Here is a 144179-nt window from a genome sequence, read left to right as displayed (position 1 = left end):
AAAGATGGCTTCCTAGATTCCATAAAATACAATATTTATTGAGCATCTAGTATATTCCATGCTCTTATTCTAACCCCCAGGATATGTAAACAACAAATGTAAAGTTTCCATTTTATGGCACTTGTACTGTGGTGAGGTAGGAGAGATATATAATAAACAAATGAACCAATATATAATACATTGCAGCTAGGTGCTGTGGTAGAGACTTAAGAAAAAACTGGATTTAAACCTATATTTCAATCTACTGTGTTAGAAAATAAAATGTATTCAAAATCAAATTTTTAAAAATTCAGATTTTACATAAAGAGAAATTACAATTTTGGAGGGATTGAATAGAATGTAATAATTCTAATATATAAAAACCCTGGATCTGTCACATCCGAAATGACCAGAGGCTCGACCTAATGTCCAGGCTGTGCACAGAGCAGGCTTTGGTGGGTGGGGACTTGTGGCAGTGGGGACTGGGGCGGGGTTGGAGGAGGCAGAACCCAGGTCCCTGTGTTCTGAGGGCCTGGGAGGACCCCACTGACAGAGGTAGTCCCTCTGCCACACTTCCCTCAGTCCCACCAGCCCTGAGGTGCCCTCCTTGACCTGTTTCCTAGCAAGGCCTCTGTAAAGATCCAACCCTCTGAGCACGACTGGCTCTGGAGATGGCGGGCAGCCTGACTCCCTGTGTGCTTAGGGCCTAGGAGGACCTCACCGATAGAGGTAGCACTGGCCTGGAGACGAGGCGGCTGCGGTGGCAGCAGCCCCCTCTCAGCCAGCCACCCTTGCTCTAGCCCTCGCTGCTGGCTGATCCTGGGTGCAGCCTCCTGGCCCAGATAGTGCAAGATCACAGGGACAACCACTGTGGTGGACCAGATTGACATGGAGGGCAGTTGGGGGTGAGATCAGGCCAGCAGAGAAGGGCAATTAGGGGTGAGATCAGGTTTGCAGAGGCAGTTAGGGGTGATTAGGCAGGAAGGCAGGCAGGTGAGTAGTTAAGAGCCAGTGGTACCAGAATGTGATAGGGATGTTCTATTGGAGAGGGTGCAGGCTGGGCCGAGTAACCGCCACCCCCCCCCCATGCACAAATTTCATGCACTGGGCTACTAGTATAATAATATGAACTGGATATACCAATTGAACTTGCTGATTAATGGAAAGACAATAAACTTGGCAACTCCCTTAAAAACCATAGGACAGTCTTATCTTATCCAACAATGTTGTCAATGATTTGGACAAACAAAAAATTACATTATTTTCCAATTTGCAAATGATAAATCTCAGAAGGATAACAAGTACATTAGCTGATGGAGTTAAGATATAAAATAAATGACAGAAGAAAACAATTGACTAAACTTAATTTAAAAAAAAACAAAAAACAGTTAAGTTCTGCTTTCAGATTAAAAATTTTCTTTGCAAAATAACAGAATAGGAGATGTATGCTATAACAGTAGTAACCTGTTTCCCCTTAAATAAGACAGTGTCTTATATTAATATTTGCTCCCAAAGATGCACTAGGTCTTATTTTCAGGGGATGTCTTATTTTTCCATGAAGAAGAATACGGTGCGCATTTATTGTTAAATGAAAATAAAAGAAATTTATTACCTGTTTACGGTACAGTAGTACAATAGTTGTCAACACAAACCAGACAAACTGTGAATCCTACAGTATCAAGAATTTACTCATTTATTCAATGACAATCATGTCATCATCTTCTGGAACATCATCATAACAATCCAATTCCTGAATTTCCTGGTGAATTTCTTGTGACTCCATTTCTTTCTGAATCAGTGGACCAAATCTCTCGTGTTTAGCAATAGCACTGTCTTTAAATGAGTACTTCTTGTCAAGGTAGCCTGCTTGCAATGCATTTGCAATGCAACTGTCAGTGATTTTCTCCCATGAATTCTTCACCCAAGTCACAACTTCTTGCAGTTTAGGTTTCACAAAGTTTCCATGCTGATTTCTTTCCATTCTATTTTCAATGTAGAAGACCGGCCCATAAACACTGCAGTTTCATCCATAGCAATCACGTTGGAAAGATTGTATTTAGAGAAGTCAGCATCATCAATAAAAGACTTGAATGCAAGTGCTCGCTTAATAACTTGAGTATCTTCCAACCTAAACAATGGTGTACTGGTAGATCTTCTTAAAGACAGTTTACTTCGCTGAAGGAAATTATCCAGCCAGTGTTGTGATGCTTTGAAGTCTTCGGGGTCTATGTCAAACTGTGGTGCCATTGCAAGGGCAAATTCTTGAATCTGAGCCCTATTCACAACCAAAGCCTCTGCTCTTCTGTCAACAACCCATTCACAGATCAGGTCTTCCAGCTCAGAAAATAATGGTTGCTGACCTGATCCACACTTGTGCTTTTTAGCATTTTCCTTGTCCACTTGGTCTTTGACACAACTACTCAACTCTGCCATGGTAGCAGAAAGCAGCACATTCAATAACTACACAAATGAGTGGGGCTGAGTTCCCACAAAACTTCATTTACAGAAGGAAGCAGGACTCAGGTTGATTGGCTTGTGCTGAAGTTTACCAAACCCCAAACTCTAGACTTGTAGAACTATAGACTTCTCTCAATCCAAGATCTGAACCTGAAGACCTATTTACCCACAACTATATAAAAGCAACCAACAACAACAAAAAAAGGCAGCAATGTTTATAGTGTACTAGAGGCCCAGTGCACAAAATTCGTGCTCTGGAGGGGGGTCCCTCAACCCAACCTCTCAGTCTGGGAGCCCTCAAGGGATGTCCTACTGATGGCTTAGGCCCGCTCCCTCAGAGGGAGCAGGCTTAAGCCACAGTCTTGCCTTCCTCTGCCAGAGGCTGATCAGGGGAAGGCAATGCCCCCATCATGCCTCTGCTGCTGCACTGCCAGCTGCGAGGCTGCCTGAACCTTGGCCTTCACAGCCACTGTGGCTTGCCTTAGCCTCACCTGGCCTTCATTGCCTGAGGCGTGCCCTCACAGTGGCAGTGGCCATCGGCAGCTTGCCTGAGCCCTGGGCAGGCCCTGGAAAGGTGCAGCCACCATGGTGTTCCCAACGCTGTAAGTCCCCGCCCACCCACGCCTGTTCCACACGTAGCCTGCAGATTGGTTGTTACTGTGATGGCATTTTAACCAATTTGCATATTACCCTATTATTAGATAAAAGACGGTGAGCAGAGGTAAACCCACATAAATTTTTGCTCAAAGACCTAGAGTTTACACTCATCTCAACACAACATGTCCTTCCAGATAAAGAGAATTCTGCGCTAAGAACAGGCTTTTTTAAAAGCACAGGTAGGAGAGCAAGGAGGTGATTAGAGAGGCCTGTAGACTCAGCCCTGGCTTGTTCCACTGTGATCAATTACACAGCTGGTTATAAACATCTGTTTGCACCTGTTCAAGCCTTTAAGTGTGCTGATCTCACATTAATTAAACAACTCCTTAAAAGCAGCTTAAAAACAAATTAGATTCTGCCACCCTGTACCTAGTCCAGCCTTCCCTCTGTGGCTTTCATCTACCAGGGATCATCTGCAGAGGGTAAAGAGCAGTGTTTCTTTGTAATTAGGGCGGGGCTCATTATTCCGCATCAATTAATGCTGCCACCGCTTAGTGAAAACAGTTGCCAATTAACGACTAATTAATAAGGGTTTATTAGCTAAGCTCCCCCATAAGGTAGAACAGACAGCAGCTACCATCCACATGGGACCATTCATTGATTTATTAGAACGAGGATATCAACAGTCTAGAAATGAAAGGCAGGAATTAATAATGACCTTCATCTTTCTGAATAGGTTCTGAGCCAGCAGTCTATAGCTAACCAGGAAGTACATCTTCCAAATGTAATATTTTCAAATGAGGTGAGCCGTCAAGGCTCTCTGGCCTAGAGTCAGCTCAAGGGGAGAAACTGGAGCCCTGAGAGTTCATGGCAGGAGCTTGTCTTAGGAAGGCAGAAAAGTTGAGCCTGCACTTATAATATTCACAATATACAATAGGACATAGGGTATTCCACTTAGTAGCTTTAAATGGTATTTTTACCAGGGGCATGGAATAGTGGGCAAAAATAAGAGATTGGGATTTGGGATCTGATCTGTTTCCATGAACAGATCAAGGAAAATGTTCATGTGTCTGTTATAGCAGTGATTGGCATGCATCACAACAACCTGTTACATATGAATACATCACTAATACATACGAGCACAGCTTTTCCACTAATAGTAAATAAAGAAATGTAACAACTTGCACAAGAGGTACTTTTGTGTCTTAATAACCTCATAGATTGCTGTGACTAATTTTTAAGTTTTGAAACCGTGTGATAGTGGAAAGCAGAGGAATTGTAGGCCTGTCATTCATTCTCTTCCTTTACCAGGGGCACCTCCAGAAAATAAAATGAAAAATATATAGTCATCGAGCACATGCTATGTGCCAGCATTGTGCTAAACAGCAGACTGTCTCTTGGGTAGAGGATATACAGTAAAGTTAGTATAAAATAAAATAAAAAACAGACTTACATGCATGTAGTTGCAAAGAGCAACTGGACATCAAGTACAGTACTCTAAATATTGCAACTTAAGTCTCTGATCCTCCAGACTTCCAGTACCCAGGCTTCAATGTGGACATTTTACTCCATTATATGTCATTTGTACTTATTTTTTTTTTGTACCTCTTAATTCTCTCTCTCTTCTGTATTTTCTTTCTTCATCAGTAATCCCTTAATACAGCGATGTTCAACTTTTTTCATCTCATGGCACACATAAACTAATTACTAAAATTCTATGGCAAAACAAAAAATATATTAATTTTTTTGCTGGTCTAAAAAAATAGTTATAGTTTTGGTTCATTCATACCAGATGGATATTGTTGTGTAGGGTGTTGACATTTTTTACTTGACAGGAGAGCAGTGCTTCAGAATAAATAGTCAGATATTATCTGTTTTAGAAATTTAAGAAGAACATTGGTGCACCTCTTGTGACACACAGATTAATATCGCTGCCTTAGTAACATGCATATTATGTTATTATAATTTGCCTATTAATTTGGTTATTTTTTAAATGTACAATGACCAATTGATAAGGGTATAAGAATATAAGTACTCTAATACATTTCCAGAAGAGACGTATATTGGAGAACAATTTGAAAACATACTGAATCAGCATATCTACCCCTAGGAATTCAGCCTTCAAAAGCACTCTCATACTACGCAAAGTTTATAAGTGAAATGATGTAAAGAGCACAAATTTCCTTCAGTACAAATGTGGTTAAATAAAACACAACTTATTCACACAGTGGAAAACTATGCAACTCTTGGGCACAATAATGTACAATTAGATGTGCTCATATAAAAATATGTCTAAGACATATACAGGGTGGGCAAAAGTAGGTTTATAGTTGTGAGTATGCAAAAAACAGAGTTAATAAAGCTATTGTAATATTAACACTCATATATGATTCAACCCTGTCTCTGCTTGATTTGGCTCAAGTAGTGAGTGGCAAACATCCCAGGATGTAACCAGTATATGTTTTTTCTTATATATCAATTGTAAATCAACTTTTGCACCATTCTGTATATGGCTAAGTGAAAAGATAAATTGCAAGAGTGTTATTCCAGCCCTGGTTGGGTGGCTCAGTTGGTTGGGGCATCATTCCAAACAACAAAAGTTTATAGGTTGTATTCCTGATCAGGGCACATACCTAGGTTGTGAGTTTGATCCCTGTTGGGGCATGGATGAGAGACAACTGATTGATGCTTGTCTCCCTCTCTATCTCTCCCTCTCCTTTCACCTCTTTAAAATCAATAAAAATGTCCTTGGTGAGAACTTTGAAAAGCGTTATTCTTCCGTAGCTGGCTTGGCTCAGTGGATAGAGCATCAGCCCGTGGACTGAAGGGTCCCAGGCTCCATTCCAGTAAAGGTCACATGCTTGGGTTTCGGGCTCCATCCCCAGTAGGGCGCAAGCAGGAGGCAGCCGATCAGTGATTCTTTCTCAGGTTTCTATCTCTCTCTTCCTCTCTGAAATCAATAAAAATATATATATTTTAAAGTGTAATTCTGCTGTAATACAAATAAGGATATTAATTAGCAACAACATGAAACATTAAAACATGTTTAAAAAAAAGATATAGAAAAATATCTCAAATGATTAAGCATGATTATCTTTAGAGAATGGTAGTATGAAGGACTTCCATTTTTTTATGTATTTATTAAATATGTTAATATTTGTAAATTCCTAAAACAGAGATTAAACATACTAAGTGCTATATAAGGTTTGTTGAATAAAACAAAAAATATAACAATATGAAAAATATATAATAATGTATTATGCTTGTACTAAAAATGCAAAATGTGTTGTGCCAAAATGGGTTTGGCTCGGTGGATAGAGTGTCAGCCTGCAGGCTGAAGGGTCCCAGGTACAATTTTGGTCAAGGGCATGCACCTTGGTTGTGGGCACATCCCCAGTAGGGGTGTGCAAGAAGCAGCTGATCGATGACTCTCTCTCATCAATGTTTCTAACTCTCTATCTCTCTCCCTTCCTCTCTGTAAAAAATCAATAAAATATATTTTTAATTAAAAAAATAAAAATGTCTTGTTAGATCTTATATTCCTTTGAGTGGTAGACTGACTCTTTTGAATGATTATTTTGAATCTTGTTAGAAATCCTAATTATTGTTTTCAGCTTACCTTTCCATGGGAAACACCAGCAAAGTATTAAGAAGGCTTTGCACACCTATTCTTTACCCAAGAAATGATAGAACTACAAGGAATGTTGTGAAAGGCAGTTAACTTATTGTCCTGGGATGTTTGCCACTCACTACTTGAGCCAAATCAAGCAGAGACAGGGTTGAATCATATATGAGTGTTTATTCCAGTACTGCCACCAGTGTGGGGAGAATAGTCAGTCTCCTTGGAAATTCTGCTCTGACCCCCTTCGCCAGTTGGCTGATTATATATGGAAAATGGAGGAAGATAGGACAACTACGTGCAACTGTGAGCTGCAAGTATAACATAGAAAGGTGAAGGAAGGGTCTGCAGTTTCACCTTCAGGAGCTCAAAGTCTGATAACAAGGTGGCTAATCTTCTATGATCTTACAAACAACTCAGCCTATTCCTGCGGCCAGAGAATGGGCCAGTGTTCCTGAGAAAACTCTCAGAGGAGGTTAGGGTCCAGGCACAGCAACCATATCAAAGTATGTCCTGTCCTTGTTCTGTTTTCAAAATGTATTTCTCTTCTAGTAATGGGCCCATCAAGGCATCTTATCTTTTTACAGCTTTGTTTCATCTTCCAGTTCCCCAGAGTCTGTAAAATAACTTCTTACCTACAGTTAGTAAGGTGAACAATTATTAAACAACTGTGGCTCCATTCTTATTATGTGCCCTTCCCCACTATCAGTATCAGTGCAATCATCAACAAAATCAGATATGTGTGTGTATATATATATATATATATATATATATATATGATTTGCCAAAACAATATTTACACACCTTAACAGCTGATAGTTCAATTTTGAAAATGAAATGTATTTTAATAAACATTGCCTTTATAATTATTCAAAGTGTGTGTATACATTTTGGGGGGACACTATATATATATATATATATATATATATATATATATATATATATGTATACCTATATGTATATAACTTATTAAATTGTATACTTTAGATAGGTATAGTTTATTGCTTGTCAACTATACCTCAAAGAAGCTGTAATAGTAAATATATATATATATATATATATATATATATATATATATATATATATTATATATATCCCTAAAATGCAAATAGACTGAACAGCAGGAAAACCAAACAACCAGTCACTATGACGTGTGCTGACCACCAGGGGGCACATGCAGAACATGGCAGTCATGGATAGCAGGTGGCAGAGTGTAGAACATGGCTGGCCTTGTCCGGGGCGAGATGCTGGAGTAGATGAGCAGGGGTACCAGACCAAGGCAGGACACAGGTTACTGTCAACTGGGCAAGTCTCTGATGGTTACTAAAAATTCTTTGCTCCCACACACTGCAGTCCCACCTGGTGTTTGCACCTGCTGCCGGCACTGGGCGCCGGTCCCAATTGCTCAGTGCCATCAGCAGATGTGAGTGGTGGCTGCTGGCCCAATTGTCCCTGCAGGCTTCTCCACCTCCCCCTGCTCCTGAGGGGCAATTGGGGCTGGCAGCTACCACTTGCACCCACTGATGGCCCAGTACTGCTCACATCCACTGACAGCACTGACCCCAATTGCTCCACGCAGTCAACAGGTACAAGTGGGGCCAGTGCTGTCAGCACATAGGAGCAGCAGCAGCCAGAGTGGGGCTACCAGCAGACAGAGGACCAGGGACTGCAGCAGAAGGGGCCAGGCAAGGGAGCAGAGGATGGACTGAGACCTGCCCCTGTACCCACTGCAGCCTCTTGGCCCACAGTTCCTTTCAATGTGCACGAGTTCATGCACTGGGCCCCTGGTTAAATAAATAAAATCTATGGGGGGAAAGTGAGTAAAATAATGTTCCTGCCTTTAAGTGAGACTACAGGTAATGATTTCTCAATGTGCACACCTAAAATTAGAAGTCCTTTTGTCCTGAGAGGGGAATGACCTGATTAATAAATGGAGACCTAAACTGGGCCAGAACAATTCACCTTCTTACACAAACTTGGTATGTTATTTAGGTATTTATTGTCACTCTTTCTCAGGTACCTATAGATGTTAGAATTCTGGATGCTTTTATTTTCTTTTTTATATTTTTATTATGTTTCAAGTTTTCCAGAATGACCATATACTCTTCTTATAATAAAGATATCATTTTTAAAATAAATGTAAAATTAAAAGACTAAAAAGATCTTACAAATACTATCCTATCTAATAAAAGAGTAATATGCAAATTGACTATCACTCCAAGAGACAAGATGGCTGTCCCCATATGGACACAAGATGGCCACCACAAGATGGCCTGCAAAGGAAGGCAGTTGTGGGCAGTTAGGGGTGATCAGGCTGGCAGAGGAGGGCAGCTGGGGGAGACTAGGCCAGCAAGGGAGGGTAGTGGGGGGGACCCAGGCCTTCAGGGGAGGGCAGTTGTGGGAGATCAAGCAAGCAGGGAGGGCAGTTAGGGGTGACCAGGACAGCAGATCAGGGCATTTGGGGGAGACCAGGTCATCAGGGGAGGGCAGTTTGGGGGGACCAGGACTGCAGGGGAGGGCAGTTGGGAGTGGGGGAGGGGGAGGAAATAGGCCTGCAGGGAAGAGCAGTTGGGGGGGACAAGGCCTGCAGGGGAGGGCAGTTGTGGGCAATCAGGCCAGCAGGGCAGTTAGGGGTGACCAGGCTCGCAGAGGAAGGTAGTTGGGGAAGACCAGGCCAGCAGGAACAGGCAGTTGGGGGGGAACAGACCTGCAGGGAGGGAAGTTGGGGGGAACAAGCCTGCAGGAGAGGGCAGTTAGGGGTGACTGAGCCAGTAGGGGAGGGCAGTTGAGGGAGACCAGGCCTGCAGGGGAGGACAGTTAGGGGGGCCAGGCCTTCAGGGGAGAGCAGTTAGGGGTAACCAAGCCAGCAGGGGAGGGTATTTAGGGGCAATCAGGCTAGCCAGGGGGCAGTTAGGCATCAATCAGGCTGGCAGGCAGAAGTGGTTAGGGGCAATCAGGCAGAGGCAGGCGAACAGTTGGGAGCCAGCAGTCCTGGATTGTGAGAGGGATGTCCAACCACCTCAAGGGGTCCCAGATTGGAGAGGGTGCAGGCTAGGCTGAGGGACACCCCTCCCCATGCACAAATTTTGTGCACTGAGCCTCTATTAAAACTTATAAGTTTCAAATGCTTAATAGTTGAATATCAAGAAAAAGTTTGTTTCTAAATATTGACATGGGACTATAGAAAGATTTTAGAAGAAACCATGCTAATCTAGAGGAAAGAGAATAATTAATAATTAATTTTCTTTAATAATGCTCTCAATTCCACTTTGATATTATCTCAATTCTGCTTTGATATTATTTACCACATATCCTTGCCTTCTCCTAATATGGCATGATTTCCAGGGAATAGAGGTAATTCTGCTGCACCAGAGAAAGTCAAAGCAGCCTCTTTACCAAAGAAACCCATGGTGCAGTAGGGATTAATCAAGCAACTGCAGTCTTGGTTATGTGTGCACCATTTTGATGGGCACTGAGGGATGGCAAGGAGAGTCTGACCTTCAAAGCAGCGGCAGGCAGGCTCTAAAAGCAAGCTGCAGTGCCCTGCTGCTCCCCAGCTCTGGAATGCATGAAAAATCCTCATTAACCTCTTGAAATAATACCACTCTTTGGAGACACTGCTGCTTTACTTTATACTTTCACTACCCAGGTACTGCCTGCAGACACAGCACAAACTTAATCACTCTGAATCAATTCACCTTTGAAGAAAGTTCTGGTTCCATGCGATCCCACAAACCCCTTAAGAAAAAGAGAGACACTTTAAAGAAAAGAAATGAGGGCAGCCTGCTCCCAACACACAGAGTTACACATCCTGAACTGTTAAAGGAAGGTAGGATCCAGTCACAGTCCATGGATCCAGGGTTTCTTTCTCTCATTTATATCTGCCTATTCATGTGAGTGTAGTGGCAGCAATACCACTGGCCTCAAGGTAACTAAATAGCCAACACAAATTTTGAAGACTTAAATTTTTTTTTTCTTTTTCAAAGAAACACCCATGTTGAAAGTTAGTCTCACCTCTCAACAAATCACTCCACCAACCTTAGTTTGCCTCACCACTTCTAAAAATAGAAAAAGAAATTGTCCATCTCAAAGTGCTAGAAATTAGGGCATCAATATGCCCTCCTCCCTCACTCTCACTCCTCACTAATTTAACCTAGCTAACAAAGTTCACTAACCAAAATGGCAAGCCGCATTAATGGCTAATATTTAATCTCCTTTCAAAACATAAAAAAAAAGCAGAGCACTAAGGCCAATGTACTTCCTTCTTGCATCTTCTCCTTGACATGAAGACAGCCAGACCTGCAGTCAAGGTCACCTTGGTAAATGATGGCAGGTACAGGTACTGAAGCTGGGTCTGATGGTGAATCTGCTAAAGAGTAGGTTCTCTTCAGTCTGCTTTGCTCATAGAGAAAGACAGAGCTAATCTTCTTTGCCCTTACAAATTTGTAAGGAAAGCTAAAGAGAGACATAATAACTCTACGTGGCTCAATAGATCGGCTTGCACCAATTAGCTATGTATCTTCCTTTCAGGAGGGCGAGCAAGTGATGGTCAGAGAGACAAGAACTACCAAGAACTGAGGTGGTCCTATAAATGACTGGAGGCCTGGTAGAATTGAAAATCCTGACACATAAATCGTAAAGACCTTGACTTGCAGAAAAGCTCTAAGAAAACATTTTCAGTAAATGTTAATAGACAACATGAAGTTCAGAAGACGCTAGGGGAGGAGACTTTTCAACTCTCCTCAGTTTCTGATAGGAGGTGGGCTCAGGCTGGTGACGATGGTATTCTGCCTGTCCACGGAGAGATCCTGCCAGGGTGCCAGGAGGCCTGTGACTATGAAATTTTAAGTACTTGCTCTGGGTACTAGTGAATCTAACATTGGTTAGCTACTTTAGCTGAGTCTACCATCCAGTTCTAAGTGCACTGATTAATTACCCCATTGGGCCATATTTGCTTTACAGCCCAGAGACATTACAATAATAGATGGACAGAAACATGGCAGGTATGACATGACCAGGCCATGTGATTGCCCAGGCATCTATGAAGTATAAGAAAAACTGAGCATAGTAGACCTAGCCCCAGTTTATTATCCCCATTTTACAGATGAAGGAATCAAGGGGGGGGGGGGATGGAGAGGAGGGGGAGTAAAAAAATCATGCAAAATCTTAGTGTGTTGTAGTGCCAAAAACTGAACCCAATTAATACAGTTCCAAAGTTCCTATCAACCTTTGCACTATGCTGTTTTGTAAAACTGCCTATATGTGTCCCTAAGGAAAAATTACCCAATGCAGATCAAAACAAAGAATGAGCTTTTCTCTAATTAAAAAATAAATAAATAAATAAATAGCCTCCATTCATATTGTTACCTACATATATAGACTTAGAATTAAAAAGAGGCTAAACCATCACCTTGTCCAATTAAAGCCATACTGACCCAAGTAAAGCAGTGAAGCTGACCAGAGAAAATCCCAAACTTCTCAGTACCTAGGCTCATTTTGCTGAATCAACATATTAAAAGACACCCCTGGAAAACTAATGAATATTTTGTTAAGGCTCTCCCGTGAGACCTTCCCTAGAGTTCCTGCCTTCAGAAGAGAGATGAAGCATATGCCCTGTGCATGACTATCCTTCATTTAAGGTATCACATCCTTCTGGACAAACCATGGTGGCGGGGCCAAGGCAGAGGTGGTTAGGGGTGAACAGGCCAGCAGGGGGAGAAAGTTGGGGGCAAACAGGATGGCGGGGGGCAGTTGAAGGTGATTAGGCCAGTGGGGCTCCCTCTGAGGCACACCCATGCCTTCCCTTGGACATGAATTTTTAGTTTCCTTCTCCTAAACTGTAAGGGTTCCTATGAGACCAGCAACCAGGGGAGCAGCAGGCAGCAGCAGCTGATCTCTGAACTTGTCTCCAAGGCCCCTTTTTCTCTGACTTCCCAGTGAGCTAACAGCAGCCCCACCCTGGCTCACTTCTTTCCTATAACATTGCTAGAGAGCCAAAGCACAGCACAGCCTAAGTTCACTTCTGTTGCTTCTTTTACCCTAAGTCCTTCCTTATTTTTACTGCCCTGGTTCCAATAAGCATATTCTCAAAATCACCTGGACTCCTCTTGTGAAATTCTTCCTGCAGGAGGTCAAGAACTACAGGCTGGCCTGAGGCAGACCTGCTCCAGCAATCCCTGTCGGGTGACACTTGGATACTGCTGGTCCTGGACGATACCTTAAGGATCCACTGCATTACTTAACAGAGCTTCTTCATTCCACACTGAAGTGAAGAAATCAATAACCACTCAAACTCATTTTTCAACTTTATAAAGATTATCTTCCAAATAACCTCAGTGTGGATTTGATGACTCACAAATGCCTGCCTGTTTGACACATATAGAGACAGAATGCCAGCTGGATACTTGGTGCAAAAAGCTTGGTTCTGTGGGGTTTTATGTAATGTCACCCTGAGAAACCCAAGCTGGGCCTTCACTGATACAGAAATCAAAATAGCAATTCTCTAGGGAGTGAGGAGAGAGGTGCAATTTTGATTTTAAAGTAAATCCTTGAATTGAAATTCCTTTCCCAAGCACTGTATCATGTTGCTATGTGAAATAAACAAACAAAAAAGAATCTTTGCAAATGCTTTTCAAATGTCATTAAACATGTAAAGTGCACTATTCTCATACATAATTGTCCACCATTGTGAAAACCAATGGACACGGATTCCCTTCCTTTGGAAACTGGAGTAGTTGTGCAAACTCTGTAGTTTTTCAATTTCTCTTCTTACAGGTCATTTGCTAACTTCAAGGTACCAACTCTATTCCTCCATCTTTATCTTCTACATCTTACCCACTAAGTCCAGAAAAATCACTCCTCTTCTTCCTCCTTCTGTTTGTTTTAATTCTTAGAGGGAAAAAATGTCCGAATTTGCTAAGTAAAAGCTAGTCTTCAAACAGAAGGAAACTTAACATTTTGAAAAAATATAAATTTTATTGATTTTTTATAAAGAGGAATGGAGAGGGATAGAGAGCTAGAAACATCGATGAGAGAGAAACATCTACCAGCTGTCTCCTGCATACCCCCTACCGGGGATGTGCCTGCAACCAATGTACATGCCATTGACTGAAATCGAACCTGGACCTTTCAGTCCGCAGGCCAACACTCTATCCACTGAGCCAAACCGGTTTTGGTGGAAGCTTCACATTTTGATTAACTTAGATATACTATTATGAATTAGTGCCACCAACATCTCAAATTCTAGGAGACCTTCAAGCTTCCTCTTCTTCAGATTACTCTAACATTGCATCTGCTCAAACACCTCAGTGACAGCTAAAAATATATTTCTGTTGAATTTTTTATCACCTTTATAATTTTGAATATTTTGGCAGCATTCTTTTTAGTTATTTAAATGATACATTTTGTTATTTAATTAGATCATGGGTTTAATAGATTTCAGAGGATTTACCTGAAATCTATTCATGATTTATATTTTTCTAAATAAAGGACATGAATTTCTGTCTTAACAAAGATCTACATGCCAACCGGATAGAGCCTCGGCCTATGGACTGAGAGGTCCCAGGTTCGATTCCAGCCAAAGGATTGTACCTTGGTTGCAAGCACATCCCCAGTAGGGGGTGTGCAGGAGGCAGCTGATCGATGTTTCTTTCTCACCAGTGTTTCTAACTCTCTATCCATCTCTCTTCCTCTCTATAAAAAATCAATAAAATTTTTTTTTTAAAAAGAACTAATTGAATTTCTTAAACCTATAACACATATTTAACAATAGAGGCCCTTCTTCTTGGTCAACTCATAGATTATCAAGTAGAAACATGTGATTATTTACTTTACAAAATTATTCTTTGCTTTTTGAAAGTATCAACCATAGTTTCCCTTAAGCACTTACTTGTAAAAACATATTTTGACTCACATACATTTTCATGCACACAGCTGTCACTAAAAGCAAATGTAGAAATGAAATATCATCACTCTTATTTTAGGCCTATAGACTCAGCCTCATTAGACTGACTCCTATTTTCTAACAGAAAGTCTCAAAACATTTGCCTTCCCATGTGGATGTTAGATTTAGCATTAACAGACACTGCTACAATCCAAGTAGCCAGCTAAACAATTATTAGCCAGGCAAACGCTAAGTTTACAGATGTTTAGTGATCTCTTCCACATAAGGTTACCAAGAGCAAGAATTAAAATGTCTAAAGAACAAGCTGTTTGTTTCCAACCATCTCCTCTGTAGCTTATCCTTAGAAGTGAGAGTTGTGTCTCAGGACACTTTATCTCATTGGAAAATTATTTTAAAATTAGGATGCATGCCTGCCCCATTTCGCATCAAGGGTTCTGACTCTGATCCTAATTCTAGATATTAAGAATGGGGCTTATTAATGGATTTTTAACATTCTCTCTGTTTTATGCCGTAGATAATCTTATCTTTGCATATGTACTAATTATTCTTTTAAAACAAAATTCAGCCTTGTTTCTAGAAAATAACCAATGCTACTTGTCTCTTAAAGGTGTATGCTCCACTATGCTCAGGACATCTGCCTCCATGGAAACAAGAGAAGAATTTCAGAGCTCACTAGCTGAGAAGGCTGCTGGCCAGCAGAGTGTACAGCTTCCTCGTCCAGATGCCACTGTGCTGAAAGTGCACCATTGGTGCTGGATTGATGCATATTTATCTGTGCCTTCTGGGCAGCAGGTGTTTGCTAAGCTAGTGGCCTGAAGATGGCCAATTGCGTACCATCCCCAAGGTACTTTGGGTCTATTAGCAGGATCCTTTTTTTGGAGTTAATTATTGTTCTTTCTGTGTAGCCCTGCTTAAAAATGCAAGTGTCTTTGGGAGAAGACAAGTTTTAAAGAGCACAATTCTCACAAATCTCTAGAAATAAATACAGTGACCCACAGACCCCAGTTTGAGAAAAGCTCAACTCTGATCCCGTTAAAGGCAATTTGCTAACCAAGAGCCACTCACCCACCATCACTTCCATGAGACACTAGATGGCACCAGCCAACTGCCGCATCAGAGTAACTGCACTGGCATCCCCAGCTTACCTCTCCTTCCTCACCAAGGAGTCAGCACTTCATATACAGAGCCTCCTCTTTGCCTCATAGCTATCATTTTCCTCAAAGAAGAACAAAAGCGATAAAAATGAACTGATATTCTAACAAAAGAAGCACCTACCACTACCATTGTTAACTGTCTGATTGAATGCCGAGGACCAGCAAGGTGGCTGGGTGGCAACTCCTTGATTTTCCAAGCAATTCCAAGTTCTCATTTCCTCCTGTACTAGAGTCAGAATTTCACCTGGCTTCCCTGAGAACCAAATGTCATAATGGACCAGAAAGCCTTTTGTAAATGGTGGTGGGTTTTTCATTAATTAGCACACGTTTTCCCCTGAAATCAGAGCTTGTCCTCAGGCAACACAGACTGAGGAGGGGAAGCTGTTTCTCTGGGAAGGCAGGAGGAGCTCTGCGCCGGAATGCAGTGTTTCCACTGAGCTGGGCCAACACACTCAATGGCGTACAGTGAAGGAACAGAAGTGCTATTCAGTTCTGGGCACCAGGGATTTGCTCTCCCTGCTCTCTGGTTAAATTATCACCCTGCCTTAATTCCAGTCACAGGCAGAAGCCCACCCCCTCTCCCTATACACACACACACACACATACACACACACACACACACACACACACACACACACACTCATTCCTGGTCCTCTCAGCAAACTCAAAGTGAAATGAAGGCTAAGGAAAACGGCGAAATAAAAAGAATCTCTCAAGTCCCCCTCTTGTCCCATGTCCTGATTTTAACTTTTCCTCGCTGTTAATCCTGTGCCATCACTTTTATCCAGACTGCCCTTGTCTGGTAGGAGAATGAACAGAAAAAGGAATAGAGAGCTTAACATGTTTCCTGTTCCAGAAACATCTGTATGTTAAATGAAAATGGTAACAAAAGGACAGTGGTTCATCCAAAGAATCAGATCTCTAATGGTTCTATGTGAGGCACTGTGGGGGAAGAGGCATTAAGTTACCAGAAAAGTCAACTCTCATAGCTTTTAATAGAAGGACCAGGGACATTTTTCTCCTTCTGCCTACCTTCCCTCCCAGCCCCCAGCCCTCATTTCTTCCCTCTTTTTTTATGCAAATGGCCACACTTGAAATGTATCTATCTACAGTTCTGCTTCCTTTGCTCTATGCACCTCAGCAACTACACTTTTAAATTTAGAGGATCTTTCTAACTGACTCTAAATGCAATTTAAGGTTGTCTTTCCATTCCTATACACACATATACAACAGAAATCAAACTAACCACCACATAAGCACCAGAACTTTGCAGTAATGCTTTAACTCTTTGTACTATTTTATAATAGACAAGAGTTTCTATCTAACAGGTAAAAGGAAGAAAATGAGATGCAGTAAATTGATGAGGTCCGAGGGCTAATGCAGCAGGATTCTTCCCTAAATGTAGAACCCTGACTCCAGGCAGCCCAAGGAGTGTTCTGGAAGCTGTGAAAGAGGAGCCTGGGGAATATCGATAGAATGATGTTCCATGGAAACACCCTAATGCTCCACACCTACACCGCCAGGCCCACAGACTTTCCACGGGACCAAAAGCAAATCATATTGGCAGCCAGCACTGGTACCATCACTATTATTGGGGATGGGGAAGGAGAGCAGAGATAGAAGCATTATCTCGGCACCTGGCCACTGTTACAATTGAGTCCCTTAAATACTTAAGACAAATTCTATCATGAGCTACACAGAACCCAGAGCACCATTCCCATGTCCAAATTCAACCTTGTAGCTTGGATACCTTGAAAAACTGTGAGCTAAGGAGAAAAGAAGAGCTTTACAAAGCAATCAGGGTAATAAAACCACTTTCATGATTCCAGATTTCTTGACCCTCTGTGGAAAGTGCTGTCTAGGCTATTGTAAAATAGGGGAACCGCCACAAACTTTTTGCATTTTTACTGAAACCTTCCACTGTGACTTCACCGTACACCCACCAACACCCTTTTTTCCCATTACAGTTCCCACGGAAGCTTCCTCTTTGGCTAACAGCTGAGCTGGGGGCCCCTCCTAACACACATAGTAAAGCCTTTGTGTGAGCTGGCGTCCTTCCATGCCTGGAGAGCCCTAGGCCTGGGAAGAGATTCCCTGCCCTAAAATCAGGAGTGAAGTGTCCAGGTACGGTCCAGTCCTGAGTGTTTCAGCACAGGGAAGGACAGGAATTAAGAAGAATCAAGAGAGCTACTACTGAGAAGGGCCTCCCATCTTCTGAAGGTGCACAGTAGCCCCTTTAATAACTCTTCACTATCACCTGAGTGTGGGGGAAATGGCCATGGCTCCCCAGGCACACCACTCCCCATGCTACCCTCAGTGATGAATCTTATACCACAGAAGGCATCCCGAGGGCAGAAACAGAGGCCAGTCAATCAACTTAAAAACATCTCAGGAAGCCTTGTCAGTGCAAAGGTGAGGCTGCGGTTGCTGCCTCCCTGGGACTGATCAACAACTAAGGCTGATCAGTTTCTCTGCAGGGCCTAGCACGGCCCTCTACATCCTTGCTTCCAAAGGCCCAATGGGTACAGAATATACATAAGCATATTTGTGTATATGTGTGTATGTATATTTATACAACTAACCCTTGAACAAGAGGGGTTTAGACTGCCCAGGTCCAGGCATATGGCAGTTTTTTCTCAATAAATACAGTCTGATCTTCCTGTCCACACATGTGGTATCCTCACATGTGGCATTCAACCAAGATGGGATCAAAAACAGTCTTTTTGCATTCCCAACTGCAGATTCCCAACTGTGGGTTAGAAATACTGTTCTCCATCCCAGATTGGTTGAATCCACGGATGCGAAGAACCAACTGTAGTTAAGTCAAAAGTTATATGTGGATTTTCAACATTGTAGGATCAGCACCTCTAAATCCCAAAACTGTTCAAGGGTTCACTGTATATGTTCTGTGTGTATACATACATATATACACATACATATAAAAATACACAGTCCTTCATGCATGTGACTAAATGGGACTACAAAGGAAAAAATAATATTCTACACTTCTATAAAACTTTCTATCTTTATCAGAAACTCCCATTATTACTGTATTGTTTCATTCCTAACTTATGAGGTAGATTGGACAGATACTCTTATTAGTCCTAGTTGACAGATGAGAAAATTAAATTTCCAATACATTGTGCTGGTTTGAATCAAAATTAGACTCCATGTTTAATGACATATCAGTATCACACTACCTAACAGATATTTCTTAATAATCTATAATAATTAAAGTATAATATGCTAATTAGACAGACATCCTTCCAGACAACCTTCTGGATAAAGCCAGGGTGGTGGGGGCCAAGGCAGAGGCTGCCACCAACGCAATGGGGGCCAAGCCCCTTGCACAAATTTAGTGCATTGGACCTCTAGTTGTAAAATAATTGTACAAAGTGTTCAGTTTGGGTTATAAACTTTCAATGTTTTACAAATTAAGAATAATTTTTTCTAACCATGCTCTCCCTCCTCCAGCTTGTCTTTTATCTCTTTAGCTAAAATTAAAGTAGAAATGGGAAAAAAATTATTTGGAAGCTGCTTATCTTAAAATAGCTATTTGTTGTCTATTATTCTCAATCCTAGCTGCATATTAGGAATCAACTGAGTATCTTTTTTAAAATAGCAATGCCTGGGTTTCACCCCTGATCAATTGAAACAAACTGTCTTGGGTTGACTGGGCCAAGTAGTTTTGTAAACTCCATATAGGACTTTAATATGCAACCATGGACTCAGATGGCATGGAAGTATACAATGTCATCCAATGTACCACCTGATGCTAGATCACTTTGTACATTTTTTTGCATGCATATACGCCATTTCTTTAATACAAATGGCCCTTTTCACTAATTCTATATAATAAAAGCTTAATATGCTAGGTGTCCAGTTGTCTAGTCAGCTTTCAACCAATCAAAGCGTAATATGCTAATAATAAGCTAAGGCTACTCGATCGCTCACTATGACATGCACTGACCACCAAGGGGAAGAGAATCGACTGGTCAACCAGTTGCTATGATGTGCACTGACCACAAGGAGGCAGACAATCTGACCAGTAGGTTAGCTTGCTGCTGAAGTCCAGCAGATCTGGACTGAGCTATATGGGCTGGACATGCCCTAAAACCCTCCTGCTGTCCCTCTCTGGCTGGCCAACCTCCTGTTCCAATTGTGCACCAGTGGGGTCCCTCAGCCTGGCCTGAACACTCTTGCAATTCAGAACCTCTCAGGAGATAGCCAGTTTTGGCCTGATCCTGCAGTCCAGGCAGAGGGACCCCACTGGTGCAAAAATTCATGCACCAAGCCTCTATTATTCAAATAACATGATTTGAGCCACCATCCAATGTATGGTGAGAATCCAACTACCTCCCAATACTTTTGAGGAGTCCAGAAGGCATGCTCTCACTCCAAATTCCTGCTGTTGCTGGTTTCTCAGCCCTCCTTACCATCTTGCTTCTTACAGATGCTCATCCATTTCTTCATCCCAACTCCTCTCCTTTGGCCACCCAAAACAATTATATCACCATTACTTCAGGCAACAAATTTTGCTAAAGCTTAGGTTTAATTTAATATATAAGAGGACTACAGCTCACAAAGGAAAACTTACCGTTGGGTATTATGCACCACTGTTCTTGAAGTTTCTCAGTCTTCCACAGGAGATTCCTACTGGCTGTTTTTTGTGTTGGCTTGTTTTTTATCTTAGTTGTCAATAATTTCCTATGTTGCTGTTTCCAACTACACTTTTTCTACCATCTATCCTTCTCTCAGTGTGCCAGGGGTCCTTCCCACCTACAACCCAAGAAAGCTCACATTCCCTCAATTTTAATACACAAAGCAATTTAACACTTTAGACTCCAGATCATTCCAGGAGGCATAACCATTTTTTTTTTCTTTTACCAAAATGGCCCATTCAGGATTTTTCTAAATAAAATATTATTCTTAGGATCTAGTGTAGGCTTTGAAGATACTGGTTTTCTTTGACTTAGCACAGACTGCCAATTAGACAAGCTTGCAAAATAGAGAATAAAAGAATTCTTTGGGCAACATGCTTTCCAAACATCCCCTTCATCCCCAAATTACAAAACCTTTCTAATTAGTTTTTGGTAGAAGAAGGAAAGCAGACTTCTACTTATGACTTTGTGTGTTCATTAATAAAACCAGCAATTTTCAATTGTATGTATTAGCATTTTTTGTACTATTTGGCAGAGTATACAACCAAATAAGAATGATTTTAGGAATAGGGTCACTTGCCATGTGGGATGACCTAAAATTTGAGAGCTATAAGAGAATTCAATAAATCATCAGATTCACCTCTTCGTGACACTGATAAGAAATGCAGACCCAAGAAGTTGGTATTACTTATTTGGGGAATTGCTTCTTAGTGGCACAGCTGAGGCTCCTTGGTCTCCTGACTTCCTATTGCAGGACCTTTGTAAATACACAGCCTGTCATTAATCTTTATTTTCCTTATTAGATGAAGAAATCTTATGATGTGAAATTGACTATATTTCAATAACAAGACCATGATGGAGAAGAAATAGGTTTCCTGACAAAATGCCATTTCCTCTCTGGCTACACTGCCCACTTCTCTCTTTCTCTCTAATACTGTGCCCATCCTCCCAACCCCACCCAATACATATCACAATGCCTGTAGACCGAGCATCTCTTCCTACAATTGCCTGTGAAAACTGCATAGACCAAGGCAATGTTCCAATCTACCCCAGAATTAATTCATATCAAAATTCAGAGCCCTGAACAAAACATGACTTAAGAGATTTTACCCCAGCATATTTTCTAAACTTTATCACCTTTAGATCTGCTACTTGATATGTTACTTACTCTGCTAAAGAGGTGAAATCCATGCCTACTTTGCCTATTAAACCATGAGCTTATTAAAGTCCCAGCATTTTGCTAAAACCAGGTAATCCTCAAAGGTAGTCTATCTGAAACCACACACAAAATGAAAAGACTTTCCAAACTGAGGCACAGGCGACAGGTCAGTGAATGGAGTGGAGTCAGGAGGTCTACATATAAGACACACCCAGTCAGTGGGTATTGCTTTTCTTTCCTAAAATCAAGAAGTTGGGACTGCAATCCCTGAAGTTACTCCATCCACAAATTTCTATGACTCCATATAATCATGTGGATACATTCTGTGATATCTTGAGGGATGTGACTTGGGTCATCCAGAAATAGACATGCTTTAATGGGCAACCCAGACAACGCATTTTAAGAAACTGAATGTTGCTAAGAAAGATTCATGTTGAAAAAAAAAAAAAAAAAAAACTACCTGGAGCGTGCTTTACTTGGAAGAAAAGCCTCTGAAGCCCAGTGGCCATGGCTCATTTTTGAGGTTGTGGGATCTTTACAGCCCAAATGTTGCCTTGCCCAGCACAACAGGGGCCTCTGCTGATACTGGCTCAGAGGGCACTCACCCCATCCAACAACCCACAATCTGTTTTCCTTGGAACTTTCTCTATAAACACTTAACTACAAACCAGCCCTGCTTATCTTAAATTGAGTGTAGCAGGCACGGCTCTTGTTAGTACAGAGTCGGGAAAACAAGGAGATAAACAACACCCAGCTATTTTATTGACGTCTTTCTGAGCCAAGAAGAAGAAGCAGAGAAGAAGGCTCTAACAGAAGCTATCATTGAGAATACTCGTGAAAGAACCAAAGGAGGGAAAAGATGACAATAAATGTTGGCTATCATTAAGTCAGGAATAGACAGTCAGTTGGGAAGCAACTGAGCAGCTGCCTGTCTACTACCCATATGTTACATTAATTATGAAAGCCAATAGGTAAGTTTTATGTTTTGCCTAACAAAGTGCATGTTTCTCAAGCGCATGCATTCAAGAGGTCTTAACACTCAGCACATAATTGGGTGCATGGCACTATGGCCTCTTTCCAACTTAACAGCCAGAGCTGCCTTTTCAAATATGGCAGAAATGTTCAAATCAATATGGCCTTGAAAGAAGCGAACACACCAAATGACAGTATTTAGAATGTATCCTCTCCGTTGCAAAGCTCAGAAGTGGCAGAGGAAATGAAAGCTCTCTTATGCTTTCCTCTTTTTCCCGCCTCACCACAGAACTTCAGCATACCAAGTATTATGGACTAAATGTGTGTGTCCCCCCCCCCCAAAAAGTTTATATGTTGAAGCCCTAACCATCAATGTGTGTTATTTGGAGGTGGGGTATTTGAGAGATAATTACGTTCAGGTGAAGTGATGAGGGTAGGCTCCTATGATGGAAGTAGTATCTTTATAAGAAGATGAAGAGAGATAAGAGCTCTCTCAAAGAAGAGGGCATGTGACATGACAGTAGCCTACAAGCCAAGAGAAGAAACCTCAGAAGGAAACCTACCTTGCTAGCACCTTGATCTTCAACTTTCCACCCTCCAAAACTGTGGGAAACATAAATTTCTCTTGTTTGAGCCACCTAGCTCACAGTAATTTGTTATGGCAGCCCAAGCTGACTAATACACCCAGACTCAGAATTCACAGTCCTTCAATTAAGTTCCTTACCAAGGCTTAGATGAGTGATGTAGTGCATGGGAAGTCTTAGAGCCTGAGTTTAATCAATATCACAAAGAAAATCAATAAATAATCCCAAGGGATTCAGGTTACTGGGTAGAGTTTTCAGATAAACACACCTCTGCTACCTCCTTGTTCCACTCAAACTTCCAACATAAAGGCTCCTTCATAGACCACAGAGCAGGTCTGACTCCTCTGACTAATCTGACTATTTTGGCTTTTCTCTCATGATCTGCAGCACACCGTGTAACAATGAGTTATGGGCCATCAAGTACTTTTCGCATTTTTGTTCTTTTTTAAATTTTATTTTGCTTCTCCTTGAAGATCAATTTTAAGCACCTAGAGTACAAAGACCTCATCTCATTTATTTTCAGCCTCCACATAGCCTGGCACAATATTTATTATATAATAGGGAATCAATATGTATTTGATTTATTGGTCAAATAAAAAGCAACAATTTTTGTGATCAGATGAGCAACCATTTGTTACAGATTCCACCTGTGTCACGGAAAGGCCATCCATGTTTTATGAACAGGATAAAGAGCTGTGCTCTTACTCAGCATCACACCTAATAACTGTAATTGCTTGTATGTGTCCAGCACTTTATAGTACACCTTCAGAAAGATGATTCTGCCCTGCTGAGGTTTCGCAGTGGTTAGAGCATCATCCCTTGCACTGACGCGTCAGTCTTTATTCCTAGTCAGGATGCATACCCGGATTGTGGTTTAGATCCCCAGTTGTGGCACTTGTAGAAGGCAACTGATTGATGTTTCTCTCTCTCTTCTCTCTCTTTCTTTTAAAAAAATATATTTTATTAATTTTTTACAGAGAGGAAGAGAGAGGGATAGAGAGTTAGAAACATCGATGAGAGAGACGCATCGATCAGCTGCCTCTTGCACACCCCCCACTGGGGATGTGCCCGCAACCAAGGTACATGCCCTTGACCAGAATTGAAACCGGGACCCCTCAGTCCACTGAGCCAAACCCATTTCGGCTCTCTCTTTTTTCTTCTCTTCTGTCTCTTCTCCCTTCCTTTCTCTCTGTCTGAAACAATGAAAAATGGCCTCGGGTGAGGATTTATTTGAAACCGATGCCTGCAGGTTTCTTCTCATAGATCTAGCCAGCATCCTCCTCAGGTGGGAACCACCCACCTCATCAAAGACCACCTACCTCTCTCCAGTCCTCTCAGACATTACGTGTTTGAGACCACAAAGCTAGCAAAATTTCAAAGGTTAATGTAAAAAAGTGCTGTTTTAAAAGTTATATTTCCTTTGACAGGTGGAGTCAAAAGGAAGAATCTCTATACATGACCCAGACAAAGAAATAATTTTTAAAAGCAGGCATGATCAGGTTTCTCCCATTTAAAACTCCCATTGGTGAGGGCTGGCTCCTGGAGTGAAAGGCTCCTGGAGATAGGTGAATAGTTTCACCTGTTCCATGAACAATAGAGCCAGACAGCCTTGTGGGAAAAATAAGTCATAAAAGGGTAACATCGCGTCCTCAGTGAGGAGGGTAATATGCAAAAAAGAAAAGAGGTTGGCAAATTTCTGTCCAAAGGGCCAACAAATCTTTTTGTCCTTGTTTTCTTGTTTTTAAATTTGATTTAATTTAATTTTTTTTTTCATAACCATTTATCCTCTCTTCCACCACCCTTCCTGCAATCACCACACAGTTGTCCGTGCCCATGAGTTCTCTCTCTTTTATTCTTTTTGCTCAATCCCTGCACACACCTCATCTCAATCCCTCCACCAGAAGTGTCTGCCTGTTCTATCTATGCATCTGTCTCTGTTTGGTTTGGTAGTTCAGTTTGTTCATTAAATTCCACAAATGAGTGAAATCATATGGTATTTGTTTTTCTCTTCTTTTTGTTTTCATTACACACAATGAGTGCTTTCACTGTGCAGGCCACCCACATGGGAGGATCAAGACCAGTATTTTTTATTTAATTGAATGAATAGTCCAGATTACTTCAGCAGAACAGCAGAGGACTTCACACTTAGTAAATGCGAGAATTTCTTCATAAAACTTTGAAGTTTTATGTATAAAACTGTTCTGGGTCTTCCTATCATACGTATTTCTTGCTACAGCGTTGGACGGAAAGTTGGATCGTTTGGCCCTGCCAAGGGTGCTGGTGGAGAAGCGGTATTTGCACTTTCTCCTTTCCTGGTATTCGCACAATGAAAGGGCAGCGTTGTTTTCCGATAGAGCAGCCGCCAGGAAGGGTGGCACAGCCCTGGGTCCCAGTTGTGAATCACCGCTGCATCACTGTGGAGTAGATGGGCCGGGGGCAAGTTACTTAACCTGTCCGAGTCTTGGTTTTTTCATCACCCCTTAGGATGACTGCCTACTACACCCAGGACTCCTAAGAACTAAATAAGCTATTGCTTACAAAGTACCTAGCAGTGCCCCGTGGATGGAGATAGTCAATAATTGTGCATCCTGAACATTCCCCACCTCTTCCAACCCCCAACAGCCCTTCTGCCGGGTTTGTGGGGTCACTGCTGCATTTTCCCACTTTCCTCAGGCGGGGCTTTGTGGGCCCTGAAAATGTTCCCTCACAGTCCACAGAGACAGCTCCCAGGGGCTGAATCAAAATGAGGCCAGTGTACCTACTCAAGTTTTCATAAACACACATCTCAAAGAATATCTGAAATACAAGGACTGCTATTTCTCTTGGCTGGAACAGAGTAGAGGCATAAGAAAAATGTTTTGCTAAGTGGATGGTTTTAGGACATTTAGGGTCTCAGAAATACCGGCTTCGAAGTTTAAGCAATAAAAGCAGCCTCTGTATCTCCTTCACCTGACTCCACATTCCTGTGATCAGGGGTTTCCAGGGCATTCAGGAAGGAGTCTCAGTAAACATTAACTCAGAAAAAAAACAGACCAGGAAAAAAACCTCACCTTTTCTGGCTTATCTGTTAAATTCTGAAATGTCAGAACCCTGTGTTTCACCTGTAAACTTTTCTAACTATGAAACAGCAGCTGTCCCAAATTCCAATACCCTGAGGGAAGCAAGTTAATCATAGTGTCACCTACCCTGGCAGAGTTTGTACAAGGACATTTCCTCTCATACCATTCTAGTTCCTCATCGGAAACAATAACCCCTCTCTATTCTCGCTGTCTTTCTCTTTCTCTTTCTCTTTCTCTCCATGTCAGTTCTTTCCTGAAACTTTCCCTATGTTTCTGGCCAGAACACTTCTGCTGGTTTTGACATCACCTGCTGTTTTGTTTTTACCTTTCCTGACACATGGAACAATTACTTGAAAAGATGCCCACCTTCCCCCACAGACGGTGAGCAGCTGACAGCGTGGACATGGCGGCCCTTCCCTGACCTTCACCTGCTGCACGCCGCCCACCCATCATGAGCATTCAACACAGGTGGTTGAACCGGCTTGATCAGAGTGCTCCTTAATATGTTGGAAGTCCCAGGGACTTCCTTCTTTGCCATAGTATCAAGAGAGAGTATTTGAATAGAACAGGAAAGAAACAGAAGGGCCAGAGAAGAAAGGCAGCTGGAGAGAAGCCTGGACAGCTTTGTCCTGGACCGTCAGGGCTGTTCATCCGTCTACGTGCCGCGCTGCCTGCTCGCCTGGAGCTGCACAGCCCATTCAGTTGTGGCTCGGGGACCGGTTTTACCTGAAAAGCAGCTCACTAACGCGGAGCTTGTATAGGCTTCCTGGATCTCTAATGAGAATGACACTGCATTTCAATTTAAAACCCTTTTTACCGTCATCTCAACCCATTTTTCTAACTAAAGAATGCATCCTTATTGAATTGTGTGTTCATTTGTCTCCCACGGTAACTCCTGCCTTTCTGGTCTTTGTGGGCAGGCTGAGCTGAGACCCTGAAGAAGGAGAGGGCGCTCTGCACTGCTGTGACGCCCACACTGCTGTCTTGATAGGACCACCCTCCCTCTGGTCCCTCGAGAGCTGCACCAGTGGCTGTGGCAGTCACCAGTGCAACACACGATGCTGCCCAGGAAGCATTGCTGGGAGCCCTTTGGCAATGGTGGGAACCATGTTCCTGACTGTGTTCCCACGGCCGTCACAATGATGAGGCTCCTGTCCATTCTCCTTTTTCTCCTAGCAGGTTTGGAGAATGCTCTCCGTGGGGCCTGGCTGGTCACAGATGGACACAGCACTCTGGGATGCCCCCTTCCTCTCTTTCGCCATGAAGATGCCTTGGGCATTTGCAGACAGTGAATCCTTCTGCCAGGCTCTTTACAAAAGCAAAAGAGAAGCATGTGTCCCTTCAGGGCTGAGGGCTGATGGTGGCTTTAACCATGAGAACATGTTCCATTAGCAAGAGCAGCCAGAGGAGATGAGACATAAAGACCAGTCTCCCTGGCAGCAATCTCACCGTGGTTATTTGAACAGGCTGTGTAGCCACGGGCTGTGTGGCTGCTCCCGAGTTCCATCCAGTGCTCTGTGCTTCTCAGCAGCAATGGGAACCAGGGCTATTCACTGGTTACAGACCCTTGCAGAGACCTCACCCTGATCGGAGCAACTAGAAACTGTGTGGGCAGTTTCTCCTCATTCAATTTATATGGAAAATACACAGCAACTATTCAGATTCTCCTCATTCAATCTATATGGAAAATACACAGCACACTTCACACTCCCATATGCATGCCCTCAAAAACAGAGTCACGGAGATAACTTATTCATCCATCCTAGAGTGTGGCCCTCTATTTCAACTGCTGAAATAGCCTTTTGGGCAACTCACTTTCCCCATGTTCCCATAACCCATCAGCCACAGTGGCTTGACTCCACCTAAATGGCTCTCTCACTCTCTCAGCTTCCTTCATCCTGCCATTACCGTACCATGTCCATTGGGGATCAGTTTTATCAATCCAGGCACTTGTGTTAGCCTCTTGCTTTTCTTCCTGCTTCTCCCTGAACTCCTTTCCACAAAGCTATCTGGGTAATTTTTGTCACATTCAGGTCTGATCTTAAGACTCTCTTGCTCAAAATTCTTCTGCAATGCCCTATCCATCTCAGAGTTAAAAACTGACTCCTCAAAGCGGCTTTGGATTTGGTCCTTTCCTCCCTGTCTATCCACCCTTATATCCTACCTTTCCCTAGACTCCAGGGATCCTAAATGCCTGTGGACTCACCAAACCACCAGACTCCTGCATGCCTTCAAAGGTGTTCCTTTCCCTAGAATGCATCTGAGTCCTGGTTTTCAAGACCCCCGACCATTCAACTGACTTGCCTAATTGCTCCTGCTTCCCATGCTCTAACCAGCATACATGTTAGTCCATCCTTATCTCTGTTCTGTTTCTTTACTCGGCCAAGTTCAGCAGAAGTTTGAGGAGAAGTTTATTTTCCCCACCACACAATCCCCAAGCAAGAGAACCTTGAGGGGTGCCCCACAGGGTAGAATCTGGTAGTGAAGATGACCAAGTGACAGTGAGAACAAAGAGGCAGAGAGGAACTGGGTCGTTAGTAACTTTGAGTGACTGAGTCAAGCCTGTCTGAAAGCCACTCTGCATCTAGACTTTTCAATTTCATCAGCCAAGAAGTACCCTGTATCTTTTAAACCTATTTGAATTGGATTTTTCCAACTCTTAGTACAGAGAAACTTATCTGATGCAGCTGAAATTATTAGTATTCTCTCTGAAAGAAGCAGTTTTATCATTTAGAGTAAATTATAAAGTAACTTTAGAAACCAGAGGGTTCAGTGAATTCAATATTGAATAGAATTGAAGAAATTTAAATTCTAAATGAAAATTTGCCTGCATATTTTTCTATCTATACATTGAGTCTATTCCTACCAACTCTTTTTATTTTATTGTTGTTAAGCCTTACCTGAGGATATTTTTTCCCATTAATTTTTAGAGAGAGTGGAAGGGAGGGAGAGAGATTGAGAGAGAGAAATATCCATATGAGAGAGACACATCGATAGGTTGCCTCCTGCACAGCCACTAACCAGGCTGGGGATCATGTCTGCAACTGAGGTATATAACCTTGTCCAGAATTGAATCTAGAACTCTTCAGTCTGAGGGCTGATGCTCTATCCACTGAGCAAAACCAGCCAGAACCAACTTCTTTCTCAATTTAATTTATAACATCATTGATAGTAATAACTTCTGAAAGGATGTCTAAATCTGTTCTGACTGTTATAACAAAACTAGAAGCACGATGCAAGAAATTCGTGCAAGGGGCTCAGCCCTCCCAGCTGCAGCGGCCTGCCTTGGCCCTCGCAGCCCCAGCTTTGTCTGGAAGGTCATCCAGAAGGTCATTCGGCTGTCCGGTCTAATTAGCATATTACACTTTTATTGTTAATAGATACCACAGACTGGTGGCTTATAAGTGAAGAAATTCATTTCTCACTAGAGATCTGAGATCAGAGTTCCAGCATGGTTGGGTTCTGGTGAAAGTTCTCTTCCAGGTTGCTGAGCTCCAACTTCTCGCTGAGTCCTCAGATGGTGGAAGGGGGAAGTTAGCTCTCTAGGGTCACTTTCATAAGGGTACTAATTCCAGTCATAAGGACAGAGCTCTCAAAGGCCATGCTTCCTAATACCATCACATTGGGCACTCGTTTTCCAACATATGAATTCTAACACGTGTATTCACACCATAACAAAAGAGTTCTGCTGTTCCTTCATGATGAGTTCAGCTTTAAAAAAGTATTGAGCACTTACTATGTGCTTGGCAGTGACTATCATATACATAGACCTGAGACATTTTCTAAGCTAGAGTTTGCAAAGTATAGCTCACTGACCAAAATCTGGCCCCCTCTCTATGTTTATAAATAAAGTTTTATTGGAACACAGCTGCACACAGTTTTTTTGCATACTGCCTGGAACTGCTTTCACAGAAGAGCAGAGTAGCTGCCACAGAGACCATATGGCCTGCAAAGCCCAAAATATTTACTATCTGGCATTTTACAGAAAAAGTTTGCCAACCTCTGCTCCAGGCTACTCACCACATCTAAAAATTCTGGTTGCAATAAACCTCCTTCCCTGAAGAGCTGCAGTGAAGTATACTTCACCAACTTTTGTGCAATACAGTCCCAGATATCAAATTACACTCCCTGAAAATAAACGTGGGGAAGAAAAAATACTTTTAAACATACACTGAATTGAATACATTGTGAGTTCCCAGAATTAACCGGTACCAAATATGACATACAGGCCTGGCGAACCACCCTTAGGGTCCTCCTCCGGAGATGGTCAGAATCCACTGCAGCTGTTGTCAATGAAAACCCAAGTGCAGACAATATGACTCCTTAACAAAGAAGAAAGGTTTTTTCCTAATACCATCACATTGGGCACTCGTTTTTGCCCAATGTGACAAATGTCTCAGGTCTTTCTATGTATATGATAGTCACTGCCAAGCACATAGTAAGTGCTCAATACTTTTTTAAAGCTGAACTCATCATGAAGGAACAGCAGAACTCTTTTGTTATGGTGTGAATACACGTGTTATTTTTTTATCTCCTCTGTTCTTTCTTCAGGTGCAGCTTACTTCTCAAACAATAATCTGCTTTCAAGAAACTCTAGCAAAAAACTAGAAGCGAAAAATAAACATAGGCCTATTTCTAAATATGAATGTAAAGCTGAAATTAGGTCCCTGGTCTTATTTTTTTCTACATTGGTTTGTGGTGACTCACAGGTACGCTTCTAACCTACCAGCCCCATTTCCACTGTGCACTAGAGGCTTTCCCCCGGCTGTCAGTTATTAGAGGAATCAGGACCATAGTCACTATTGTACAGTGGAGTAGAATAGCACAGACTGTTAAACCCAACATCTACATGTGTGAGTTTGTTTTGCCACTTATGTACACAATAGAAAATGTATTCATAATCTCTGAACAGGATGCAGAATGCCAACTCTTATTTTCTAATTGGACAGCTGAGTGAGGTACCATGTGAAAACATCTAATATCATCGCAGGCACAGAGCTGTTTTTCTTTTTTCTTTTTTTAGGTGCATTTTTATGTTTATTTTTTAAATTTCTTTATTATTAAGTTATTACATATGTGTCCTTATCCCCCATTACCCCCCAACCTCCCCCACTCATGCCCTCACCCTCCTATTGTCTGTGTCCATTGGTTAGGCTTATATGCATGCACACAAGTCCTTTGGTTGATCTCTCTCCCTTACTACTCCCCCTCCTTACCTCCCCTCCCTTCCCTCTGAGGTTTGACGGTCTGATTAATGTTTCTCTGTCTCTGGGTCTGTTTTTGTTCATCAGTTTATGTTGTTCATTGTATGTGGCATTCTTTCCTCCGCCCTTCATCCTCTATACCTGAGAAGATGACAAGCACACCCTAGTCTGAACAAGAGAATCATCACCTCCTACAATTTTAAGTCTTTCCTGTGTTAAAAGAAAAACAAAAGTTAAAAGTTGAGAGATACAAAGAGATTTAATTGTGTCCAGGGACATCCTCCTCTCCCCATTACCTCAACTCCCAACCCCAAGATTAAAGATGAGAATAGGTTTCTATTTGTAAATGAACAGAATGCTGCAGGCATCAATCAGTAGTAACCACTAATGGAAACTTGGCCACTAGTACCCTCTCTGGGGCTGTCTGACACATTTGGATCTAATTGGCAGTCTGCTTCAGAGCAGCCAAAAAATATAGTGTCATACACATTCTAGATCAAAGTGAAGGCAAACTTGCTGGCAGCCCTGGGCTTTGATTCCAAAATGTAAACAGGCAGGTCTGTGGGTTTTGTTTGGAAACAGGTAAGTACTCACTAGCTTATTTGGAGGAAACCTCTATAAGACCCTGATTTACCTAGTTTGGACCCTAAATATGAAGGAATAAGAAAAGCTTTCAGGCTAGCTAGCATCTTGGGTGGTCAGAAGGAGAGACCAATTTATTTTAATCCTTCCTCCAAACATGATGAAAATGAATTCATATTCTCTTCTGGGTTTTGATGTAATGAGTGTCTTAGGCTTTTCAGTAAGAGATGTGCCCGAGCCCTAGGCTCAGAAATGTCAACTATACCTAAAACCACTCTTACATCCATTACTTGCAAGAGAAAACAAGCTTTTTTCTTTTAATAAAAACCAACAAAAAGATGCTCTTTTCTAAGTCCAACACTAACCACCAGAATTTAAATGATCCATGTTCCATTGAACACTGTTCATCTTTTTAGTGTCACAAACCCCTGAAAATGATAGAAACGTCTTTCCAAAAAAATACATGCACAAAACAATTTTGCAGACAATTTCAATGTTGACAAACTTCCTGAGGACCTCCTCCCAGGGAACCCGTTGGGCTCTATACTTCCTAGGTTAAAGAGTCTTGAATTAAATCTATTAAATGGAAGTACAAATCATTTACTAAATGATGGTTTACTTCTATGGATTCATCATTATTTATATCTTACGTATACCAGTCATAGCGAATTGCCCATCCTACAGGGACCTCCAGCTCACCAGACAAAGATTACCATAGTCATCTCATATCTTCCAAATCTCTGAACCCCTTGGAATTTCTGCTATAAAGAACTAGAAGGTCCATGGTACAAATTCCTAATTAATCTTAATATGAAATGATAAGGATATAATGGAAAGTATTCAGATATGGGACTTATTCATTCACTCAACAAATATTTAATGCACACTTATTATGTGAAAAACACCATTTCAAGGCAGCAGAGTTACCAAATGAACAAAAGAGTTATGACAACTGCCTTCACAGAGCTTACATCTAGGTTCAGAACCCAACATGTATTTACTATAGCAAATTATCTGAACTTTGTAAGACTCCCTTCTTTCATAAAACCTTACTATATTTACACCATGTAAGTGGTGGCAAATACTGTTTTAAATAGTAATGCCAAAGCACCTCGTACATAGTGAGCATTCAAATACTATCCATTGTAATTTTATCATCACACTATGGGAAAAATAAAAGTATGTGGCAAGTATTAATCCTTCAGATTATGTATCACTGCTGAAAGATCTTTCAATATTCCTCCTGCTACTGGATTCACACCTATTACTAGAGAATTCCATAAGCATTGGAGAGAATGCCTAAGAGAAAGTTTGGGCTCAGTTCTATGGTTCTGAACCCTCTCCTGCCATCCTCGGTTGGGTTACTGTTTCTTGAATGTGCTTTCATTATTAATATTGGTCTTTCTTTAATTGCTCCTTAGTTACAATTCTTTCAGCACCAATGCCACGCTGTTCCTTCTCTAAAGCTGCCATGTTTCCTCTTCTAAGACATCAATAGGTTAGCCCCTATATTTGTTAGAGAAAATCTCTTTAATCAAGTTGCCAGCTGCAGATTCTCCATCACTCATGTTAATAGAAGTAAGGACATTACAAAAATTAGAGCAGAAATAAATGAAATAGAGACTAAAAAGTCATGAGAAAATATTAGTGAAATTGAACTATTTAAAAAAAAAGATAAGAAAAATAGACAAATTTTTAGCTACACTTACCAAGAAACAAAGAGAGCGAGTATTAATAAATAGAATTAGAAATGAAAGCCAAAACATTGCAACTGATATCACACAAATATAAGGGATTGTGAGAAACAACCATAAATAATTACACACCAAAAAATTGGACAACCTAGAAAAAAAATGGACACATTTCTAGAAACGTACAACTACTAAGACTGAATAATGAAGAAGTACAAAAATCTGAATCAGTAATCAAAACCTCCTAATAAGAGGAAGTCCAGGATCAGTTGGCTTCACTGGTGAATGCTACCAAACTTTTAAAGAAGAATTAATACAATCCTACTCAAACTCTTCCAAAAAATAAAAAATAAAAGAGGAGGAAAACTTACCAACTCATATTATATGACTAGAATTACAGAGGTACCAAAACCAGAAAAGAGGACACTGTAAGAAAATAAAATTACAGCCAATATGACTGATGGACATAAATGTAAAAGTCTTTAAAAACATATTAGCAAACTGAATACAACAATACATTAAAAGGATCACACACCATAATCATGAGATTTATTCCAAGGATACAAAGATAGTTCAACATCCATAAATCTATCAAAATGATACACCACATTAACAAAATGAAGGACAAAAATCATATGATTATCTCAGAAACATCATTTGACAAAATCCAACATAAATTCATAACACAATAAAGTGGATAAGGAGAAAAATGCCTCAACATAATTAAGACTATATATGACATATCCATGTTTAGCATTATATTCAATGATTAAAGCTAAAAGATTTTTCTTTAAGATCAGGAATAAGACAACACAATATTGGAAGTCCTAGCCAGAGCAATTGGGCAAAAAAATGAAATAAAAGGTATCCAAGTTAGAAAGAAAAAAGTAAAACTGTCTCTATTTGCAAGTGACTTATTATTTATTTTTTTAAACTCGGCCAACTCCATCAAAAGCTGTTACAAATAGTCAACATATTCCATAAAGTTGCAAGATACAAAATCAACATGCAGAAATCAGTTGTACACTAATGATTAACTATCTCAAAAAGAAATAAACAACTCCAATCATAATATCATCAAAAGAATAAAATACCTAGGAACCAATTTAACCAAGGAGGTGAAAGATCTGTATACTAAAATCCATAAGACTTTAATAAAAGAAATTGAAGAAGACAAATAAATGTCTATGATTATAAGAATTAATATTATTAAAATGTCTACTACCTAAAGCAACCTACAGAATCATGCAATCCCTTTTAAAATGCCAATAGCATTTTAAAGAGATATAAAGAAAAAATGTAAAATTTGTATGGAACCACAAGTCTCCAAACAGCCAAAGCAATCTTGAGAAAGAAAAACAAAGCTAGAGGCATTACACTTCCTGATCAAACTATATACAGCTTTAATAATGAAAACAGTACACTGGCAGAAAAACAGACACATAGATCAATGGAACAGAATAGAGAGCCCAGAAATAAAACTATGCATAATATACACTTTTAAACTGTACAATTTACCCAGACAGTGTGGTCAGTGGTTAAGTGTCGATCTATGAACCAGGAGGTCACAGTTCAAGTCCTGGTCAGGGCACATGCCCGGGGTTGTGGGCTCAATCCCCAGTATAATTTCCTCTCATCGTTGATATTTCTATGTTCTCTTCCTCTCCCTTCCTCTCTAAAATCAATAAAAATATATTTTTTAAAAATGAAATTAAATTATATAACTTTATTTGTCTATTATTTTATTTGTCTTTATTATACCTTAATAAAGCTGAATAAATAAATAAATAAAGTTTGTACCCTTCAAAGAAAATACTTGTTGATGGACTGCCTTCAATTATTTTTCCATAAAATGATTTCTCAGTACATTATCAAAAATAGAGATTGTATGGGCTACGTGTGACACCAATGCAAAAATAAACCCACCTAGAAATTTGTCAGATTTTTAAGGAAAAAGAAAATACACCTATCTAACCACATTCATTGAGTGAAAGTAAAAATCAATATGGTGATTATTTTGTAGAAAAACTAACAATGACAACATTATATATTAAAATTATTTTGATTCTATCAGTTATACTAAAAGGAAAAGTCATAGTTTTAAATGCTTTTATAACTAAACAAGAAAGAATAAAAATCAGTGAAGCATTCAACTCAAGAACTAAAAAAGGAAAAATTTTAAAATACTAAGAAAAGCAGAAGAAAAAGTTAATATTTTTTTTAATTAATGAATTAGAAAGAAAGCAAAATGAGATTATTAAATCCAAGAGCTCACTCTTTGAAAAGACTAAAAAAAAAAAAACTGACAAATATCTGGCTATTAAGAAAAACTGAGGGAAAACCAGGTAAAAGCATCATTCTGAGAATCAGAGATTGTTTTTAATTTTAATAGACTTCTTTACACTCAATTCTTCACCCTCTCAATACAACAAAAGTATTAACAAAATCAATAGAGAAATATTTGCATATGCCAATATTTATGGAAGAACTTAGGAAAAATCTCCAAGCGTTTCTTCAAGTTTCACTTTTCCTCCCCAAGTATCAAGTGATCAGCATGCAAGTGCTATAATGGGTGCTGAGCGCTCCTTCCACTATTTGTTACAAGGAGGGTCTTATTGGTTTCTGATCATTACATGCAGCTATTCCTTTTTGTCTCCTAAAGTAATGGGTATTGATTAACAGGAGGCCAAACTGCCCAGAATTCTATATTTCTCCTCTCTCGTCCCTGCTCTCTGTGTTCAGCTGTATTAAGTAGGTCTCCAACAAGTATTGTGTCAGACTTACAAAGAGCAAATCAGTTATTAAATAGAATCACTGAGTTAAGTGGTATCACTACAAGCTTTCATTCTTCATATACAAAATGGAAGTATATAACATAGGATTACATCAGTTTATCTTATTAAAAGACAGAGTGGCAGCTAAGGAAGGGGAAAGACACACCTCGTTTTGCTATCAAAGGGAATTCCTTTCCAAGCAAATGAAAACAACATGGTCAATTAACTTCCTCAAAGTACTTTCAGAATTCAGCTCCTTTTCCGGTCTTTGTTAAGTTGGTTGTGTACTTCAGTGCTCCTGACTCTCTCATCCCAAAAAAGAAGGTGATTGGGTCAAATGCCACTTCTTAAACACTAATGAATTCCTGTGCCCTCTATTTTCGTAAGAATTAACTAAAGTTATAAAACCAAGTAGAAATACATCTCCCATACAATTTTTCTGCATTCAATCTGCTTCTTTCATCATGCCCTATGAGTAATTGTGTTTATTCTCTGCTTTGTTCCAAAAATGTTCTAAGGGTAAGTCCTATGAGTAAGCCTCATAGTAACAAAATCCTTTCTAAGCTAGCTTTGGGTAGACACTGATCTCAATATGTTTAAGTAAGAAAATGATTGTATAATGGAATACTTTTAGAAAGCACTTATTCTATAACCACCAAAATGTTATCAAATTATATACATGTATGTATGTGTGTATGTATGTATTCTTTCTCATTTGATTTTGCACTCCTCACCATCCCCTGACCCACCTCTCACCCCACCTTTCTCTGCAGACAGTACTCTGAACCAGGCCTTCATTAAATAATTCACTAGTCCCCTAACTGGTCATACTACTTCAAGCTTTCTCCCTTATTGTTCAACCAACACACTGCAGTCAGACTAACCTCCTAACATGTGTCTTTGCACATATCACCCCTCAGACTCAGAAGCTTAAATGGTTCCCACCCAGCTCCTGAGCCTGGCAGTCAAGGGTCTCTTTCCTCAATCTTTCTTGGTTCTCCTGTGCCCTGAAGGACTTGGTTTCAGCTCAATTTGGCTATTCCTCAATCTCCAAGCTACCTTGCTCTCATCATGCCCCGTCTCAGTAATGCCTTTGTCTTCTTTGTAATCCCAATCCTAATTATCTTTCAAAGCCCTGATTCAGTTACCATCTCTGTAAACCCCTGACCAAAAAGTTCTAGCCATGTCTACCTTCCTCCACATCCCACATCCTGGCATGCATCAAGCAAGAATCTTATATGGCTAGTCATCTTGCTATAGCCCAGTGTGTTCTTTTTTCTAAACCCAACTAAGCCACTCACTTTAGGCAATTCATTGTCACACATTTGTTTATACAAAGAGGGCACTGAATATGTACTTCGTAATGAGACTGAAAACCTATTATAATAGACTTGCCTTCCTCAGTGTGTGCAACTATAGGCCCATGCTTTTTAAACAGGCTTAGGTGCACCCCAGGGATCCACTATAGGTACTAGAGGAAATAAAATGAATATTAAGAAGCTAAATTTATTTATGTAATTTACAATGTTATCTTTAAAATGAAATGCCCTATAGACTGTGAATGAGTAATATGAAAGGAATACAATCACTTCTGTTTTTTTTTTCCATCATTTCCATATTATGATGCAATCAACATAGTTTTTTTTGTTTACTTATTTATTTACTTATTTATCTTCTGAAAGTTTTTATATTCAGCTTTATTGAGGTATAATTGACAAATAAAATTATACAATTTTATTTTTTTAATTGATAGATTTGAATCTATAGATTGCTTTGAGTAGTATGGACCTTTTAATGATGTTGATTCTGTCAATCCATGAACATGGTATATTCTTCCACTTGTGTATATATTCCCTGTCTCTTTTTTCAACATCCTGTAGTTTTCTGAGTACAAGTCTTTAGATGAGTGGATTAAAAACTGTGGTACATCTATACAGTGGAATACTATGCAGCTCTAAAAAGAAAGAACTCTTAACATTTGCAACAGCTGTTGAATGAACCTGGAGAGCTTTATACTAAATAAAATAAGTTAGTCAGAAAAAGATAACTATTACATAATCTCATTCATATGTGGAATATAATAAACAATATAAACTGATGAACAAAAAATAGATCCAGAGACATAGAAGCACAGAATAGACTGTCAAACCTCAGAGGGAAGGCAAGGGAGGGTAGGGGTGGGAAGTGATCAAAGAATTCATATGCATATATGCATAACCCATGGAAATAGATAATAGGGTGGTGAAGGTCTGAGATTGGACGCTGGAAGAGGTGTAGGAGAGGTCAATGGGGGCAAGGGGGACATATGTAATACTTTCAACAGTAAATATTTTTTAAAATGTTTAATGGATAATAGAAATTAAGACTGAAGTTTTTTTTCAAGTCTTTGTTTTACTTCCTTGGTTATGATATATTTGTGACATTAGATAAAGAATACTAGAAGTGAATTTTAGTATGGCCACTCAAAATTTTTTTAATATACTTTATTGACTTTTTACAGAGAGAAAGGAGAGAGGAAAAGAGAGTTAGAAACATTGATGAGAGAGAGACTGATCAGCTGCCTCCTGCACACGCCCTTCTGGGGATGCGCCCACAACCAAGGTACATGCCTTTGACCGGAATCGAACCCGGGACCTTTCAGTCCACAGACCGACACTCTATCCACTGAGCCAAACCGGTTTCAGCAGCCACTCAAAATTAAATGCTTCTTCTCTCAAATGTTAACAGCCCTAAATGGAAACATTTTGTCACAAGTGGAAGCAATTGTCTGTCAGTACAATTTATTGTAGGTTTCAAGTAATACATGGAAAAGTAAACACATTTTAGTTCGAAAGTCAAAAAAATTTTAATATTTAACCTTTACTTTTATTTTGCTGTTTTGAAATCCAATAATTTTGTGTTCTACTTTTAAAAATAAAATTTATTAAGTCTGATACTTTCTTTCTACCTAAGTAGATGTGCCTATCCATACACTCAACTATTCACACACTCAGTTATACATGCAATCCTCAACAACAGGCAGCAACTGGTTAATCAAATCCATTGCTTTATTGGTCAACTTGAGTGTGTCTATGAATACATATATATATATAGATGGTATAAGGAATATATATATATATATATATATATATATATTCCTTATACCATCTATTAACACATATGTGTATTACCTTAATTATTACTTTAACTTTGTTTCAACTCACAGAACATGTAATGTGTACCAGAAAAATTAATCAAGAACAAGTAATTGAATGTTAAAAAGACTCCTTAGACTGATACATTCAGAATAGTTCATTGTGTGCTTCAAATAGGATGCTGAGGTTCTGATGTTTTTAATATAAGTACTAGAGGACATGTCCCTGGAAATTCTCCAAGCAACTTTTGTTGTAAATTTTTTTCAACCATCAAGAACTATAAATAAAACATGAAGTTCAACTATTGTTCTTGGAATTGATTTAAGTAAACCGGTAATATATTTCACATGTTTCTGGAATTATCCATAATTTAGCAAATGGAAGCTCCTTCTGGCAATTACAAATGTCTCACCTAATAATAATTTCCCTTGTGCTAACTATTCTTATGGACTGGGTCACATTGTGGGTGCTGGCAATCTTTGCCATTTTACACAAAAAGTTAGATTTGCATTGGACCCAGAAAAGAATCACTTCCAATTTTCTCAATGAGAAAACTGAGACGGAGATAAATTGTCCAAAGTCACGAGGGACTCAGAGAGTTCTCACACTACCTCTGGTCTTCCATTTCTAGTCAGAGGAATGGCCATTCTAGTCCCAAACCTAAAGCATCCGTGGTGAGGGTCTATATTCCTGCACTGGGGCAGGAATGGGGAGAAGGTGATGACCTTGACTTTTGGTGCAGGTCCCTCATAACAGGCAGCAACTGGTTCACTCAAACCCATTGCTTTATAGGTCTGACATAAGTGGAAACACCACCCTGTACTTTATTTTTATTTAGTTATTTTTAAATGTATTTTTGTATTGATTTCAGAGAGGAAGAAAGAAATAGAAAGATCAATGATAAGAGAAAACGATTGATTGGCTGCCCCCTGCATGCCCCACACTGTGGATGGAGCCCACAACTGGGCATGTGCCCTGACTGGGAATTGAACTGTGACTTCCTGGTTCATAGATCCACGCTCAACTACTGAGCCATGCTGGCTGGGCCACCTTGTACTTTAAAAAAGCTATTGAAAGGAGTTGTCCTTCCTGAAATCACCATGAGATTCAATCTGATTCTCAATCTTCTGAAAGTTTGTTTTTTAAAAAAGGAGATCAGCACTTTATAAAGTATATAATCATCCAATCACTTGTACATGTGAAATTAGTGTTGTATGTCAACTACTGTATAATTGAAAAATAAATTTTAAAAAATACTAGAACATTTTTAAATTTTAAAAAATGAAATCAGGCTTTCTTCTAAGTCCATTTGGGAAAATCTGTCTCCTATGAAGACCAAGCAGATCTTCCATGAACGCCAGCCAGAAGCAGGGTTGCTGCTAACACCTTGGCCATGCCAGGTTCAACTGCAACTTTATATCAAAGGTTCCCTTGTAGGAAGTTCAATATTGCTCTTCCTTCTTCCCTGAGTTTGTGATTTCTTCTACATGATACTAACATGTCTGCAAACTGTTAGTTTCATGGGGCAAGGAAACAGAACAGCAAAAAGTTAAATTTCCTGTTGAAATGACAAACATAAAGATGTTCTTATTAGCCACTTTGAATTTAAAATAATAGAGGTCAGAGAAATGTGGCAGAAGAGGAAGTCAAAGATATCTTAAGTATGAGAAGGACTTGACATAGCTTACAGATGAAGGGGGCCACAGAGAGAGTGGAAGAAGGAATTAAATTCTGCCCACAACCAGTGAGCTTGGATGAGAACCTGAGCCCAAATGAGAATATACCTGGCCAACCCCTGGATCTTTAGCCCAGCAAGACCCTGAGCAGAGAGCCCAGCCAAATTATGCCAAACTTCTGATCTGTAGAAGCTGAAGCTAATATAAATGTTTTGTTTTAAGCCACTTCAAAAATTTTTAAAACAATGCTCAGAGGTCCTGGCTGGCTGATGCATCACATAGGTTCAAATTTTAGCTTTGCCGCCAACCCACTGCATGACCTGATGCCATGTCACCTCCCCTGAATGTTATCTCCCATCGTAAAATGAGAAAAGGGCACATTAACGTCTACTCTCTAGAGTAATATGAAGAGCAGAATGAAATGTGAAAGTAAATGGCATCTTGTAAATGCAAGTTTTATGTAAACCTCTGCCTCCCTCCAAATACTGTGTTGATATGAATTTTGTACTATTCTCTCCATTTATCCTCCATTTTAATTGAGCATAAAATTAGCTAAATGTGTATTTGTGAAATACTTCTTCGTGAAAAAAGCAACAAATTTAGAAAGGTGACTTACTTATTGAGGTCATTCCTGCCTCAACACACTTTTACTAGTTTGAAATCTATTAGCCTCCTCATCTCCTTTGGGATTGGTGTCAGGCTGAAAACTCAGCACCCACACTCACAGCCATTGCATGCACAGCACAATACCTTACAGCAGTGGTCGGCAAACTGTGGCTCGAGAGCCACATGCGGCTCTTTGGCCCCTTGAGTGTGGCTCTTCCACAAAATACCACATGCGGGCACGCACATACAGTACGATTGAAACTTTGTGGCCTATGCGAGGAGTCAGTTTTCAGCTCTCAAAAGAAATTTGATATTTGGTTCTGTTGACTAATGAGTTTGCCGACCACTGCCCTACAGTACTGCAATGGCTCCCTCTCCTCCCACCTCCTAACAAACAACACTTACAAGTACTTTGACATTTGTGATCTCATCCACTACGCCTAAGCCAGAGCTAAGATGGATGAAATGATTCTGTATGGATAAATGGTTGGCCCTGGATCACACAACAGTCAAGAGCAAAGACAGGCCTGGAACTGAAATCATCTTATTGCAAGCTGGGTGTCTGTCACCCCTACCCCACCCCACCTGGATTAACAGAAGGCAGAGAGAACAGGAGACGCTGCCTACTTATTCTGTACCCAGGACACCAGATTTGCCAACTGTCTCCCAACACTCTGTTCACGTGCCCTTGTGGTGCCAAAGTCCCAGGGCCCGGCTAGAATTCAGGACACATGAAGCAGGGTGGTGTGTGGATTTCTGGACTTGTTTGCTTCGAGTTAAACAAACTGACTTAAGATACAAAAAATAAGTCCAGCTTGATCAATCATCAGAAGTCTCACAACTCACCTCAAGAAAACCTTTATGTTCATTTTATATGAATGTGTTCAATAGCATGAAAGTTAACTACCCATCCACTCCTCCAAAAAGGACATATATCCTTGAATCATGCCAGGTCACTAAGGAACTACAAAATAAAATGGCTATTAGAATTAATTTCCTTCTCATAAAGCCTAAATTCTAGTTTTAATACACAAAACAGGAAAACTGATAAACTTGTAATGATAAACTGAAAAACATAAAAGCAGAAAATGGAACTCAAAGTACAACCTCTTTTTGTGCATCAGAATTTCATTATTTACAGCTTCATTTCTTGCTATTGAAGCTGTCGGTTGATGTGATGATAGGTCAGAAATAGACGTTAGAGTACAAGCTGGTAACATTAATAGGAGACTTTGGATCTGCATTAACAATTGCTGCATTGTGAACATTAAAAGGAACCTGTGAGAATGTACTTTGTATTTGTGTGGAAGAGGCAAGTATTTTGGCATTTGAAGTAGAATTCTAATTTCAATATTGGCAAGTCAGATACACACCACGTAGTCAGTTAATGAATCACCTTCCTCTCCTGCCCTTCTCCAGCTGAACCCCAGGGAGTGACTGGGCTTGATCTCAGGGGGTGGTCATCTGCCCTAGACATTTTGTTGGATACATCAAAACATAAAGTGACTATTCGAAATAATAAATTATTCTCTTACATATATCTCCACTGATGCAAATAATTGAGAGGGAAGTACATTCTCTTGGGATTCATAGATAAGCGAGTGAAGGCCAGCTCAGAATTACTGATGAATGAAAGAGCATGACAGTCCTGTCAAGGAGTCTGGCATTCTTTTTCTGGCTGCCACTCATCATAGTGTGACCCTTGGCAAGACATGAACACAAAACCATTGCTTTCTCTGTGAAATGGGCCTGCTCCATTTATCTCAGAGGATTGTTCATTGCTATTAAATTATTTAAAGACAATTTTTTTTCATAATGTAAATTTGTAAACTAGCTTTAGGGTCTAAAAAACAACTCTTAAATCTATTATCTAATAAATAGAAATAACAGAATGACAGAAAATCCTAATTATAATTTTTCAAATTCATAATTTGCATTGCAATGAGTCTGCTGGTTAGATGTTGATTAAAATCACTGCTGTATAAAGTGATTCAGTCAATAATTCTTTGGGAATGCAAAATTCAAGTTTAGAAAACAATAAGCACACTTTAAAAATGAAATAATGTTGACATTTTAGGAGATGACTAAGCAAATTAAGAAACAATAACCCAAAATGTTTTCAAGTGATATTACTGATTTCCTCAAAACTAAAGGATTAGAAAATAGAATTTAAATTTATAAGTCGATTATAAACCTTTGTACTCAGGTATATTACAAGCATAGAATATTCAACAAAAAAGGCATTGAGGCCAGTATACAAATGTGAGCTGTCAGTTTTATAAGAACACAAGTTCTACTTGTTCACCAACTCCTGGCACTCAACTTTTGGTGATCCTGCCTTGAATACTAATCAAAGGGAAATAACCTTAAATTAACACTCTAATGTAAATCCTTTTTTTAAAAAAATCATAACAAGGAAACACATTCCTCTAATAAACTTGTGGGAGATTAGAACTGACTGTAGAGAGCATGTAGTCCCACCCTTGTTTTACAGAACTAATGACTTTGATGCCTGGCAGCACTTTTTACTAGAATGATCAAAGACCTCAATTATTGCTTATTTCTCTGGATAATGATTAATGCTTGTGCACTGGCAGTGTGGAATATCACACATACTAGAACAACAAGTCTGCAGCAAGTGAAGGTGTTACATTTGCTCCCATTTCTCCTAAGAAACAGGCTGCAAGAGTCACTTCCGTAAATGGTATTGCAGAGCCTAGGATTTAATAGTGATGTGGCTGGCATTTTAGATGATAAAATTAAACATGTCTAAAAACATGCAGCACAGCAAGAGTTAACACACTTGATTTCCTGCTCCACATTTATTGGGGCTAGAGAGACTAAAACAGCTATTTTCCTCTCAAGTTATTGGGAAAAATAATATGACAGCAATTTCTTAAATACATAACAAAACTTTCTGGGTTATGAATCAACATGAGATGCAATAGCCTATAGATATCAATTGTGATACTGTTTTAAAATATCATTTATCTAAGGCGTTCTGAGCTACACATATATACATGATTCTATACACATAAAGGCATCCATTCATGAACAGAAAGTCTTTTAGAAGCACTGTGTAGGAAAGGTTAAAATAATACAAACATGTTTAGATTCTGAATAATTTATGAGTCAATTTTGGGTTCCAAGAAGCAGTGATTTACATTTAAATAAGCACTTAGATTTTTCAGACTTGGATAGGTAAAATTTTTGTGATACAGGCTACAAGAAAATTCATTATGATGCAGATTACAAGAAAATTCAAAATTATTCCTTTTTCAAAGACCTCCTTCAAAAGAGAGACTTGGAGTCCAGAACAAACATAAACCAGTAGGATGCCTAAGATTCTAAAATGTCCTTCCATATGAATTTCCTCCTCATCTCCCTACCTAGAAGGGGCAATGGCTAGATGTTACGCCATCACAACCAATAGTTATTTCTGGATGGGTAAGTTCTTGCATCCAATTTTGGTGAAGGATTTTTACATTTCTATTTCAAATGGACTCTACAACTCCAAACACAAAAATATTTTGCTACAACATCCAAGCATGATCATGCAAACCCAGATTTCTTTCTAATACAGAATGAGAACCACTAGGGAAGGATAAAGCTGACAAAGGGAGGAGACAAAGTTGAACCCTTTTACTGGCAATTATCCAAAATGACAACATCAATCTAGGTTATCAAAGTTGTCAGCTCTTTTATAAACAAACTAGAGGCCCGGTGCACAAAATTTTTGCATAGAGAGGAGAGTAAGGGGGTGTCCGTCAGTCCAGCCTGAATTCTCTCCAATCTGGGATTCCTCAAAGGATGTCTGACTGCCCTCCTCTGCTGGCCTGATCACCCACAACTGCCCTCCCCTGCTGACCTGATCACCCACAACTGCCTTTCCCTGCAGTCCATCTTGTGTCCACATGGGGGCCGTCATCTTTGATCACATGGTGATCACGTGGTGGCCATCTTGTGTGTTGGAGTGATGGTCTATTTGCATATTATTCTTTTTTTAGATAGGATTCTCTTGATTGGCTTACATTTAAACCCTGATGCACCAGACATACTTATATTTCACCTACCAATCTGTTCCTATTGATCCTGACAATGTCACACAGGCCAATTCTCTTAGCTATTCAGGGAAGAAGTCACTGTTTCCCAGGGACTTTTCAACATTTAAAAACTTAAGTCCAGTTATTTCAAGTCTATTTGACAAACAACACTATTCCTTATTCCTCCCTCCCCACCTACACACACAAAAGAGCGAAGTCTGCTATAATAGTATCTCTGTGAGAAGACCATGCCTTCCATTTTTTCCAAGGAAATAACATAGATATTTTCCTCCACTTTCACTCCATATTCAGGAGCTCCACCTTTAATAAGTCTTTTGGGTTACTTGAAATCTGCCCATTTTAAGATTCTTTGTGGAACCAAGCCTGAAGAGTACCCTGCCACTACTGACATTCTTGACACAAAAATTCAATTTCAGTTGAGTCCCTGTGATTCCCCTGAGCAGTTACAAATACCTTTTAGTATAATGAGGCAGTGTAAAGCAAAGCAAATTATTCAAATATATATACATTTATACTAATATGAAATACATTGATAGAAGAGACCATTGATTTTTTTTTTTCTGAAGTGTTTTGAGTTTTAAAGGAAAATAAAGACACTCAATATTGAGAAATTTCTAATGATTAAAAATGTTTTTGGTTGGCTGCCATTCAAAAGTTTTCCCAGCATTCTCACTGATGTTTTATACAAATTGTAAATAAAAATATACATGACCAAAAGTACCATATGTATATATACATACATATATACATAGTATGTATGAATTCAAGTTCCTTAAATATACACATCTCCACTTGGGATACATTCTATTACATAGGCAATAATAGGTCCAAGATAGCAGCAATTTAATAATGTAGTTACCCAGTTACTCAGAACATATCATAGGTCCTGATAGTTCCTGACATGGCTTCAAAGAGAGCTCTCCACTGTCATTAATACAGTTCAAATGGGGCACCAGGCTACATTGCTGATGGCAATTATGTCATCCTGTCACTGGAGAAAAAGTTATTGTCCTTTCAAAACCCGTTTATTCAAAATCTGACTATGGTATAATGGGAAAAACAAGTCATTTTATTTTTTACATATTTGGGTTGTTTTATTAGTGCCTTGTACATACAGAAAAGTATTCAGATTGCCTTAATAGATACTAAACCTAGGTGAGAAGACAGCTGTTCTGAGCTATGTTTGAAAATACAGAAATAACCTGCCAGTGTGGCTCAATTGGTTTGAACATCATCCCGTACACCAAAAGGTCTTAGGTTTGATCCCCAATCAGGGTACATATCTAGGTTGTGGGTTTGATCCCTGGTCAGGGTGAGTACTGGAGGTAACTGATGGATGTTTTTCTCTCTTTCTCTCTCAAAACAATGAGGGTAAATATCATGATTATCAACCAGTATTTTTACAAACTGAGATTGCATGATGTCATTTTAAGTATTGTTTTTAAGAGTTGTTTATGAGTCTATACTTGAGTAAGTTAAGAATTTGCAACCAAAAATTTACATATATAATATGCAAAAAACCTTTAGGTTGCTTTATATTAAACAATATTAGTCACAGAAGAAAATACAGAATGGCTTTTACATAAAGATTTGTGTGTTGTATTATTGTGTGTAATAATGCACACCATCATTTTACGTACCTATCCAGGCATGCCCAGAGGTCAGAAATTCTAGGTGGGAAGCAAGTTATATGGGTTCTAAATACATATGGACTTTAATACTCATATTTGGTGTGTACTTTTAGGTCTAATTCTAAATTTGGGGGTGTATGAACACATAGCTCAAGAAAGGGCCCTACTATGCAGGTTTTGAACCTCGGCCACTCCTCCCAAATACTTCATGTAAAACAAGCTTGTAGACAGCAGCCACTGGCTCTATGAGAAGAGTTTATCACCTCAAAAAAGTTATACTTGCCAAGAGAGAGAGACTAAATTAGACCATATTGTTTTATAGGCTGAAACCCTTTTACTGGGAAGGGACAACTTCCTCTGCACAGCTGTTTCTCCTGCTTGAAGCTGAGATCACACAGGGAGAAACCTATTGTGTTTCTGCCAAGTGGCTGTGGGAATGCTGGGAAAGCACGCCCAGTAGCTGGCAGAGGCAGAGCCACCTTATCACCTCCCGAGATAAGCAGCCTACTTTATCAGTCGTACTAGAATTTCCCCTGAAATAATCTCATCCACGGGTTTTCCCCCATGTATCCCTTGGTAGTCAAGTCAACACAGAACAGACGCTAGCTTCTCAATTATCATGTATGTTGCCAACCATGACAACACCTTTATTATATTGAATTGTTCACTCAGGCTCCTTGAATTTGGCTGAAAGTTGAACAGTCCCATGGGATCCTTCAGGTGATAAAATGATGCTGTGTTAGTTCCTTCCCAAGAATCCGAAGCTTCTGACATGCTCCACAGATGCAACCTGGACTGCAGAACCCGATTCTCTTTACACAGGAACACACACACCAGTGCTTGGCCTTTTTTGACGCCACAGGTGGGCAGGAGGCAAGTTCAAAGTCTGGACACAGAGGCACTTCCAAAATTTGGCAAGAAAAAGGAGGCGAGTTCACCATGTGGGGCTTTATCACTGTGCTATGTGGCACACGGACACAAACAGAGATCCTTAGGTTGTGGATGGGTCATGCTTTTTCTTCTTGCCCCGGCAGCACTTGCAGACACAACAGATTATACAGGGGGAAGCCAGGAGTAGCAAGGGTGAAGTCACCAAGGCAATGAGGCCTAACCCCACAAGAATGCCAACCACCTGGAAATTTAGAAAGAAAGAAAAATATTTTAGCAGATGAATCTTCCTATATGTATACTCTACCATCAGTTATGGGTTCAGAATTCCCATTGGAACTCTAATCCCCAACATAATGATGTCTGGAAATGGGGTTCATTGGGAGGAAATTAGGACATGAGGGTGGAGTCCTCATGAAGGGATTAGTGCCCTCAGAAGAAGGGACACCAGACAGCTGGCTTCCTCTCTCTTCACCCTCTGCCATGTGAGAACATAATGAGAAAATGGCCATCTCTAAACCAACAAGAGAGTCCTCACCAGAACCCAACCCGAACCCTGCTGGCACCCTGACCTTAAACTTCCATTCTCCAGACCCATGAGAAATAAATTTCCATCGTTTAAGCCACCCAGTCTATAGTAATTTGTTATAGCAGCCTGAACTAAGACGCCAACTCAGACACATAAAACAGTCACAATTACAAAACATTTTAGGCAGTCCCCAGCAGTGGTCTGAACTGAATAATTCAGGAAGATACCAGACACTAAATCAAAGGTGAGAAGAACAAACCAAATGCTAAGTCAGGCTCTGGCACGAGCTTAGTATAATCATGAAATGTTGGTGTTGGCTCTCTCTCTACCTGAGTTTCCTCAACAGCCTCCTCGGGATGTTAATAATGATTACTAGCCTGTTAACCCTGGCTCCTTCAAAAGAAGCAGATCCTTTATTAAATATGAAACACTATTAAAAATAAACCAGGGCTCCTTTTGAACCTGTCACATAATCACACAATGGCATGTACAGAGGGATCTAAGCCCCTGCAAGGGCTTGTCAGGTTTAGAGCACTGCCTTTCATAGCAGATGTCCCATGAAGGGCTGTGGGAAAGTCATCCCACCATCTTTTTCAGGAGGAGAGAGCATCTTCCCTCATTCCACAAGTCACTGTTATTTACTTGGCTGCTCTGGTGCCCTGCACCTCCACTTATCTTTAAGAGTATTGTGCTTATGAATTAATTCCAGACCTAACCCTGCCCCAGAATTCCCCAGACACTCCTGGGCTAGAGTGGGTAAGCAGCAGTAAAGTGGAAAGGATGAACAGGCAGGTTTTCTAAGCCACTGTGAGTCTGGTGTATCGCATGCTTCTTTTAAGGTCAGGGTACCTGTGTTCGGTTCCAGATCACTGAGGCTCTTGAATGGCCAAGCTTATTCCTACATGGCCCTTTGTCATAATGTCTGAGGAAAATGTCGTTCTGAAAAACAAAGAGAAAGGTTTCAGTAAGCATGCAATTTTGAATTGAGAGATGGATACTAACCACATCAGATCCCCTTAGTGGAAGCAAAGGCTCTTTCTGGTACTATTAATAATGGCTTCTAGGAATTCCAAGCCCATGATTTTTAGACTCTATTTTAGTAGTTTTATATATCACCAAGTGAAACTCTTGACTGAGTCTAATAGAGATTAATGGCCTGACCAATTATCATCAAAAGGTAGCTCTATAAGAGGTGTGATAGGAAATGAGAGGACCATGAGTGAGGCAGCTCACAGATGGTTGTAGTAAACAAGGTGATAAAATGCCAGTGGTTGAGATGGAGAAGAGGAAAATACAATCATGAGATATTAAGATGGGTAACTAACTAGTGGGGAAATAGAGATCGCAGATGGGGGGAAAGTCACTAGGCTTTGTTGAGAGAAACACCATAGAGGTGGATTTTGTTGGGAGGTGATGAGTACAGTTTGGACATGTTGAACTTGAGAGATACTTAAGACATCCACGCAGCAATGATCAAAGGCAGTTGGTTACATAGATGTGAATTTGGGGGTGAAGACGGGAATCAGTGTACATGGGATAGGAAAAACCACAGAAGTAAATGAGATTACCCAGAGAGAGTGCAGACTGAGAAGCAAGCAGGCTGTTGAACACAACCATATAAGAATGGACCAAGAAAGAGCCTGGAAAAGAAACTGAGAAGAGGCCAGAAATGTAGAAGGGTAACCTGAAAAGGTAGAATCACTGAAACGGAGGTGGTCAAGATGTCAAAGGCAGCAGAGAATCTAGGTAAGATGAGGACTGAGGTGTTCCTTGGATTTTACCCAAAAGCAGCCACTCGAAGCCTCGGAAGAACACAGTCTGGGTGTGATGAAGTGGCAATCTGAGCTCGGCAATGATTGGAGGTAAGTAAGTGTCAACAGCTTGAGGTGAGTGTGCTTTATTGGCTGCTGAAGGGACAAGAAAAAAAGAATGGCTGTAAAGATGAAAACTTGAGAAGAGTGTTGCATACCCAGTTTTAAATGGGACACAGTTGAGTGCTTGGATAATTTAGACACTAGGGAGTGGAGAGTGGATGCTGAAGTTGGAGGAGAGAGAAGATAACTGAAGGGGACAAGTCGCCAAGGTACCCAAAGCAGATTAAGAATACCTCATCCTTCCACTGTGGACTGGGACTATCTCAACTAAATTTTTTTAGATCTAATTCATACATATTTGAGTAAAAGACTTTTTTTTCACATTCTCTTGATGTTAAAATTTAACCAGTAACAACATATTAGAAGAGTGAGTATGTTCAAAGATCAATAGACTATAACTTTTAAATACTATCTCAAAGCCAACATAATTAAGAGCTTTGAGAATTTATCTTTTTTAAGCAATTAGATATATTTAATTAAGTAATCCACTATACATCTTCCTCTCACTGTGTCTTCTTTTCTTTGTTTTTCTTTTACTTTTGTTTTTTGTTTTGTTTTGTTTTGCCTCTTTTCTCTTCATTAGCTGCCAGAATGTGCTTTTATAAAGGCTCAGTAGTGACAAAAGAGACAGAAAACTCATCTGGGATTTAACTACTGTGACTGACACATTCTTCTGATTAATAACACTTGTCTGATGCTTTTTGTTAGGTAGCTTCCTTGAAGCTTCACAGATCCCTTGAGCGGGAACCACTATTATTCCTCTGTTTTTATTTTTTGTTAATCCTCACCCAAGGATACTTTTTTCATTGATTTTTTTTCCATTTCTTTTTTTTTTATTGTCTATTTTTTATTTTTTACTGACATGATTTACATAGGTCTCCTTTCCCCCCAACTGACCCCCTCCCCCTCCAGCCATTCCCACCCCAGGCAAGCCTCCACCACCCCAGTGTCTGTGTCCATTGGTTATGCTAATATTCATGCATACAAGTTCTTTGGTTGCTCTCTTACCCCCTCTCCCTACCATTTGTCTCTGGATCTATTCTTGTTCATCAAATTATGTTGATCATTATATGCCACATATGAGTGAAATCATGTGATATTTATCTTCCATTGATTTTTAGAGAGTGAAAGGGAGGAAGGGAAGAAGAGAGAAATATGGATGTGAGAGAGACACATCAATTGGTTGCTTCCCACATGTGCCCCAATCAGAGCCAGGGATTGAACCTGCAACCCAGATATGTGCTGTTGACAGGGAAATGAAATGGTGATTCCCCTGGCGGGCAGGCCGATATTCCAACCACTGAATCACACTGGCCAGCGTTATTATTCCTCTTTTAAGATGCAGTCATTGTGCCTAGTCACCCGGTGGGAAGGGGCAGAGGCAGGAGTCAAGTAAAGTGCTCCTCTACCTAACCAAGGTGCCCCAGACCTTCTAAAATGTCAGTGGGCTGAGCTGACGAGCTAATTGATGGTTGCAAATGCCCTACGCAACCTTTCCTGAGGCCACAGGAGAGCTTCCTGCAGCTGAGGTTTGTGTGGGATGTTGTCTAGGTGGACAGCACTCAAAGTGCGGTCCTCACTCCATCAGCTACACTGTCTTAGAAACAGGGCCCACCGCAGACTTCTGAAGTGGGGCATGGTATCTTCGCTTTAACATATCTTCCATGTGTTTCCAATGTTCACTGTCATTTTAGAACCATTACTTTATAAAATTTAGGTTAGAATGGCATTTCTCAACCTGTGTCCCATAGGAAAGTAATGTCCTGAGATCCAGTGGTGGTTCTGGGTGTTCCCTGGCAAGGTCAAGTTAAATTTGGGGGAAAGCTGCATCAAGAAGGGGTAGAGTGTATGTTAGTGTGTCTGTGGAGCCTGTTTATTTAACCTAGCAAGTCTCAAATACATTAAATTATAAATATTTGGGGGGGGCAAGTTCTCTTGCGAAAGTTTCCGGGAGATATTGGTCTAGGCTGGAGTAACCTTAGGGACAGCTAAGGATACCCTTTCCTCCCTGTGAGCAAATAGAAAGTGGCAGTGTTATTACACAGCTTTTATAGTTCACATCTGCCATGAAGCTTTGATGAACTTTTAAGGTGACACTGGCAAGTACAACCAAGTAGATGCCAAACTTGCTGAAACACACATTATATGAAATAAGTACTTTTAATTCTAGAATTAGAATAAAAATTACTGTGTCTTCTTAAATGAGATTTTTTTCGGAACAGCATTACAGTTACCTTACAGAGCACCTGATAAAGTGTTAAGGGCACATAAGAATGACACGGATTTTCAGTCACCGTGTGAGATTTTTGACCTTTTTCATTTTCCAGTTCGGGACTTTTTCCCTCCTATATCTGAAATGATTGTAAAATAGATTTTTGTGGGAGTTTTAAAAACTCTATCAACATATTTTTTTGGGCATTATAAAGTCCCACCCACAGAAGTATATATGAAAGCACACAAAACGCTACAGGTTTCAATGATTTTAGTACTACTATTAAGTTATTCAATTTTTGCTTGTCTCGTGATTAACCATTTTTTAAAGTTTGTACATAGGTAATAATACTTTGTTACCTATGTACAAACTTTAAAAAATGGTTAATAAAGGGAAAACTGTAGGACAATCAAAGGTGAAGAATTAGGATTCTGTCTTTTGTATGTTTCTCATCTGTATTCACTTCCTGCACTGGCTTTTGTACTTAGCGCTTTTTTCTTTACAAATGCTCTCTCACCACTCTAAAGTCTGCTGGCTGAACATCTTGAACATGCTTATTATATCTTGCTCATTATGGGAAAAGGAAAATTCTGTAAGTTTGTGCTCTGCTAACGATAGCTATTAATTACTCTATGAGTTATCTATTTTTGTAGCCACTGTGGTCTATCATATCTTACTAATTGTAAAAAGGAGGGAGATACCAGAAGAGGAAATTAATTTGCACAATTTCAGCCAATCTGTGAATGTAAAAACTACACTGTTGCTCTGCTATAACCCAATCTACTATAATGTGGAGAAATTATCTATCTTGAAATTCATCCTAGCAGGTGGAGTTGAGCTAAACTCCTTCTGGTTTTCCTTTGAACTCTTTAACTATAACAAGGCCCCATGGCATCGGCCCAAGGAGTGGTGAGATGCCAATTTTTTTCCATTAATTCTAATATAAGAGTTTTTCCATTAATTCTAATATAAGATTTTTTTACTTTCATGTGTATTTGTTTACATGTGGGTATCATTGAAAAGCTTGGTTTAATACACATTTAAACTGCCCCCTAAAAGAAAGAACATGGAGCTTTAGGCAATGACAGGAATACTTTATCCTCTGAAACAGCAGGGATGAGGATCAAGGCAGGAACACTCTTAATGCCTGAGAAAAACTCAAAATCACTGCTTGGTGTCTGTATAGGGACTGGATTTTGGACAATCACCCTTCTCCTAAACCCATACTCTACAACTTTCTTATAAACAAGGATCAACACCACATCTGACATGGAACACTCGTCTACAAAAAAACATCATTACCAAAAAAGCAATGCTGCAGGCTAAAAGCGAGAAAATGAGGTTGCAGAGAACAATGACCAGAAAACCATGCTGCGTATCCAGCCACCTGGCATCTGGGCCGTTTAGTCTCTGAGTCCTGGAACAGTCAAGTGATCGAACAGTGTGTTCTTGCAACTCCATGCCATAAACACATTTCGGCCAGAGGATGGAGAGATCTGGCGCACACATTTACTCCCTTATATTCTGGCTTCCTGAAGAGAACCTCATGGGCCCAGCCTGCTTGTGGATCTGAACCCAATTAATATTCTGGTGAAACATGGAGGAAAATAAAATTAAAAAAAAGACTTCTTTCATTTGTAAAGCATCAAATCCTCTTCTAGAACAGGACTCCTCTGGATTTATGGGAGGTCTCCACTATCAAACTTAATGGTAATTCAAGGAGTATAACAGAATTTTTTTAAAAAAGAATGAAAATATTTCTCTCAACCTGAACTGCTAAACTTCTAGAGACTAAAAGGTCAATTTTCTCCTCCCCAGTTTATACCTCTTCTTGAAAAACTGACATAAAACTAATTAAGATTCCTATTCATAGATGTCATCCTAAACAACTTACCAAATTTTCAGTTAAAAACCAGGCACATGGGGGCCAGCATGCATTCCTTATCAATTGCACACACACTGCAACTGCATATGATACTAAAGCACTAAAAGACTTGCTTGTTGAATTGAAGCAAACTGAACAATTAATATGGCCAACTGATAAAAGAATGGCCACCCACCCATGACTGAGGGCTTACACTGATATGGACATATGTTAGAGTTAGGTCCAACTTGCCCAAATTGGGAATACCTGTAAACAACTTAGGCTGCCTTTAACTTTAAAACACTGTAATTGAAAACAGCAGAATGAATTCTCAACAATTCTTTACACCATCTTTTAACTCTGAGGTTAGTTACCATTAGCCTTAGCACAGGACTGAATGAAACTCCACCTGAATTTGAGAAGACATGCTTCATGAATGGTTAGGAAAAAGAACAATGAGACCAAACCTCTTTGTCTAGAAGGGAATCATGACAAAAACAGTAGCAATACCTCTGTCATGCCAATTGAATGAGACAGTTACTTGAGAGACACCATTGATTTGAATGGCTTTTTTCTTTAAATTCAAAAAGAGGAAAACAACCTAATGGCAGTAGGCAGCACAAGTGCCCCCTAAAGAAGCCTATGGCATTTCCCCAGAACTTGTGAAAATGTTACCGTACATGGCAAAAGGGATCTTTCAAGTGTGTTTAAATTAACACCTTGACATGGGGGAGATTATCCTGTGTTGTCCAGAGGGACACAATCTAATCTCACTGGTCCTTAATGGTAGAGAACTCTCCCAGCAGTGGTCAGAGGGAATGACTCCGAAAGCTATGCCTATAAAATAAGGGTTGAGGGATGTGATGTTACAGCCTATGAAGATAGAGAAAGAGGCCACGAGCCAAGGAATGCAGGCAGCCTCGAGGAGCTGGACAAGGCCAAGAAATGGATTCTCCCCTACAGATTACAGAAGGAATGCACCCCAAGGACACCTTGATCTTAATCCAGTAAAACCCACATTCGACTTCTAATGTTCAGAGCTAAAGGTAAGAAATTTGTGTCATTTTCAGCCAAAATATTGTGCTCATTTTTTTAAAATAGCAACATAAAACTAATACACTAACAGTCCTTTACATGATAGAATGAAACAATGCCGCCAAAGCAGGAAATGTCCCTAAAACAAAAGCTTGCCTTTTAAAGCAAAGATGACATACCTAAGGTAATCAAAAAGAGGTGTTGTGGATATCTAAACTAGCAGGCTCAGGAAGTCTCATTAAGAAAAATAAATTTGGGGGCAGGACAAAAACAGGCTCCATGTTTTGAAAGGAAAGGCTGTGGGACACTGCTGTTGCACAGGTACAGGATGGAGAAAGATGCTGGGAGAGAGTCTTCCACGTGGAACTTACATCCAGGTTCTGCAGACAGTACCAGCAAAACGTGTGCTTGCAGTTCTTGCACATCATCTGAGCACAGCCTTCGTTGCGTTCGATATAAACCCGGCAAAACGGGCACTGCTTAATGGGGGCATCTGCATCTGTCCCAAAGAGGGCCCTAGAAACACAGCGGATGAGAAATCATTGGGTGGGAATGGAGAATGCTGCCTGATTTTTTAAAGTCAGTACCACAAGGGTGTACACTAACCAGACCTATGGTAAGAATAAGCTAAATATGATGGATAAATAATGCCCTTCTAACTCAATTTTATGGCCAGCAATTGGATCTCCTAAGGCTCCTGATGTTTAGGTCGTGAACTCTTTGCAATATGTGCTTAATTCACACCCTCAAGGGAAAAGGGTGGGGGTAAAAATAGGTGTGACAGAAATTATTAGTTGTTTAGATAACTCAAAATAAAACAAAACAAAAATACCTTAATTCACTTACTAGTACTTTGGCTTTGAGTGGATTATATCATCGTATTTTCCACAACTAATTTAATTCATTGTTTTTGCTCAATTAGTATTTCATTCTCTGAGCACACACTGAATAAAAAGTGCAAGAAATCTGCTGCACAGCAGAAAAACTAGCTCAGGATCTGATAGGGCATAGATAATCCATCTAATAAGCTGTTTAAATAAACAAATGAAAGAGACTATGGGGAGTCGATAATCAATACTTTAAAGTAGTCATTGAAAAGACCTGCTCCAAACAGATGGATAGGCCAACACAGGGTCACGGCTCAGAGGGACACAGAGAAGAGGGGGGCAAAAGGGGAAGAGGGTGTGGCAGGGAAGGCTAGATGAGCCACAGCACTGGGCAGCACTTCAGCTACTGTTCATCAAAACCCACACCCAGCCCAGAGACACCCACTTCACAGTGTTATAAAAACTATGACAGAATTTGGTACTCACGATAACCTCATAGAGCAGTGGGACAGTTACTATTTTAATTATCTCCCCCATTTTGTTTTTCAAATAGAGAAACATCCCATAGGGTGTGAGTGGCTTGCATGAGGTCACACGGATGCCAAATGACAATGTCAGAACTCAGTCCTTCTTCCTCTGGGATCTTTACATCGTCCTGTGACACCTGGGACCTTACTGTGGTGGCAGCGACAATGGAGGAGGCACTGGCTAAAAGGGCACATACCTGCCCTGTGTACTGGATCTGTTTTCCCTGAGATTCAAGCACAGTATCACAGCCAGGTAGCACTGCTGTTCCTGAAGAATGGCTCTACACATTCTCAGGGCTCTGAGGGCTAAGCCAACCGGACTGCAACACTGGCATTTCTGTTCTTGCTAGTGCAGAACAGCCATAGCCTCAAGCAAAGCAAGGGATCAAACACAAAGGCCTCTCACTCCAGGCCCTGCGGCTGCCATGAAACCCTCCCCACTGAAAGGTACAGATTTAATTGCTTCTCATCATAGCAGAATCTCAACCTTGGCACCACCTTTTCAAAGCATCAAGTACTGAGAGATAAGCTCTTTTCCTCTAGCACCTATGAATTTAGCACTGGGCCATACTGAAGGCTGTTTCTGCCGCTGTATTCTCCCTGATATGATTGGCACACCTCAGGAGCTGGCAATTTAGTTAGGGGAGAAAATAATTTCTGCACACTTTGCAATCAGGAAGCATGAGGTATGTCCATAGCTGGCGGGTCTGATATCAAGCAAATGGCTGTGGACAAGCTAAGACTTCCAACCGAGAACCAGTGGACCATATGACTCTCTAATTACAGGGAAATCAAAACTCATACAAACTCTCATTTCAGCAGTATCTGAAAGACGCTCTGGGGTAAATAATTAAAATCCCTCTAGAAATGCTTTTGTGGGTTAGTCTTTGTTAACAACCTACCAGTCCTAAGACACTTCTCAGCAAGTGTTGCAGGCAAATAGTGATTATCTAATTTCCATCATAAGATAACTCCTTCTCCAAGCAACATATTTTGTGTTTCTGAGAAAACTAGTGAATAATCCCAAATACCACATTTTTTTTTTTTTCTTACCCGTGCTCTGTTGGCAAGACGATAGGCTGACTGTCTCTACAAGAGACCTCGGCGTGCCAAGCATCCTTACAACATGAGCAGAACTTCAGGTGGCAGGAAGGGCACTCCACCAGCACAGGCTGTCCTGGGTCACCTGACACAACGGGGCACACAGTCTGACAGTCTGCGACGGGGCACCACGTTCGGTAGGGGTCCAGGTGAACTTCTGAAGCATAAAGAAAGGGAATGTGATGGTCTATCTGCCTTGCATTCAAACTCAAGGTTTCTCCCCTTCACTTATTCTCTTTTACAAGCTCACATTTATGGAAGTTTAGTACAACCAAGGGCAGTGATTTCTTCACAATGGACCCAAACCTAAAGGTCAGTCAGCCTTGCCACAATTCCCAGAGTAGGTGCTAGTGGAATAGGTCACCATTGCCCTTATCTATATCTATATATCTATATATCTATATATCTATATATCTATATATCTATATATCTATATATCTATATACCTATATATCTCTATATAAGCCGAAGTGACCATTACAACAGAATGAATAGAACGACCGGTCGCTATGATGTGCACTGACCACCGGGGGGCAGACGCTCAATGCAGGAGTTGTCCCCAGCCTGTAGGCCTCGATCACAGGCCTGGTTCCCCCCAGCTGCCCTCCCCTGCTGGGCATCTTGTGGTGGCCATCTCATGTCCACATGGGGGCAGCTATCTTGATCTTGTGTGTTGGAGTGATGGTCAATCTGCATATTACTCTTTTATTAGATAGGATAGAGACCTGGTGCATGGGTGGGGGCCGGCTGGTTTGCCCTGAAGGGTATCTCAGATCAGGGGGTTCCCTTGGGGCGTGGGGAAGCCTGAGTGAGGGGCCTGAGGTGGTTTGCAGGCCAGCCAGGCCTCCTGGCGACCCAAGCGGAGGCCTTGGTATCTGGAATTTATTTACCTTCTATAATTGAAACTTTGTAGCCTGGAGTGGAGTCAAGCCTTCTGCTTGCTCTGTGACTGCAGCCATTTCTGTTGGAATTTGTTTACCTTCTTTTTGTAGCCTTGAGTGGAGGCTTAAGCCAGCAAGGGGAGGCAGAAAGCTTGGCTTCCTCCATTGCTGCGGAAACACCTCCCTCCTGCTCTCTGTGGCTGTAGCCATTTTGGTTGGGTAATTTGCATGCTCACTTTGATTGGCTGGTGGGTGTGGCTTGTGGGTGTGGCTTGTGAGTATAGTGGAGTGATGGTTAATTTGCATATTACTCTATTATTAGTTAGGATGACCTTCAGGGAACATATCACATGAAAAATGATGTTATTTGGCCGAAACCAGTTTGGCTCAGTGGATAGAGTGTCGGCCTGTGGACTGAGGGGTTCCAAGTTCGATTCCGGTCAAGGGCATGTATGTAGGTTGCGGGTACATCCCCAGTAGGGAGTGTGCAAGAGGCAGCTGATTGATGATTCTCTCTCATCAATGTTTCTAATTCTCTATCCCTCTCTCTTCCTCTCTGTAAAAAAAAAAATCAATAAAATATATTTTTTTTAAAAAGAAAAATGATGTCATTTGAAGGGTAGAATAGCCCCCCTTTTTTTTCTGAACCAGTGTTCAAGGTGGGACAAAAGTAGATTTATAGTTGTGAGTATGAGGATCACAGAGTTTATTCTTGTGTTATTTGCTATTATATGATTTTCCATGTGAACAATTATAAATCTACTTTTGCCCCACCCTGTATTTTACAAATTTTGAACTTATGAGATTCTAGTTTTACGTCTCTTAAGGACTGTGATTCTTGAAAATTTCCACCCATGAGGCAAAGAAACCCAAAGGGAGATGCAAAAAGAAAATAAAACCATTAAGTATGAGCTTGGTTTTAAAGGTAATAATTTTACAAATTCAGTATCAGAGGGAAAAAGTCCAGTTAACACTGTCACCATTAATGTCTTGCCTAGAAAAGGCAATAATTGGATCTATGCTTATTACAGGTTTTCATAAAAAAGAGCATCCTTAAACATATTTTCTTATTTAATTCTGGGGGACAGGGATTGGTGCTTGATGGACCAAATATAATCAGAAATGGGAAACCTATGATTCATAGATCCTCAGACTCCAAGAAAGATGGCCTGTCTAAGATCCCTAAAATTTTGGGACAGGCTGGTTAGAAAATCAAGGGGATAATGACACACAAACGTTCCAAGGTCTTACCTTGTATTTCCATACCATTTATTATTTTCATCCAAACTCTTATAACTGTTTCATAAATACTAAGCCCAAAGCAATGTAGGGTGGTATATAACTTAGAACTAAGGACTCCCAGATCAAATATCCACTCACCATCCATTTTAAATCATAGGTCTTTTCGAGTCTGATGACAGAACCATGAATAAGCAGCCAACCTACACATGGTTTTGATCTGAAAGCTTTCCAATTTTTACCCAAATAATACCAAAAAAAGATAGAGAGATTTACATATGTAATAAAGCATTCCAACTTGACAAGGAGCTAAGTGAGCAGAGGGAGAGTCACATGTGATTACTTGGGAATAGTAGTCAAGGCCTAATCACAGATTATGATAATAAGGACTAACAAGATGAGGAGCCATTGATGGAAGGGCCTGATAAGATTCCCATTTGTAGAAGATTACTCTGGCTATTGTAGGAAGAACAGGTGCTAATGGTACCAAGTGGCAACAGAGAGATCTATTATGAGACTAGAGTAGTCATATAACCTAAGGTGATACACGGGATTCTATAAAACACTATTACTATTAGGATAAATTCAATTCTACCTCCTGGCTTTTGGCCTAGGAAACAGTAATTATGCGGAGAAACAAAATGCACCCTATCCAAAATATTGAAGGTCTAGTTTCTTCCCCCTTCAAATTTCTTTTCCAGAGCTGGCAAAAAAACAAAAACAAAAAACTAATGAATATTCAATTAATTTCTTCTGCACTGGCAGTGATGAACACTTTATGTTGCTTTGAGAAGGAGAAATGTTCAGAAATCTAGAAATAGAGAAACCAGGAGTCTGTGTAAATCAGCCCCTAACTAATAGTGCCACAAACACTTTAATATGAACACAATTTCAAAGTGATTAGTTGTAATATATTTACCGTCAGAGATGGACAAATTCACAGACTTGCATTGGAGTGCACTTATGAAAATGAATGAATTACTGAAGTAAGGCTCCATGACTATTTGATCTTAAGACTCTGCTTGTTCATGCAATTTTTGCAAGGCAGGAAATGCTATTTAAACTGCTTTCTACTTCTGTATTCTGACAATTATTGGGAAGTAGAAACATTCTAAGAAAATAAGACTGCCGTGAGACCTAAACACCATATCTGACATCAATAACCATTTTCACTTTTCAAAAATTGAACGCAGGGCCCTTTGGTTTACCCACCCGAACTATACCACATATGTAGTTTTTTTCTTACTCTGTAGTATATTCTCTCAGCTCACATGAGTGCTTTCTCTGCCATCCTCTACATTTGTGAGGCTGTGCCCATACAGACATCACATGAGTTCTTATTATTGTGGGGAACATCATGCCCCCAAGCTAATTTGATTACCAGCTGAAATAAATAAAACTGTTTTAATTTTTATGACCCACTGCATTTTTAATTATGCCAAAGTTAATTTGCTTTCTGATATCTCATAGAAAAAGGTTTTCTGAAGATAGTTAAAATGCAATTGAATTAAACTGATCAGCATTAACATCTGCTCTAGGAAATACACTCAAGCAGAGGTGGCCATCAGCACAGGAGTTGCTCTCAAGCTAGTTGAAGACAACCACAGAATTTCAAACCTGGAAACAACTTTTTAAGTTACCTAGTACCCACAGAAGTTAGGAGTTTGTGTAATGGGCTTAATGAGTATATGACGGGGGCAGGCCTTTTTTAGCTCCTAGAATACCATTAACTATAATCATGCTACTAAATAGATTTTCATTTCCACTATCACCATGGGAACATTTTTTCTTCCAAGCAGCAACTTTGAATGCTGCCTCTCAAGTCTTGATCTCCTTGGAGGTGGTCAGAGAAAGGGGATTCATGCGTATAGTAAGTGTATACTGTAGGGAGAAGATGAATATATATAAGGTGGTGTAAAGGAATTAGCACTGATTATCAAATTTCTATACAACTCTCTAGAATAGGGGTGTCGAACTCAATCAGAGAAGGGGCCAAAATCTAAAATCCAGCCTAAATTACGGGCCGAATAGTTTACTGAACAGTCATAAACTGTCATTGTGATGGAAACACAGCGGAGTGCAGTAATGACAGCGCGGTGCGGGCCACATTGCAAGGCCTGGTGGGACGGATTTGGCCCGTGGGCCTTGTGTTTGACACATGTGCTCTAGAACCTAGGGTGATGTGAATGGAAACATGCTGGAAAAACTTGGGAATAAGTTGAAAAGAAAACAGAAGTAAAGTTGTTAATTACATTATACACTCAGTCCAAGGTATGATTCTAGAAGATGCTTTCTTATTTTAGTTCAGAAAACTGGGGGAAAGGGAAGTTTTAGTGGTGGTAGTAATTAATAACAACAATAACAATAAGCTGTGATAATTTACTGAATGCACACTGTGACCCACACACAATATTTACTTATTCTCTACAACAGTCCTATAGTAATCATTCCATTTTATTCCCATTTTATAGATGAAGAGATAGAAGTGTGCACAGGAAGTGGCACTTAACAATGTGCCTCTCCTTCGAGACTTTAGAAATTTCATCCTACATGCAGATAAATGTCTTCCCTGAAGATAATTTAAATTTTCCAAAGAAAACAGAAACATCGAGAGGGTGTTATTTTAGATTTACAACTGATCAACAGGGATGAACTGCATGGTAAAGTAGAGGAAGCATGAAGCTGAGAAAGTGTTATCACCAGGAAGCACAAAATAGGTTAGGGAGGAAACCCTAGACTTAATCCTTCACTTACCACAAACCACCAGAAAGGCAGACTCAAAAAGAAAACACACACACATACACACACCCTCCCACACACACACAATAAGAACAGGCTTATGATCAGAAACTATAAAAATGAAGATGACTAATGAGAGATGGGAGGTGTTAAAAAACACACACACACAACAAAAAAAAAACACACACACACTGAACTAATGATAAGGTCATTAAGTGTCACAGTCTTTTTTTTTTTTTTTTTTTTTTTTAAGCCCTAGAACATCAAATAACCACACAGGGACCTCTGGTAAGACAAAACCTTACTGCTCAGGCACAAAAGATGGGGTGAGAGCATTTCACCAAGGACAAATAAAAGAATGAGATTAAACCTGAAGAGCCATATCATAAATGTTGTGACTTAAAATGAAAGGAGGCTTGTGAAAAAATGCTGAGAACAAGAGGGCTTTCAAGGAAAGATGAACACAGCCTCTAGAATTGCACTTAGTACTTAGTGCAGAATAGATGCTCACTACATAAAAATGTAGGGATTGACTATATGAGTGAATATGATAGGATGAGCAGATAACAGGAAAACAAATTCTCATTTTACTTCACTTTTTTATAAAGAAGAACAATCTGGCACTTAAAATATTTGTTTCTAACAACTATATGAAAATACAACTAGCCAAGAATAGACACCTTAACCTATCAGGGAACTAAAGGAACTTGCAGTTATAGTAAGTAAAACAATGTTACAAAAATAGAAATAGTCCTTAAGGATATTAATGGATAATCTTAACCCAATTTTTGAAGAAGAAAAAAAATTCTTTTGAAAAAGTAGAATCTGGAAACAAGAGTAAAAACAAACTTCTAGCATTAATCATCAGACATGTGATTTGAGTAGCAGTAGAAAGTAAAGCAGTTAAAAAAAAAAAAAAAAAGGAAATCAGTAATCACTAGCACATGCCAAACTTAGTCCCTAATATTGGAAGACTGATACAGAAAGGGAAAGCCACAAACACAGCAATAGCCAATGGAAAGTCACGGATAGATGCAAAGTGGATTCACAGAATAATGGAACAATTCTAAATGATGTTTCTCTGCTTTGTATAAACAGAGGTGATTTGAACTCATTCAACAGATTTTCTTCCCCACAAAGACTTAGTCAAGTGTGAAGTAGAGGACAGTTGAAACACAGGATGATGCCTGGCAGTGTAGCTCAGTGGTTGAGCATTGACCTATGAACAGGAGATCAGTTTTTATTCTGGGTTCAGGCACATGACTGGGTTGTGGGCTTGCTCCCCAGTAAGGGGCATACAGGAGGCAGCCAATCAATGATTTTCTTTCATCACCAATGTTTCTATCTCTGTCTCTCTCTCTCTCTCTCCCTATCCCCACCTCTCTGAAATTAATAAAAATATTTTTTTAAAAAAAAGAAAGAAACACAGATGACAAACTAAAAACTGAGAAAAGAACTTGGTATGCAATACAGGTGGCCCTCGCACCCTCATGCAATGCCCTCATTTCATCACAAGATAGTTGCCCCCATGTTGTCATAAGATGGCCACCCCCATGTCATCACAAGATGGCTGCCCCCAAGTCATCACAAGATGGCTGCCACAAGATGACCGCCACAAGATGGCTGGCAGGGGAGAGTAGTTGGGGGCAATCAGGCTGGCAGGCAGAAGTGGTTAGGAGCAATCAGGCAGGCAAGCAGGAGAGTGGTTAGGAGCCAGCAGTCCCGGATTGTGAGAGGGATGTCCAACTGGCGGTTTAGGCCTGATCTCCAGGCCTAAACTGGCATTCAGACATCCCCTGAGGGGTCCCAGATTGGAGAGGGTGCAGGCTGGGCTGAGGGACAAACTCCCCCATCCCCTTACATGAATTTCATGCACTGGGCCTCTAGTAATTTTTATAATCAAGACCTCAAAATTGCCTGCCAAAATCTTGCATTTGAGGTGAATATGAAATATATTATGTAACAATGACACATGTACAACTGAGAAAGAGTATCCAATCAAATAAACTTCATTGTGTAGCACTGATTTAACTTAAATTTACTTAAAATGTCTATTTTCTAACATAATTATTCCTTCTTGTTTACATTTTAGGGTTAGCTAAAATGACTTTTTATAAATACCCAAATGGGTGAAATAGTAAATTTTATGTTAGACATATTTTACCTCAATATAAAACTATAGAATTTTTTAAAGTTTTATAGTTGAGGAAGCTTAGACACCATCTATGTGATCCCAAGCAAATTTCAACTTCTTCAATTGTAAGTTTCTGTATCTATAAAATAGGAATAATAAAGTCAATTGTCAATTCATGGGGATCTCTAATGAGGCATCTGTTTAAAACTTGTGAGAAAAAATAAATTCCATGTATGAGTAAAACTATGTGATTTTCTTACAATGCCTCAAAGCAGAGATGTGCAAGAGTACCTACAAAAGACAGTCTGGCTACAAAACCTGCCCAACTTGATTGTAACGAGACTGACTACATTATCATATCTAATGAAGGAATAAGCCAATCACACATAGGGATGAACACTACAAGAGCATCCAAAAGTCCCAGTCACTAAGCAAAGTCCATTGACATCTATTCATGCACTTTCTGGAGAAAAGTGAGCCTTGGCCAATGATTTTCCATGTGTGCCTCACGTATGGGAAGGTTATTACTGCTGTAAAGATGGATATGGCTGTGAAATGCATATTATCCCCTCTCCTTTCCTCTCTCTCTAAAATCAATAAAAACATATCTTTAAAAACCAATATAAGGAAAGTTCTCTTTCCTACTAGTCTGAATTTTCTCTGGCTGTGGCTGAGAGAGTTGAAATTGTACATTGCAATTACAGTTTTCCCCTTTCCAAGCACCCTCGTGACCTGTTGACAGCCCGCAGCTGCCTTAGCCTTCCATGCAGGTTAGCGGAAAGATGACAGGTGTCAAACCACATTTATCATCGGGATGAAAAGAAGAGTGCATACATACCTCGTTCAAATTTCAACCGCTGATAAAGCTGGAATTGATCCACAGGTACCAAACAGGCAATCTGAAACCAGACACATTACAAAGATGAGATTTCAGTCACCCCAGAGGCCCAAATTGCCAGCCTTATGATTTCTCCTTGTTTGGCTTACTGTATCATCTCTATACAAGTTGTTTGCAAATGTCTTTGGCGCAGTAACACAAGCAGCAATCCCTGAGTCATCCCCAACCATCTGCCATGGCTAGGAGTCGCTCAAGGCACCAGTTACAGAACTGACTGATCACCTTCCATTCTTCAGTCAGCAGCTAAGACCAAACAACAAAATCTTTAGACTTCCCAAATTATTTGTGTGCTTATGTGAAAGATGCTCTTTTTCTCTCTAGATTTGTTTAAGAAATTTTTAAAAGATTATAGTTCTGGCTTTAGAATCCTTACATACTAAAGTCAGGTAGATAGTGCCTCAGGAAGGCAAACTTCATTTGCTGCCTAAGGAATAGTGCCTTCTAAGCAACGTACAAATCACTTTCCCTGACAAAAATCACCTCAAAAGGCCTTGATTATCATGCACTTTCACCATGCCCTGGTAGAAAAGAAAAGCCGAAGATGTTTCTTGTGGCTAGGCTCCTATTACCACTTCCGACAGCAATGTGGACCACAGGTTCATAAATAAGGATTCATAGCTAACCAAAAGGCATTGCAGGTTAGTCACTTTTAAGTTGCATTTCAAAGTCAGATTCAGGCAAAGCTAACTGCTCTTAATCTGGCATTCTAGAAAAATTACAATACCAACGTGTAAATATTTTGATATGGCTTAAAATATTTATAACTGAAAAAAATCTAAGAATTTGATATAGGACACACCTTGGCAATTCTGACTCTAAAGCACTGCATATTTTTGGTATAAAACATATGTCGGTGAAAGGTGTTGCAACTAATGGAAAGACGTGTGCTTTGAGAAAACCAGAGGAAAAAAATGAGGCAGCTAAAATTGTACTTAACAAATATATTGTATAAGGCATTCAAAGTTGAATTCTCCTTCTCACAAAAATAAACAACACATTTGTTTGTTTTGTAAATGAATCTACTTTAGTTAAATATATGAAGAGCCACAAAACAGGTAAGTTCTATCTTCTCCATTTTCAGTAAAGCAAAGTAAAACATAAATTTATTTTCATTATAACCTTTTGCTCCATTGGGGGAGGGGGGAAATGTTGCCTTTTCATTTGGCACCTTAAGTAAAACCTCCTTAGCAATCACTAAAAAAGTATGGTTAATTTTATGTTATGAGTAATTTACCATATGTTTTGTTAAAGTATGGTTACATGTTTATTCTACTGAAAGCCTGTTTTGTTTCAACTGTTTAATACTACCTGGACATCTTTCCTAAAAGACAAAGGCACCTCAAATAAAATGCATTTGGAGACAGAAGTTGCAAGCAAGTGAAAGCGTGGGAGGCATTAAGGAATCAGAATTTAGTTACTGATTTAGTCAATGATTCATTTTAGGTGGGGGACAAATAATCTAATACTACTTTAACTTTTGAGCCAAGGTAACTTGGGAGATGATCTCATCTGGGCCCAAGAGACCTTAGTGATAGTCTATAAATCTATTTTTAAACCCCTTCTTCCCCCCCCCCCCAAAAAAAGAGTGATTTGAGGTTTTTTATTCTATTGAACAGTTCTACACTCTTCCTAGAACTTCTAAAATTGTTTCTGGACTGATGAAGACTTTCTTCAAACACCTCAAAATCAACCCTTAAAAATGCCTATTTTTTCAATGACAAGCAATTTATATAACAGCTAAGTCAAATACAGTTTATAAAAGACAAAGCAAATAGGAGGAGATAAATATTTTAAATACAGAAGGAATGCTAATGGGAACAATGACCAAAATCAATGCAGTAAAAAGTCAACAATAGTAGAGATGGATGTTGAATGTTAGGTTAGAAGGCAAATTTCACCAGAGGACGTATGACTGCCAGCAGGAAAATCAGAGGTCTCTAATATTTTTTGTCTTTCACTCTACTTTGAATCTCCTATTTATTATTTTTTAGGTTCAAGGTTTGTATGGAATTAATCCTTAATAAGGTAAATCAATTTTTCTATTGACATCTGTGATCACAAGAAGTCATGTCTATCACTTTTCACTATGTTTGATACTTCTGGAATAAAGATAAGCCCCAACACACACCATTCTCTCCCCACCCCAGCCAGGGACTTGTTGACACTCTGTTATGGGTAAAACACTGGCTGGAAGCCTGGAGATGCAAATGAGCAAGCCCACATAGAAGCTGTCTTCAAAGGACTTAAATTACTGAGTGTGTGGGGGGAAGGGGGAAAGAGAATAAGTTTTAAGGAAGATCTACTCTTTGATCTTATCATTTATTGTATTTCACAGATAAGAGCTAATTTTCTGAAATATTTCTATCACACTTTTGGCTTTAGATGAGAGAAAGCTGGATTGGATTAAAAAAAAAAAAAAAAAAAAGATGAAGATCCAAAGTATTGAATTCCCATTCCCTTGCCATTTGGAATGAAGTTGCTATTACTCAAGGTCTGTCACAATTATAAAACTGAAATAAATGTTTTAGTATGGCTATTGAAGACTCCATTGGGCAACCGGTTACTCCTTTTTAAAATATATATATATTTTTTATTGATTTCAGAGAGAAAGGGAGAGGTAGAGGGTAGAGAGAGAGATCAATAAAAACATCAATGATAAGAGAGAGTATCATGCCTCCTGCATGACCCCTACTGGGGATCAAGCCCACAAACAGGCACATGCCCTTGACTGGAATCAAACCTTCAGTTCACAGGCCAAAGCTCTATCCATTGAGACAAACTGGCTAAAATTTTTAAAGGAATCACAAAGCCTGTAAAATTAATTGTAAAAGTAAAAATCCTAGCAAATAAGAAATTATAAAAGTTATCTTATGGTATAGAATTATTCTTTTCCTGCCAACCAAGAAATTCTAAATCACTCAAAAATCATACCAGAACATTCCTTTTTAACTTTTTTATTTTGAAATAATTTTAGGCTCACAAAAAGTTGTGACAGCTATATAGAATTCCTAAAAGCCATTCCCTCAACTTCTCCTAATATTAACACCTTACATAGCTATGGTTATTAAAATAATAAAATTTTCATTGATACAAAATAATTAAACAATCTGCAGGCCTTATTCAAATTTCTCAAACTGACCCACAATGTCTTTTTTTTTTTTTTTTTCAGTCCAGATCTAATTCAAGACTTTAAAACCTTCTATTTGGTTTCCTTATCTCCTCAGCCTTCTCTAATCTGGGGCAGTTCCTCAGTCTGTATGTCTGTATTTGTCTTGCGTGACCTTGACATGTTTAAAGAGTCCAGGCCAGTTATTTTGTACACTGCTCTCCAATTTGGCTTTGTCTGATGTTTTCTCATGATTAAGTCAAGACTGTGCATTTTTGGCAAGAACATCACAGAAGTAATATTAGGCCACCAGGAGGTAAATGAGGACAACCTGTCTCATTACTGGTGATATTAACTTTCTGACTTGGTCAAGGTAGTATCTGCCAGATTGCTCCACTCTTTGTAACCTTATAGGGAGACCAGAGGCCCTCGTCCTGGCCTGTGGGGACCGGACTGAAACCGACTTCCCGACATCCCCTGAGGGGTCCCTCCTCTCTGGTTCTGGGTGTGCCACCCAGGGACCACCGCTGCCACGTGACTGCAGCTCAGCAGCACCTGCATTGAGCATTAACTGGCCTGGACTCTTTAAACATGTCAAGGTCATGAAAGACAAATACAGACATACAGACTGAGGAACTGCCCCAGATTAGAGAAGGCTGAGGAGACAAGCCAGCCGAATGCAAGGTGATATCCTGAATTGGATCTGGACTGGAAAAAAAAAAGAAAAAAAAAGACATTGTGGGTCAGTTTGTGCTCATCATAACTACTGGCCTGTCAGCCAGTTGGCCAGTCACTTAGGCTCTTATGTATAGAGGTATTTTAAGATGCTGCAAATATCATGTTTCTCATCATACCTCTGCCCACTAATTTTGTATCTATCAAAAAGTCTTACCTACTATAACACATTAAGCACCCAGCCTGTTTTGTCTTCCACACTGGTGACTGACTGGGCGCTTAACGTGATAATTATTACTGTGCTTACTTGCTTAATGACTATTTCTATATCCATCTCTGTTTGTTCATTAGAATTCTGATCTAAGGAAGAAATATTGGTAAATACAACATATATTTTCTTTTAATGAAATGGTTAAAGCACAGAAGCTAGAGAAAGCCAGGGGAAGGTAATAAAAAATAATAAATAAATAAATAAATAAATAAATAAATAAAAGCACAGACTTTACTTAGGTTTGGCCCTTTAAATCATACCTCTGCTACAGTTGCTTTTAAAAATTAAAAAAAAAAAAAACAGGCTGAGCATGAAACACAATGGATCATTATATCAGGAGATGGAATTGACTTCTTATTAGGGGTGTCGAACTCAATCAGAGAAGGGGCCAAAATCTAAAATCCAGCCTAAATCGCGGGCCGAATGGTTTACTGAACAGTCATAAACTGTCATTGTGATGGAAACACAGCGGAGTGCAGTGATGACAGCGCGGTGCGGGCCACATTGCAAGGCCTGGCGGGACGGATTTGGCCCGCGGGCCTTGTGTTTGACACATGTGTTATAGATCATTACAAATGTTGAGGTGGTATGACTTGCAAAAATACTGGCAAGAGAAACAGTACTAGTCTAAAGGATAAGTGTCTTATCACAACAATATAGAAACTAAGAATGTTTCCTATCTCAACCCAGAAAATGACTATTTTCTAACAGAAAAAGAAAAACGGCCCATTTACCCATTCATCTGAGTAAACCAAGCTCATCTCTTTACCTGGGTATCAGTGCTATGTTTTAAATCCTGGATGAAGAAACATGAGGCATCTCTGAGAGCCAGATGGCAGGGCCGAGTGGGAAAGTGAAGGATGGGGAAGTCCTGGGATTCCAGAGCCAGGAATTCTTTTCACAGTTTCTTGCAGAGGGTGGGTTTGCTGCTCTTTTTTCACCCCATCTGCAGAGGCTTCAGCCCCACTTCCCACATCACTGCCCGCCTTTTCCTCAGCTCCTCTGTCTAAAAGGGACATTCCTATGTGCACATCCATGGGACACATTCGACCCATTGATGCTGAGTCTTCTTACACTTGCCCTTGGTTAAAGAAAAAGCTTAGAAATACTATTCTCCACTTACATGGAGTTTTTAAACAAAATTTTTTTAAATGTCCTAGAACAAATTTCAACCAAGATCCCAAAGCTATCTATTGATTCTGGCATTGCTGATTCCTCTAACCTTCTCCACTTCAAAGTTTTCCTCTTCTCCAGCCAACGTGTACTGCAGCCAAAGGTCATTATTACAGACAGACTTAACCCTATCCCCTTCAGGTCCTGAACCTCAGTAACAGGGTTATGCCACTTGCCTGGGCATCCTCCTCTTTCTTCTGCCCCAGTTCTACACCGTGATAATAAGAGATGGCAAGTGCAGGCAGTACCCATGGGTGACTTGGGGGGACCATTTGGATCTCTAATTCCAGCAGCCACCCTCAATGAGCATGCAACATGAGTTAAAACTGTGTTCAACTTACAAATGTAGCTTTAAATTCCCTAGTGTTGCCAAGGCCGGTTTGGCTCAGTGGTAGAGCATAGGTCTGCGGACTGAAGGGTCCCAGGTTCGATTCTGGTCGGGGGAATGTACATTGGTTGCGGGCACATCCCTGGTGGGGGGTGTGCCGGAGGCAGCTGGTCGATGTTTCTCTCATCGATGTTTCTGGCTCTCTATCTCTCTCCCTTCCTCTCTGTAAAAAATCAATAAAATATATTTAAAAAATAAAAAATAATAAATTCCCTAGTGTTGTACCCCCACCCTAACCATCCCCTATCCTAGTCTTTCAAAGTGCCCCACCCTAAGTCCCTTCCTACAGAATTCTGGAGCCCCCATTTTTGGCGAGAGCAGCTTTCCTTCCTCTAGTGCCTGCTGTGCCACCAGCAGCAAAAGGCAGGCTGGTCACTCAGGGTCCTGAGCTTGAAAGGAGGATTGGTGGGTCAGAAGCTGTTCCCGGCCATCCACTGCCGGCTGACAGTGAGGAGTTCTATCCTTCAGGCCATGCCATGGCAGGTACTACTCAAATGAGTTATGTGCTCACTACTCAAATTTACATGGTCCGATCAGTGGCCCAGGCTCTGAGGTGATGATACGTTCCTTTCCTAAGACTGTAAGGGAACTGCTTAAAGTAGTCATCGCCTCTTTCACAAGGCTACTGACTTCGAGCAAAGGCCTTGCCTGAATGCAGTGATGCTGTCAGGACAATCTGTGTCCTGCCTTTCATAATTCCACGTTGGACAAGATCCCTGGGTCAAGTATATCAGAAATGCCCCATAGAGCTGCAGCTGAACGTACCAGATGACACGAGGACGACAGGCTTTGCTTTGCCCTGGGCCCCGTGGAGCAGCTCCAGGGGCACGAGTCCGCCAGCGGCAGGACCTCCCCGCAGCTTCCATGACATTGAAGAGGAAGCTGCCTTTTCTGCCATTTCCTGCATAAGCAAGGAGTTCTGCAACTGGGCATTAAACGCTTTGCTGATGAAGCTGTTTCTGATGAATGAGGCAGAGCCCCAGCTGAGCCAATTTGAAAGCATTAAGAAGGCAGGCAGGACCTCAAGCCTGCAGGAGGCAGGCAGACTGAGCACAGCCAATGGTGTGAACTAGATCCATGCAGGGAAGCATTTGAAGGAGAGAGCTTAAATTCCTGGGTCCTTTGAAGATGAAGAAATGTTATACTTGCAAGCATTTTCTAAGACAATAAATAATGAAGAACCATGTCTTGTAATAAAAATAGCAGCAGGAAAAAGGGAACTTAAGCCTTAGCCAGAATTATTTTTAACAAGCAAAGTATATTTACGTATTACCTGTATAATTCAACATTTTTAAAGGCAGAACATGTAGTCATGGAGGTACAATCCAGTCAAGCATAATGTGGATTTGCCCCCTTTTGATGTATTCAATAATATTTATATTAACACGTTAAGCGCCCAGCTTATTTTGTCTTCTAGATGGGAAGTATAGTGTCAGTCACCAGTGGCTGACTGGGTGCTTAACGTGTTAAGAGCTCTATCCTATATAATAAAAGTCTAATATGCTAAGTGTCCGGTCATCTGTTCAACCAATCAAAGCAATATGCTAATGATATACTAAGGCTACTCAACCACTTGCTATGATGTGCACTGACCACCAGGGGGCAGAGAGTTGACTGGTCAACCAGTCACAATGCTATGCACTGACCACCAAGAGGCAGACGCTCCAACTGGCAGGTTAGCTTACTGCTGAGGTTCAGCAGATTGGGACTGTGCTAGGTGGGCCGGACACATCCTGGAACCCTCCCACAGTCCCTCCCCAGCTGGCCAATCTTCTGCATTCTTCCCCAGCCCGGATCATGCACCAGTGGAGTCCCTTGGCCTGGCCTGCACCCTCTCACAATCCAGGACCCCTTGGTGAATGTCAGAGAGCCGGTTTGGGCCCAATCCCACAGGCCAGGCCAAGGGATCCCCACTGGTGCATGAATTTGTGCACCAGTCCTCTAGTATTACAATAATAACTTTATATGAGGAAAGGATCTAAATGAAGTCAGAAAGGAAGGTGGTACATTCCAAGTCCATGTGTGCATGTGGTATTTGCTTTGAAAGTACGTAGTCCCATATAAACTAATGAAGCTACCAATATCTCCAACATAATTTTCTATTCATTTCTCAATTCAAAATCAAAGACAATCACCACCACCACCACATCACTCTTTTTTTTTTTTTTTAACTCTGAAAATACAATTGTGGCAAGTTAATTAAGAACATGATTATGCCCATCTTCAGCCATGCTCTTAGCAAGACCAATAAATACAGAAAGGTCAATTCACACCCTCAGGTCCATTTTACTAATCAAATGGGAAACAGACTTTGGAGACTTTAATAAATACCATACTTTCATTTGCAACGTTTTTATTTTGTTTTGTTTTTTTTCAAATATCCTTTTGTAATTTTTAAGAACCACTATGGATAGGTTTGTTTTGTTTTAACACAGCCTAAAAGCAAAATTGTTTTTAGAGTAAAACTGGGTAAATGGAATCAGAACTAGGAAAGTGTGAATGAGAATGGGTCCAGTGGGGAAAGGATAAGGATTAAAAAGTAGAAGATAACCTTAGGGAAATGTGGAAGAAAGTGTCTATACAAAAAAATCTGAAAAATGACTAAGCTTTGTTCTAGAGAACTGTGAGATAAACGATGGCCTTTACTCACATTAGCCCTGACATTTGATATCCAAAGTGTTGATGGCTAATGGTTACTAGTCATATAAAAATCTAGAACACTATGCAATTGAACTTTCTGCTACGATGAAAATGTTCTGTTCTTTCTTGTCCAATCTGGTAGTCATGAGCCACATGTGGCTACTGAGCTCTTGGAATGTGATTAGTACAACCAAAAGAATGCTTTTTTTTATGTTACCTAATTTTAATTAATTTCATTGTAAATAGCCACATGAAGCCAGTGGCTACTGGATCAGACAGCACAGGTATAGAATATAAGACTGATTCATTTCAAAGGCTTATTTTTGAAGCTAAACCAAACTATTCATTTCATTTATATTTAATAGATTTTGCATACATGAATTAAGTAAAATTTCAAACAAAACATGGCTCTTGCTGCCTGCTCCATGTCATGCTTTTACTTTTATAATCAGTTAAACATCTCCCTGCTGGGTCAGAAGCTACCATGAGCACAAACGGCACTGGGCCTCTCTCATTCACCTCTCTGGGCCTATCTCATTCACCAGGCACACTGTGACGCTTAATAAACAGATGTTCACTACTGGTCAAACATCAGAGAAGTCAGAAAGGAAGTATCTTTCTTGGAAGGATTAGGCATAGAGGATGATCGGGAATACCTGGATCTCATTTTAAAAACTATTTGCAGGTTGTGTACTAGTGTACTCTAGGTAACTAATCTTTCTCCACTTTAACTTTGTTCTGCCCATTATTCACACAAAAGTAAGTAATATTTCTCACTAGAGGTTTACATATTCAATATTGCATTTTTATTTTAAAAAATGATTATTTCATGATTTTCTTAAATCACTTCTAAACCATTATGTACTCTTTTTATTCTTCCCTAAAAAACACTTCAAGCTTGCTTGTACCACTTTGCTGATATTTCATAAGCTGAACATGGAATCAGTTTTATCAGTTTGTTGATAAGATTCTCACATTGAACAGGACCTCCAGAGGTAAACTGATTAGAAGTGGTCTACAACATCTTTCTGACTGCTATTCTTACAAAGCAAAAAATTATATGTAAAAGTATATGTATTTGTAAATAAAACGTGTATATATACACACTTACACATCCACTCATATATACATATATAGCTACACACATGCATGCACTATTCAGCTTCCAATGAGCAAGTCCTTTATCATATACTAGAGGCCTGATGCATGAAAATCCATGCACTGGAAGGGGGATCCCTCAGCCTGGCCTGCCCCCTCTCACAGTCTGGGAGTCCTCAAGGGCAGGAAGCAACCTGGCAATCAGGGGAAGGAAATGCCCCCATCACACTTCTGCTGCTGCCACTGCTGGCAGTGTAATCCTCTGCTGGCCCTGGTTCCCTAAGCCTTGGGTGGCTGGGAAGCTGCCATCCAAGACTTGCCTGCACCTTGCGCTAGCTCTGGGTGGCTGGAGTTCTGAGGGGACTAGGGAACTCTGGAGGCAGTCACGAGGAGTGGCAAGACCCACCTGGAAGCAGGCCTGGCAGTGCTGCATGCCTGCAGCCCCAGCAGGGCTGAGGGGACTGAATGCCGCCATCTTTGTGAGGGAGTGATGTTCAATTAGCATATTCCCTCTTTATTAGTTAGGATTTTATTATCTACCTAGCTCTACTCTTAGAGCCCTATAATTGTGGTGGTCAGAAGAACTGCATTAGATTTCTAGCTCTTCTACTTTTTTAGATATGTACGCACGTTTGGGCAAATTACTTAAACCCTCTGGGCCTAAGTTTTATCAGTTTGTTGAAAAGATTAGATAGTATACTAGCTATGAGAGCACCAGAAGAGTCCCTAATGAATAGCAGGTGTGCCATGTTTGCTGAATGAATAAGTTATTTCATCAGTTTCTTGGGACCTCTTTGAGATGCTTACCAACCCCCTACAAATGGATGAGTTGATTATCTTCTCACAGTGAACAGGCTCTGGAGATTAAAGGCAGATTTAAGGGCAAGTTATTTATCAGGGACTGAAGGAACAAAGGAAAGGGATCTATTACAGTCTTAAGAAAATGGTGGGGGAACTCACAGAAAAAAAGGAAGAAAGTCTGATACCTGATAAAGATTAAATGAAAGGCCTTTCTCTGTTCTTTAAAAATGGTTCAACTCAGGCTACCTTCTAGTTTATTATCTGAAACTGTGGCTAACCTGCTGCCCATTTATCTTAAAGTATGAAAGATCACAAGACCACTCACTATTCAGCCTCCGAACCTCACATTTGGTAAATTTGACTTCTACACCTTTGCCTACCTGTTATAGAGCTTCTTAAACTCTGAGAGCATTTACAAATAGAATTGAGGTAAACAGCAGCTTTAACAGTTTATACAAAGAATCCAAAGGTGTGTAGCAATAAAGTACTTCTTTAAAAAGTTCACCCTGTCATTTGTTTCTAGTCTCTCTGTTAGGGAAGTACATAGAGTCAAGATCCTAGGAAATAAAGTCAAGAGGAAAGAGGGGAAGATCATGGCACTCATCCATACCTCAGCTTCCTGCAGGATCCCGTGGTTTAGGCACACCATGTCAGGGCAAGTGATGGGAGACCCACATCCGTCTCGGATTGCCAGCTGCATGTACTGTTTCAGGCACTGGAAGTTAAGAAGAAAAAAAGACAGACAATTACCTGCCACATTACAGGAGCACAAAGGTTACAAAACCACCACTGCCTCTCTTCTTCCTTACTTGGTAGTCCTGGGGCTCTTGTACTCAGAAAACATAAGTTATCACAGTGTGAATGCTAAGAGCCATCACTTTGGAAAGAATGCAAGACAGGCAATTTGGTATGACTTCATCCTAAGAAAATTGAGTTTATTCAAGGCAGCAAATTCCTGTAGGTTTACATTTACCTACCATAGATAGGCAAAAGAATTCTTTCTTCCTTCCTTCCTTCCTTCCTTCCTTCCTTCCTTCCTTCCTTCCTTCCTTCCTTCCTTCCTTCCTTCCTTTCTTCCTTTATTTCTTTCTTCCTTTTTTAACTTATTTGACTTCCCAGTTTAATTTTTACCTAGTGGTCCTCTCCCTCAAAGTTTTCCCAGAAATAGAACTGTGACCCTTGTGCTGAGCTAGCCAAACAGAAACAAAATGAAATTAAGACAATGATTTATTCAGAACACCCTTAACAGCAAATACACCTGGAAAAGATCATGTAAAAGATAATATGGGAGCCGACTATGGGCCATGGTGAATACTATGGTGAGGAGGTTTGAGTATAACCTGGTTAAGGAAGAATTTAATAGGAAAACAGAAACCCAGAGGAGAGGGGAGGGGAGGGAGAGAAGAGAAGAGAAGAAAAAGAATATCAAGGACAACTTGATCTACTCATTGCCTGTAACACCTGGATCTTGAGCAGTGGATGGAGATGTGAGTCAGACTAAGAAAGTAGAAGAGTGACTGATATAGCATTGTGGAAATCTCAATAACTCCTCCCTGCTCCCTCTCAACCCACCCTACATGCCCACAGGAAATTGAAGGCCACAGTTTCAGAAGATTATGCTCTTAATAAATCTATAAGTTGGCTTCTCAGTTTCTAGTAATTTGCTCATAATTGGTCAGCTCTTTAATATAAGCATGATGGGAAAACACACACACAACATACATAAGCTATTCAATGAATTAAGACTCTTACAAAGTGATCATCTATATTTATAAAAGCCTAAGTGTCCAGATGACCAAGCAACCAGACGACCAGACGACCGGTCAACCAGTTGACCTGCTGGTAGCTATGACGCACACTGGCCACCAGCGGGCAGACACTTGATGCAGGAGCTGCTCCTGGTGGTCAGTGCACTCCCACAGTGGGAGCACCACTGAGCAAACAGACACTGGGCTCATGGCTGGTGAGCACAGCTGCAGTGGTGCAAGCCTCTCCTGCAGATTCTCCCCTTGTGCACCAGAGCAGCAGCAGGCACAGCAGGGCTTGGATGAGCAGAATCAGAGCAGCACCCAGCCTGGACTCCGGCTCCTCCCCAGCCAGCTGCATGACACTTCATGCACTACTTCCTGCTGTGTGGGATCGATGAAGACAGTAGGGTGGAGCCCACGAGCTGGCGGGGAAGGCCGTGCTGCGGAGGTGTGGAGGTGCACTGATTCCCGCAGGCCAGGTCGAGGGACCCTACTGGTGCACAAATCCATGCACTGGGCCTTTAGTTATTTAAAACTGAACTTGAATCTTTCAAAATTACAGATTTACGTATCATCAACCTGTTACATTACAAATATTGTTGTTGCACCAACCTTTTATAAAAGCTTAACTACTAAATAACTTTTATGGTTAGAATACTGATGACATATTTATGAAACCTAATCCTTTCATTGACCATCTTTATTCATTTTCTCAATCTGAAATTGAAACTCACATCATGATTACATTTCAGAAAAATAATCATGTATTTATCTGACTGAAATTACTGTTACAATGTACTAATGAATCAATGACTAGGGCAAACCATTTAAACCAGATTTGCATCTCTTTTAGTAATTGATAATTTCCTTCTCTCATCACAGAAAAAAAATAAAATAAAATAAAATACCTCACTGGAGCCGAAGCTAGTTCGGCTCAGTGGTACAGCGTCGGTCTGTGGACTGAAAGGTCCCAGGTTCGATTCCGGTCAAGGGCATGTACATTGGTTGCGGGCACATCCCCGGTAGGGGGTATGCAAGAGGCAGCTGGTCGATGTTTCTCTCTCATCGACATTTCTAGCTCTCTCTCTCCCTTCCTCTCTGTAAAAAATCAATAAAATATATTTTTTTAAAAACTCACTGGAAAATAACCTAAATATCTAAGAACACATGAGAAAATTATGCTAAATTCATACAAGGAAAGCTGGAGAATCACAAAAATATTTTCAAATTCATCTCCACTTATATTACAAATTTGGAAGTTGAATCTAAGCTTTCCCAAGAGTTTACAATGAATGTTCTATTTACTAATATAATGTTCTTAGGTGCACTGTAACCACAATATATAAAACCAATGAATTTTTAAGGTTCCCACAAGTACTCTCCTGGCCACAATATTACATGACCCATGATTTTAGGAGAGAAGCTAGAGCTGTATACAATCAATGACGGTGTAATTATATGAATTCCATTTACCCTGTTGTTAAATGCTAAGAAACAGTGGTTCGAGAAAGAGATTTGTTAAGTGCTGGTTGCTAAGTAATGCTCTAGTGCAGGCACTTGACACTCCATCACTAGGGGCCTGCATTTCTATTCTAAGGCAAAGAGGGAAAACAACCAACTCTAGTTATTGCTTCTTATTAAATTTTCAAGTACCTTAGGTTCATGATGATCTTCTATTAGCTTGCACTAAAAATTTAATCTTAAACTCTCCCTCTCTTCCTCAAAACCTAAGTCTAAATAACACAAAAACTGAAAACATACCCATGAACCCCTGTGCATGTTACACAAACCAAACAATTCCAGAATAAACTGGCATCTAGCATGTAAATAAACACAGAGGAAAAAGGAAAAAGAAGAACAATCATCATTTAGTCACATTGAAAAAAAATTATATTCCAATAAACAATAGCATTAAACAAATGTCTAAATATGTAATTTTCATAACAGCTAACAAATTCTACAAGAAGTGTTTCAAATAAAACATCTCAAATATCCTGATAACCAAAGAAAGAAAGAAAAAAATTTGTCTTTTAGATTGTCAACATTTCACTTAATTAGTTTGATAGAACATAACATTATTTAGACCATGAGGTGCCATGTATAATAAAGATTATTCCTCAAAATCATTTCACAACACTCAAGGATTCAAAGGAGATCTAACCAAGAATTTAACATCAAACACCTGGTGAGCCAGATGACTTGTATTATCTCTTCCAGCCCTAAGAGCCTATGAATTATATACAGTGGGACCTTCCCAAAAAGAGGTTTCTCCTAGCCAAAAATTTTAAGAATACCAAAAAGCATTCTTTAAAAAAAATTATATATATATATATATATATATATATATATATATATATGTATAGTTGTTGTTGTTGTTGTTGTTGTTATTGATTTGAGAGAGAGAAAAGGGGAGAGGGAGACAGAGAAAAACATCAATGTGAGAGAGAAATCTCACTGCCTTCCAAACGCACCCCGAAGGAAGATTGAACCTACAACCTAGGTATGTGTCCTGACTGGGAATCAAACCAGCAACTTTCCAGTACATAAGACAATGCTCCATCAACTGAGCCACACCGGTTAGAGCCCAAAGAGCTTTCTTCATAGGTGTACTCATCTATTAGCTGGACAAGGGAAAAAGGGCTACAACATTTAGACAAAGAGATCCACCAAAGTAATATACATAGATACATATACATTTACTCTAAAGTTGCTCATTCTCTGGTACTAGATTTTTTACCTTTCTTTAAAATTTTCTCTAAGAAAAAAAAAAGCATTACAATCAATAGTGAAGGGAACTGGATTCTAACAATTAAGATTGAAGTACAAACTCTAAATTTTTCTTCAACATCTTGAGCAAGTCATTAACATCTCTAGCCATAACATTTTCAATTATAAAATGGAACAATACCACTTGCCAGGACTACTCTTACAGAAATAGAGAGTCCTTCATGAAGGTAAATACATGAAAACACCATGAAAAGTAAAAAGAGGTATGCAAACATCCTACATAATAAAAGGGTAGTATGCAAATTGTCCCCTTGACCAGAGTTCTTCCAGGAGTTTGATCAGAGAGTGGGCCAGCTAGGGGAAGGAAGGGAGGCCCCAGCCAGCAGCCGGTAGGAACCCTACCAGCGCACAAATTTCACACACTGGGTCTCTAGTTAAGTATAATTGGAGAATAGAACAGATGTTTCTGAATTACAGGTAAGCATCCTATATAATAAAGAGGTGATGTGCAAATTGACCCTCATACCCTCACATCACAAGAGGACCACCCCCATGTTGTCACAAGATGGCCACCCCCACATTGTCACAAGATGGCTGGTAGGGGAAGGCCTCTTTTTAATTTAAATTTTGTTGGTCTATAATTTTGAGGGTCCCAGATTGCAGAGCGTGCAGGCTGGGCTGAGGGACACCCTCTCCCCTTGCAGGGCACAAATTTTGTGCACCAGGCATCTAGTGCAGAAATAAATAAAAGTCCCCAAATGATGCAACCTCCAGAAGTTAGTTTCATGATGGTGGGGTGGGGAGGTGAAAGGAGAATATATATTGGTGGAAGGAAGGAGGTAATGTATACTATTAGCTGAAAGTTTAAATTGATCTTGGATCCTTCTAGATGCAGATGCTGAGGTCTGAGGTTCAAAAAGGACTAGCAGACAACCTGTACTGAAGCTGAATTGATGCACTACTGACCTTGGGTTCCTCATGCCTCTCTCAGCCATAGATGAGAAGGAAGATGATGAGGGGGAAAGAATCTTGGCTATAAAAGTTCACTTTTTATCATTCCTGGAACAATGCTATACACTTAAATAAATATTTAACAAAACGCATACTAACATTTATCTGTTTTAGTACACAATTACATCATAATGTCTCAAGAGTGTTCTAAATAACATCTTATATTTAGGCCAATATTCTGTTTATTCCAGTTAAGACTATTATCTCTACACATGATCCAAAAATAAAGGCTTTGTTGGATGCTGTTGAGTTAAATTATTAATAAGCTCAAGATGGTGTATCTCTCACAATTCAAAAGCCTTTTAGCAAAGCAACCTGGTTTGAAATGTATAAAAGTTTGAAAATTTTCAAAGAAATCAATAATCTATAGCTAGACAACTTGTTTCCTGGTATAGTATTGTCCTAAAAAAAATGTTATTATAAAACCACTTGCAGAAACCTGGACTTTTCACAAATATATTACTAGTGATGGCATCACCTTCCTACTCCTTTGCCAACCACATAGGACATCAGAGGACTGACAGGAAAACCTGGCACCGGATGATTAAAGAGAAGCCCCAAATCAAACAACAAGCCATAAGTACAGTTAAAAAGAGACCATAATCTTACAATCTTCAACCTTAAGCATCTCATATTGAGAAAACCTTCCTTGTCTTGTTCCTCATTCTGGAGGAACGCCCAGCCCGTCGGCTCTCACAGCACTCTGTCACCCAGCTAGCACGGTACTTTCAAACTGCGTGTGAAGGTGTATTCTTGGGAGCCCATGAGCCCTCCATCACAAGGTCTTTATTCATTTTATGTTTGTTTAACAATATTAATAAAAGCATGCTTTGAGCCATCACAAGAAAAACGCCATTTCTATTCCATTTCAATGCTCATACTTCTTCAAATCCTCACTGCTTTGTCAGATAAGAATGCTCTCATTGTCACGGGCAGATGAAAAAGCTATGGAAGTATCTGGACCCAGTGAAGGCTGTACACATCAAGATTCTTAGTGATTCTAACATAGAAGAGTGGCCAGATCATTGAATTACCTCTTGTTCTCTGGAACACACCAAACACAGAGCTTAACTGTAAAAAGTGATTTAGTGGAAACTACTAGTAAATATCATCTATCACATTAATGTTAACTTAAATTTTGTTTGTCTATAATTTTAGTTAATATGCAGCTTATATATTTATTCTGATGTTCTCACTTAAAATATAAATGTGCTTGTATTATGTTTGTATAAGTTTAAGTAAGACCATAATAAAAGTCACTTATAGTAGCTCAGTACTGGAGTGTCAATTATTTTTCCCTTCAAAAGGAAGGCCCCTGTAAATCCATCGAAAGGCGGAGATCACTATGATTCTCAGTGGCAATACAGCTTGGTATATGATATTTTCCCTTAGGGACTTATAAGAATATCAGACTATCCAATGAGAATTTTATAAACTGTACACACACACACACCCCTCCCTCTTCTCCAGAAGTACTGGCTCTACCTCCCTACTTCCCAATATTTCCATCCCCAACTTAGGTAGTAACACCAGATGTTAACAATTGAATGATGTCATACATGTCAACAGTGCAGCGCTTATCACCCTGCCCTGCAGGGGACTGTGAACTAGGCTGTCTCCCCAATAGCCCAGGGATTCGGGGTCTGGATCATATCTTATTCCTCTTTATATTCTCCAGAAACATCTATCACAGAACCTGGCACACGGCAGACACTCAGACGTCTGTGGGAGTTGGAAAGCTGACTCTACCACCTACCAGCTTTGTGGAAATCTTCAGCTCCAATCTCTGAGACATATAAACCCAATCCACCTACATCCTTCCTCCCTTTCCAATTGACAACAGAAGCCAACTCTGCCTTTGAGAGCCAACTCCACTATTATCTAGTTCTCATTCCCTCCTGGCTTCCAGAATATTTACCCTATTGATTATCCATTTTCTTTCCTATGTATTGAAATTCCCCATCTCTGTCGGTCCTTATTCAGTAGTTAAACATGTCCAAAACTATTCTAATCTAAGAAAAATAACAAAACAGCCCTCCCTTATTCCTCTTCCTGAATAGATACTGACTTTTCATTCCTCTCCTCATCACAGTCAAATATTTTAAACAGTTGTCTACCCTCACTTCCCTCATTCCTTCAACAATGCTATCACAACTTAACTGATGTGGCTGTCCAAAGCTGCCAGTGACCTCCATGCCACTGAATCCAATACATATGTTCTTCCTTCCTGGCTGCTCAGCCATAAGAAACACTTACTCCATTTTCTTTCTTTTTTTTTTTTTTTTAATGTATTTTTATTCATTTTTTACAGATAGGAAGGTAGAGAGACAGAGAGCTAGAAACGTCGATGAGAGAGAAACATCGACCAGCTGCCTCTTGCACACCCCCTATCGGGGATGTGCCCGCAACCAACGTACATGCCCTTGACCTGAATCGAACCTGGACCTTTCAGTCCGCAGACCGATGCTCTACCACTGAGCCGAACTGGTTTTGGCTCCACTTTCTTGATATTGTCTCTTCCCTCCCCTTCAGAATCCCACACTTCTCTGATTTTCATTCTATGCTTCCCCTCTGCCATTCCTTCTCAACCTTTTTCATTTTTCTCTACTCACTTTTTCAATGCTGAAATGGCAGGATGGTATCTAAACTCTCTTCTCCCTTTGCATTTTTGGTCACCTCATTAACTAGACATAACCACTTCCCTTCTCTGCTCTGTAATCCAGACACTATACTTCCCCAATTCCAGGGAGACTTGGCCAATGGGAAGCACAAATTGAACCAATTACCTAGTTGCTTAGCAAAAGAAAACACACACAAACACAAACATACACACACACACACACAAAAAAAATACTTAACTGAATTAACATCTTTAATTCTTCTTCTTTTCCTCAACCAAAGCTCCACAACCAAAATATGCCCCAAATCTAACTACTCCTCACCACTCCCACTGCAATTCAAATCATCACCACCTATTTCAAGGACCCCTACAATAGCTTCCTCACTGGTCTCCTGGCTTCTATTCCACACAACAGCCAGGGTGCTCTTTATATACATCTTTTAAAAATATAAAGCACGTACAGTCAGTGTGGCTCAGTTGGTTGAGCATCATCCTGTGGATGAGGAGGTCATGGTTTGATTCCCCAACAAGGCACATGCCTGGGTTGCAGGCTCAATCCTCGGGGGAGAGGGGGGCGTGCAGGAAGATGCAAATTAATGTTACTCTCTCATCGATGTTTCTATCTCTTTCTCCCTCTCCCTTCCTCTCTCTGAAATCAATAAAAACATATTAAATATATGTGTAAATTATATCTTATTCTTCTGCTCAAAACCTCCAATAAATGTGCATCTCATTTATTTTTTAAAAGCTTTTTTTTTTTTTGTAATGTATTTTTATTGACTTCAGAGAAAAAGAGAGGGAGAGAGAGAAACATCAATGATGAGAGGGAATCATTGATTGGCTGCCTCCTGCATGCCCCTTATAGGGGATTGAGGCCACAACCTGGACATGTGCCCTTGGCCAGAATCGAAACTGAGGCCCTTCAGTCCACAGGCTGACGCTTTATCCACTGAGCCAAACCAGCTAGGGCAAATGTGCATCTTATTTAGATTGCTTCTCAGACTCCTTATCATAGCTCATAAGGTCCTAAATTTTCTATCAGCTACTGCTGTGAGTTCATTTCTACCACATTCTCTCTTACTATGGGAATATGAGCCTTCTTACTATTTCTTCAATATGTCAAACTTGCTTACTCCTGTCGCAAGGCCTTTCTTGTGCCATTTCCCTTCCCTGGAATGCTCTTTCCCTAGATGACTTAATTCCACTTTATTCAGGGCTCTAGTCAATGACCTTCTTAGATAGGCCTTCCCTGGCTAAACAGGCCAGCCTTCCATCCCTTATCAGGCCTTCTTACCTGGTTATATTTTTCTTCATAGCACTTACCACTATCTAGTATTACTTATATATTGCCGGTTGCCCCAATAAGGTTCAGCTATAAGTGCAGGGACCTTGCCTGTGCCCTTCTCACAGTCCAGGATCCCAGAAAACCATGTAGAAAGTTCTACAAAATGTATGATTGTTAGTACTAGAGGCCCAGTGCATGAAATTCATGCACAGGGAGGCAGGGAAGGGTCCCCTCAGCCTGGCCTGCACACTCTCACAGTCCAGGATCCCTTGGGAGATGTAGCAGTGTGTTAAGCAGCAGGCAGCCTTGGCGGAGCTCAAATCAGGGCTAGGCACTGTGCCACTCACGCTCATCCTGGCCCACTGTGCCTGCTGCCACAGAGTCGGGAGAGGGTCCCACCAAAGCAGCTGCACTCACCAGCCATGAGCCCGGCTTCTGGCTGAGCAGTGCTTCCCCTGTGGGATCATACTGATCAGTAGGGGCCAGTTCCTGCATTGAGTGTCTGTCCCCTGGTGGTCAGTACACATCATAGCAACCGGTCATTCTGGTCATACTGCTGTAATGGTTGCTTAGGCTTTTATTATATAGACTAAAGGCCTGGTGCACAAAATTCATGCACTTTGGGGGGGGGGGGCGGGTCCTTCAGCCTGGCCTGTGCCCTCTCACAGGGACCCCTCGGGGAATATCCACCTGCCAGTTTAGGCCTGATTCCCCCAGGGATTAGGCCTAAACCAGCAGTCGGACATCCCTCTTGCAGTTCAGGGCTCTTACAATCCAGGACCCCTCGTTCCTTACCATCTGCCTGCAGCGGAGGCAGGAGAGGCTCCTGCCACCACCACTGCACTCGCCAGCCATGAGCCTGGTTTCTGGCTGAGCAGCGCTCCCCTTGTGTGAACATAATGACCACCAGAGGGCAGCTCCTGAGTTGAGCATCTGCCCCCTGTTGGTCAGTGGGCATCACAGTGACTAGTTGTTTTGCTGGTTGTTGCACCAGAGTTTTATTATATAGGATAGGTAGCTAGTTAGTATTAATAAAGGGAGAAAGTGAAATCAGATATTAAGCCTAATAAACTAGGGAGATAAATCAGACATTAAGCCTGACTCACTAAGAAGCTATCCAGTTCCCGAGGGGACTGCCTAGGAGACTTAATCCCCTAAGCCGGCTCCCTAAGGGACAACCCACCAATATCCACAATTACAGAGGGACAGGTAAAACAATAAAGGGAAGGTACTTAGCCTGGGAAAAAGACCAATTTGTACTGGGGGTGGGCCCAGTACAAACCTGGGAAGGACTGGGAATGAGACTGGTCAGTTTGAAAGCTCCGAGTAATATAATCAAAGCCTAACAAAGGCCTCTTACTGGGTAGCATGGGTTTGCCTGTTTGTTAGCTGCAGCCACGCTGGCTCCAAGCACAGGCCCTAGCATGAGCCTCGGCACAGAAGCGCAGCACCAGGCAGAGTGCAGCCAGGATCAGAGACTAAGCTAGCCAGATGGGAACAGAGACTGAACTGGACTAAGCTTTGGCACCAACACCCAGGCACAGGGAGTCTGAGATTTTACAGGACTCCAGGCCGGCTTTTTCTGGGCAGAGAATTCTCTGAGCAGGTCTGTATATTCTGGGAAAGTCCAAAGGGGAGAGATAACGGCCTTAGCAAATGGAATGTGGTCTAAGTGAAAGGGAGCATCTGTTGTGAAGTGGCCTAAAGGCCAGTTCCCAGGAGAGGGGTATCATTTCAACTATTCGATAGACCTAACAACTGGTTCTTCTTCTGGGCTTGGTGAAGGCAAGGCTGGGCTTCTTCCACAGTGGGTCAGAGCTGAGCCACCTGGCTGTGATGAGGCACAGGGAACCTGGGGGAATTAAATATAAATCTTACCACTACATCGTATCCTCCATGTGTGGGCCCCTGGAAATGCTTCTCTCGTGACTCTGGACGGATCCCATTTTTAGGGGCAACATTACTGAATGACTTAATAAATCCCCAAGTCCTATCAATCCCTTTCCTAGTGATCAGGACTGTTCATCTCCATCTCTTCGCCATGACTCTAGGCTTACCTGGGCTTCTGCCTTAGCCCATCACTGGTCTTCCTCTATGTGTTTTTACCTATTTCTAAGTAATTCTGCCCACTGCAGGCAAAAAGAAGTTTTTAAAAATCTAAGTCTGATCCCTACTCTCCTTCAATAATTGTAAGCATTCTTTATTTCTTTATTTCTCCTTTGTAGTACTTATTATAATTAAGGATTAAAAACCTAGGTGCATATAATTACATGCTCCCCAAAATTTCACTGTTCACTCATTCCACCTGTCAACATTACCAGAAATTTCAACCTTTAGATTTCTTTAATTAAGACCTTGTCACTGGAATGCTCCTGTCTCCATTCACATGTAATTATAGCACGAGGATTTAATACAGGTTAAATAGACCAGTTCCCTGGCAGAGGGCAGTGTTTAAAAATAAATAAATAAATGCCAGACAGATGTTTTTATGAGAAGAAACACTGGAAACTATGGGACACAACTGGGAAGGGCAACTGTGATATTGTGAGTTATAATTGGAAATACATATTTGGTCTCAGTTCCCATTTTTAGCATGAAGCTTCTAAAACCCTTGGAATTTCCTAAGTGGTGAAAGATATAGAGTGTCTTTTGTTATGTTAATGAAATGCCCCAGGTCACCAAAATAAAGGCTGGTTGCCAGGGGAACCAACTTTATCATTAGAGGGCTAGAATTTTCAGTCTCATCCTTGGAATGCCTGGGAGAGGAGAAGGGCTGGAGGTTGATCTAATCACCATTAGACACTGATTTAATCATTCATGTCTATGTAATAAAACCTCCATATAAACCCAAAGGGATGTGGCTCAGGGAGCTTCCTAGTTGGTGAATACATGGAAATTTCAGGAGAGTGGCTCATCTGGAGAGGGACTAGAAGCTCCTTACCCTTCCCCATACCTTGCTCTATGTATCTCTTCCATTTGGATATTCCTGAGTTAAATGCTTTTATTTTTTTAATATATTTTATTGATTTTGTACAGAGAGGAAGGGAGATAGAGAGTTAGAAACATCGATGAGAGAGAGTCATCAATCAGCTGCCTCTTGCACACCCCCTACTGGGGATATGCCCGCAACCAAGGCACATGCCCTTGACCGGAATCGAACCCGGGACCTTTCAGTCCCCAAGCCAACGCTCTATCCATTGAGCCAAACTGGTTTCGGCATATATACTTTTATAATAAACCAATAATCTAGATTGTGAAATGTTCCTCTGAGTTCTGTGAGTTGCTCTGGCAAATTAATTGAAACCAAGGAGGGGGTCATCGAGCCTCTAATTTATAGCCCATTGATCAGAAGCTCAGGCAACAACCTGGGCTTGTGACTGGTATTGGAAGCCCGGGAGGGAGCAGAGTCTTGAAGGACTGAACCCTTAACCTGTGGAGTCTAATGCTATCTCCAGACAGATGGTGTCAAAACTGAGTTGAATTCTTGAACATACTACTGAAAGGAATTTTAGAGACAGGACAGGCAATTAGAAAGCAAAGAGGATGAAGGTGTGGGACCCAGGAGAGAGGAATGCATAGGTGACGGGAGGATCCAAGCCAGATGGCTTATCTTACATTCACTCAGGATGGAAGAATGTTACAAGATAAGGGGAGGAAAAAGAGGAAGTACCAGGTGAGCTTTGAACTTTGAAACTGATACCCAGCAGCAAAGTAGCCAATTAGGAGAGCATGGAGGACATAAATTAAGCAAGGGTCCAATTAGAAAGTGAGATGGACCAAGATACTCAAGAGGCAGGACAGGTGTTGTTGTTGTTTTCCCATTAGGGAGAGAGAGAGAGCATGTTTTTACAGATTTGGGAGAGTTTGTATATGCTTACAATACATTTTTATACTTCTGCCTAAAAATCTTTTAGTCCAGGGAATTTTGTTCTTCAAACCTCATAGGACAAGAACCCACAAGGAGAATCTGAGAGCTTGCCATTTCATGTTAACACTGCTGGTGTCTGAGAATTGCTTGGTGGTATGAGGGAAAGCTCCCCTCCACAGACACATGCATTGGAAAAGAGTACAGAAACCCAAAAGAGAAGCCTTAAGGGGAGGCCCTGAGCAAAAGGAAGAGGGGTATTTCAACAAGAGAGCAGTGAATTTCAAAGATAACTTCATTTGCCTTACTGTTCCACTGCCTTACCTACAATTTTGAAAATTTAAAGTCCATTCAACTCACTTTAGGATCCTGTTAAAAATGCAGATTCTAATTCAGTAGATTTGAAGGGGGGAGGGGGGGAGGGGGACGCTGAGATCTTGACTTCCTCTTAAGCTCCCAGTTCTTGTTCATGCTGCTGGAACACTGACCATACTTCTCAGTAGCAAGGTCGAGAACAAAGACTATCTACGCTGGGGAGTTTTCCCAAAGCCCAATGCCTAGGCGACACCACAGATCAATTAATTCAGAATTTCTGCCCTGGCCTCTGTAGCTCAGTCCTTGGAGCATTGGCCTGCACACCAAAGGAGTCTCGGGTTCAAGTCCGGGTCAAGGGCATGTACCTCAGTTGCAGATTCATTCCTCAGCCCCACTCTGGGTGCGTGCAGTAGGCAACCAATTGATATATTCTCTCACATCAATGTTTCTCTCTCTTTCTCTCCCTTCCTCCTCTTCCTCCCCCTCCAATGGAAAAAAATATCCTGGGGTGAGAATGAAAAGGCATCAGTATTTTATATATGTGTGTGCGCGCGTGTGTGTGTGTGTGTGTGTGTGTGTGTGTGTGTGTATAACAGTTTTATTGAGCTATAGTTCACATACGATATAATTCACCCATTTAAAGTAGACAAGTCAATTATTTTTAGTATATTTACTGAGCTATGCTACTATCACACACATCAATTTTAGAACATTTCATAATCCCCAAAGAACCCGCATGCTCAATAATAGTTACTCCCTATTTCCCCTTCAAATCTTCCCTCCTCCCCAAGGTCTAGGCAACCACCAGTCTACTTATTGTCTCTATGAATTTGCCTATTCTGGACATTTCATATAATCGAATTATACACTGTGTGGTCCTTTGTGACTGGCTTTCATTTCTCTTAGGTATATACTTATACTTGGAGTTGATGTGGTATATAACTATTTCATTTCTCTTAGGTATATACTTATACTTGGAGTTGATGTGGTATATAACTATTTCTTTTGAAAAACTGCTAGACTATTTTCTGAAACAGCTGCAGCATTTTACATTCCCACCAGCAGTGTATGAAGGTTTCAATTTATTCATATCCTCACCAGAACATATTATTGTCTGTCTTTTTTATTTTAGCCAATCCTATTGGTATCTCTCTAGGGTTTTGCTTTGCATTTTCCTAATGATTAAGGATCTTGAGCATCTTTTCATTTATTTATGGGTAATATATATATATATATATATATATATATATATATATATATATATATCTTCTTTGGAGAAATGTATATTCAGATCCTATGCCCATTTTTAATTGGGTTATGTTTTTATTATTGTAAAAGCTAGGACTTATAAGAGCTCTCTATATATTCTAGATATGTCCCTTATGAGATAATAATGCACAAATATTCTCTCATTTTGTGGATTATCTTTTCACTTTCTTAATGGTGTCCACTGAAGTATAAAGGTTTTTAATTTTGATGATATCCAATTTATTTTTGTTATTTTTTGTTCATGCTTTGAGTAAGCCAAGGACATGAAGTTTTTTTTTTCTATTTCTTATATTTTCTTCTAAGAATTTTATAGTTTTAGCTATCACAAGTAGGTCTATAATCCATTTTGAGTTAATGTTCCATGGTATGAGTAATCAGTCCAACTTCATTCTTTTGCAAATGGATATCCATTTGTCCCAGAACCATTTATTGAAAAAATATTTTTCTCCTTTGAATTGTCTTAGCATCCTTGACAAAAATTAAGTGACAATAAACCTGGGAATTTATTTTTGGACTCTCAATTCTACTTTACTGATCTACCTGTCTATCCTTATGATAGCATCACAGAGGTTTTATTATTATAGTGCTATGGTAAGTTTGAAATCAGAAAGCAAATTCTCCAACTTTGTTCTTTTTCAAGGTTGCTTTGGCTTTTCTAGGTCCCTCAAATTTCTATATGAATTTTAGGATCAGTTTGTCAATTCCTACAAAAATGATAGCTGAAATTTTTATAGAAATTATGTTAAATCTGTACATCCATTTGGGAAATATTGCCATTTAGACAATATTAAATCTTAAAATCCATAAATATGGGGTATCTTTCTAGTTTGGTCTCTTGAATTTCTTTTCAACAATGTGTTACAGTTCTCACAGTGTAAACTTCTCACTTCTTTTGTTAAATTTATTCATAAGTATTTTATTCTTTTTTTATATTACTATAAATGGAATTGTCTTAATGGTATTACCATGTTACTCTTTGCTAGTATACAGGAATTTAATTGATTTTTGTATATTGATTTTGTATTCTGAAACCTCGTTAAACTAGCATCAGTATTTTTAAACTCTCAAAATGATTTCAAAATGCAACCAAGTCTGAGAATCATTAGTTCAATACCATTAGTTCACTCAAGTCTAATCAAGGGAAATAGGTCAATCATCACTGCCCTTATATCATTTTGTAATATTAAGAGGTATGATGTCCATAAGAACAAAATAGGGCTGTTACTTTTTTCTGGATAAGGGTAGTAGATCCACCTTGTAAGTTTGAGATTAGTCAGTCAATATGGGAAATTAAATCTGGGTCCCACTCAAAAGTACTCAAAAGTACTCCCGTTCCCACCAAGCAAGAGTTACCAAACACTTCTATCTTTATCTCAAGTGATCATGAAACATCTAAATTAAGAAATTCAGTGACAGAAATAGTTGTGAAGAGAAACCCGCTGGAAATGCTGCAGCCTTGTCCAACCCTCACAATGAAGCCAATTAAATCAGCTAAACTGGAAGGACACTTCAATCATAGCAGGGAGCAGGCATTAGCATTGGAAAGATCTGCTTCCAACACAAGAGTTATTGAATTCAATCACTCCTCAACTGACCTTTCAGAGGCTTTCCCTTTTGTCCCACCTCTGCTGCCTTTCATGGACTCTGCAATTCTTAATTCTTATACAATTCCAAAGAGATCCATCTGTGCCAGATGCTATCTTATGACACAGTATATCCAGAAAAACAACTGATGGTTCCAGAAGAAAAAAAATAAAACAAGAAGGCTTGCCAAGTTTACATCCTCCCATTTCCTCCAAAGAAACATTAGACCTCAGAACTGCCAGCCTTCAGTTGGCCCCCAGGCCCCATCCAACAGGCCCAGGATAGGCAACGACAGTAAGCACACACCAGATTAAATGTCGGCAAATCCTACTGAGCTCATCTGTCACTTTCTTCCTCCTCCTCCTGTGTACCTAAGAAGTCCTTATTTGAACTTTCAGGCAGCTTTTTTGATTCTTAGAACACACATAAGGTTTCAGCAATAAGAAAGGAACAAACCACAAACAAAATTAATAAAGGGTCAAGAAACTCCTTCAGCCATGATGTAGGATTATACAAATTATCTGCATAAAATATGACCATTCAACCAATCTGAGAAAACACACTGGAGAATGCAGTACTTAACATTTTACTAGAGAAATCATGGAGTATTAAAACTATACCATTTAAAGGATAAAAGGATAAATGGATGGGCAGATGTGTGATAAGGGGAGTAAAAATTAATGTTAGAATCTAAGAGGAAGTAAAAATATAGTCATTGTTAAAATTTTCACCTTTGTTGTATTTTGAAAAAAATGTTATAACAAACAGTTGTACAATTTTTTAAAGCTAAAAAGAAAAAATTACACCATTCACCAAATCTTAGATTTTAATGTTTCTTAAAGCAGGAATTATCTGTATTCTATTTTATATAAAACCCCAATATCTGTATTATTATATAAACTAGAGTTTAAATAAACTATATTGAGATAAAATCTTATTAATTAAAATTAATGGTAATAATATTAATAGATGATTATCTAAATTTTTGAAACTGTAAAGAATATTACACTGTATAAATAAGAGTATAAAGCTAACTCATCATTAATTGCTTGTTCCTAGAGAATATAACCTATAAAGCCAGCATGAAAAATAGCTCACATCAATAACAACTGTCAATAGTGATGCTGTTTGTTTCCTCAGGAGGATATTGTCTTCATGGATGATGGTTAAGAACCAAGTATTATCAATTTAGAATAGATGTAATCCTTAAACAAACTTCCTCCTTGGCGATATTTATATAAGAGAACTTATTACATTTAAGAAATGTGAGCCCAGCCCGTGTGGCCAGTGATTGAGCATCAATTTATGAACAGAGAGGTCATAGTTTGATTCCCAGTCAAGGCATATGCCTGGATTGTGGGCTCAATACCCAGAGAGGAACGTAGGAGTCAGCTGATCAATGATTCTCTCTCATCATTGATGTTTCTATCTCTCTCTCCCTCTCCTTTCCTCTCTGAAATCAATAAAAAAAAATATTTTTAAAAGAAATGTGAACTCTGAAAAAGTAGAAGGGATTAAATAATAATGAACCGTGAGTACAATGAATATGAGCAATCTTATTCTATTCCAAATTAATTTGAAATTATTTTATTTGATTATCCCATAGCAAAATCAGATATCTTCCTAATTATAATTTAGATGGAACACAATTTCTCACCTCATAATTTCCCCACAATACTTTATACTGAAAATATGTAAATGTTTTTGAAATTTTCTAAGAAAGCAAGTTTCTAGACTGCTCTTAGTTTCCTTGTTCAAATCTAACCTAACTACTGACTTTGAACTTACACTATCCAAATGTTTAGAGTTAGCACCATACTCTCAAAAATTAGACTATCAAGGCAAAGATCTTAAGTCAAAGCCATATGACCAACTGCTATAGACATGTGCCAGTGGTCACTGAAGAGACAGAAGGGGCATATGTATTTCAAAGCACATGGTAGTGAATAATTGCCATGTGCTTCACCAATACAGTTCTCTGCAAATACATTAAACAAGTGCATCTCCTGAAAGGTTAACTGAAACAGTTTCTGACTCAGTAGGTCTAGGGTGAGCTGGTTTGAGGATCACACTTTGAGAGCCATTATATTAGAGGCAAGGGAAAGGAGGAGATGACAGAGAGGGAATATTTGTCAAGCTCCAATGATAGCTATCGTGTGTGTCTTAAAATTGTCTCATTTAATCCTCATAGCAATTCTGAGGCAGGTATTATCCTCATTTCATATTAAGCAGTGCAGTAATTTATCCTAAATCCCCACAACTAGCAAACATAGGAGTTGAGGTTTAAACCAAGGTCTCATTGAGACACAACCTTTGCTTGTTTTCTCACTACTTCAGAATGATTTCCATGTTATCAGAACAAAAGCATGACAAAATACTGGAATCTTTCAACTTGAAAATGCTACTTTTTTTCTTTTCCTTCTGAAGGCTATCAACACCATAAACCATAAAGTTCTTCAAAGACTAGACACCATTCCAAAATAAAGCAGTCTGTGTTTAACACTCTGCCTAGGAAAAGCAGTTACTACAGCTATAAAACACTCTTCCCCAGTGGCAGTAACCATCTGTGTGCTTTAGAGTCAGCCTTTCAGTAATACCCTCAGCACACAAGACTCCTTGAGAACAACTTTCAGAGTGAGGCCCTCTTGTGAACACCAGTAACTTCCACACCCATGATGCATGTCGGGGGTGGGAGAATACCAGTCTTTAGACCAGAAGGTCTTGGCTTGAACCTTGACTTCAGTTTCAACATCTGAATATATGTAAGTACACTGGGAGTTTCCCGGTGTGGACAGCTGACCTCTTAATCTCTCAGCCCTTGGTTTTATAAGTAACCTGCCAGGAGTCACACAGTTGAAAGTTCAAAGCACACTGCTCAGTCCCTTCTTGGCACTATAATTACCAGTATTCAGGTAACATACTCTCTGGTCTCTGGAAAAACCCTGAGATTTTTTAATCAGCTGTTCCTTACATCTTCTTTGTATTGACTAAATGTTTATGCAATTAAAAAAAAACAGTTGTCAACCCTGGCCAGTTTGGCTCAGTTGGTTGAGCAGCATTCAAAGCAGTGAAAGGTCACTGGTTCAATTCCTGATCAGGGCCCATGCCCAGGTTACAGGCTCAATTGATGTTTCTCTCTCACATCAATAATCACTCTCTCTCTTTCTCTCTCTCAAAATAAATAAATAAATATATTTTTAAAATGAACAGTTGTCAATTTGCATTACTAGTATATAGGATATTTTCAAGCTTTAGAAACTACAGATAGAATTATAAGAACCTAATAGGAGGTTCATCCGTTGTTCATGTTAACAAATGAAATATAGGGAATACACACTATTTTTCACGCAGTACATATGTATTTTCATGGGGGTTGTTCTTACTTCATCCAAACAACCTATGATCCAGGAATTAAGAGTATGAATCGTGGCAAGTAACTTAATTCTGCATCGGCTTTTTTGTCTGTAAACTGGAGGGTAAGAGCAAAAGAAAAAAAAAGTAGTATTTTTTCATAATACACATTACATAGTAGGTACTCAAATGCCTTACTTATCCTTCAATTTTTTTTACAGTAGATGAACAAACTAAGGATCAAAGAAATTCAATAGAAACCCTGCATTCATGTGGCTAATAGTAACTCACAACCACGTTACAGAAGTGTCCAACCATTGAGACTTTTAGTTAACACAGATCTATTTATTTTCACAGAAATGAGGCACTGATTCTGTCCAGCCTGACTCCTAGAGGTGCTGGGCTTATCTGAATTCCACAACATAACCAAACCTTGATTAACTTAATATTTTAAAAAACGGGGTTTTGGAGTTAATTGAATTTTCTAGTTAGTTCACAACCTTTTTGGCTGCCACTAAATTTTTTTAAATTCCTTTCCCTGTTTGTCATTGAACATAAACTCTATGACAACACATGGCACACAGCCTTAGGACCACCATTATGAGCATTATTTTTTCATTCATTCACTCTCCTATGAGTGATATACTTTCCTAGAGGGGGCCCATTTTTCTAACTTGACAGTACTGTGAACACCAACCTGTAAAACCAGCTGAAACTATGCTGGCACTGCACAGAGTACATACTGAGCTAGATATAGGTTCATGAGATGAATTTATTTTGCTACAATTTGCTTCCTCCTTAAAAGAGGAAGTCTGGACTAAAGCAATGAGATACGTTCTATTCACATATCAGATTAGAGAAGATGAAAAATTTGCAATTTCCCAGAGTGTCAAAGAAGGGGACTTTTCTACACTGTCGGTGAGAACGCTAAACTGCCACAGCAGTGTGGGAAGGCAAACTCACAACACATATTGATTTAAAATGCACCTATCTTTTGATTAAACAATTCCACTTCTAGAAATTTATCCTGAAAGAGATATACTTTCACATTCACATAAGTATAAACAAATATTTTCATCTATAATAGCAAAAACTGGAAACAACCTTGAAGTCCATTTTATTAATATTAGGAGGGGTCTAGTCACATAAACGTTGATACAGCCGCAGCAGAGAATACTAGACAACACTGGAAAAGGAAGGTAGGGAAAGTAGTTCTGTATACACTTACATGGAAACATGTCCACAATACACTAAGTTAAGTTTGTAAAACCCAAGTTAAAAAATGGTCTCTATACATAAAGATCGCATTTCTCTGTGAAGCGTTGTGTATGAATACATATCCATCCATATGTTTGTATGTTTATTTATACATGGAGGAAGAGTATGGAAGGGGGTACAGATGAAGTGTTTATATCATCAATACTTTGGAGATTTTTTATTTGTTTTATTTTGTTTTAAAACTGGCATGTATTACCATTATAAATGGTAATAACAGCCTTTAAAAGGAAGACAGCAAGAAAGAAAAAAAAGGGATAGGAGGAAGGAAAACAAGTGGGTTTCCCTATATTTCTAATTGAATTCTCTACTCCCACCAGTGAACATGATATTGGTCACTAAATACTTGGCAGTGAGCTAATCTATCGGTCTAGGTTGGTAGTTAAAGGGAAGAGAGGATTGAGCCATGTAGCCTTTCTTCCCGATGCTTCTGCTGGGAACCTTCATTTGCCTACTGTCTTCATTTTTTTTTTTTTTTTTTTTTTTTTTTTTTACCGAGATTAACAGAGGAACTAAAACCCTCTGCATCACACCCTTAAATTACTACAAACTTTACAGAAGTAGCTGACGTTAACTATAGAATAGCTTCTGGTTGTGGCACGGCTGTCCCTGACTGTCCCAAGTACTTCTGGAAACTGGCAAATAGGCAAATGATTTGCTTGGGATGGCTGAGTGGGCCTCAAAACATGAACACACAAGCCCAGAAGTTGTGACATTAGTAAAACAGTAACTACCTATGTCCACTAAATTATCTTTAAAATAAGGATATCCGCCGAAACCGGTTTGGCTCAATGGATAGAGCGTCAGCTTGGGGACTGAAAGGTCCCGGGTTCGATTCCGGTCAAGGGCATGTACCTTGGTTGCAGGCATATCCCCAGTAGAGGGTGTGCAAGAGGCAGCTGGTTGATGACTCTCTCTCTCATCAATGTTTCTAACTCTCTCTCTCTCTCCCTTCCTCTCTATACAAAATCAATAATATATATATATATATATATATATATATATATATATATATATTTTTTTTTTTTTATTTTTTTTTTTTAAATAAGGATATCTTTTAAAGACTGATTTGGGTCATTAAATGGATGAAATGAATTAAAACACTTAAAATAATACCTCCCACTAAATAAGGTGAATAAATGCCTGTTGCTATTATTTATGACAGCAATGATTAGTGGTGCCTGTTTTCCTGGGCTTTTCCCTCAGTGGACTTCAAGTCTACGTGAGAAAATAAAATGACTTGATGTCAAAACAAGTAGAATATAAGGCAATACAGATATTTGTATAAAATCTATTTAATTAGATTTTAAGTGTTAATACTTTCAGAGAAGAGATACCTTTACACTAGGATAGCCAATGCCACCAGGGTAAGAACGGTGTTTGACTTGTTCACCAATAACCCCCTCCCAGTTAGTATTCTGCCTGTCAAAATAAGTTCTTGATGAATAATGAATGGTGGCTTCCCTTGACCAGGCAATGAGACATCGTTAGGAAAATTGAGTAGGTGGGGTAAAAAGGAAAGAAAACAGGAGCTTTCTAGGAAGAAGAAATGGAGATCTGAGATGCCTCATATAAGAAGCAACAAAAGATGACCTGGTTAGACATTGTGTGACAGACAATTCATAGAAGAACTTGAATGTCAGCACTAAGAAATATGATTCAAATAGGAACACATGAATCTTTAATAATAGTAGTGGCATTCTGACAAAAATATTTTAAGAAATCTGACATTAGTATCTAAATGGAAAGGAATGAGAAATCGGAGACATGAAAATAATTTAAATATTCCAGATCTCAAAATTGCAGTCTACCATAACAAATGTAGTATATGTTGATGAGGGCATTATTCTTAGAGCTCTCATCAGCCCCCTTTCTTCATCCTACTCCAGTTTTTCCCATTTTCATACCATTCTCCACCCTAGGCCAAAGCCATGCTCCTACCCCACTCCCAAATAAAGCCTCGCAGTGGCTCCATAATGCTATTTAACGTGGCATACAAGATCCTCCATCTAGTCTCTGCCTGACTCTCCAGCCTCATGCCCAAGCACACCTATTACTTCCACCAATATGTTCCAGGGATGTCCTCAGTGGGCCTTGGTTATGTGCCTCACATGTGGCTACCCTTCCTCCCCGTTGCCCTCTTCCCACACATAGCCCACCAACGCCACCATCCAGCATTCTCTATTTATCTTTTGGTCTCAACCTCTCAGGGAAATTTTCCCTGACTTCCTCAAGTCTATTATAATTTAGGTGGGTTCTCATATGCTCCCACAGCACCCATCAGAGGGTTTGCTTCCCACATGAGGGCCAGTCTGACTATATGTTATACACACAATTAGCACAAGGGCTGGTACACAGTGGTACCAAATGAAAGAGCAAAATTGACTAAGATGAGAATAGACTTAAAGGAAATTGGAATAAAAGTGCAATTTTAAAAGAATAAGTAGCTAAACTTGATGATTCAGTGGATGTAAGGGGAAGTTCTCTCATTGTATGCTCACTTTCCTTGCTATGGCTTGCAAGGTACACTAACATACCTTGGCCAGCCTATGGCGTTCTGATTCATGTTTTGAAGAATTAAAAGTAAAGTATGCTTCCAAAAAAAAGTCTTCACAATACACAAATACAGTTTACCAACATACCATCTTTTTATAACCTTCTTTGAAAAAAATAAAGTCTTGTTCCTTATTATAAAATCATACCCCTTAGCCTGATACTGAATGCTTTTCTAAGAGAATATAGAAAAGCCTGAAGTACTTGTTCAACCTATAATCAAAGTCAAGAATGTCTTGCAAATGAATCTCATTCCAAAAGAATTGTATCGACAGGAGGGAAGAAGGGGAGAAGAATAAAGTTCTGTTTATTAATATTCCCACACTGGATGGAGCAGAGTGGGAGAAGTTTTAATAGTAACCTTCTCCTTGCCCTCTAACAATAAGATAATCTCAGTTCAAACAATACAGAGCTAATGGGTAGAAAAAAATTAGATTTCAACCAATTTTGTTCTAGATACCAGAAGTAGTACTAGTGGGTAGAACTTATAAAGAAATGTTTCAAATGGATATAGAAGAAAAGATAGCTTAGAATTAGAGTTTCTAATAATTGAATAGCCAGTGTTATGATATGTCACAATCCTGGAAGTTTTCAAGCAAAATCTAGAGTATTGCACAACTAGTAAGAGTGACATATGCTAGCTGTATTCTAGGCACTAAGTGCTTTATATAGATTATCTACTGCAATCTTCTCTATAACCTTATAGAATGATTTATTATCCTTATATTACATAGAAGAAAATGAAAATTTAGACTACCCGAAGACATTAACAGCTACCACGTTCTGGTCCAATCCACTATCATCTCTGGCCTGAATTACTATATTTACCTTCTAACCAGTCTCCTTGCTGTCACACTTTCCCCCTTAGTTCATTGGTTATGCCACAGACAGGGTGTTGTGATGGTTTAATTTTAGATGTCACCTTGACCAAGGCACAGGGCACCCAGATATTTGGTTTCGCATTATATCTAGTTATGTTTGTGAGGGTGTTTCCAGAGGAGATTAGCACTTGAATCAGGCTGAGTAAAGCAGATTATCCCACCCCTCCCCATGTAAGTGGGCCTCACCCAATCAGTTGAGGATATGAATAGAACAAAAAGGCAGAGGAAGGGAGAAGAGAATTCACTCTCTCTGCCTGACTCAATGCATGAGATGGGACACCGGTCTTCTCCTACCTTCAGACTGGAACTTACACCCATAGTTCTCATCTTCAGGCCTTAAGACTCAGACTGGAACTACACCATGAGTTCTCCAGAGTCTGGCCTCACCTCCATAACTGTGACCCAACTCCTCTATGTATATCTCTGTTGGAAATACATATCCTATTGAATCTATCTCTCTGCAGAATCCATACTAATACAGTGATCTACTTAAAGCAATGTGAGGTCATGTCACTCTGTAGGTTAAAACTCTCCAATGGCTTCTGTTTTCACATCAAACTAAAGTCCGAATCCTCGCCACAGCCCACAAGGTCCTACACTCTAACACCACTACCTCCCTGAGTTCAGCTCCTACTCCCACCACCACCACCCCAGACACACACACACACACACACACACACACACACACACACACTCACACTGGCCTCTTTGCTGTATCTGAACACTGAGCACACTCTCAGCTTAGGACCACCCACTGCTCCCCGCTGCCTAAAACTCTCTGCTCCCAGATATCTATACAGCTTACTCTCCATGTCTTTCAGGTCTTTGCTTAAATAATACCTTATCAGGGAGACATCCCTGACCATCTAACATAAAGTAGAAAACCCCTCTCCTATAGCACTCCTTATGCCCCTCCCTCGTTTTGTTTTTCTTTAGAGCACACATTCTCTGACTTCTATATTTACTTGTTAATATCTGTGCCTTGCACCAAAATTTGAACTATCTAAAAACCAGGCCTTGATCCAATTGTTCACCACTATATCCTAAGCATTTAGAACTATACACTGCCTGATAAATTCTTGTTGACTAAATGAAGCCAGGCAACCAGATTTGAGGCCAATTCTCCTAAATGCCAAACCATACTGGCATCCAGAAAAATGCCTTCTTTCATTGGGAGGGTGGGGAGACTAGAAGAGTTAAGGCCCCTTCCAAATCTAGGGCTGTGATGCAATGACAAAGTCACTGGCCTTGAGAGCCTGGTTTTCTTTTGCTGCTCTTTCCTCTCTTACCACATTTTACCACTTTCCTTGAATATGTGTTGAGCATTAGGCATGGGTGAGATCATAGGTCCAGGAAGCCAGCTCCTCCTTGAGTCATCTCTAATTCACTTCTTGTGCTGTTATAACATGCTCCTATTTTTCAAATGCTATCTGACCTGCAGCAGCTCAATCATCAATAAAAAAATATAGTGTCTAAATTTGTATTTTAAACCAGTGACTCTACTAATAAACAAAAACTATAATAGCACTATATTAAAACGTTTAACAAGTATGGTCATTGGTTAATAAAAGTATTTAGGTTCCAGGGGTACAATTCAATAATACATCATCTGTATATTGTATTGTATTATGTGCTTACCACCTCAAGTGAATAAATTTAATTTAAAAAAGCACAAGTATGATGAGTGGTTATAATGAAGTCATTTACACATAAACTAAGAGAAAGAAGTTCACTGACTCAAGGTTAAACACCCAAGAAGAGCACACGGGTAACCTTGCAAGCCAGTATATTTTAGTACCAGAAACCAACAGAATAAGAGAGGGCTTTGAACTGGCAGAATTTACTTCTGTCCACTTAATAGTACTAGAAGACATGGGAATGAAGACAGCTGGAATACTTTAAAGCTTCAGGCAAGATTGGCAGGTCACATGACCAGAAGAGGAGACAAATACTTGTTCTGTGACATTGCGGGAGTAAAATGCTTCATTGTTTCCTGCAGTGACAGGGAGTTATCAATAAAATAAAAAAAAATTAAAAACATACACACAATGATATTAGAATAAACATATCAAGCCAACAAGTAATTATATTATTATTTTTTTATTGGGGGTAAACAGCTCCTAAATAAATAGTAGCTTGAGACACATTTCCATCCAAATCTTTTACATCCATCAGAAATGTGCTCATCCATTCATTTTCAAAGTTATATTGTTTTCCTGTAAATCTTGCTTCAAGATCTTCAATTAAAATATACAACCATTAGTCTCTCTTTGGAGAAATCCAACAGAGAAATTTCTCTCTATCTTAATTGCTAGCTTGTGAGTATTTCAGAATAGTAGTAAGGTTGAAATCACCTATATAACTTCCTTTTTATAAAAGTCTATTGAGGAAGCCAGACAAGTTTTTGTAGGATTTTCTTTCTCTAAAACATTTTGAGCCCAGCTGGTATGTCTCAGTGGTTGAGCATAGACCTATGAACCGGAATGTCATGGCTCAATTCCCACTCAGGGCACATGTCCGTGTTACTGGTTCCATCCTCAGTAAGGGGTGAGCAGGAAGCAGCTGATCAATGATTCTCTCTCGTCATTGATGTTTCTCTCTCTCCATTTCTCCCTTCCTCACTGAAATCAATAACAATATATTTTTTTAAAAAAAATTTTTTGAAAAACAGCACAGTCCAGTATCCTGATAGACAATAGGAAAGAAAATAATAACAAAGCTATTTACTAGGGGCTTGGCACTGTGCTAGTTGCTTTATTGGAATTCTTATTTGATGCCTCCTACAACACTCTGAGATAAGTATTATCATTGCCTCTCTCCCTCTATCCTACAGGTGATAAAACTAAGGCTCAGAAAAGCCAGAGATTTTACCTAAAGTCACACACCATTAAATGACCATGCCTGAACTTGAGCCTGGGTCTACCTAGCTCTGTATCTGCACTCTTACTCACCAGGCTATACTGGGAGAGAAGATGGAGGGCAAAACAGAAAAGTGGCATTCCTTTCTCCTAAAACAGATCAGAATCCAGAAATGAACCATTATAGATTCTCTGTTTCACTTGAAAGTTACCAACCTTGTCAGTGCACATGGACACACAAATATATACATGCACATGGTATGCACATGGACATGCAAATATATACAAGAACATGCACACACATGTGCACACGCACATGTGCACACAAACATGCACATACTGCTAATCTTCCCAAACTGAAATGTCTCCCAGGCCATATGTGAGATTTGCTTAAAGGTCACCCAACAGGCCCAAAGGAAAAGAAGGCCTTAGTCTGAAAACTTTTATATTTCCTCTCACTTTTTTAGCCATTGGAAAATCCATTTGGCTCAGAGAAATGAATAGTAAAAGGAGTTCTAACTACTTCGAGCCAACAAAACGTAATGGAAAAAAGGCGAGAATATGGCTGGACTTTATTTTCTTTTTGCTCAGCACATCCTGTCTCTAATCTGAAAGGTAAATAGGCCATGCCCAACATACCAACTCTTTTCAGGTGAAATTATCTAGGTTATAAAAACAAGCAACAACTGTGTTTTCATTATTCTTTAATTCATGGCTGACAAAAATAGCTTCCAAAATAAATCAACAGGGCAAATATTGCTCACAAGGGAGCAAACCCACAAATTTGCCCTCCTTTGATAATTGACTTTTGTGATTTTTTCTTCTTTCACTTGAATTATAATTGTGTGATGTTACCTGAAAAAGTGTGTTGCAGATGCCAGAAGAGGAATTTTTTGAATTTTCATATTTGGGTTATTTAAATCCACAGGGGTGAAAAAAAGAGAGTTTATGTGTGGTGTGGGAGGGAAGGAGGAAGGGAGGGAGGGAGGAGGGAGGGAGGGAGGGAGATGTTTTGCATATCCTTAGTTAGTACACTAACATACCTCAGAAATTACAAAAACCTTCAATCATAAAAACAAATGATTTTGCAACACCTCTCTCCATAACTCCCAAATACCAATTTCTTTGGCTCCATAATACACCTATGCCCGGTAACGTCAGACATGCTAGTGAGAGCTACGCCCATTTTTGTCCTGTAAATCCAGCTTCCCGCGTTTTATGCTACACTTTCTTTTGTATATTAACGTTAAGCAAACAGTTTAACAAAAACCATCTTCGTAAATAGAACATGGTTAAGTTTCCTTTAAAAAGAAACTCGATATATTGATGGATTATTTACATGTTTGTCACGTTCCTTTCTCTAGATGTCATTTAAATCAAGAATATGCCGAGACCAGTTTGGCTCAGCGTTGGCTTGGGGACTGAGGGGACCCAGGTTCGATTCCGGTCAAGGGCATGTACCTTGGCTGCGGGCATATCCCCAGTAGGGGGTGTGCAAGAGGCAGCTGATCGATGACTCTCTCTCATCGATGTTTCTTGCTCTCTGTCTCTTTCCCTTCCTCTCTGTACAAAATCAATAAAATATATATATTTTTTTTAAAAGAATAATTTAAAGCAGCATTCTTCAGAGCTCCAGTGGTAGGGAAGTTAATAGGTATTCCACTAAAAAAAGGTGGTACGACCTAATGGAAATGCTCTGAAAGGAGTTAAACAGGGTCCCCTTGCTTTCCTCCTATCCACAAGATTTCAGAGTCTCTAAAATGCAAATACACAGTAGGTCCCTCCAAGGGAGGTGTAGCGCACATACCATTTTCCAGATTGATTTGAATATGAAACACTTTCTCCTAGAAGCACCTCAGTGTCACAGAGCTGGAGGGCCATGGAACACTCGGGTTAGGGATGCCTGTTTAAAGGTCGGATCTTCCTAAAGAAAGGGAATGAGCTGGCTGGCATCCAGTGGTCAGGTCAGACCCTCCACATCTGTCCATTCTGCACTCCCGGAGCACACTGATCTTGGAAACAGGAAGAATTTAGCCTCACAGCTAATGTCCAGGGATACATCTTAGGGAAAACAGGACTAGCATGGAATATATAAGGAGCTTGATTAAATCTAGGAAAATATGTAAGTAGAATACCATATCTAGCAGGAGGACCATTTGTTATCATAATAGTAATAAGGATAAATACAATATTGAATAAGTATTGAAGTGTGGAATTGAAGTGTGATATCTGAAAGTGTGAAATGGAATGCAAACAAACTGATAAGCACCCTTGAGTGACCTGTGTGTAGAAAATAAAGTGATCTGTACCCCACATAAAAGACAAGATAGCAGGACTCCTGGGACCCGCTGATAAGACACACTGAAGACACATCTGAGCACTGAAGACACATAAAAAGAGCAAGCTCCACAGAAGATCAGAGACATTCCTTCTGCTCCTCCACAGAGGGTCGCTCTCCACTTCCCCTGCCTGCACCAGCCAAAAGCTCTGCCTGAGCCTGGAGCCCTGAACCCTGAGCCTCGGACCGTGAGCCATCGTGAGAAGCCTCAACTCAAGCCAAGCTGCATCTGCAACATCCTCCGTGGACTGTGTGTGTGTGTCAGTGCGGACCCCCAGGTGCCTGCCGAGGTCTGGAACCCACCAGGACTCTGGTAAATAAACCGTGTGTAATTCGTGCATTGCATGTTTGTCTCCTGTGTAATTTATGCTCAGTGGAATTATTAATTAAGTACCTTGGGTCGTACGTGTAAGATTTCTGGCTGAGGCACCCTAGGTCAGCTATGCATACGTCCCTTTTGGAATTATTGGGACACTGTTATTATACATTCAGACATTTCCCTGATGAGGGGGACAGAGGGGCTCTCTGAGCAAACCCTTTTTAAATACATGGTCTTTCTCAGCCAGTATTTGGGAGATGTCATCCAACCACGTTTAAAGTTGGGAATTAGTGGTATATGGCATAATAAAAAAGTCACCAATTTCTTTTCAGCCCTGAAAATACAAAACACACTTGATAGCTTTAATTTGAGTGCAAATTAATATCTGAATTAGACACATTTTAAAATATTTTTTTAAAAAGAAAAAGAAAAGCTCCAACAATAAAAAGTTGGAATTAGTATTTCAAGTGGGTTTGGCATCAATTGCAAATTTACAGGTTCTAATATAGTCAAACACATGCTGCTTATTGTTTCGGCAGATCATAGGAAATGGGGGTTCAGGAAGCCAGGCAAGGTTAATGTTTATAGGTACAAGAAGTTCCAAAGTTGGAGGGATACCAAAAATACCAAGCCACTGACTTTCTGCTTTTGAGCACTCCCCAGCAATAAGGAAGTATGAACCTAGATGACATAATCTAATTGCACTAACTCCTACCTCTGAACTGCTGAAGGAGAAAGGAGAAGTGGTTGTGCTGTTCTTAACTGGGGACTAAAACCTACTGAGACAATATGTCAGTGCCAGCTTCTGATGAACATGATGTAGCAATCTTTGCTTGTTTATGCTTTACCCAACGTTGATATACAATCTTGAATTCCATACTATTACATCTCACAGCAAAAACTGAATTCCATATCCTGCTCTTAAACATCAGTAGTACTTGGTCAAAATTTTCCATCCTGCCTTGAACCAAATGTTGCTTCTGACTCATTTGTTTCAAGGATTAGCAAGGGTCAGAAACATATGTGAAAAAGTCAGAGAAATAATCATTCTGAGGCACAGCATTCAGACACAAAGCAAGACCAAAGGAAACTAAATCTGCCCTGACATGACAAGGTCATTTCCTCACTTCCTATAAAGCAATGCTCACTGACAAGATCAGAGAGATCCAGCACAAACATCACTTAGTCAGGCCTTCTCCTGAACTGTAACGCCCCCTCACTCCTCACCTCTTGTTCAAATTTTTTTATAAGTCCTTATCACCCAATACTGTAACTTACCTATTCATTATGTTTATTGTCTATTGTACATCTTGCTTTGATAAGAGCAAGGATCAATGCCAGGTTTTGTTTCTTTAACTGATAAATCTTGGTGCCTAGAAGAGTTCCTGGCATCCAGGATGCTGCTCACTAAATTTCTGTTGAATGAATGAGCAAACAATACCATTCTTAGCCATCTTTGGATTCTGGAGTTCAAAACGTAAGAAAAGGATTTCAACACCTTTCCTTTTTTACTAAAGATCATACTGATGCTTCTTCTTCTTACTGTAATCCTCAATTTAAAAAATATTTTGCCCTAACCGGTTTGACTCAGTGGATGGAGCACCCACCTGAGGACTTAAAGATCCCGGGTTCGATTCCAGGCAAGGGCATGTACCTTGGTTGTGGGCACATCCCTAGTAGGAGGTGTGCAGGAGGCAGCTGATCGATGTTTCTCTCTCATCAACGTTTCTAACTCTCTATCCCTCTCCTTCCTCTCTAAAAAAATCAATAAAAATATATTTTTAAAAAAATGAAAATAAAAAATGTTTTAAGAAAATTAATATAAACTAGCTTGAAAATGTGCCTAGTTGATTACATTAATGAAGAAATGTGGAATAAGTTTTATTTTACCATAACTTGTTTGTTAAAAAAAAGAATGCTGAGTAAACATTAATAATAAACATGCCTCTTTTAAAATGATTCTACTTCCTCAATGATTCCTTTCTTTTTTTCCCTTTGATTAAACCACTGATCACTGTAACTAATCAATTCAATTCCCTTCACAAGTCAGGGCATTAAACCCTCATTTGCTGGGTGATTATAGTACTGACTGTATAATAAATATTAACAGCCTCACCATACAAGGCCTACCAAAGCAAAGATAAAGGTAGCTACTAACGTAAGGCATCAGACCCTCGCCTGTGCCATGCTGAGATGCCAGTACTCTTCTCTTCTGACTCTTCACCGACCCATCCTTAGTTTGAAAGCACAGTTAATTCAAATACATACTGGAGAGAGACGTGTACATAAATGGAGGGAAGATCATCTATTTCTGGACCTATGAACACAGGCACAGAGTAGCTATATCTTACTACTTTTTCATGAAAAATTTATAAAATTTGTTGTCTTAAATTTCTCAATTTAAAAAAAAAAAAAAAGAGTATTGAGGCCAGACGTGGTCCATGGGCATCAGGTTTATCAGGTTTGAAATCTCATGTTAAAGCCTCAGCTTGAAGATCACTGCTAACTGGAAGCCCCTCCATACACCCTGCCGAGGGGGTGAGGTGGGGTGTTATGTTCAACCATCCCTGATCTCACCAGACTCTAGCAGAGTTCCTTCAACGTGTCCATCTTCCCTGTGGAAAGTAACTTATTCATTTTTTTTATTCCCAACATTCAGCAGAGTGCCTGGCACACAGCAGAAACTCAAAAAAATATTTAAATAAATGAAAATTTGAGTAAACTTACCAGGGCTCATACTTCTAATAGTCACTTTGAACGCATCAGTCTGTTTCCTAGCTTTAGACCTTAATTAACCAACCTCCTGGGAAACGTATAATAAAGGTCATGGGCATTGATACCGAGGGTCAGACTGAAAGGGACAAGCCCACACCTGGACTTTTATAGCATTTCTCTAGTATGATAAACAGCCTTTGGCAAATTATGAAAATAGAAAATAAATAAAAAAGAGTAGATATGACAAAGTAAAACAGTGCATACCATGTGCTTTGTAGGAGATGCTCAAGCAAGTATATGAAAGAAAAGTCAGTAAATTACTACCTGATTTCTCCATCACTCAAAATACCCCATGAGCTTCTTCCAGATGATAGTTAGCTGAGGCATGTTAAAAATGCCTCTCTTTTGTTTCTTAGCCAGAATTTGAAGAACAGAATAACTCTGCCCACTGACAAATAATTAAATTTCACACTCATATTACATACTTCCTAAAAACCAGTAAATACAGAATTTACCATTCAAGGTACTATTTGGAAACAGATCCAAATGTGGAATGCTCTCCAAAATAGGACCATATTGTAGCCACTCTGGCTTCTCTGTAAGCCACAGAAATGTATCCTATAACTTTACAGTTCTTCCCTTTGTATATCCTCATGATGAAAGCATCAAGGAAAACTTACAGCTGTGCAAAAGATGCACTGGCATTCCTGGAGTGTGGTCATCTTGTCCAAAGACTGTTCACACAGGCAGAGTTTGCAAGTGACAAGAGGAGCCAGAGCCAGGTCTCCAGGCGTCGGGTTTTCGGCAGTCATGGTGAGATAATGCAGCCTACCAACTGAGCCCATCAGCCTGTCGTCAGCCTCTTCCGTCTCCTCAAATCCCTGCAGAAAGGTACAAAGCAGAAAATATATCCACTGATACAGCTATTGTTTAATCAACACATTTGGGCATCAACAGAGCAAATCTTCACCCTCAATGATCTCTAAGCATACAGTGAATACATTTCTGAGAACCATGGGCTAGAAAGCTTGCCGTCCTGGTTAAGTTGCTCCTGAACTCCTGAAATTGAAGGTGATCTCACAGTCCTGACTCACATCACATAAACTAAGGGAATTAAATGACCACTCTGAACAAACACTCCATTTAGGAGTCACATCACTACAATCAATTCAATAGATTCCAAAAATACTTAAAAGTAGAATGTCATCCAAAAAGTTAAAGAATCACCATATGATCTAGCAATTCTGCTCCTAGGTGTAAACCTTAAAGAACTGAAAAAAGGGATTCAAACAGATACTTGCACACAAATGTTCACAGCAGCATTTTTCACATTAGCTAAAAGATGGAAATAATCCAAATGTCCACCAAGGAATAAATGGAAAAACCAAATATGAACCTATATAATAAAAGCCTAATATGCTAAGTGTCTGGTCATCCGGTCATCCATTCAACCAATCAAAGCATAATATGCTAATGATATACTAAGGCTGCTCAACCACTCTCTATGATGTACACCAACCTGTTGACCAGTCACTATGACATTGACTGACCACCAGGGGGCAGATGCTTTGACTGGTAGGTTAGCTTGCTGCTGGGGTCTGGCTGATCGGGACTGAGCGAGACAGGCCGAACATGCCCTGAAGCCCTCCCACAGTCCCTCCCTAGCTGACCAACCTCTCACGTCCTTCTCCGGCCCTGATCGTGCACCAGTGGGGTACCTCAGCCTGGCCTGTGCCTCTCACAATCCAGGATCCCTCAGAGGATGTCAGAGAGCCAGTTTTGGCCCATTCCCACTGGCCAAGCTAAGGGACCCCACTGGTGCACAAATTCGTGCACTGGGCCTCTAGTATAAACATAGAATGAAATATTATTCAGTCTTGAAAAGCACTGAAATTCTGACACATTAATGAACTTTGAAGACATTATGCTAAGTGAAATTAGCCAAAGACAAAAGAGCAAATAATATATGACTCCATTTATAGGAAGTACCTAAAACAGTCAAATTCATAGAAATAGAAAGTAGAACAGTGGTTACCAACAACTGGGGAGAGGAAGAAGTAGAGAGTAATTATTAAGAGAATACAGAGTTTCTGTGATGGTTGCACAACACTGTAAATATACTTAATGCTAACATGGTATTCTTAAAATGATTAAAATGGTAACTCTTATGTTATATATATTTTATTCCAATAAAAAAAATTTCAATAAGGTGTATTAGTTGTGTTTCTTCATGTACAATATTTCATTTATCCTTTCACAACCATGATGATTATTTCCTTCATTTTATAAATAAATTAAGGTCCTAAGAAGTTAAGTAATCTGTCAAAGTCCTCAGAGCTTGTATACTGCAGAGCAAAACTCAAACTTACATCTCTGAAACCGAGCCCAGTGCCTAGTCCATTACATTACACCAGAGCTGTCTCAGAAGTGAGTAGTATGTGGTAGAATGGAGCAGGGAGAGAGAGAAGTGGAAAGCAGGGGGAGTAGGAGGTGGGGAGGGAGGGAGGAAGGGAGGGAAAGTGAGAGACATGAAGTTTATGACTACAGCTATCAGAAGTTCATTGAAATTATACAAAAATAAAATTTGTCTCCACACATAGCATAAGTATAGGAAATAATACTTCAACACTGAAAAGTAAAAGATAACTAAAGTCCATCCACTAGATTGTTTTATTCAGAATATCTTTTAAAGAGGTAAAATAACTGTGAAAAATAATCTTCCTGCACATTCATGTTTATATCATATCAAGAACTTTCATGTTCTGATTAAATAAAAGCAAAACCCTAAAGTTCTTACTATTTTAAAAGAGTACAATGAATTATAATTAACTAGAGGCCCAGTCAGTGCACAGATTCATTCACATTGAAAGGAAATTAATTAGAAGATGGCCAGTGGGGTGGGACTGGGTGAGACAGGCTGGATATGCCCTAGAGCCAACCTCCCACGTCCCTCCCCAGCTGGCTACACCTGGGGCAGCACCGGGGCTCAAAGGGCATCTGCAGAGTAAGCAGGGTCCCTCCGGTAGGTGGGGGTCTCTCGGCCTGGCCTGTGGGGATTGGGCCAAAACAGGCAGTCCGATATCCCCTGAGGGGTCCCGAAGTGTGAGAGGGCACTCTGCAAAGTTGCTGTCACTTGGCAGCTCCTGCGTTGAGTGGTTGAGTGTCTGCCCCCTGGTGGTCAGTGAGAGTCATAGCTACTGGTCGGACAGTTGAAAGATTAGGCTTTTATATATACTAGAGGCCCGGTGCACGAAATTCATGCACTGGGGGGTGGGGGGGCAGCCTCCACCCACTTCAATCAGCCCAGCCTCCACCCACTTCAATCTGGGACCTCTCAGGGGATGTCCAACTGCTTGTTTAGGCCCGATCCCACAGGCCAGCAGTCAGACATCCCTCTCATAATCCTGGACTGCTGGCTCCCAACCGCTTGCCTGCCTGCCTACCTGCCTGATTGCCCCTAGCTGCTTCTGCCTGCCAGCCTGATCATACCCTAACCACTCCCCTGCCAGCCTGATCAACACCTAACTGCTCCCTTGCCAACCTGATTGCCCCCAACTTCCATCCCCTGCCAACCTGGTCACCCCTAACTGCCCTCCCCTGCTGGCCTGATTGCCCACAACTGCCCACCCCTGACCACCACCTTGTGGCAGCCACCTTGTGACCACATGTGGGCAGCCATTTGTGCAAGGGCATGATAGTCAATTTGCATATTACCTCTTTGTTATATAGGATATACAGATTCTGCCATAGAAATAATTGTAAATACACTCTCCCCTATGAGAAGCAGAATTTTTTTGCAAAACAAATTACATGTTCAGCATTTACTACATAGCCCTACAGTTCCTTATGTCTCAATATCTATATAATAAAAACTCGTTGGTCGTAACACCGTAACAACCAAATCACTAGGAGGTGCATGGAGCACCACTCAGTCCTGTGGCCCACAGGCTCTAATCGCAGCAAGGCAGGCAGCTGATGGGCAGGGCCCCTCAGCCGGGTGGGCAGGGGCCTGAGCGTAGCGCAGGTCCCCAGGTGGCGAGCAGAGGTGCTGCAGGGAGGGGGGGGGGGGGCGCGTGCCCGCAGGAGTGCACACAGCAGGCAGCGGAGGGAGGCAGCATACAGGGGAAGGGCACGAGCTAGGAGAGGAATTGAGGCAGAAGGTAAAAGCTGTTACTAAGGGAAAGCACCAAAGGGTTTGGAGCAGCCAATGGCTCAGACACTCAACATGGGGAAAAGAGGAATGAGGACCAGCCAGGCACAAATGAGCTCACAAGGCCCTAGGTGGTGGTGGCAGCAGGGTCTGGGGCCTGTCCTCTCCTCTGGGATGCCAGCAGCATTGGCAGAGCTTTGTGGGATGCCATAGTGCAGACATGGCCCTGATGGCAGGCTAGGCCTAGGGGACCCTACATGCACGCAATTTAATTGTGTGCCGAGCCTCTAGTATAGGTATATAAAATATTAAAACAATGGAAGGGAAAACAAATTGGATCAGTTGGAAAGTCATAATCTATGATATCTAACTGTACTGACTTTCTTAATATCATACCAGAAATAGTTAACAATTACTAACTCTAATACTCAAGGTTTTCCCCCTATTCCCTAAGTGGCAATAGATGTCTTGATTAAAAATAAACAGGATGCTAATCAATGACTGGAAAAGACCCAATAAGGTTCAGAACACAGTGTTCTTATTAGATTAACTATGAATGCCTTATCACTTAAGAGCAAACAAAATTCAAATCAACCTGTATATCAAATTCAGGATTTTGAAGTTTAAAAAAAAAAAAAATCTCTTTAAGGTCATTTAGGGGTTAAAATGAATGATGTTACCTCTTCCCGGTCTATGCTTAGAAAACTATCACCTATTTGTTTCTCCAAGACTCCCCTCAGCACACAGAGGCTCATGAGTCTCCCTCAACTGCTGTTTTTTCATCTGTTTCCCTAACCCTGTTCACACAAAACATTCTGAATTATCTTCCCCCAAAAAAAGGACAAATCCTAAGTCAAACAACCAGAAATGTAGCCTGTGAATGCTTCCTGAGGGGAAGATGGGAAATGACACGGGCCAGAACCATCTCGCACTATACGTCAATTACATTTCTTCGCCCATCTGAGGAAAGCTGCTGTGAAGAGATAAGTCCTGTTGTTTCAGTCTAACCAGAGATCAAGGTATTCTTCAAGAAAACCAATTATCTCTCAGACTCAGCCTACATTATTTTTTTAGAAGGAGACATTAAACAGGCCAAATTTTTAATGTTCTCAAAAAATAAAGACATAATTGAATACTTTTTAGAAGGTATAGCTTAGAAATAGTTTTCTTTTGGAAGGCAGAATTGTGTTCATCGAGGTCATCTGAAACATATCTCTAACTATATACTTAAGTTGTTACTCCTTAGTTTGTGAGTTACATGCCTATAGCATAAAATCAAAGTTATAAAAATATAAATATATCCATTATCTCCAAAAGTAGTTGCCTCCTGCCCTCTTTATTTATCATTATTGTATGTGTGTGTGTGGTGGAGATGAGAACACAGAACATCAGATCTATTCCTTTCACAAATTTTTCTTAACTACAGGCATCATGATGTTCCACAGATGTATACTTATCTCCAAACTCATCAAGTTGCATACATTAATATGTATAGTTTTTTGTCTGTCAATCAGACCTCAATAAAATGGTTTAGAATATATATAAATTTAAAAAATATTTGTATACATAAAAATATTTTTGACATAAGATCTTTTTATAGAGACCTGTTTTGTTTAAAAATAAGAAAAGAAAGGGAAGGGAAGGGAAGGGAAGGGAAGGGAAGGGAAGGGAAGGGAAGGGAAGGGAAGGGAAGGGAAGGGAAGGGAAGGGAAGGGAAGGGAAGGGAAGGGAAGGGAGGGGACTCAAAGCATTAGTTTGGGCAGTACTTGTGACTCAGTGAGAGAAAAGAAAAAATCTTACACTTCAACTTTTTAAGATGAGAAGAATCCAAAATAATTCTTCAAAAAGAATTATTTTACTGTGCACCGTAACACAAATTCCCTAAAATGGTGGCTTTCAAATGTCTTTAAAGCGATGGGGTTTTATGAAAACAAAATCATCAGTAAACCACTACTGTATAAAAGAGATAAGGTAGAAGCATGCTGGGAGACCAGGCCAGGTCCCTTTGACCTATCCCTCAGCAGCCCCCAGGCACCATCGCAGAAGCTGAGGACTTCACCATGCAGTTTGAAAAACAGACTTTTGGTTTCCACTTTGGGTAAAACCAATAGTAAATATGTAAAAAGTGAATGACACAGGGTGGGTACTTCATAAAAAGAGTATCAAATAAGAAACCCTTTCACCATTGATTTATTAGAAAGCAAGTTCTTCAAGCAATATTCAGGAGAATCCTGATTTCTCCAATGAATTATCCCACAAGTGGGATGTTTGAGAATGGTTGTGGGCTCACACCCAACCAGTCCGCAGCAGCGACTGCCATCCATAAGCCCTGCATCTGGCACTCTCCCAAAGGGGGTGGTCTGCGGGATCGGGCCAAAACCAGCTCTCCAACATCCCTCAAGAGATCCCAGATTGCGAGAGGGTGAAGGCCAGGCTGAGGGACCCCACTGGTGCACGATCATGTTGGGGAGGGACCATATGGAGGGCTCCAGGGCATATCTGGCCCCATCTTATCCAATTCTGATAGGGGCCAATCAGGGTCAGCTGGTCTTGGAAGGGATGCGGGAGGTTGGCCAGCCAGGGACCGTGAGAGGGCTCCAGGGAGGGACCGTGAGAGGGCTCCAGGGCATGTCTAGCCAATCTCACTCAGTCTTAATCGGCCAGACCCCAGCAGCAAGCTAACCTACCAGTTGGAGAATCTGCCCCCTGATAGTCAGTGCACATCATAGCAACTAATCAACTATCTGCCCCCTAGTGGTCAGTGCACTTCATAGCAACCAGTTGACCAATTAACTGCCTGCCCCCTGGTGGTCAGTGCACTTCATAGCAAATGGTTGAGCAGTCTTAGCATATCATTAGCATATTATGCTTTGGTTGTTCAGTTGTTCTGTCTATTTGCATATTACCCTTTTATTATATAGGATTATTATATAGGATGTGATTGAACCTCTTACTGGGTATGATTAACCCCATGAAAAAGAATTTCAGCGGGGAAGGGAGGAGATTGGAGGGGATTGGAGGGGGGAAGAAAGATGCAGCTACCTCAGGTTTAAACTTTCTAAAATAAATTATAAGATGGGGGTGGGGTGGTGAGGGGTGGTAAAATTATCACTTGCTTAACTGCAACTAGTCACAGAATAGGATGATGGCTGGGGTGTGCACGGAAGGAAAACCACCCTAAAGCATCTGATTTTGCACTAAATTACCAGGCAAGGGGAGACAGCACTTCTATCTACACTATGAGTGTCTTTTGCTCTAAAGTGTTCATTATATGAGCAGCGAGTACTATCTTGTGGAAAGAACAGGAAATCCACTTTTTCCTCTCATATATTTTCATTGGAATTGCCAAAGAAAAGAATACTTCAGAAGCAGTGTCTGGAAGCATAGGATATATAAGAAATTTGCCTGGAAAAGCAATCTGTTCCAAAATGCAAAGGATGGGAGAGCCAACATTTAAAGCATTTTTAACTAATATATTTATGCCTGTATAACCACCTAAAATCACAGCAATTATTCTGTTACACACAAAAAAAATAATTGCAAAGGATAATGTTTTACTAGGATACTTATCTAGTTATTTAGGAAATTTTAAAATATGTTTTTATTGATTTTATAGAGAGAGGAAGGAAGAGGGAGAAACATTGCTCAGCTACCACCTGCTTACCCCCTGCAGGGGATCAAGCCCACAACCCTTGCATGTGCATGGGACCACACCCAACCAACTGAGTCACACCAGCCAGGACTATTTAGGAATTTTTACACCCTTCTGCAAAACTTGAAAACTTAGATAACTTGACAAAGCATGATTAAAGAGACTAAGAGAAATAGAAAGCTACCAAAATGAATCAACTAGATATTACTGATGTAACAGAATACTAATGTATGTAAAAATCCAGTAGATCTGTGCTCAAATCTTAGTTCCAGTTATGCTATGAAAGCCTAAGAGTTATTCAAGGACAAGGGACAAAACAGAAGGGGAAATACATAAGAACTCTCAAAATGTGTACATGCTCATGCAAGACTGAGTCAACCCTGTGAGGCAGGGGGGATAAAATATATGAATGCATGCCTACAAGAGGGAGCTAACAAAGGGAGTGTTTTTGGGAAGGGTAGGTGGTGGGAAGGTACAGTTAAAGAGTTGCCTTCTATTATGAGGTTCTCAGGAAGCCAGCATTCTAACAGAGCAATCTAAAGACCTTATGAGGAACGCTCCCCCAATACCAACTAAAAATGACATGCCAGGCAACCAGCTTCCACTCAACACAATCTGAAAATTAGCATTGCACTGACCTTGGCGCTTCTGCCCAATACAGTGATGTATTTAGCTGCTGATTTATGTTCTTCACAGAAGCTATTGGTGACTCAAAAACTCACCAGTAGAATGTTGACATTCATCAGCCATTTGCTGATATGCTACCCTGAATACAATCTGGAACAGAGGAGAGAGCAGCAGGCTGGTAGAGTAGCCAGGGCTATAAGCAGTATTGGTATTGAATGAGACAAGGACTTATGATGAACTGCGTCGTGGCCAGTCTTATGGTTCTACCCCTGGCTTACATCTTTGACCCACTCTCTGGTTATTCAAGGACTAGATAAGCCAGTGTACATCCAATAATATCAGAAAAACAGTTCTAATATGTGCCCTGAGAGGACAAGAACAAAAGGAGACATAGCCTCACTAGTAACTAGAGAAATGCAATTATTCAAGTATATTTTATATCTATTTAATTATTTTTAAAAGAATAATGTTCAAGGCCAATGATACATGGTATCACAAATAAGAGACACTTCATCATTATTTAACAAAAAATAGACCAGAAATTATTTTCTAGAAACAAACCCAAGAAATGCTTAATTCTTAGATGTGAAAGAAGTAAATATTCACCTACTCAGGCTTTGTGAGGGAGCAGTACTGTTGAGAAACACTGTTTATCACCATGTCTCATGTAATAGAAGGGAAATTCTGTTCTCTTCCCCACTGTTTTAAAACTTTGTATAGAGGAAAGAAAAAATAAAAAACACTTCAGTCTTTAATTCCTTAGTTTTAACATCTTTGTCTCATCAATTTTCAGGATGGCAATAAGATTTCACTTTGTAACTTGAAGAACATTATCTTCTAAAATGGAACTGATATGATAATATATCTCTATTTTGTGGGTGGAAAGGACAGACACTCCATTAGGATAGGCATCTTAAATATTAGCAATACCTGTTTTCTAGACCAGCATTTGCCAAAGGATGGTCCATGGAGGTCTGAAAGCTTGGTGACCACTGTTCTAGACAGTCACTTTGCTATTTGAAATCAGGGTTTGAATAAAGTCTGTTACAACCATTTTAATAAGATCTAATTTTTCCCCCAGCTTTATTGAGATATAATCTATATATATAAAAGGCTAATATGCAAAGTGTCCCCTCGGGGGTTAGACCAGGAGACTGTGAGTTCAATCACTCACTATGATGTGCACTGACCACCAGGGGGCAGCACGAAATAAAGGAAGTCCCTGGCCAGCAGCAGGGGAAGGAAGGCCTGGGCTAGCAGCCAGAAGGCCTCAATTAGGGAGCCTAGGTACTCTACCTGAGCAAGAACTTGATGCACTGAGTCTCTAGTTGATACATAACATTGTGTAATTTGAAGATGTGCAATATAATGATTTAATATGTATATTTTGTGAAGTGACTACCATAATAGAGTTAGTTTACCCATCTATCATCATATACCATTACAATTTTTTAATAGAATAATAAGATCCAATTTTCTCCCCTACAAAATAAACAGGTGAAATATGTGGAAAGAGATATTAGATCATGGGCAACAAAGAGCATGGCACTGTGATAAGCTAATGCTAAACCCTATAACATACAGAGCGTCTGAGGTGTCAAGTTTTAACAGTGTCAAAACGCTAATCCTTTCTCTGAAAAGCACATTTCTTTTTTCTTGCCTTCTTTTCATGTTTTCATTATCACTACAGAGTAAGGCCCAAAAGGAGGAAATCTGTTCTGAGGTTTCCTAACAATAAAAACATATCAAAGGAGGTAGGAATGAATTTGAGAATCACAAGTCAATGATATTTTTGGCATTGCGATTTTACATCCATCGCGGCAGCTCCCTCCTTGACACCACCATGCGCCCTGCCCACCCCTTTTTCAGTCCATGGCTCCCTGGCTACCCACAGTTATTCATACAGCCCTGCTGAATAGTTTTCTTCCCCCCTGTCTGGCATAACAACAAAGCTCAGGAGCAGAAAGGAATGCCGCTTAAAGGCAGGTCAGACAGTGATGTAATTAACAGATCAAGAAGAAACGTTATTTCAGGCCCATAGAGCAAGAGAAGGGTTGACGTCTTGGGTCATGACATTACCAGCAGATTACAGTCACCACAGCACAAATCTCTAAATCAAGTGTGTGTGTTTTTTCTCCAAGTGAATAAAAGCATATGTAAATATTAACCTCTCCTGTGAACACTGCATATAGAAATTTTAATTAGAAAGAAATTTTAAACCAGTTTGGGAAAGGAATCTCCTCCATCCCACACTAAGTAAAGTGCAGGGTATGTATTTTTGTATGTCTTTGCCAAAATATGTTTCTGAAGGAACCAATAATACAGGAAATAAAGTCAACCCACCAAGAATTGAATTCCATAGATGTTAGGTGCTGGGGGCATTGAGGTTATTAAACCCGCTCCCCACTTATAAAGAATAAGCTTGTTGAGGGGGTTGTCAACAGTTAGTTTTATGCATTCATACAGAGGACAATTTGAGGATTTATTGCTTCAGCCACAAGTCCAGCAAAGAGAGAAATGAGATGTCTTATTCTATCTTTCTAATAAAAACAAAAATCCAGTTGACTAAAGGTCTATGACTCAAACTCATGATTACAGAGGAATTAGAAACCAATGAGACATGGCTTTACAAGAATGTTCTTTAATAGATACTACAAGTCATGCGATCAGGTAGTTTTAGCCATGAATAAGAGAAGTGCTTCTCACTTAGGTTGTTGTGCTTTCATTTCAAGGAAGGGATCTGATCGTAAATGAGAAGTTTCTCATTCCCTGTTGTAAAAGCACTGGCTACTTTTACTCTCTTTAATGCATTGTTTTCTATTTTTAAATAACTACTACAGTATGACTCATTGGATTTAGAAGTAATAATTGACCAAGTAAATAACAAATGCCAAAGTTAATAAAAATAAAAGTTAGTACAAGACCCCCCCCCATATATATCTAAAAAATAAAACAGATGAAAATAAAAATAAATAGATGTTGTTATGACTCTTCAAATTACTGAATGCTGTGATATCAGAGAAACCATGGTTGAGATGACAAACATCAAAATATCATGTAAAACAACATGAATTGAGAACTACCACTGTAGTTCAAAGTCACTTCCAAACTTATATGAATTCCTTCAGGCCAGAGGCCATAGCTTACACATCTTTATATCCTCAGCAACTAGCATACACCTGGCAAACAGTAGGCGCTCAACACTACACTAGGTAAGTGTTCTGAATGTACATGGGAGAAAGAAAATATTAAAGGCCTGATTCTCATCTCTATTCACTTCCAGCAATTCAAACACTGAAAATATTGATAATTTATGGTAGCTCAGGAACTTCTGTATACTCAGGCAGGCATCCCTGAGAAAAAGTCTGAGCACTCAGGAGCAGTGGCTGCAGATACCTGCTACTCAGCACAGCCCAAAGTGGAAAGCGTGACTTGCCAGGCAGCTTGGCCTCTTTCCCATCTCCAAAATAATCAATTGCACAAAGTTTAGCCCCAAAACCATTTGGACTTTGTCTCTCCATCAACATCTGGGTTCAGCATGATTCCTGACCTCTGCTTCAAACTGGAGATTTCAAACACTGCACACCTCACTTAACAAGAAAGTAATGTCATTAGTCAAGGCCAGGGGCAACACACAAGCCAAAATTAGTAGAAACACTACCTAGAAATGATTCTGGTGCCTCGGAAATGTTTCTCAACATCTAAAATATTGAAACTACTTTTCAGGAAGAAAAATGTAAATATACTTTCTTAGATTTAAATGTATTCATATTATTAGAGAGGAAGCTAGCTTCCAGGAAGTTAAATGGTCTTACAAAAAAGACAAAATAAGGTTTTTTTTTGTTTTTGTGGTTTTTTTTTCTTTCCAGATAGAGCGTAACTTCTCTCTCCGCTGTAGAGTTTGGCTGAGAAAACTTGGTCATAATCTGGGAGACCCAAACACTAATTTTTTTTTTTTAAGACATCTTAAACTGACCTAGTTTGAAAGCCTGGATGCCTTCAAATTGCCAATGAACTGAAGCCATTCATGAGAATGAGGCTTTTGAGTGCTGAGAATGTTCTTGGGGCTCAGCACAAAGATATTTGGCATAGATGACTGTAAATATTTGTAAAACTCTGGGTTTAGACAGTGTTTGACCACATTTAAGCCTCACTTCCAGCACAGTAGTAGTGTAGGAGCAAGTTATCTAGGGTGATTGGTTTGGGGGACTTTCTGGTTGAGTTTTTTTATTTGTTTGTTTTAAAATAAAAAGCCGAGCAACCCAATTCAGCAACTCAATCCTTTATATATATATTCTCTATACAAGTTTGCCATTCAATTAGTCAGAGGCTAATTTTTAAAACAGGTTTCTTTTTTTTTCTCTTCCCCTTTCCTATTGTTCGCAGGTTATGCCACTACAAAGAATAAAATACCAGTCCCAGGTGTGCAAGAGGAAGGAGGAGCTGGGAGAAAAGGTGGCCTTGGATTTCCTAATACAATTCTCTCCAAATGGCTTTGTGCATCTGCTATAGCTATCCTTCTTTTTCTCCCTCCCGCCCCCTTCTCCTCGTGAAGACAGGGTTTGGAAGGGAGGACAGAGGGAGGATAAGGAAGAACCAGCAGAGGAATCTGAGGTGGAAAGCACCAGGGATCAAGAGGCTCAGCGCAGTGAAAGCTGCAGCAGCCTCATACTCTACTTAGCCAGCAACTCAGGGAAGACTGGCTGGGTTTCCTCATCCTCTTACCCACACCCTAAAAACTGAGTCACTTCCAAGTTCATTTATTTCGCTTCTGCTTAGACACCCCCAATCTGCTGCTTCAGGGATGTTAGATACCTTTTTCTTTAATTCATACCTGGCTAAATCCAAATACACATCCCAGACGTGCCAAGTGAGAAGAACCGGGAGAGTCCTGTTAGGAGCCCCAGCTCATGTTTTGATAAGATCCATGTGCAGCAGAAAGAAGAAAGTGAGTGACTCTAGTGGATGCAGGAAGACAAAGAACATTTTCCCCGAAAGAATTCATTTCTGAGAAATCTGAATGTGAGAAGTATATGCATCAGGAGTAGGCTTACAGCGGGATCACTGAAACTCACGACAAAGGCAAAAGGGATCCTGGAAAAGCTAAGCTAAAATACCTTTCCTCTGCTGAAACAGCAGGAGCTGGTTTCATTTTAACTTAAATTGGAGCACAGCAGTGTAAGATCGGAGTTTCGCTTTGTTTTTATCAGCAATTACCTGACAAAACAATCAGCATGATGTATGGCCAAGAACCCATCGATAATATAACAGCTTATTAACATCTATGTGTGTCAACATACTGCTGTGTATTTCCAAGTAACAGAAGGTAAACAGCTGAGCTTATGCATGCCAACTTTTGGTCTCCCTTTTAAGACATGGGGAGGGTTTGATCTAACCTTGAATTTTCCAATACATTCGGTGGACTGTTTTCAGTGCAAATTAAACTGGCTTCTCTTCACCTTTACAAAGACATCTATTTTTAAAAGTTAACAGGTGTCTAAAGGCTTTCAGAATGAATTCAGTTCCGTAGGGCTGAAGTACAAGACCCGGGACCTAAAGCTAAAACCCCGTGGTATCCCAGTGTCTAGCCCCTTTTCCTTTTCTTCGTCCACCACCCCAGGTCCTGTAACGCCTGCAGCTTTCGAAAAGCCTACTGCACCTACCTGGCCGAAGAGCCGGGGTCCTCCGCCGCCGGGCTTCTCCGCAGCCTCTAGTCCGCACACCCGCACACCCGGAGGGGGAGCTGCTTCGTTCTCTGCCTCGTCCTCCTCGGGGCTCTGCAGCTGACAGCTCTGCGCTCTGCAGGGCTGTAACAGGACTCGGCTCCCGGACCTATGGGGCCAGAGGAGGAGGAGGGGGAGGAGGAGGAGAAGGAGGAGGAGGAGGGAGGACCTATCACCAAGCGCCTCCTGCCTGGGGAGCTGCAGCGGTGCCCCGAGCCTTGCAGAGCGTGGGGCGCAGCTCGCCAGCAGCAGCAACAGCAGCGGCAGCAGCAGCGGCGGCAGCAGCGCCAGGAGCCGGGCGTTTATTTATACAGGAAGCTCAGGCGCGGCACTTCCTACTTCCCAGCAGAGCCGCACTTCAACTGCAGGTGATGGTCTTAACCCTGACCCCACCGCCCCGGAGCCACGCAACAATCCCGTCTCCCGCCTCCGGCTCCCCTCCGGCCGTCTGAGACGGAGAGCGGAGCGGGGTGCCCCGCAGCAGCCCCTAGCGTCCTTCCTCCCGCCCAGACAGGCCACCTTTGGCCTTGAGAGCTTGCTGCTTCTCTGCACTGGGTCCTCCACGGGCACCTTTGTCTCCCTGCTTCCCAGCTCTTTTTAAATGTTTTTCTCCTACTTCCATCAGCCCAGACCTAGCCTTCCCACCTTGCCAGAAAACTGTTTTTAGAAATACTTTCCATGCACATCTCATCAAATATGCCTTGTACCTACTTATTAAAATAGTATTGACTATATTCCCAATGCTGTACTTTACATCCCCAAGACTGTTCTGGAACAATCCATTTGTACTCCCCTAAGCCCTTCACCTTTTTCACCCTCCCACCCCACCTCCCCCCCAAAAAAACCATCTTTCATCTGACAACCTTCAAAATGTTCTTTGCATCTGAGACTGTTCCTGTGCTGACTGTTTGCTTTGCTTGTTTTTTAGATTCAATGGTTGATAGATATGTATTTATTGCCATTTTGTTGCTCATATGGTTGTTTTTGTTTTTTTTTAATCTTTTTGTCTTCTTTTCCTTAAAGAAGACCCTCTAACATTTCATGTGATACTGGCGGGTGGTGATAAACTCCCTGAACCTGGATTTTGTCCTTTTGTGTCAAGTGGTAAAATGAAAACGCAGGCAAATGAAATCAAGACCGTCTTAGTTTACCTCACAAAATACTGGCACACTTTTATAAAACAATGATTTTGCTTGAAACGCTTTGTCAACAAATTATGTGGGAACACTTAGTAACCTAACAGGTTGTACTATCAAAGGAAATGTAACCAAGTGATCTGGAAGCTGGGGAACTATGACACGCCTTTCTTACTCTGAAACCTTAGACGCTTAATTTGTCGAAAGTTTACAATAGATTATACCCTTGCTCCCCACAACCTCCATAGGTCCCAAATCTGTGGCAGTTTAGAAAAAATCTTTAGTCTGATACAAGAATCATTCGGTACTCACTCTGCAACCTCCTTTTGCAACTGCACTCAGGAATGCACTTCCTGCAAAGAAGGGACTCTCGAACCCTCATGGAAGGGATCCGAGCGTGCCTGTGAAGGAAGAGCACAAAGCAAGTTGCTTCCCAACTTCCACCAGGTTGAAGAAAACCTCCAGGTCAAAGCCAGGTGCTAAAGAACACAGTGTATCTGTGGGTGCCGTGGGAGGACCCCTCCATAGTGGGGGAGGAGGGAAATAAGACAGTAAGAGAATTCACAATGGGGACACAAAGTAATAGAGCCAGAGGACAGTTGAGTTTGAAAAGTTCCCCTGGCTAGTTTAGTCCAAATGCTCAATTTTAATAATGAGGAAACTGATGTCCAGGGAGATTTAAGTTGTTGGCCTGAACCAGATAGGGCAGTGGCCGGTAAACTCATTGGTCCACAGAGCCAAATATCAACAGTAAGTACGATTGAAATCTCTTTTGAGAGCCAAATTTTTTAAACTTAAACTTCTTCAAAATAGACTCGCCCAGGCCATGATATTTTGTGGAAGAGCCACACTCAAGGGGTCAAAGAGTCGCAGGTGTCTCGCGAGCTTTGCTGACCACAGAGATAGGGAGCAGGGCTGGAATGAGACTAAGTCTGTCTTAGATGAAAAAGATACATGCTAAATGAAAACCACCCCCACATATGTCTAACTTCAAATTTGGCAGGAGCAGGTTCTGAGATAACCAACCTCAGCGCATTTTCTTAATGTAGTGAACATCGTTGAAGGGATCAGGAGAGGTAATAAAGCACCTTCTTAGGCATAGGTTTATACATTAGTGTTGGTGCAAAAAGTTTGGCACCTTAAACCAAAGTTCAACGCAGAGTCCACTTTTGAAATTACCATGCAATTGAGTTATAATCCCTTATCAACAGGATAAGGGAAGAAGCTGCTGCCAATATGAATGAAAACATAGGTTAAGCAACAATCAGGCTGCCTGTTGTCAATAGCCAGGAAGGGAGGGGAGAGAGAGAGAAAAAATATACTGTATAATTAAAATAGCATCAGCATTATCATCAAGCATGCAAGTGAATAAAAATTGCACTCAACTTTTAGTTGGACTATCTAAACATAAATGTAACATGTGCTATCCCAGACTGAGAAGTAGATTCCAACCACTGCAATCCATAAAAGAGTTTTTTATATAAGCATGTAGAACACTACAGTATTGCTTTCCTATCCACCTAACGAGTCCACTGTGTGCATCATTCATTCCCTCAAGCATTTTTTATCTCCTCCCAGAAAAGCTGCTAGAAGCTGGGAAAACAAAGGTAAGTTGGATATAGTCCTATCCACAGAGAGCTCTTAGTCCTGGAAAGGAGTCAGACGAACAAATCAGTTCTCAGGGTATTCTGATGACTGATATGATAGACTTAGACATGACATGCCCAGGAATTCACAGAGAAATAATTTAACTTAAGGAAAGGGATTGATGAAAAGAATAAAGGAAGATATTCCTGAGAAAGCAATTTAAAGCTGAGTCCTCAAGTAAGCTGATTGGGGAAGGTGGAGAAAGGTGAAGCAGGCAGAGGGAACAGCCAATGCGAAGGCCTAGAGATGTGAGACTTTGGGCGAGGCTTTTTATAATTCAGACAGAATGGGTGCGTTCAGAATAAAAGAATAAAAGAATGAGGGCCTCAACTAACAAAAGTGACAACTGGCATGAAAAAGAAGGGGACAGATGGAGAACGATTTCAGAAACAGAATTCATAGGACCCAAAAGATCACTGGAAGTGGGAGATAAGGGAGAGAGGAGAGCCTAGGCTGCTGGTGCCACTAAGTGAAATTGGGAATAAAGGCAGAGCAGTCAGGAAAATGATGACAATCCCATTTTAATTGTCCAGATCCTGAGATGCCTGATGGACATAGTGGGAGGTCTGTCTAGTAGGCTGGCAGCAGAGAGAGATCGGGGAAGGGGGGAGGGGGATCTTTTAGTAATTACCATCATTTTGGTTGTGGCCATAGATGAGATGACCAAGATGGTATCAAAAGGTGGCATGCTGTTGAGAGAACAGACTCTGAACCCATATAAACTCTATTCATTATCATATAAGTGTAAACAAGTTTTAACATAGCCCCAAATTCCTGTAAAATAGGAATGATATCATCTCACAGGTTATTGTGAGGTTAAATGAGAGGTTGTATATTAGCTAGCACAGTCCCGATGGCACTGAGTCTGGAATTGGACAGTACACAACCTGCTCAGCTGTACAGCATGGCCCTGTCCTGCTACACCACATGAACTCAGTCCATGTTAATCATGTAAGGAAGAAAGGAAGGGAAAAAATGGATCATAAAAGAGAACCAAAGGAGCACCAGTGTTTAAAGGGTAAATAAAGAGGAGCCCTCAAATAAATAAAAAAAGGAACTGCTTCTTTAAGACTGGAAACATAAATGTAACATTTGCTATCCCAGACTGAGAAGTATTGTAGATTCCAACTAGTGCAGTCCATAAAAAAAAGTGTTTTTTTTTTATATTTCTAAGCAATAAGAGATATAATATTACAAATTTTCACCAGAGATTACAGTCACATTGACCATTGTAATAGAGAATAATTTCCTAATTAGAATTACAGAGCTTCCTAAAGAAAAGGCAGACAAAATTTTGACATGAATAGTAAGTAATCCAAACTGTAGGAATTATATTAACTTGTAATGTTCCTAAATTTATATAGTGCAAAACCAAAATAAACCCAAAGCATACCTAAATTTTTTCCTGCATCTGAGGCAAAACAATACAGAAATATATTTACCAGATTGCTAGGTATCTATGTATAAAATACTTATATAATAATATATGCCACAATAGACAACAGGTAATAGATATATACTATAAAATGCACTCTAATCCTACATAAGAAGAGAATCAAGAAGTGAAATTTCTTCTTTGGAAAAGTTTTCTCTTTAACAAAGAAAATTCAAGGTTCATTCTTGTGCTATTAAAACTAACCTTCTAATCTACCTTTGTATGTAAGCTGTGTAACTTAGATGTGACACCTCAGTTTTATCCCATGTTAAAATATTAAAAAATTATGATTTTTTATGATTTTAATGATTTGTTCAGTTTCAAGAAATCATATGACAGAACACAAGTATTGGGAAATCTGCTCTGCAATACGTGCAATTCTCTCTTTACTGGAAAAAAATTTAAGGCAAAGGTCATGGTGCTCTGTCACTACTGTGTGGTGATTTCTCATTTCCAAACAGCTGCAATTTAATTTGCTTTTTTCTGTTGCATCTTATACATTCAATTCAACCTTTATCGAGGGTACTGAGTATAGAACTAAGAGAAAGACATAACACAAATCGAGACTAAAAACATTATAAAATAATGTGATAGGCAACTATGCCAGAGATATGCTCAGGCCAGCATGGAAGGCAAACTACATGGAAAGTCAAAATATGACTCAAAAATTATCACCTTTTTACCTCAGACTTGATAACAAAAGTTTTCAAAAAGCTGGGATGTGTCATTTGGTTCTATTTCATACATACAAGAGCATCCCCACGTTTCACAGAGCAAGTCAAAACCAGCTGGTCCTCCACAGGAAAAACCTGACCAGGATACAAGTCAGAGGTCACACCAGATGTTTTTGTCAGCAACAGACCACATAGGTGACTGTGCTCTCATAGATTATAATGGGGCTGAACTGAAAACAACAAATGAACCAAAAAGACAAAGAAACAAGCAAATAAATAAACACAGACAATAGTATGAGTGTTACCAAGGGAAAGGGGGTTGGGAGAGGTAGTAAAAGGTGAAAGGGGTCAAATATATGATAAGGGAAGGAGAATTGACTTTGGGTGGTAAAGACACAATGCAATATACAGATGATGTATTATAGAATGGTAAAATTAGAACCTATAGAATTGTATTAATCGGCGTCACCTCCAATAAATTTAATTTTTAAAAAACATCTGTTAAATGCTACATTAGAAAAAAGCTGAAATGCATGTAATACTTATTTTAAATGACCTTTATTTTAACTGGTGACAAATAAGTTTAAAGAGAAATTAAAATCAAGAAACTCTACAGTGTATATGCTTCAAAAAAATAATAGGGCTGAAAAATTCCCATTGCCTTGTAAGTTCATAGCACAACATAGTTCTCGTGTTTGTGGTGATGCTGGTGAAAGCACACCTACGGCACTGCCAGTTGTATAAAAGCATAACACATACAATGATATTTTAATAATGATAACATATTTTAATGTACATACTTTAATAATGATAACAAATGACTACATTATTTGCTTTATATATTTACTATACTATACTTTTTATTTTATTTTTATATTTTTATTGATTTCAGAGAGGAAGGGAGAAGGAGAGAGAGACAGAAGCATCAATGATGAGAGAAAATCATTGATTGGCTGCCTCCTGCATGCCCCCTACTGGGGATCAAGCCCATAACTTGGCATGTGCCCTTGGCTGGAATCAAATCTGGGACCCTTCAGTCCACAGGCTGACTGAGAACTATACTTTTTATTGTTGTCTTAGAGTGCACTCTTTCTGCTTATAAAAAAAAAAAAAGGCTGCTGTAAAATTATGTCATGTTATAAAGGCAGCAGCCTCAAAGCTCTGGAGTTTACCCCATCTCTTGATTGCAACGTTTTCTCCTTGATTTAATCTCATGCTGTTTTTCACAGTGACATGCTGTACAGGGTTGTAGCCTCGAACACAGGCGTGCAGTAGGCTATACCATCTAGGTTTAAGTGAACTGTGATGTTGGCACAACAATGAAGTCAACTAAAGACGCTTTTCTAGGATGCCCATCATTAAGCAGCGCATAACTGACAATCTCAAACTGCCATTGCCATTCTGCCACATGAGGGCCCATCATGACCCTGGAGGAAGAGCTGAATGAGAGAGCAAGATTCCAAAGAATTCAGTTGTTTGAGACTTTTAACATCCCACCTACAGTAGCCAGCTGGGGTTATGAGCCCAATGAGGAACATGGATCTCAGCACTCTTGTTCATCACCTAACTCCAGAAAAAGCGACTGCATCAGCCCTGAAGTAAGATTCTCCACTAGAAAGTCAGATGAAATAGTCTTGGGAACCCTTATGTTTGCAAAGTTTGCATTAATCCTCCTACTGATATTATTACCATCTCTTCCAAATCCTGTATAGCACACAATCAATGAAAAATCACCTCCAACAATGTTCCCATAGTTGTCATCCCAGACAGGGTCCTGGCTGGTGTGCAGGGCACAGAGAGCTCAGTACTGTGCCTCCATACCCTATTTGACACAGAGGCTTCGCCTGAAGTAGAAGTCAAACTTTTTGGCTTACATCATGAGGAAGTTCACTCTTCAAATTAAGATTCCACTCCACAGGGACCAAATCACTCATAGGTGGGAAAAGTGTAGATGTTAATTTCCCAGTAGAACTTTAACACCACCTTGAAAACCTGTTTCTCTGTAACACAGGTGTCTGATTCCCTTCTTTTCCTGCTTTCTCCTTTTTACTCTTCCTGCAAAATAGTGAATTATAAAGTCCCCAGTGAAATCAGGAGCCAGATCGAAATAACAAACCCTATCGTCTGCAACATAGCAAAGGGGAAAAAATTAAGGGCATGGTTGGAGAAAAAGAGGGACCTTGAGAGGGAGAGATCCTATTCTGTATTCCACCGGGGGGAGTCTACACTGGGAAAGTCTATTTCCCTTCCCCATGTAACACTTTTCATGTATAGTCCTCCACATCCTCCTCTGAATGTCCTAAGACGGTTGGCTTAGCATAACTCCCCACAGCACAGTCCACACACAGCCCTCACAAGGAGCAGGGCAGATATTAACCTTGTAGCAGAAAGCACAGACTGTTCAACAACGGGGAATGGCCAACAAAAGGGACTCTCAGAGAGATCTTTCTTAGCAGTGAGTGATCCTTACATGGATCCCTCTCATTCCTCTTGGCCCTGGAGAAGAATCATACTTGATTAAAGATATGAAGACCCATTTAAATAAGCGGTAATTGCAGTCACGTGATATGTCTTGGCAAAATATGTTTTTCCAAGGGCCTCACAATAATTTTTATACACACACTATGGCTGAGCCACATAGCTATATTTATCTTCTGGAAGCTGCTGTGTCACTAGTTGCATGTAATTAATGATTTCATAAGGCCAGTACTGAAGAATAAGTTACTGCCCAGAGTCACATCTTTTCAGACATGTGGGCCTTTCCTCCTTCCTCTATTTCAGCTCTCTCTTTATTCCTCCAATTGGGCACCCACAGAGCACTCTATCTACATGCCTGTCTCCCTCTCTAGTCTGTGAAAGGAGTGTCATTATATTTCTTTTTCACTTTCTGCTCACATCAGCCCTTCACTCACCCATGAACCGAACTTAACAAGCCTGTAGTGTCTTCTACATATTTTTCTCTGTGTTCATTTAGTCATGCTGATGTATGTTCACACACACACACACACACACACACACATACACCACACACATCATTTATCTTAGCTCTGTAAATTGTCTTTTCATATTCTTTGTCCATTATGCTTTAGTATAGTTTATATTTTTCTTTTTATAAGAGCTATTTATAAATATGAACACTTGCCTGAAATATACTTTACAAAGACTATCACACACATAGCTGATGTCTGCTGATTCTTTATGTTACTACTATAGGCCTGGTGCACGAATTTGTGCATGGTGGGGTCTCTCGGCATGGCCTGCGGGGATTGGGCCGAAACCAGCATCCCAATGTCACCTGCCTCTCCTGCCTGCTGCTCCTGCTCATCCCAGCCCCTGCTGCGTCTGCCACAGGCTCACACCCAGTCAGTCCTGATTGGGAGAGGCTCACACCACCACTGCAGCGCTCACCAGCTATGCGCCCTGTGTCTGGCGCCTGTCCTGAGGAGGTGAGGGGGGCCGAACACAATCAGTCCTCCTGATTGGGAGAGGCTCACACCACCACTGCAGCGCTCACCAGCTATGCGCCCTGTGTCTGGCAGGTGGTGGGACACCCTTGCCAGCCTGGGATCGTGGTCTATCCCTTTGACATTCACGCTAATTGTCAGGAGACACCTGGCAGCCACTTTTATATAATTTCTTCCTATGGAGCGTCTAGGGAGGGGAAGTGACCATGGTGCAGGAGGCTGATTTCCAGGAGGCTGGCAGCATTGCTGGAATTGTGCCAGCTGCGCTAGTACATTAGTGCCTGGCCCATTCTCTGGAGATTGGACCTGCAGGAATACTGAGTGAGTGAGTGGCTGCCAACAGGCTTGTGGGCCACAGGAACAGGTTGGTCAACTGAGTGGTACGCCCACTGTGGGAGTGCACTGACCACCAGGGAGGTCCTGCATTGAGCATCTGTCCCTTGGTGGTCAGTGTGCGTCATAGCAACCAGTCAATGGGTCATTTGGTCATTCAGTCACTTAGGCTTTTATATATATAGACTAGAGGCCCAGTGCATGAAATTTGTGTGTGGAGGGGGGTGTCCCTCAGCCTGGCCTGCACCCTCTCCAATCTGGGACCCCTCAGGGGATATCCAGCAGTTGGATATCTCTATCACAACATGGGACCGCTGGCTCCTAACCGCTTGCTTGCCTGCCTGATCACCCAAAATACCTCTGCCTGCCAGCCTGATTGCCCCCTAACTGCTCCCCTGCTGGCCTGAATGCCTCTAACTGCTCTCCTCTGCCAGATTGATCGCCCCCAACTTCCCTCCCCTGCCAGCCTGATCACCCCTAACTTCTCTCTCCCCTGCCAATCTGATTGCCCCTAACTGCCTCTGCCTGAGCCCCTACCACCATGGCTTTGTCCGGAAGGATGTCCATAAGATGTCTGGTCTAATTAGCATAATACCCTTTGATTAGTATAGATTCTCATAAAATGATTTTTTGTTATATGTGTTATCATAGCCTTTTTTTTTCATGTGTAGCTTCTCGGGTTTCCAGTCTTAAGAAGAATTCCCAAGCTTCAGATTGTACAGGTGTGCTTTCTTAGATATTCTTGTGACATGTTAATTGTTATATCAATAGTATTTTTATATTTAATCTTGTAAGGAGCTGTATTTAAGTGGTATATAATAAGTCCAGTTATATTTTAACCAGATAGGGGATTATCTATAACAGAACACTTTATTAAGTAACCCAATATTTTTTCACTGAATTGAACTGTAGTATGTATCAAATATTCAGTTTTCTGCATTTTAATTATCTATTCTGACTGATATATTTCTGATTCTACTCTGTTCCAATGATCTATCTGTCAATACCTAGGTCACTACTGTGTTGACTATAGTGACTTTACAGTATTCTTATTTTTCATATTTTCCATGGGTATTATAAGGTATTTATGTATCAATATAAAACTTTAAGGTCATTTTCTGCAATTTTTAAAAAACCCGTGTTTCTAAATAATAACTCACCCAATCAAATGTCCTGATCTTGTGAGACCTAATCCCACTTGGCATCATACAATGGATGAGGGCGCCACAGAGGTTATTCTGGCTAATAACATAAGTGATTTTTTAAATTGGCACAAAATTCAAAATAGCATATAACTTGTCAACCTTTTTAAATTCATCTTCTTCCCTTGGTACTTTGCATCTAAATTCCAGACACACTAAACTACCTCAGGCACCCAGTTTCTCATTCACAAATTCCCCTGGTTCTCCATTTGCCCAGGCCATTCTTCCTCACCCTTTTCACCTAACCAGGAGTTGCTCAGTCCCCAGAATGTAACTCAAAGTATATCTTTTCTGGGACAACCCCCCTCTACTTTCTTCCTCTGTCACAGTAAGGTGAGATAACCTCCTCTGTTCTTCCTCCCTTATAAAATGCTCTTACCCTATTATAGCACTCAATACTTCATTCAGCAAGTTTTTATTAAGCTCATATTTCCTACAGGTTCTTTATTCAATGCTGGGAATACAAAGATAAATAAAACACAAGAGTTCAAGTGGAACAGGAAAAGAAAGACATGTAAATCAGAGCAGTGCTGGCCCTGATCCAGGACTGCAGTTTTGTGAACCGAGCCTGGGAGGGAGGGGACAGTTTAATGGCCAGAAGTGTGAGAAGCCAATGGGGAAGAGGCTGGGAAAAGGAACTGCATGAGCAAAGGTAAAGAAATGGACAGCAGGTAGACTTTGTTGGTGGCAGAAAACATATATGTTTTAATCAAGGCATTCTATTTAAAAGATGAACTTTAAAACTACTCATTTACAAACTTTTCCAAACTAAAATAAATTTGTTACTTAAATTCTAAAAAAGAAAAATAATAATAATAAAAGCAAAAGATAATCACAGAAATTCAACCCTAACCTTATACGTAATTGTCAGTAATATTCAGTGCTTTCATTAGAGATATATGAGTACTTTCGGATTTTATTTAAAGACAGAAAGGGGGTTTTGTAGCTGCTTTGATGAGCATTAGTAAAAAATGATAAATAGTTCAGTCATGTGAGATGTGAGAAATGAGGAGAGACTCATTCACCTTCCCAGTTAAGTGTGAGAACAAATCAAGACAAATGACAGCAGCTTTGGTGCGAGGCCTCTGGGTCATTTTTTAGGGATTAGGTCTTCCTTTCCTAAGGCCTAATACATACACGCAGGCTAATGCTGGCTGGCTCTCCTACTCAGTGGTTGAATGGAAAATCGCCAATCCAACTGTATCCCCTTTGACCAACAGAGAAAAAACTGTTCGGAGTGACCAATGTTATTGCATGTTGTTACTTACACATTCTGGAAAAAAAAAAAAATCCAATCATTTCAGCCTGCAGTTTTTAAATATCTTCCCTCAGGACCATGGACAACATAGACGTTGCAGTGCCTACCTGAGGGTATAAGAACTGCATATGAGAAACTGCAGATATCATAATCCTCAAAAGAATGCTGCAACCTGGGGCAGCCGGCTGCCCAGCTCAGGCTGATAGTTTTGGTTCAAAAGTTCAGGTTGCTCGAGATGTTCCTTTGATAGCATATCAGTTTATGCCTCTTACAAGAAAGCACACCTACTCCACAGTAAACATCCCAAATGAGCAAGGTGGAGACGTTCTGAGCCTCATCATGACCGAGACGACGATATGCTTCATTTTATACCACTTTCCAAAAATCAAGTGGAGGACGACATGACAAAGGCATGAGCATTATTACCACTATTCTGCAAGAACTGAGTAAAAGGTATTGAGTACAATACTCCAGGTTTGCAATGAGTAAATCTGTCAGTGAATTATTCCTTGTTCATCATAAATTATGTTGCCATAGAGGAAGGTTTGTTTAACCTCTGAAAAACTAATCAAAATCTATGTTACTATAGCAATGCTACCTTATCTGGGTGCTTCCACAAACATCATCTCACTGAATACTCAGAACAATCTTCCAGTCAGAATTTTATCATTCTGTTTTTTATAGATGAAAAAACTGAACCCTGAAAAATGAACTCTCTCTCCCGAGGCCACAAAAGTGGTTACTGCACAGCTTGGACTAGAACCTACTAACCACCCCCGGTGACTTTCTGCTAGAGCACCCATGCCTCCTGAAATAAAGTTATAGGTGAAATCAAGCTTTCCGTGTTCTCATATCAGACCTTTATTGGAAGGACAAAAATAGAAGGTTGGTGCAAAACTTTTAATTCTATTTTTTTTAAACTTCTACTCAGGGCAAAAGGCCAAGTGTTAGACCAAAACATATTAGACACCATTCCTACCTTAGCATAGCCAAATCTTGACCAAAAAGAAAAATGTAAAATATACATTGGGAAGAGAATCCAACAAGTGTGAGTTCATTAGTTCTCAGCAATGGCCTTCGATAAGAAGGAAGGGGCAAGTTTCCTGGAAGAGTCAACGGTCAAAAAGAGTGACTCAAAGATTATTTTAGTTCAAGATCTTATTTCAACCTTGTTGTCCATCTGTTTGCTGAGAATGTAAAGTTGTCTCATCCAGGTCAGCAAAGGAGATGAAATCACCCACTAAAGCCACGTACACAGGGGCTGCGATTACATGAGAGCCACATGTTTGGAGGCCAGGACACACCTTCCTGTTACCTGTCTGGACGGCTGCAGACATGGCACCTCACCCCAGGAAGGTTAAGTTCAGAAATTCAGCGAAACTAATGGGTAATGCTGTAAAATTCTTTATTCTTTGACTGCAAGCTAATCTAGGAGAAAGAACAACTCAAAGAACTGCATGCAACAAACCAAGTTAATAAATATTTAAAATGCAGGCAGCCATTGATTACCAATGACAATACCCATTTATCAAATGCTGCAGCCAGTCATTCTTTCCTCCCAACTCCTCCTCTCCATACTTCCCTATTTTCCTATGGGATTCACTAAGGGCATCAAGCTCACTACTCTATTCTAGCCTGCCCTTCCTTTTGTGGCATCTTGTACCCATGCATCTTTCATTACCTGGCGCCCACACCCATCACTTACCTGCACACTATTCTTCCTATCTCCTTTGGAGTGAGAGAAAATGGAGCTTCCATAGAGTATAAAACTTAGAGACGTTTTCAAGAAGCTAATGAATTAGGGCATTAGTAGCACATAAGAGAACAAACCCCAATTTTAAGGGCAAGAAAATGTCAAAGATTATAATTACTATGTCTACTATGTTGCAAAACAAACGGCCATTTGCAGTTTGGCTAGAAACCTAAACTAGCCAGTATAATATTGTTTCCATAGAAAAATTAGTTCCAAATTCTAAACAACTGCAAGCAAACTTTTGGAACACTTAATGTTCTTAAGTTTGGGCCACTTACAAAAGAAAGTAGCAGCATGACCTTTCTCCTTACAGCTGCAGAAGAATACAAAAAATACACATGTCTGTAATTGGGTGCTAAGCTTTGACTTTCTTTCTCAGAAGCTGCTTCAATTGAAAAGGATGTTGATGACCAGCATTAGTTCCTAAGAGACCAGAGGTACATGCATTCTTCCCGTTATGCCCACGAAGAGTGACTGGGTCCACTTCTGGTTAAACAGTGACTACTGGGGAAAGAACTCTCAGCATTATAATAAAGAGATAGAAAGAACAACAGGTGGGGGCAGGTTTTATTCACTTTATATTTGCAAAAGGGAGGCAGCAGAGCTGCTGCTTCAGTAGCCCAAGGCAAAAGTTGAACTGGCAGGAGGCAAAAGGCAGGTGGTTTCTTCTGAGCAGATATTGTAAAGCATATCCGTGTGTGTGTGTGTGTGTGTGTGTGTGTGTGTGTGTGTGTGTGTATGTAAAGGCAATTGAGCTTTAAGGAGTAAGAATGGAGGGACAATGACAGTGTACTTCAAAAAAGGAAATCAGCCACAAGGCAACATACTAGACAAGCCTGTTCTAGTCTTGTTTTCAGTTCAAAGAGCTATAATCATAGGTCAAACCTAGAAAGAAATCCTTAGACATCTCCTTTTCACAATTAGAATACCAAAAATGTAGTCAAACCAGATGAGTAAGAAAAGAAGAGTCCGACATCCTACCAGCAAAGGACACTGCCTCCAAATCCCATGGCAGCCATGGTTAGACTGTAATTCCGCCTCCTTGGAGGAAGCTGAAGGGACCCAGAATGGATGTTTGTCTGAAGCAGAGCCAATCAGATTTTCTACCAGGAATTTGGAATTGGGATTTAAAGACACCTAATCTCTGCACTTGGTTGAAGCTGTGCAGCAGCCATATTCCATCATCTATAGGAGCAGCAGAAAAAGGCAGAGAGGGGATAGCAGAGCCAGTGTGCAAGAGAAAAGACGAGATTAGAGTCAGAGATAGAGAATGATAGTTTAACAGTTCTCACTTGCAGTTCCTTCCAGAAGCCACCTGCATTCCTATATTTGAGCTCCTTCAGACACTTCTTGTTTTCATAACAAGTTTTTGTTACAGCCAGTTTAAATTGACTTCAGTTATTTGAAATCAGAAGTATCTTGATTAAACTACATTACTGTAAAGTAAATCAACATTATGCTATACAAACAAAGCATAGACTTTTGACTCTGCCAATGTTGTGTTCAAATCTCAGCTCTCTTTTTGCCCTCATCTCATCTAGAGTAAGTTTCCTTATTTCTCTGGGCCTTGGTCCCTTCACTTACAAAATGCAGACAATAATTTCCATGTATAATTATTATGAAAATCAGAAAAATATGGAAAGTGCTCTGGCATATAGCAAGCACAAATTAAATGTTAAGTGCTAGTAGAATTCTTTGGAGCAATAGTCATGGAGGCCTAGTGCAGTAAGAATGTTCTAATGCCACTTCTTCAAAACAGAGTCACCCAGGCTGAAAACTGATTTCTGTGCATGGGCCAGAAGTTTCAATCACACTGTATGTGAGTGCCCGCACATGGTATTTTGTGGAAGAGCCACATCAAGGGTCCAAAGAGCCACATGTGGCTCGCAAGCCACAGTTTGCCAACCACTGCCCTAGTGGGATCACCATGGATATCTCAGTAGAAGGGTTCTACCTAAAACAAGAACTTATGAACATGGAAATATTTTTCTTAAATTCTATACTTTATAATCAACCCAAGTTTCTTTAATGAGATATTCTGGTATATGCAAAATATGACTTGATTTTAAAATACCTTCTAACACAGCATCTACTGCAGATTACTTCCGTATTTGCGGGGAAAGTCCCAGGGCAATCCCAGTTGCCACTCTACCCAGAGGACCACTTCTTTATCAACTCGTCTTTCTCCATCCGTTTACACATTACAGCCATGGTTCTAATCCTTGTGGAGATCACAGATACTTGGAGCTCATGCTTTGGATAAAAGTATGAGCTCTCACTTCAGAAGATTTACATATAACATAAATTTTTAAAAAAATAGCACATTTTCCAGTGTGCATGGTGCAGCTGAATCTCATCCATGAATCCCCAAGGACTGAACAGTCCAATAAACTTCTTTACTTGGCAGTTCCTTAAATAAGTCTATGTATCAGAATGTACCCCTAGGTGTGATCCACAGACAAGAGATAACCTGCATCAAGCTTCCTACCCCAGACTAATAGCCTCACTGAAATGCAATGCAGTAGGTATGCACTTGTCTGGGAGGGAAATTTGCATATCTCCCATACTAAAATATGGGTGAGGACAGAATATGTGACATTTTTTCCCTAAGATTATGTTCCATACAGCAAATATTCAACAAATTATAAATAAACATGTAATATTTTGTAAATACAAAGTATGACTTATGCTTATCTTTTTCTTGGGAAATTCAAGGTAGTGTACAGTCAATAAAATGATTTTAATCCATTTCAGGACACACACCCCAAAATAATTTCTATAACAGCCTTAACGGAACTGAAGGAAGTCTCTGCTTGGTCAATTATAAAGAATTAAATTTGTTGGCACTGACTTCTATACAATGCACAATTTCTGGTCTTCTTTGGTTCTTTTCTACTATAAGACATTTCTAAAATATATTCTACCATACACTCAAACATATTAGCACTCTCCCTCACATTAAAAAAAAAAAAAAAAAAAAAAAAAAAAAAAAAAAAGGCAGCATCAGCCTAGCTAGTGTGGTTGAGTGGTTGAGCATTGCTGTTAAATGCTCAGCATTTAACAGTAGGCTTGATTGCTGTTAAAGTCTGGCCCATCAGGACTGAGTGAAATGGGCTGGACATGCCCTAGACCCCTCCCACAGTCCCTCTCCCGCTGGCCAACTTCCCGAGTCTCTCCCTAGCCCCACTCATGCACTAGTGGGGTCCTTTGCCCTGGCCTGTACCTTCCCTCACAATCTGGGACCCTTCAGGGGATGTTGGAGAGCCAGTTTTGGCCAGATCCCCAAGGCCAGGCCAAGGGACCCCACTGGTGCACAAATTCATGCACTGGGCCTCTAGTATTAAATAAATCCTTATTATGTGCCAGGCAAAGTGCTAGACCTAGGGGTACAAAGGTAAACAAGAAAGCCAAGTGCCTGACCTCACAATGATTGTCTTTTCTTTCTAGCAGGAAAGACAATTTTTAAAAAGTGATAATAAGATGGTGCTAAGAGATGCACAGGTGCTATGGAAACACTTGGCTGGAGCCCAAACGTAGTCTAATCTAGAGCAATGATTTCCAAGTGTGATCCCTACACCAGCAGCATCAATGTTACCCTCTGGTTTTAGCAAGAGCTCCAGCTGATTCTCATTCACACTCCATCCCAGTGCTATTAAATTGGATCACAGATGTTTTAAAGTGTCCCTATGTGATTCCACTGTGGAATCAAGGACTGGTAACTACTAGTCCACAGGGTGGGGAAAGAACTTTGTAAGTGACATTTAAGCTAAGACCTGGATGAATAGGAGTCAGAAAATAAATAGGAATAAAGGAGTTTCAAAGCAGAGAAAACTGGGTGTTTAAAGGGCAAAGGGCAGAAAGGCATAGTGCATTTGAAGGATTTACAGAATTCAGTAGGGATGGATTATAGAAAGGTTGAGGGATAGTGCTTTGAGATCAGAGTGAAGGAATTTGATGAGATGATAAGAAGGAATCCACAAACTTAAGAGTTGAACTAAAAGACCATGGGAAGCCTTTTTAAGTAACTTGACATTACCAGGTCTTTGTTTAAATATCACCCTGGCTGTAGCGTTGAAATAGGTTGACCAGAAGCAAATATAATCAGGTGCTTCTAGGTAAGACTGTCTCACTATTTACAAGTGAGAAATGGTGCTGGTGGTAGCAATGGGTGGGGAGGAAGAAGAAACAGCTTCACACATTACTTAAAAGCCGGAATGGACAAGATTAGGGCATTAGAAAGATGTTGTAGATGTGAGAGGTCAAGAACTCAGTGTTTACTTCCATGTTTCTGGTAAAAACAATGGGGTAGATAAACGTTAAGTTCAGATTTCAGCAGACTGAATTCAAAGTCGGACATACAAGTGAAAATGTCTAGTAGTCTCTTTAACAACAGATCTGAGAAAAAATTTACTTAGGAGTCGTCTGCTTGTTCGTGGTTATTGACATCATGAGTGGGAATGATATACCCTAAGTAATTCAAGTTTAAGATGAAGAGAGCTTAGAATCTATCCCCTCAGGAGCACTAATGAATAGAGCAGAAAGCAATACAACAAAAGAGATAACAAAGAATTTAAAAAAAAAAGAAAGAAAGAAAGAAAGAAAGAAAGAAAGAAAGAAAGAAAGAAAGAAAGAAAGAAAAGAAAAGAAATGACTAGAGAGTTAGGAGGAAAACCAAGTGAATGTAGCACATGAAAACCAAAGTAAGAGAAAGCTGTGAGAAGCGAAAAGAACACTGCAGAATCAAATGCTGGTAAAAGTTCAAACAAGGTAAAGAACTATCAGGTCCGTTGAATTGATATTAGAGGTCAATGACGACTTGAACAGGAGAAGCTTCAGAAAGTGAAAGAGATAAATGGCAGTTTGGAATGGGCTGAAAAGTAAGCTGGGGGTAAGGAAATGGAGATGGCAGGTAGACAGTGTGGTCAAGAAATTTGACTATAAAAATGAGAAGATAGAGTGGTATCTAGAGAAGGATATGGAATTAATCCAATACATTGTTTAATGTAGGCTTATGAGAAAATGTAAAAGGCAGAGAAGATAATGGAGAATGACAGGATAAATTGTAGTACAAACCATTGAAAAGATGGGAAGAAATGGACCATAAGTCCAAGAGGAAAAATTGCCCTACCAGGTGAGACTGCAGTGGGGCACATGCATCTATATGTACTTTCATTTTGGCATCTTTATTAGGAGAGAGATTACAAACCTGGACTATTTGAAAATACTAGTTTTACTTACTATGGGCGCTGCTCAGATTGAGTCTTATTTGGAGCATTTCAGTGTATCAGTGAGCTCCAATACACATTCTCACACAAGTTCCTGAGAATATAAGAGCTTCTGCCCTGGTTAGACCAACTATATGGTAACTGCCTTGTCTCTGTTTGCTTGGGACTTTCCTTGTTTCAGCACTAAAATACCTGTGTCCCAGGAAACCCCCTCATGCATAGTAACCCGGAGCCAACGATCACACTGGAATTTCTCAAATACTTCTACTTATGTGTCATTGGCTGAAACTTGATCATGCAGGCATACCTGGATGTAATGTAGATGGGAAGTGTAGTTTTAACTTGGCTAAAGTTCTGGCTAAAGGAAAAGCTGAAAATGGAATTTGTGAAGGCAACTAGGAATCCCTGCCACAGATGAAGAAATCAGCAACAAAGCTCTGACTCTCTCTGTTCCATCTTGCTCTCTTCCTTTGAGTCAACCTCATTGTTGTACAATGTCCCAAATTGTTACTGGCCTTATAAGACAAGTATGACAGGAAGCATTGAGTTTTAAAACTTGTCACCATTATCTTCTGCCATGGTTGAATAAACTGAAGACACCAAACCACATGCACTAGCTAGATCTGTTGTCTTTAAAGTCACAATGAGCTCAGCTTCAAAGACTACCGTAGGCTTAGAATCAAGGGATATTCTTTCAGTACACAATGTCCATACCCCTTCTGGGCAAGGTATGCATAAAGCCAGGTCTTTTGTTAACAGAACCCTAAGCTAAGAATAGAGACTGAGATTCTCCTACATCACACTGAGTAGTAGGTATACAAAGAGGAAGTCTCCATTGCAATATAAATCAGCCAACTTGCTTACATATTTGACCCTCAGGCTATTTTTATAGATTTTTTGTATGTGATCAAGCAGCCAGAGCAAGATGCTTTCCAATAATGGACATAAATATCTTGCACAGAAAGTAAATTACTACAAACTCCCTATTTTAGTGTTCCACTATCTCCTTTATGAATTTTGCCCTGAAACTTCTCTCACTCCTCCCATACTCATTTAGGCACCCAATTATCTCATGCTGCTCCACCTCCAACTGAAGGTATCTCAAACCATCCTAGAGGAGGTAATAAATTGTCTCATGGCAGTGATCACAGAGTTAGTTAAGATAAAGTACATAACCATTTTTTGCCCCTTCTAGGTAATGCCTGGTGATAAAGTATAAGACTCCCTGAATGAGTGTTAGATAGGCTCAACAGTGTCTTCCCAAAATTCATAAGTTGAAGCCCTAACCCCAGTACTTCAGAATGTGGATTGTTTAAAGACAGGGTCTTTAAAGAGGCGATTCAGTTAAAATGGGATCCTTAGGGTAGGTCCAAATCCAACAATACTAGTGTCCTTATAAGAAGAAGAGATTAGAACACAAGTCTAGAAGGGAGACCATCTGAGGACACAGGAAGAAGACAACCCTCAACAAGTCAGGGAGAGAGGCCTCAAAAGAATTCAACCCTGCTGACACCTTGATCTCTGACTTCCAGCCTCTAGGACTGTGAGAAAATAAATTACGTTGTTGAAGCCACCCAATTCGTGATACTTTGTCATAGCAGCTCTAACAAGCTAATGGAAGGAGTAACTAAGTATTTCAAATGGCACCAATTAGAATTGGTGGGAAGCTCCACTGAAAGCTTACCAGTTAAGCAGTTACCACCTTTGTACGCAGGCAGACCTAGACCCAAGTTAATAGCCAAAGTCGTATATTTCTAAAGGATACAAAAAAAAAAAATCTGTAATTTGAGTGACAAAAGAAAGTAGCATCGTGTTATAATGGAAATATAAAATAGGCATTCCATACCAATATAAATAAGTGATGGGGAATTGACCAGATAGAAGAATCCCAGGTGTTCTTCAGTGTGGACAATACAGTGACTTCCTTCTAAAGGGAAAGTGGAAAAACCTGACCAATACTGACCGATACTCTTCAGCCAGGTGATCAAGGCCAACTTCAACAGAGTCAAGTCATGCTTATAGTCTGCATTCTTGACACGATGTTTTACTTCTGTGGTTGTCCCCCCAAATAACCTATAATCCCAGCCTAATCATGAGAAAAACTTCAGACAAACCCCAATTGAAGGACAGTCTCAAATGCCTGACCTGTATTCCTCAAAACTGCCAGGTCCTCAAAAACATGAAAAGTCTGAGAAACCAAAGCAAGAGGACCCCAAGGAGAGATGACAACTAAACATAATATGGCATGGTAGACAGGATCCTAAGAAAGAAAAAGGACACTGGATAGAAACTAAGAAACTCTGAACAAAGTATGGGCTTTAATTAATTTAAAAGTGATTATAATTTCTATAATCATTCTATATAATTTCTATCATATATATTATACATCTGTACAAATGTAACCTACATAATTTCAACAAGTAAGGCTCCTCTCTTCACCAATGCAAAGACCCTCAACAGCTGCTGAGGTCCTAGCTGGCTGCCAAGCAGCTGGATGAAGCATGCTCACACAGCTGGAGAGGAGGAGAGTTCTTGGTAATGCACAAGCCAGAATGGAAATGAGCCACATACAGTTATCAGAGGCAACTTGCCTCAGGCACCAGTGCTGAACTTAAAAGACAGTACACAAGAAAGGGGAGGTCACCTGAAGAAGGCCAACGGGCCGCCCATTCAGCGACATTCCCTTGGTGAATTCACCTCTGCTCAGGGTCAGTTCTTAGCCTTACAGGTTCAGCAACTTCTTTATCAGTATCTTGAAGTTAACCAAACTCATGGATGCT

The 144179-nt window shown here is 40.1% G+C and overlaps 1 protein-coding gene and 1 long non-coding RNA gene across 5 annotated transcripts; one reads left to right on the top strand and one right to left on the bottom strand.

Annotated features, from left to right (window-relative positions):
* Nucleotides 1-48116: 48116 nt before the first annotated feature.
* Nucleotides 48117-123400, bottom strand: RNF144B (ring finger protein 144B). 4 transcript variants are annotated; one of them, XM_036444605.2, is made up of 8 exons: nt 123213-123400; nt 109801-110001; nt 77017-77121; nt 66195-66255; nt 58316-58520; nt 56280-56424; nt 49773-49862; nt 48117-48638 (listed from the first exon to the last, which is right to left on the bottom strand). In XM_036444605.2, exons 2-8 carry the CDS (start codon nt 109963-109965, stop codon nt 48498-48500), a joined length of 912 nt encoding a protein of 303 aa, XP_036300498.1. In that variant the 5' UTR covers nt 109966-110001; nt 123213-123400; the 3' UTR covers nt 48117-48497. The 4 variants fall into 4 exon arrangements, with proteins under 4 accessions (XP_036300498.1, XP_036300501.1, XP_036300502.1 ...); XM_036444608.2 differs by lacking the exon at nt 123213-123400 and adding an exon at nt 105556-105755 and having other exon boundaries at nt 109801-109940; XM_036444609.2 differs by lacking the exon at nt 123213-123400 and adding an exon at nt 105556-105760 and having other exon boundaries at nt 109801-109939.
* Nucleotides 123401-123444: 44 nt separating this feature from the next.
* Nucleotides 123445-124449, top strand: LOC123652682. The gene is made up of 2 exons (XR_006742140.1): nt 123445-123640; nt 124296-124449. It is a non-coding gene; the product is annotated as an uncharacterized LOC123652682 (long non-coding RNA).
* Nucleotides 124450-144179: the final 19730 nt, after the last annotated feature.

Source organism: Pipistrellus kuhlii, unplaced genomic scaffold (assembly GCF_014108245.1).
Source record: "Pipistrellus kuhlii isolate mPipKuh1 unplaced genomic scaffold, mPipKuh1.p scaffold_m20_p_2, whole genome shotgun sequence".
NCBI lineage: Eukaryota > Metazoa > Chordata > Mammalia > Chiroptera > Vespertilionidae > Pipistrellus > Pipistrellus kuhlii.
Note: the sequence above shows the minus strand (reverse complement) of the source record. Positions and strands in the feature narration are given on the sequence as shown.

Bases quoted from the DNA above. Each gene is read 5' to 3' on its own strand.
- RNF144B (XM_036444605.2), bottom strand. From the start codon at position 109,965: ATGGGCTCAGTTGGTAGGCTGCATTATCTCACCATGACTGCCGAAAAC. The intron at 77,122-109,800 runs GTAAGTTTTCCT...CTTAACTTCCAG, and splicing joins AGTGCATCTTTTGCACAGCT to TGCCTGAAACAGTACATGCA. The intron at 56,425-58,315 runs GTAAGAAAAAAA...CTGTGTTTCTAG, and splicing joins GTCTTGCCAACAGAGCACGG to GGCCCTCTTTGGGACAGATG.